We start from the raw sequence: 144,179 nt of genomic DNA, 5'->3' as shown, positions 1-144,179 counted from the left end.
AATTAAAGAAAATATTTGTTTCCCTATTCAAGCAAGTATATATGGAACATTTCTCCCTCCCCATTCACTCAGCTCTGATTATTATTATTATTATTTGGACTTAGTGAAAGAATGATAAATATGAGCCTAACACTGTTGTATGTCTTCGAGATAGAGTCTAATGAATGAGTTAATGGAAACAATACATTTGCAGTTCCATTTCTAGTCAGCTCCTGTTCCAGTGAGAAGGAAAGTGAGGGCATGCCCACATAAAATATATATAGTGCAAGATTCATCACCATAATGTATTTATTACGTACAAAAGACAGCAAGACCTTGTCAAATCCCTGATTTTTGGCTACAGTAACAAGCATTCTGGGAAGCTGTTACACCAAGCCTCTTGAATGTCATTACTTACTGAAAGAGTTCCTAGAGGACAGAGCATGTCCTTCCTTTGCTCCTCAGTAAAGGGTTTGTTACTTAAACCTTCCCCCCACTTCCTTACTGCAATATTTTTATTAGACTCTCATCGCAGGACTGCTAAGTGCTATAAAATATAGAAGAGCTTAGGCATTAAGAAAATCTTAGAACTTTATGTAAGGAGGACTCTGCCGAGTGGGGAGAAAAGAAAGAAGATCCAGGTGTTAACGTACTGTCTCAGCTGAAAGCCAAGAAAGAAGCGTTTCTAGGAGGTCAAACCTATCTTGTAACTGCTCGGAAGACATTCAAATCACACACAATCACAATGTGCTTTATTCCTTTCCCCTCCCGCATGATAGAGACATTTTACTTTGACCCTATAGATTAAACTCCTAGTTTAACTTTTGGTGGTTATATCTGGATTGTAAAGAAAGAGGAGAATCTAACCCACTTAAAAGCCTTTATGTCTTCCATTAGCTTTCTAAGGCTTTGGATGAGATACAGCAGAACTGCTCTGAACCACTCCAGAAACGAGTGTTTCCTTACAAAAAGCAGCCTCTCCAAAGATAATTACACAATTTTGTTTCTCTGCAGAATGCCAAGTGTTAGATTCAATAGGAAACCTGTTCCATAAGCTAGGTGAGATAGTTGACTTGGTAGATCACAGAATCACACTGGGGCAGTAGTCATTTAAATAACTTTACTCATTTTCTGTGCTGTTTTATATGTAAAAAAAAACCCCTTGTATATACAAATGTCCAATGACTGAACACAAAGTATCTGAAGGATTAAAAAAGGTACATCAATACCCATAAATACAAATATAGCTTATGCCACTAAATTGAGATGGCTGTTTTATTGGGAAGTCTCCCTCAGAACCTGTTTAACCTAATGATAGTGAGTTGTGACTGCTGCTTAATTGGGGCAGTTACCACCAATTCCATGCAGTGGGGACACATTTGGTTAGTACCAAGTGGTTAAGTGGTGCTCAGGCAGGTGGTAAACAGGTGTGAATTTTATGCTTCTGTCTTTTAATCCAAAATTTGCCAAATAAGGATTAACAGAAGAAAGAAAGATCAGGCAAAATTAAAGTACAGGGAATATCATGTTTTCAGACTTTTTTATTTATTTTGGTTATTCATCTTGCAGCCTTTTCTCAGATAAGTAGCCCATGTGAATGAGAGCTTCAGGGTCAGGCCCTTAATTCAGATGACAAGTTATCCACTAAGATGTCATAACTAAGAGCATTTCAAGGTATAGACATTAAACATCTGTCTCTTTCCAAGAGGAATGCAGCAGTAACAAATGCATTGATTATCTTAATGTTTAGAGCAGAATTTGGATAAATGACGTTGGTTTGGACAAATGAAATTTCTTTTTATACATGTCAGATCCAGGGGACATGTATGGATTTCAAATAATCTGACATTCAGATAACTGAGATTTTGTTTCTAGGTTGTGGCTAGGAACAGTCCCCTCCGTGTCCCACTTGCACTTAGGACTTACAACTGCAGACTTGTATTTGACCCAGTTCTTCCTTCTAAAGTACATACAATAGATTTCAATATATTATAAAATATTTATAAGTCACCACCCAAAGGACCACAGATATTGTTCACCTAGAAAAGACAGTCTTTATAGGTCAAACAGAATTGCTCTGGAAAGCTTACTGTCACTCTCAAGTTGTCATTGAGGATTGGAGGCTGCATACTGGAGGTGGCCCTGAGTGCAGGTTTAACTGCATTGCAATTGTAGCAACCAGCATGGAACTTGGAGGGAAAAGCACATTTGTTGCAGCAGGGGGAAGAGTTTGAAGGTGGCACCCAGAAGTCAGTCTGTAGTGTATGCATATGGCTAGACTGCCAGATGCAGTTACAGCCCCTCTATAAATAGTTCTCTTGATAAAAAGCCAGGTTAGTTTTATAACCCTGGAGTCCTTTCATGTTGTTATCCAGCCCCTGGTATGTGAAACAACTCTTGTAGAAGTGTCTCTGATTGCATCCTATGCTCTGTCATACACTTGTGTTCATTACCTCTCATTTGTATTACTGCAGTAACCTCCCTCTGGTCTTCCTGCAGTTTACACAGAGGTTTTCAGCTTTCTCCATGTTCTCCCTGTCTTTTATGAGACCTGGGTCACAAAAAGGTCCAGGGAGGGTTGCAACCACACTGTTTTTCTTTATGGCGAGATGGGAGGGGATAAGAAGAGGAGGTCCCAACATTTTTTTTCTGTTGAAAGATGGTCCATAAAAGAATGAGAACCCCTGCCGTAGTTCCTTATTTGACTCACACTTGGCCATTCCTGGGCCCCACACAAAGCTGAGATGCTCATGAGGTTTTCTCTGGGAGTAAAACGTTAACATATATCCTGTTTTGAAGGAGCTTCATTGGTTTCCCCATAAACAATATCTTGCTGCTCACTAGCATTGCCAACTTTGTAATGTTTAAAAACCAGATGCTCCAGCAGGAGTGCTGGAACCTTCCCCACCTCTCCCCTCCCCCCCCTCCCCGGCTCCGGCCCCGGCCCTGCCTCGTGTCTTCTCTTCCCTTTGAGGCCCTGCTCCTGCCCTGCCCCTCCTCCCGAGGCCCCGCTCCCCCATTCACTCCTCTTTCCCCATCGCTCAGTTCTTTTCCCCTCTCCCCTGCCCAGGTTAGGAGGGACTGACCTGCAAAGTCAGGGCTGGGAGCTGCAACCACCTGACTCATGTAGGAGGCAACCTCAGCTCATTAGGGGCTGGTGCAGGTGATGGCCCGGCACCCCCTGCCTATAGTAACTGGACTTCGGGTGTCCAGTTAGTAGATCTGACTGGACACTGTCAGGTCCCCTTTTCGACTGGACTTTCCGGTTGAAACCCAAACACCTGGCCAACCTTACTGCTCACAAATGTGCAGTACCATAAGGCACTACCCAGCTGTGTCCTGCATTATTTATATAGGTACCTACTTTAGAATTGAAGCCTACAGCACATTTTTGTCCCCCTGTTGCCAACACCCACCACATTAGGATTTCCATGCTGTGCTCCTCACCTGGGTAGGACTCAGCACTCTCACATCCTTACAAAGATTTAACTCCCTTGAAAAACAACTGTCATCAAGTGATTAGAGAGCCTGTTGTTCTTCATCCCCCTGCCAGCAGGCCTCTGAGCATGAAGACTATTTTCACAGGCTTGCTCCACCGTGTCCCAGCCACAGAACAGTTTTCTAAGCCACCCTGGTTGCTTTCCTGCAAGAGGTGAGGGATGGGCCAGAAATCAGAGGAAGCTGGGACAAAGCAGGAAACAATAAAGTGAGGGTAGGGCGGTTCCTGGTCAAGAAAGGTGGATCTAGCCAGGACTGGCTCTAAAGTATGCAGTAATGTTGTAGCTGTGTTGGTCCCAGGATATTAGAGAGACAAGGTGGATGAGGTAATATCTTGTACTGGATCAGCTTCTGTTGGTGAGAGAGAAGAGCTTAAACGATGTTGTCTTCATGTCTTGAAAGCTTGTCTCTCTCACCAACTGAAGTTGGTCCAATACAAGATATTACCTCGCCCACCTTGTCTCTCTACATAAAAGTCAGAGCTTGGCCCCTCTTTCCTCTAGCTGAACATCCTCCCTGGCATAATGCTCACTACAGACCTCCTCTAGCTCCAAGAAACTGTCTAGTCCTGAAGGGGTTAACACTTGCTAGTATTCTAAGGGTTAACAAACTTTCCATGTGATCAGATTGGCAATGCAGCAGAAAGGGGTATACTGTCCAATCTACTGGATAGTAAGGTTGTCCCTTTTTAAAAATCTCTATACAATATGTTAAATTATATGCTTTTACTAGAGACGGTAAGCTGCTCTGGGTAAGATGCTATTTTTTTTATTTTAATATTTAACTTCCAGCATAATCTGGAAAGCATAGATGGGCTTTTACAGTGTTTTTTAACGTGCTGTTCATAATGAAGGGCTCACTCCTGTAAAGTGTTGACCATTCTAACCCTGATCCAGCAAAGCACTTAAGCACATTCTGCTGAAGGGAATGGCACCGCTCCTAAGCTTAAAGTTAAGCACAAGCTTAAGCACTTTGCTCAGCATGTTGCGGGATCAAGTCCTAAATACATGGGTTGAAATATCAGTACCCTTGACATGTGCTAGATAAGTGACTATGTAAGGGTTTTATTGTGGCTGGTCTCTGTGCAGGTGGTTGGGGACTTTTTCCTTCATGCCCCCTACAGAGAGGTTGACCGTCTTTATGCTTTCCTGAGAGCATGGACTGTTCCTGGCTAATGTAATAGCCAATCTAAAAGGGACGAGGAAGGACCAGGAGAAGGTAGGGCTATGGCCGTGAAAGATGAAGGGTGTAGCAGCTGGTATGCTCTCCCTGCATTCACTTCCTTCAACATATTATCTATTCCCTGTGTAAGTGTTAGTTATTTGTTCACTGTCAAAAATACATTTTGGCTTGTCAACCCTGCAGAGCCAATCCAGCAATGGAACAATAGGATAGATTCTGTCCTGAAAATGCAGCAACACTCTCTACTACATTCCAGTTGCAAAATCTTCATTAGTGGTGGTGGAGATGAGGATGATGGAAGAGACGGAAAGAACACAGCTTAACTATTTATGGATCCTGTTTCCACTGTGTTCAGTGGGAGCAAGATTGGTCCCTGTGTTTTCAAGTCTGTCAGAGGAAAAAAATCCTCTTGTGGCTTGTAAACTGAATGATTTTGATCTGGTATCATTGGAGTAGAATATATAACCCCACCGTGGGTGTGCGCCTGTTTGTATTGAAGTCACACCACTGTCACTACAGTGACTTTTCTGACTGTGAATGTGCTTTCACTGCTGCTATTGTATCCTTTTTTTCCCCTCCCCACAGTGCAACAACGTATCAGCCTAAGCTTGAAATAAGAATAAGGTTTTAGATGGTTTCTGACACTGCCTTAACCTCCTTTAATAGCAGTTTTACGTATTCAATATTCAGCTGCTCTACTTGGCTTGCACTCTTTCAGAAGCAGTAGTCACTAATAAAATCAAGTTCATGTTTATTGCTAAATGTCATCTAAAAGCAATCATTCAAAACAAGAATTATAAGATCTTCTAGATAGGAAAATGTTTTTGTGATGGAAGTTGGCAAGGCCAATCTGTTAGTGTGAGGCACAGAGGAGAAAGGCCAGTGTTCCTGATGTTTGCTGAGTGCACTTATTTTCTTTTTGCAATTTTCATTACGGCAAATTGCTTGACCCAGAAGAGATTTCTTTTCAAGGCTAGGATCTTATTGTTTTGCTAGTATAATTCCATCACAAACAACAATGGATGTAAACGAAAGATGAAAAAATAAAGTGGAAAGGTACAGTAGTAAGGGATGGCATGTTTTCAGATCAGTTATCAGTGTCTGTTTAAAGCAATAGAGTAATATATGGAATGAGCTGCCTTGACTCTGTTTTATTAAGGTGAAGTGAAGTTTTATTACTGGTGTTATGATCAAGTGAAAGAAAACGGGTGGTGAGAGCTACACGTAGGAGAAAAAGCAGGCAACTGAAAATCAGTCATGTTAACCTAACAGTTCTTGACATTTGGTGAAGGCACTGAAATGTGATTCTTCACTGAAAGCTAAAAAGTTTCTGTGTTAATATTAGTTAGAGAAAAAACAACCAAAGTGCTGTGAGTTATGCACATGGGTCTGCGTTTTTCAATGAGACGGTGCTTCTGAGGGAAAGATGCAACTTTAGGAAACAAGACCTTAGAAAAGAAATAGTTGTTTACATCATGAACTTCCCAATAAGAATGGAAAAATTTTAAATACAAACCTGCAGCACCCCTTTCTTTCCAAATACAAGCATTTGGTTTTCACCTGATTCATCAAAACACTGTAGTTACAGGTTACATGAACATACTAGTTCTTATTGTTCTAAAACCGACTTCTTTTTGCATATTACCAGTTTTTAATTTAATGAAAACATTATATTTTCATCTCCCTGTGTAACTTAAGAGAAGATCCTTTGCAATCAAGGAGTTACTCCAAAGTAAAACTAGTCAGAAAGGAGAATTAGCTCCTTTTAATTTATATTATATTTATAGCTTATAATTTGTAACCAGTTGCCAAATTCAACCATAGTACAATTTCACTGACTGAAGGAAAACAGAGAGACAAGGTAGGTGAGGTAATATCTTTTACTGGACTATGTTCTGTTGGTAAAAGAGACAAGCTTTCAAGCTACACAGAGTTCTCCTTAAGGAAAATAGATAGGTTTTGTTGATAGTATGTCAACTAAGTGCTTCAGCCTACAAACTATTATGGAATGGTTCTGAGCATGTGAGTATTTTCACTGAGGTCAGTTGAACTACTTCTGTAAGTAAGAACTACTTGTGAGTGTTTGCAGGTTGTAGTTGTAATAAATAGCCTTTATTCTTCTGTTATTTTCCTCATTTCATAAGAAATCTGCCTGTCTCGGTACTTCTTGAAAAGCAAAGCAAAACCTTTGCATTTAATGTTTTCTATCAGACTACAAAAATAGCCTACAGATTTGGCTTTCTGTGATACCAAATGGCAACTATCGTATAACATTTGCATGTTTAAAGCGTTTCTGGGCTGTTTTTATTGTTTTATAAACATATATCCTCTTTGTATGTTTGCATGCATTCAAAACACCAGAATTCTTACATCAAAATGTGTGATGGCATTCGGTTTCTGAATTAAAATGATCTGATATAAATCTCCATCCATTATTATTATTGAGCCCGATTCTCATTTATACTGAGGCCCCTTGACAGCAGTCTGCCAGAGTAGAGAGGCTTTACACTGGGTACAAATATAATTTACACCCACTTATTCCCACTGTCAGAGCAGTGTAAAGCGGTTTAGTGTAAACGAGAACCCAGCCCATTTCCTTGTAATTTATATGAAGTTTTAAGTCTTAAATAGCCTGAGCTGGCAGCACTGCAGATATAAATGACTACATGAAGGGCAAGGCAGTGGAGAATATATATAAAACTTGTACTTTCTATGGACATAGGTTTAAGGACTTGAATGATATGCATACCCCACACCACTGCCCTTCGTGGGTCTATGAAGGGGGCGGCTTTAATCAATAGCCATGGTTCTATAGGAATCCTGGCTATGGGACTGCACAGCAGATGCATATCCACCTTTGCCAGGTCCACTCAACAACCAGCACCACGCACTTTGGGAGTGATGCTGGTTGACTCTTGCTCCTCCCCCACCCCACCAGAGCATTAGATGGAGAGCACGCTCCAGGTAGACTTTCCACACACACCCCAGGAAGGTACCCTGAGAGATGCTGATAGAAGCTAACCTGTCCTAAGGCTGAATCAAGCCTTTAGTTTTAATTTACTGTGGTCTTGTCTAAGCTGGAGGTGTAGCAAACATTTGGTTTACTAATCAAGAAATGAGCCCTGCACAGGCAATGTTTTTCTGCCTTGCCTTGTGCTGGGATTTTCAGACTACTACAAGCCAGGAAAACAGCAAGAAAATATTGGTGTGGTCCCACCTCTTTTATTTATTTTAACTATTTCTACATAAGAAATGGCTGATGATATAGTTGAAGTCGTCTTCTTCTTAGCGTATGCGCAACGTGCCTCAGGTGGCACATGATCAGGATTCATCACTGAATTTGACCCGCTGGTTGGATCACTAGCTTCCTTGGCTTGGGCCAGGTACTGACGGGGAGTGTGATGTGAACACTGATCCATGCCCCCCATAGTTGAAGGTGCTGTCTAGCAATCAGGAAAGACTGAATGGAATAGGGCTATTTTGTCCAATCACTGTTTGCCAATATACTCATAAATACTGTACGAAATACAAAATGTGATCTGCTTGTCAAAATACTTTTAGATTTTACCTTTAAATATTAAATATTAGTTTATTTCTAATCTGCTCTACTACAGAGAACATGAGAACTCTAATGGGTGGCTAGTTGGAGTGTTTCAGTGGAACTCATTCACTTTTCTCTTTGTTTCAAAAAGTTATCTTACAGCATTTAAAGCTGTTGTAAGAATAAGAGCATCTTCCCTAGACAGTTTTTTTTTTCTCTTTTCATTTTGGAGCAGCTGTTTGTAGAAGTTGCTGATGGGTTTTTGTTTTAGATGATGGCAAATTCATCCATTTCACCATGTAGGCCACATTTTAAAAACTTCCAGCTGAATGTTGTGAATTACTAGTTGACTCAGTATTTTATTCTCTTTCATTTTTAAGATGTTTTGAAGGTGATGACTCATATGAAAAAGCACTTCTGTGCATAAGTAGTTGCTGGAATTGTTAATTACACTCAGCAATGACTTGCATAGTGTTGGTTAAATTTGTCACTGATGGAAAGGTTTTGTAAGGACTGCTGTTCTGTGGGTATTCAATTCGGGTAGACAGTAAAGTCTCTTGCCATGATTCTATCAGTTTTTCTTCCAGAAGTTTGGTAAAATTGCTAGACTTTGTTATCAGAATATTAACTAGAGCTCACTGGAAAACTTAGATTAAATGAAATGTAGACATTTCCTCCCTTTTCTAATCAGCTCTAGTTTTAATGGCTCCTCCTGGTATCCAGGTCTTGTTAGAAAAATCACTTGTCAGTTACAGATCAAAAATAATTGATAACATTTTCACGTACATTGGTTTAACTCCTTGGATGTCAGTGGAGTTAATCCTGATACTGAAATCACTTATGCACACAGGCCCTAATCCAGCAGTTCATTGCTGTTCAGTAAAGTGCTTAAAGTCACTAGGGCTACCTGCATGCTTAAAGTTAAGCATGTGCCTAAGTGTTTGGAGGATGGGGGCACAACACTGCTGTAAGGCCCAGATTTAAATGCACTTGAGTAGTCCCATTCACTTCAATGGCATTACTCACATGCTTAAAATAGGCACTGCTTAAGTATCTTGCTGAATTGGGTACTTAGGGGGAGCAGAATAAAGATCATTGATTCTTCGGGGTTCATGAGTCTTGCTCCAGAAGAAAATGGGGCCATATGTTTGCCAAAAGCTAAATAATGTCTTTTGTCATTTTGTAATTGCTATCACTAGGTATGTGAGCAGCATGTTTGTCTGCTAAGTCACTTACCAATAGGGTGACCAGATAGCAAGTGTGAAAAATCGTGACTGTGGGTGGATGGTAATAGGAGCCTATATAAGAAAAATCCCCAAATATCAGGACTGTCCCTATAAAATCGGGACATCTGGTAACCCTACTTACCAATTCTAAATGTTTATATGTGAGACCAATCTCTAAAACTAGTGTCAGAAATAAATTATTAATCAGTTACTGACAAGAGTTGGTTGAATATTTTAGAGGATAATATATTATTCAATTCAATAGTTAACTGTGGGGTCCTCTAGATCTGCCCCTGTATCCAAGTTCACATGCTGATATTTATTTTAAGAGTGCAAGCTAGGTTTCAATTATTGCACACCTCTGATAAACCCCCCTAGTGAAGTATAACCGTGAAACTTCAAGAAGTGGATTCAGCCCAAACTTTCTTTAAAAATTTAAGAACCCTATTATGAGTCTGCAGTAATGTAATAAATTCATATGCTTGAGAGACCATTTTAAATACAATTCCAATCTTTGGGAAAGGATAGAACTTATGTCCAAAATAACTCAATTTCCAAGGTATTGATAATATCTCGTGTCTAGTATGTGGATGACAAAACAATAGTCTCTTGTTTCCATTTAAGTTACTGCTGAGAACAGATGAACTTTCACATGTTTGAGCTACACAAGTCACCTCCACACAACTGGGATTCCAATTAGCCAACGTTGAGCACAGTCCACTTGTCAGATTTTGAGTATCTAGCTTTGCTGTTTGCTGGAAGCAATAGACGCTTCTCTACAGGGAAAGCTATTATTGGCATAACACAGGAAAATATTCATTGTTCTCTACAAGCTATATCGTGTGTTTCATCAGCAAGTATGGCAGAAAACCTGGCCAAGTTTCCTGCCTAACAAGTGTTTGCACACCATTCTTTCATCTGATTTTGATAGCGTAGTCAGAGATAGGTAGCATTCTCTGGCTTTTGACATTGCCAATGTAGTATAACTGAATGAAATCTCTTAAACAGATTAAATTTCTTTAAATTACATCTTTTAAAGATTTCTTGATGCTTTTTGTGACTATCCCAATGGCACTATATAAATAATAGTAATAGTATACAAGGCAAAGCTAATCTGTCTGCCAAATATACAATTCCTATTCTATATCTCTGATCTTCTCAGCTCTTTTATATCTTTGCAGTGATTGACTAAGTGCATGAACTAAAATATATTTAATTTTTCTCTCTATCTAGGTTTTTATAAAGTTGTCCATCACCATGGTATGTGAACTTTCATAGAACTAGAGTTGGATAAGGTGGTTAAAAAAAATCTAGGGAATCTCTTCTAAAAATTACAAAATATAGGCTCCATTTAGTACTTTTCCTAATTGGAGGCTAAAAGTGGATTCAGGCAGAATTACTTTCTCTAAATGGCACAGTAAAAAGGGAATACAGTAAAGAAGATATGGAAAAATTTCCACAGAAAATTATTAGAATTTTTGTAGAAGGGAGACTTCAGGTGCACTGAGAAAAAGTAGGAAAGTGGGGTTAAGATACATTTGAAACACGGCAGGGATGTTGGGCTAGATGACCTTCTTCTATTGCTAATTTGGCTTATGTTTTGTGTTCCATTGCACATATGCTCTCTGAACCTCAGTTTCTGAGTGCTCCCTCAGTTTCTTTAGTGATTGGTTCATTCACTAGTTATGGGCCAAATCTTCAGAGGTGCTGTACATCTGCAAGTCCCATGATTTCAGTGGGAACTACAAATGCTCAGTCCATTCGGATTGATGCTGGTGAGAAGAAGTTGTATCAGTGCCACCATTAGCAAAAACATGTTAATACCAAATACGTTCATTTACAGCATTTCTCCTCCTGCCTACGCTGTTATTGGAGCAGGAACTCGGCTGAATTGGCTCTGCAGTATTACATTAGCTGCATCACTTCTCTTACCATTAACTTAGTGTTAGCACCACAGGCTGCTTCACCAGGCATCTTGTTAACACTTGTAACTTATTTGGATTGTCAGTTCTTCAGGGCTTGTCTCCTTACTTGTTTGTAAAGCCCCTAACACACTTTGGGCACTATATGCTGAAAATAATTTAAAGCATACTGGACATCAATGGCGCAGCATAGCCTTACCCTGAGCAGAGGATCTAGCCCAATGATAATAAGAATGAATCATTTTACGGATGGGAAGAGGAAGCAGGGCATAGCCTCAAAACTGACTTGCTTATTTATATCAGGTTTTCCTTTTATTTATTTCAAGCTGTAGCAGTAGCAAACTTCCTTGGTACCAGCATGGACCTGGGATGGCCAACAGTCACACTGGGATTGTCTGGAATGAGAACCCTATTGTTTATTTCACTTCAGTTGAAATGTACCAATTGCAGCTTTCAGTTCAAGTGAATGTTTCAAGTGCAAACTGTATAATATTATATGCGAAAGTCCATGTGGTTTTAATTTCTATTAACACGGGGTGCCGTTTAGTGAGGTACAAATTGTAGATCCATAGACTAATTGGCCTTTTTCATCACTAACTTCTGTGGCATCTTCCAGACAGGGCAGGGTTGCTTTCTACAGACTATTTTTTAGTAATATGTTGACTCTAACAGGGCTGCTGTCAGTGAGAACCAAGCAATACTCTGGACCCAGCCTGGGGGGCACCTATCAGGTGAAGGAGCTTGGTCTCCCCAGAATGCCCAGTTCTCTAGTCTATTATATGTCTAATCTACCTGCCTACTCTCTGCTCAGGACACTAGCCGTGCATCTGTGTCTTAGTAGCTCCTTCCCTTGCCAATCAGCTGTTCATTCAAGAGTGAAAGCAATGTCTCATTTATTGCTTACCATATTATCATTCCTTGCTATTGTTTAGCTCTGAAGTCACCTTTACAAAAGCCTAGTGTGACACTTCGGGGATTCACCCAGACCAGGAAGGGGTTGTGTCCCCACCTACCCTGTAACCCTGACTGCTTCTGTGCTGTGCAGCTTTGGCTCAGAGCCCTGACACCAGCAGCCTGCTCTCTGGCACGATGACCTCATCCTGGCTTCCACCAGCCCGCTTATTACTTGCCGGGTGACACCAACAGCCCTTCCAGTTTCACCCACGAAAGCTTATGCTCCAATACTTCTGTTAGTCTTAAAGGTGCCACAGGACCCTCTGTTGCTTTTTACAGATTCAGACTAACACAGCTACCCCTTTGATACCTTCCAGTTCTGAGTTTCCCCCAAACCACGTCCCCTGCACTGTCCAGTCCCTCTATCACAGGAGTGAAGTTCGCTGCCTCCAAAGAGACCGTGTACACACCAGCCTGCTAGATTAGCTGAGGATTTTACCCCTTTACTTTAATAGACAGCCCTGAGATGGTTTTGTAAAGTAAAACAAGTTTATTAACAGAACCTAGATTTAAGTGACATCACAGCGAGGGAATAGGGATAGGAATGGTTACAGACAAAAGTAAATGTGCACTTCTAATACTAAAATCTAACGTCACAACTAGAGTCTTTTCTCACCACTGTCACTCTTCCAGCATGCCTGGCCAGTCTTTAGTCAGAATCCAACACGGAGCCCCACATGGTTGGTTTCTTTGTCTCCTCAGGTGAAGGATAAAGGACAACCCGAAACACTTTTCCAATTCGATACATTTCCCCAAGTTCATTGGCCTGGTGTCAAGAGCCAGGGAGGTCCGCTCTCTCCTCCAGGGGAGTGATGCTATCTCGATCAAAGTGTTCCCTCCTGCTGAGTTCCCATGTGATGTTTCTTGCTGCAATTTTACAATGCAAATCAAGTCTTCCCCCCTGCCTCTGAGCTAATTGCTTTGTTTACTGCTGATAGATCCCCATTGTCCATGGCTCTCAAGATAAATTTTGTCTAAAAAACCCCCCTTTTTATCAACTTTTTCTGACCTCCCTGGCTTAAACTCATTTTAGTCCCGTATTTTCAGCACATCTGTATTGTTTTTTGCATGTTAACTGTATATACATCACACAGGGCTATTAATCATCAGAGAGTTACTAGTTTTCCAATATTACTTTACAAGACACCTTTTAAATAAATATCATGACAACAGCGTGGGGGTGGGGCACTGAGTTGATCAAGCCAGCTGAGACTCACAGCTGCATACCAGGGAGCCCCTTGCCCTCTGGCATTGGGGTGCTCTTAAGGTCACACATATCCACCTTTCACTGCCTCCTTGGACCTCCTTTAGATCTACTGGGAGACCCCATTCTACCAGACTCAAGTTGAGGTCCCGTGCCTAGTTTTAAATACGATAAGCAATTGGCAGGACTAGTTGAAAGCCATATAGAAACTTCTGACACCTTCCAAAAGTTCATGAAACACTTCCACTTCCTGGCTCCCACAGGGGTACCCAAGCAATTGTGTGTCTAGGGCTGATGCTGACAATAGGGCTTTCATTAGTTCCCAGGAAACGTTTTCTAAAGTCTAACCTTGACCGCAAAGCTAGGAAATTTCCCCTGATAGCCTGATTACATTTTCCTTTTCTTACTTTTGTTCTATTACCACTAGTTATAAACCATTGTACAATTCTAAACAATTTTGATTCTTCCATGAATCAAATATTTGTAGATGATTATAAAATCCCTCTTTACCCAATCTAGATATATTTAGCTATTTTAATCCTTCCTCATAAATCACCCCTCTAATCCATTTGTTATTTTTATGCTTTTCTCTGATTTACCTTTGGTTTGTTGATATCTTTCTGGTATTGCAATGCCCAAAGCTGAATGCAGTATTTTAGGTGCAGTATCACCAGAGCCATATGGAGAAGGACTAACACTTCTGTGGTCAGTGTCTCCATATATGAAACCCCAAATCACACTAGCTATTTTGACTGCAATAGCTCTTTACTGTAAACTCTAATCTACTGTCCCTAGCTTGCTATGAGTTTATTGAAATTTGCAATATCTCCTTCCTCTTGAATAGCTGTGTTTCAAATTATAATGTAGATTGACTTAGTAGACACGTGGTTGGTGAGATGAAAGCAGCTGGAAGACTAAGGGAGTTAGCCAGTAGAGGAAGGCAGGAAGGCGGGGTTTATTTCCTTAGCTTGCAGGTACTCTACAAAGAAGAACACACAATGGGAGGAAAATGGCATGTCACCAACATCACTGCTAGTTCTTCCTCTGCCTGCATCTGTGGGGGCCCTGGCCCAACAGGCATCCTGACCCTGAATGCGTCTATTCAGGTCCTTGTCTTGACATGCTGCAAATGAGGCCTGCATGTCCCTGCCAAGAAAGCCAGGCAAGGGGGAACCACTTGATATGAGAGGTGTCTGTTGGTGAAGTCCCTCAGGAAACAGGTAAGAGAGCTGCAGGAGGAGGTGGCTCATCTAAATAGCATCTAGGGGTACAAGGATGTCCAGAATGGAGGATGCTAGCCAATTAAACAGACTACATCAACCCCAGAGGGGGAAGGAGAACCGGCTGCTCTCTGAGGAGACTGGCTGCTGGCCACTTGGGGCAGTAGACAATGTTCCACCCCCTGACACCCAGGTTTATCTTCCCTCAGGTCAAGCACTAGTATGTGGTACTGGCAACAAGGAGGAGAAGAGCAAACCCTAAGGACTGAGGAAGGAGGAGCTACCTGCCCCCATGGCTGAGAGGCTCACAGTCACCACACCCAAGAGAAACAGATGTAGGGTAGTGGTGGTCAGGGCCTCCCTTTTGAGGGAGATGGAGGTATCCATCTGCCAACCTGATGTGGCATCCCAGGAGGTGTGCTGCCTGCCAGAGCCCACATCCCAAACATCACGGAAAGATTTCTGAGGCTCTTCCATCCCTCTGACCATTACCCCAGGCTGGTTATCCACCTGGACACTAATAATATTGCCAGATATGACCCTGAGCAGATAGATCATCAGTGGTTCTGGGAGTGAGGATGAAGGAGTCAGGGGCACAAATGTTGTTCTCATCTATCCTCCCTGTTGAGGATCAGAGCCCAGGAAGAGGGACATATCCTGGAGATGAATGCATGGCTGCATAGTTGGTATCAATAGGAGGGCTTTGGCTTCCTCCCAAGTTGCCTTCCAGCCCTACATTTCTATGATTCTAAGTTCCTATTAATTTGATTTTCAAGGAAGAATTGCATTTTGTTACAGTTTGCTTTTATTTTGAACCTCAATGTAGAATCCTGTGTATGATTTCTCTGTCCATCCCTGGAGTTTGCAGCGCTTCCCAAACAAGTACCAATTGTTGTGCTGTTTAGTTCTTCTTTCAGATCATTAAGATTTTAGATAGAACTGGGCCTGGACAACTCCCCCAACGTGATACATTGCCATTTGTTTATTGTCCTTCAACCAGTTTCCAGTCTCAGTGGAAGTGCTCATATGTAAGCTAATTTGTATTAATTTTTCAAGTAAGATTGTTTTGACTTGCTTGTAAGAGATGCTTTGCTAAAGCCCAGCTAACATATATCTATGATGTACTGCATTCCCATCAGCCACTACTTTTGGAATTGAATCAATAAAAATTATTAAATTTGTCTGACATGATATTAACCTTTCTCTCTTATTATTTTACCTGTATTACACTAGTGCCTAGACCCCCACTGACATCAGAGCCCCATTGTGCTCTACAGACACGTGCCTAAAGAGCTACATAGGATAGTATCATTACCACCTCCGTTTCACAGATGGAGAACTGAAACACAGAGGCCCAGATTCTCAAAGGTATTTATATGCCTAACTCCCACTGATTTTATGTGGGAGTGAAGTGCCTAAATATCTCCGAGGATCTGGGCAAGATGAAGTGATTTGCCCACGGTCACACAAGAAACTTAATTCAGAGCTGGGAATTGAACCCAGTTTAATCCAAAGTGCCAGTCTATTGCTTTAATCCAAAATCCATCCGTCCTCTCTTAAATCCAGAGTGTGTTAGTTACTCAGAGTTCTTTTATCCCTGATATATTCATAAATTTTTTTTCCTTAAAATTTGTCCCAATATTTCACGAGGGACTGAAGTTGGATGGTATTTGCCAAGATTTGTCCTGTTTTTTAAACAAAAACAAAACACAAACGACTGGTCAGATTTGTTTGCTCTTTGTCATCTGGAGCCTCTCCAGTTCTCTGTATCTTTTCAAAAATAATTGTCAGCGTTCAATCAGTTCATCAGCTTTCTCCCGGAAGATCCTAAAATTAATATCATCTGGACTGACTGACTAGTATTTAATAAGGTTTTAAAGACTTCCCTTCTCTTTATTTTATCAGCAGACATATTTGACAGTCTTCATTACTATTTAACTGTCCATATCACTTGTCTTTTTTTTCTCTTGTTACAACCAGATTAAAAAAAATGCAGGTAACTCAACCATTTTTGAGTCATTAGTAAGTTAATATTCTTTCTCATTTATTAGGAGTTCTAGTTTCTCATTAGTGTATCTCTTTCTCTTAATATATTTGTGATCATTCTTATTATTCCTCTAATTTCTTTGACTAGAATTAATGCATTTCACTTTTTAGTGGCCCTTATCTTTTCTGCACTCTGCACATTTCATTTGGTACTCTCTTCTCCATTTCCAGAACATATTATTTTTGTTTTCAATCTTTGAGCAATCACTTGGGAAGCTAAATTGTTAGCTTCTTTTCCTTGGCACTTTTTTTTTCATTTTCAGCAAAATTATAGTTGGTTGTACCTTAATTCTGGCGTCTTTCAAAATTCTCCAGCCTTCTTCCATAACTCATGGATTTTAATACCTCCTGCCATAGAACCCAACTATCTGAGTTTCATAACCCCTCAGATTAGCATCCGTGAATTCCAATACTGGTGTTTTATGACCTCATGGTGTAGCATTCTTCAAAGAACTCCAGGCTGCTACCGGAGAGCAAAATTCTTAATCAGTTGTTCACAAGTAATGAAAATTAGCTCTGGGATGATCTTTCTTTGACTGAAATCCGTACTTTCTAGCTCATTAAATTGTCCTCTACAGAATTTAATTTTTTGATTCAAAGTTAAGCTCCATGAGCTCAATTCCTCATTTGTGCCACGGTGCCAGTACAAAGGGCCCATAATCCCGGTGGAACCAGCCCTAAGGGAATTCCCCTCTACATAGAGGGAATCCCTCAGTGACAGATTCCTAAATGCACTGCAGGTATTCCTGGCTGCAGGGCCATCTCTAGGCACCAGCGTTCCAAGCATGTGCTTGGGGCTGCACTTTTCAAGGGGTGGCATTCCATTTGTTTGTTTGTTTGGTTGGTTGGTTGGTTTTTTTGCTTCGGCGGCGGCACTCCGGCCCCGTTTTTTTTTTTTTTTTTGCTTGGGGTGGCAAAAAACCTGGAGCTGACCCTGCCTGGCTGCCCAGCCCTATGGGGACATAGGTAATTGGGTTCAAGTTAGAGCAACCTGAGGAAATAGTCTCTGGCTGGCCCCAGAGTAGGGGAACTGCAAAACCACCTTCACACCTCCCACTCTGTTTCTGCAATGAGCAGCACCTGGCCTGAATGGAGAACTGGGGGTTCATGTTTATACTTGTATCTGTCACCCCCCAAAATGTTGGGCTAGTTAGAGCTCTTGTATGTACAGTTCCTATTGTGTCATATGCGTTTGGTCACTGCAGCCTGCATCAGTATTGTGAATTCTACCTATCTTTCTTACACATTTATATGGTGCCCGTCACTGTAGTATCTGAGTTCCTCACAACCTTTAGTGGATTTATCCCAGTGAGGTAGGGAAGTGCTATTATCCACATTTTACAGATGGGGAATTGCGGCACAGAGAGACTAAGTGACTTGCCCAAGGTCACACAGGAAGTCTGTGGCAGAGCAGGGAATCGAATGTGGGGCTTCTGAGTCCTAGGCTAGCACCTAAGCCACTGTCCTTCCTCTGTCATCTTCCTGAACACATCTGACTTTATTTTCAAACCGCTCAGAGTCCCAACTCCATGGAGATAGAATCGGATTTGTTACCATTGTGTACGGCAGACTCACTTGTGAAGTGAGTGTGTCTGCTCTAGTCTGTGCTTCTCCCCCACTGCTGCTTATAACTGTCAAAACAAAACTGAAAGTTGAAAGACAACTGTCAAAGTTGACAGTTGCATCTCCTCTGCCCACCTTTATTGTAAAAATTCCACCCATATGGCCCCTTTAAAGGAAAATCCATCAGCTCTGCAAGGGAAGGGCTAGAGCAGTGTGACACTCGCACATGCTAATCTCAGGAGTCTGTAGGGACTGTAGCCATGTGGGTGCGCAACTGAGCAAACTTCAGAGAGCGAGGTTCTTGTTTTAGTGCCCTGGAGATTCACAAGAAGACAGAGGGCAGAGAAGGAAGTGGGATGCAAAGGGGTGTGTCTGCAGGCCCAGCAAACCTAATGCTGCTTGGAGCTGGGATTTTAGCGCTGTCACAGCCCTCATGAGGCAATGTTTTTATTATCAAAGGAATATTTTCAAACAGAAAACATCCTTTTTAAGAGAGGAGCCAATTTTTGAGCCTGTCAACCTTGAAAATGTCCCTTCCGTCCTTTGATTTATGGAAGTTTCACAAGAAGCGATAAAAATGTAAATAAGGGGTGGGGGGAACTATGAAGATTTTTAAACATAAGAAAAAAAGACTGAACAAATGCCAAGGAGGATTTATAGTGCTCTATGTGGCGGGGATGCGGGAGGGAAACAGACACTGTAGTACTCCTGTCATCCCCTTTTTAAACCAGCCTCTTGAGAAACATGTTGCAGATAATTCAGCCAGAGAGGCTATGTAGATGGGAAGATAGTGAGCAAAAGCTGACAAATTCGGTTCATAAGCCATGACATCCAGTGTTCAGAGAACAAAGCTGAGGATGGAAAATACAATCAGACAGTTGGGAAAGACAACAAAGGGAAAGAGCACGTTAAAGAACCAGACAGAGAGATGGGAGGTGTATTTGCAACACTGAATAGTGCTGAGAGTTTGTGATCCCATAAAATCACCTCCTCCTTCCCCGGATTGTGTCACTTTAGCAGGCAACTGATAACAGTCTGTGTGTGTGAGTGTGAGAGAGAGAGAAATATCTATATTATATGTTCTTGGTGGCACAGCAAGGAAAGAAGAGGCTCTGACATGAATTAATTAATTTATTATTTGTATTAGAGTAGCACATAGAAGTCCCTGTCATTGATCGGAATGTCATTGTGCTAGGCATTAGAAAGTAGACTGATAATAGTACAATAAGCAAACGGCTTTTCACTACCTCATGTTATGTCTTTTCAGTCACAGACACATCATGTGCCTAGAGCAGGGCCGGTGCAAGGAAGTTTCGTGCCCTAGGCGAAACTTCCACCGTGCGCCCCCCCCCCCCCCCTGGGCCCCCCCCCCCCCCCCCCCCCCCCCGAGGCCCCCCCCCCCCCCAGCAGCCCCCCCCCCCGCCCTGAGGCGCCCCCACCGCAGCAGCTCCCCCCCCGGGAGCCGTGCGGCAGCTCCCCACCCCAGCTCACCTCTGCTCCACCTCCTCCCCGAGCACGCCGCCCCCGCTCTAATTCTCCTCCCCTCCCAGGCTTGCAGCGCCAAACAGCTGATTGGCACCGCAAGCCTGGGAGGCAGGAGAAGTGGAGTGGCGACCGCGCACTCGGGTAGGGGGCATAGCAGAGGTGAGCTGGGGTGGGGAGCTGCCACCTAGTTTGCCTTAATGGTAGCACCGGCCCTGGCCTGGAGATGGGAAGTGATTGTTTGTATATTGTATATTCAGAATCACTGTTAAGGTTAAACTTGAAGCATATTAGTTAGTGTTATTTCATAATTGTAATGGTATTTGTTGTATTAACTTTCTATGGTGATGTAGAGTGCCTGCTTGAAGGGCCCACTCCATTTCACATTTGAATGGTGGTGGGATGTAGAGCCATGAGGTGACCCAGTTCCAGACACTGAATGTAGCTTATGAATGGTGCCATAGAGCCCTATGCAGGTTATTTCAGTCCAGGAGCTGGGAAACTCAGTGAGTTTGGATTCGTGGAATTCCTCCCTCCTCCTCCTGGTGTGTGGTTTGCCCCCTCTGGGAAAGTGTCAGGGGTTTGGCTCCAAAACCTGCAGATCCTCGAGGAAATGAGTATGAGCCACTCCTGTGGAGACCCTGTGCTTTCACACTGGCTCCTAGTCCCTTATCCCTCTAGCTCCCTAGCAGCATGCCTTGACCACCCATTCTGATCATGGCTTTTTGGCACGCACACCCCACCCTGAGGCAATTCAGCACAGTAGGAGAACCTGTGCAGGTAAATGTTTTTTTGATAGAGCATTAACCTACACCAGGTTGGTCTATGAATTTGGGGAACAGGGTTTGATGCTGGGGAGAGATGCTGTCCCCACCTCCTCCCCACTTCTGCCTTTAATGTGCCCTTTGTAGATCTGGAGACCCTGAACTCTGCAGATCACCCAGTGAACAACTTCCACAAAGCCTGTAGAGAGTGATCATCATGCTGCAAAGCTGGTTCTCCTTCCTTTCACATCGCCCCTGCTGGGAGCCACAGATTTGTGGTCTGTTTGGAGAAATGGCAGGGAAAATTTGGCCCGTAGGCATTCTTAATAAATAATGCACTGCAGTTGCTTGCTTAGTCACTAGGTGGAGATGGGACAGTGATCTGTAGGGAAATTCAACTAGAGGAGCTCTACCTAGAGTGAGCACAACAAATGACTCATGGCTGCATTGCAGTAGAATTGTGTTCATCTGTTGCTATCTGACTTTATTTTGCTAACCTGCTGAAATGAACACCATGACAATCATGCAGAAAAGGCAAGAAATATTCCAATATCTGATCAAGGTATAAAATGATGCCTTTACAACCCTGAACATTTCTGGGGGGCTGGAGTACAAGAAAGATGACTTTCTCACTTTGCCTTAGATCACATTCTGAAACTGCCGAAGATCCACTGGTAGCTCAGAAGAACAGGACATTTTTTACAACCCCCAAATACTTTTACAATAAGTTACTAAAGCCTCGTCTACACTTAAAAATTAGATCGACATCTGTGTTGCTTAGGGTGTGAAAAATGTCAAGGCCTAAGCACAATAGTTAGGTCAACCTAACCCCTGGTGTAGATGCAGCTATGCCGATGGAAGAATTCTTCCATCGACCTAGCTACCAGCTCTCAGAGAGGCGGATTAACTGCATTGACAGAAAAACCCCTTTCATTGATGTAGGAAATGTCTCCACTAAAGCAGCACAGCTCCAGTGGCACAGCTGTGCTGTGTGATGGGGCGTTCACACAATACTGGCAGATAAAGGGTTAATAAAGCCCTAGGGAGGCTGCACAGGAAGCAGCCAACAGGACAGAGGCTGCAAGGAGCAGCCAGTGAGGGCCCAGTTGGCTCACATAGAAGGAGCTGCAGGGCTAGAGTCAGTCAGTCACTGGTTGAAGCTTGAGGAGAGAAGACTGTGTCCTGAGTAGGCTGCAACCCTGTAGCACCTTGGACAGAGCAGTGCAGGCAGGGACCTGGGGAGTAGAGAAGACACTCCAGACAGGCTGCTGAGACTGAGAAGGGCACTGTGGCTGCAGGGAAGTGGCCCAGGGAAATGCAGTGGTAGTCAAGGCAAAGGAACACAGTAGGTGACTACAGTTCAGAGGGTCCCTGGGCTGGACCCCAAGCAGTAAGTGGGTCTGGGTCCCCCACCCCACTCGCCATTAGGGAAGTGGCTGGATAGTCGGACTGCAGTACTATCACTGGAAGGGGGGGCACAGATGGTGATATGGCTGGAGGGCTATGTCACAAAGAGGACACCACCAGCGGCGGCTCCAGGCACCAGCGCTCCAAGCGCGTGCCTGGGGCAGCAAGCCGCGGGGGCGGCCTGCCGGTCTCCGTGAGGGCGGCAGCCAGGCAGCCTTCAGCGGCTTGCCTGCGGGAGGTCCGCTGGTCCCGCGGCTTCGCTGGCAATTCAGCGGCAGGTACGCCGAAGCCGCAGGACCGGCAGACCTCCTGCAGGCATGCCGCTGAAGGCAGCCTGCCGGACATGCTTGGGGAGGCAAAAAAGCTAGAGCCGCCCCTGGACACCACGGTCCTTGAAGTGATGTGAGTCCGAGAGCAGACGTGACTATGAGCTAGGCACCATTGGCAGCCAGCAGAAGGCGCCATTGTGGGAAGTCATGCCCCATCACATGCTGCTGTAGTCGTTATAGTGTAGACATACCCTTATTCACAAAATTGAAGAAAGTTCAAAGTCAAGTCTTTAAGGGGATAATGTCTGCAGCCCTTACAAAGATTTTACTCTGAAAAAATCCAGTTTGCTTGGCTATGTGGTGCTGACTACGTCAGGATAGTAAGATTTTGTCTTAAAAATCCTAAAATTATACAGCCTGCATTGTTAGTTATTTATGATGTCCTTAACTAGAATAGGTTCATTTTTTATCCTCTATTTCTTTGCCAAGACCTGTGTCCTGAGAATTCAGGGTTTGGCAAATAAGTAAAGAAAAACTGATTTTAACAAATATTTTGCTTTATTGTAAATCTATTTATATTTCTAGGCCAAATTATTAAAAGGGGATTCAACCTATTCACTAGGATTCTAGTCCTATAAAACTTACATGTGTGTAACTTTATGAAGACAAGTGATGGAAATTGATGGAAATGGGACTAGTCACATGTGTACAATTAAGCTTGTACATTAGTCTTTAAGTCCCTGACCTTGCAAATCGGGGCTGACATTTTGAAGATGACTTTGAAGATGTTGGACATGCACATTTTCACAATACAACTTCTGGACATCCAAGTTCTTGGCTGTTAAAATTGTATGTGCAATAGTGTGGGCATACAACATTAAGTTCACAATTTTCTAGTTTTTTTTTTTTTTAATGTTTGCTTTGTAAGGACAAGAATCCCCACTCCCTTGCACTTTATGCAGTCACCTGATAAAATACTAATCAGAATGGTAACATTTTCCTCTCTTAGCACAGGTGTAAACGGCTACACCAGGCCCAAGGCAGCGGAACAGTCCTAAGTCTGCCCAGACATTCCAGTAATAATTTTGGAGCATCAGCAGTTTTATCTATTATTTAATTGTTTTACAAGAGCTTTGCAATCCACCTTTAAGTACCAAGAGCAATTAACTCTCAGCATATGCTAATTGCAGGAAACTTTTCTGTTTTAAACAGAGCTGTAGGAGCTCAAAAAGCATCGGAAACAAACTGGGCAACAGATTAAAAACTGACACAAAAATTCTGCATCTGCATGGCCATCTTCAATCATTTTTTAAGCACGTTGTTAATGCTTAGTTATAAATCCCTAGAAATAGGTATTTCTAATGGAGCTGCTGATAGGCCCTGAACCATAGTGGCACAAATGGCATACTATAATTAGACAAGGGCGGGGGAATGATCTGATGTTCTGCCAAAGCTCATTAAAGCAGGTCATGCACTCCAGTGCACAGAATATTGCTGATGACGGGTAACAGAGGAGCGTGCTACTAGTTTGGTGGGAAGGAGAAACATAAAATCACTTTTTGAAAATCTCAGAGCAGTACTGGGGGAGGAAAGGGGGAGATGAAAGAAGAGAGAGATTTGATTTCAAGTGTTGACAAGAATTGGATGCTCCTTACTAGACCTTGCTAAAGCAAATTATAGTTGTCCTTTGCCATATAGTTACCGGGGCAGATCTCTACTGTCAAAGATTGCAAGGCCAAAGTCAATGTCTATGTAGCCTCCCTTTTCTGATTGGCACTTGTTTGGCAGGGTGCTCAAATATCTTGGCAGATCTGGTTTGCCCCCTTGCTAATCGTAGACTAAACATGTCTGTGCTTTTGTGCTCGACAGTGGCATAAAGAGATGTGTGTGGAGTCTGGAGCTGCCATTTCTTATTAATGCTGATATGGTTTATCAAACATTTGACTTTGGGGTATTGTTTTTCTTCCTCACTTTTCAAAGGCAACCTTTCGATCCTCTTAACGTGGCTCCAGTTAACACGCACGCTGCCTGCCATCTCACCATTTGCAGTGATGCCAAATGAAACACACATTGCTAGCTGGCAATCTTGGCTCTTTAATTTGCCCGGCCGGGATAACTACCATCCATGTGAGAGCTCAAGACAGAAAAAAAATGTTGTTAAAGGCCACACTTCACCCATGAAGCTTTCTCTAAATACAAACATACTATCGTCTGTGGAGAGGTTACAAAAAAATCAGTGAAGCAGGGCCATTTAGATAGAAAGCAAGATAGCCTGAGTTGGTACAGATACTTTAAAAGAATAGTAATATGAAGTAAATACTGACTAAAACATTAGAAAATCACTGTAGGAAAGGGCAGAGAGGGGCTTTATATAAAGGTTTAAGGTAAAGCAGTTGGTAATCAACTAGAAGAATGGGTCTGGATGCATGGTGGGGCTGTCTAGTGAAAAGGGGTGGGGGAACCTCACTCTCCTGCAGAGGAACCCACAATAGATGGTCTTGGGGAGGAGCACTCATGAGACTCCCTCACATCACTTCATGGGAGTGCAGAGGTGTAAGTTTTGTGCCTCTGTGCAGAGAACAGCTGAGTGTGCAAAGGCGTCAGAGTCAACTGTAGGATGAGGCTCTAAAAGGTCTAGCTGTATCTATCCTAGGGCCTTATATGGCCCTCGTTACCAACATCTCTGTCATTAATGGATTTTATCCTCACAAGAGCCCTGGAAGGAATGGAAGTATTGTCCCTGTTTTACACAGGGTAGATTAAGTGACTTGCCCAAGGTCATACAGCAAAGTTTCTCAAATCCTGGTTCAGCGCCCTCTCCATTAAATCATCCTTCTTCCCTGCTTGGTTTAGGTGCCAGTGTTTGAAAATTGGGCCCACAGTATGTAAACGGTATAGTATTATCGCTATTAATTAGTTTATGGCCCTTTAGAGAGATGGTTAACATACCTGCAACCAGTTTCTGCTTTCAGCTGCAACTGTACAAATCCAGGGTAACTACAATAAAGTCAGTGAGTATTTCAGGATTGGCACTGATGGAATTCAGATCAGAGCCTGGCCCATCATCCCTAACCCAATGAGCTTACAAACTACTTCAGACTGATATATGAACTTATGACAAACTATGCACTACAGTGAGGAGCTGAGAGGGAAAGTTAACAAAAAAAGTGTGTTGTTTCTTGGAAGCCAGAGAGTCAGATTGCCAGCTGGTGTAAATCAGTGTAGCCCTACTGAAATCAGTGAAGCTATGCTGATTTACGGCATCTGAGAATCTGGCCAAAAGGTTCTTCTGTAATCAGTAATTTGGAAGGCTTGCTGAAGGTTACAAGCCAAGAGACCATGGAAATCATGGTTGTTTGGAAATGACAGAAAACACAATAGGTTTATCAATGTCTGCTTCTAACTGTTTTGATGTGTTTTCTGCAGCAGTCTTATCTGCTTTTCTCTCCTGTATAAACGATTGGGCATTCCTTGCAAATGCATGAAAAATCCTTCATGATAAAATCCAGAGGAATGTCCTGGCAAGGATGAATTTACAGGGTCTATTGCATGTACACCTGGTGAAATGGAGCAGTTAGCTGGGTTATTGAGAGCTCTGGACTAAAAGGTTGTGAAGGTTGTGTGATGGGTGGCATTAAGGAAAATGAAGATGTATAACAAGAGCTTTGGATAACTGGATTTCATGAGTTGGACAGGAATTAGTGACACCTGCAGTCATTTTGTAAATGGGAGCAATGCAAATTAATAGCAAAAACTGGAGGTATATATTTCCACCTTCTCACACACGCAGTCAGTTTTTATACGTGGATGAGCAGGTGTTTAGATGGGGGAATATGGGAGCGTAGAGAGCATTCATTACTGGCTCACTGTGTTGATACTTCGGGAAAGTAAAGCAGAAGGAAGGCAAACAGCAAAGTCCCCACCCCTGAAGCAATAATTAGATAGCTCAGGGCAGCTTGGGGAGTGAGGAAATGAGCTATAAACAACATTAGCATTCTGCTGCTCTTGTGGTAGGAGAGGGACTAGCCTGGTCCCTGGTATAACTCACAGAAGCCAGGGTCTTCAAAGTTACAGCCTGCTGTCCACAGCCCCAAAGGTCATTCTTGCAGATAGGAATATTCTGGTCACATCCCCTTTTTCTGGAAAATACCCCGTCTCCTGGGGGTTTGGAGAGGGTAGTGCAGTGCTGTTATGCCAGGTCTTAGACTTTGCCACCTGAGGAGTGCCCTTATATAGGAGGACCTGCAGGGAACCTGCTAAGCCAGCTTTACAGTGTCTTTGTACTACAGGAGCAGCACAAACCAGAACAGATTTGGACACAGTACATGACATGCCTCGGCTGAAGTCATTGACTTCAGTGGGGTCAGGATTTCACCCATTGTATAGAAGGGTGAGCCACAGCCCCCACCGGTGTCTTCTTCTACCTCTCAATCATTTTCCTGATCTTAGTTATATCACATGATGCGTTCAGAAGTAAAGTAACATGTCCAAAGGATCAACATTCTGGGTAGCAATTACATTATTGCCTTCCCTCATGTGTATTCCAGGCTATGCACCCCCCACCCCCCGCATTGGTGTTGGGTCCTGTTCAACTGCTTCTGTTCCAGTCCTAGGTGCTGTCAGTTCACAGTAAGTAGAACTTGTGTGACAATGAACCCTATGATTCTGGCACTGAACAGACAATGTGGTGAGTTGGTAGATTGCCTGATACTGGAGTTTGATGGTGACATCACCAGCATAGATGAGACAGCTTTGTGATTGCAAGATTTTGTGACGAGCTCATTTGCTATCTATGACATAAGCCAAATAAATATATTAATAGAACGAAAGAGAGGAGAGAGATGTCAAAAGAGATGGCTGAATTGAAACCAGATAGTGATGGGAACAAAATCTTATTGCAGGATCCAGGAGTTGACATCCCCTGCTGCCAACATTGATACGGTTTTATAAAAAGTCTTCTCTTCTTCTTCAGCTATCCCTTGATACGAGGATGATTTCTGCCAAGGGGGTTCAACCCACGCACCCACCCACATTGCGGCTGTTACTGAAAGTCAAACAGCAGGAATAAAAACAAATAATAGCTTGTTCCAGAGATATGGTCCGATGTCAGCCATGAAGCTCCTCTGAAATGACCATGGTTTGTCTTGTGTAAATGGATATATTAATCTCTTAGAACTGAACCACTGAAACAAACCAGCTGAACAAGAGAACAGCAAAACAAAAAGCTGTGCTGTCTCCCACTGCCTACAGCAATATGCAGTTGATAGATGAATCTTCTGCTCATTTCCATTCTAAACTAAACCCAGTCTCCAATGCCATCAATATCATCAGTGTCATTACTGCAACTGCAGCCTCAACTTGATGCAATAACTATTAATTAGCCCACTCTGTCCTTCTGCAACAGCAGCATGAGCCCTGCAATTCCCACTGAAGTTTATTTTATTTTGGGTTATCATAGGCACCTTTCCAAGTTCTAAAGTGCCTGTAAAATTATCAAAAGTACAACATAGGATAGATAATGCCCTTAGCAGAAAAGATTTTACCACCCTAATCTGTTTCACAACATAAACCATCAGCAGCATAAATAACCAAGTTGACATAAAAATAGTGACTCACAATCATTCATTCAAAAACCCTTCACTCCTCCTCTTCCAGAACAAATTCATGATAACATAAGAATGGCCATACTGGGTCAGCCAAAGGTCCACCTAGTCCAGTATCCTGTCTTCCGACAGTGGCTAATGCCAGGTGCCCCAGAGGGAATGAACAGGTAATCATCAAGTGATCCATTCCCTGTCACTCATTCCCAGCTTCTGGCAAACAGAGGCTAGGGACACCATCCCTGCCCATCCTGGCTAATAGCCATTGATGGACCTATCCTCCATGAATTTATCTAGTTCTTTTTTGAACCCTGTTGTAGTCTTGGCCTTCACAACTTCATCTGGCAAAGAGTTCCACAGGTTGACTGAGCATTGTGTAAAGAAATACTTCCTTTTGTTTGTTTTAAACCTGCTGCCTATTAATTTCATTTGGTGCCCCCTAGTTCTTGTGTTATGAGAAGTAAATAACACTTACTTATTTATTTTCTCCACACCAGTCAAGATTTTATAGATCTCTATCATATCCCCCCTTAGTCATCTTTTTTCTAAGCTGAAAAGTCCCCGTCTTATTAATCTTTCCTCATATGGCAGCCGTTCTATACCCCTAATCATTTTTGTTGCCCTTTTCTGAACCTTTTCCAATTCTAATATATCTTTTTTGAGGTGGGGTGACCACATCTGCATGCAATATTCAAGATGTGGGCATACCATGGATTTATATAGAGGCAATATGATATTTTCTGTCTTATTATCTATTCCTTTCTTAATTACTCCCAACATTCTGTTCTCTTTTTTGACTGCCGCTGCACATTGAGTGGATGTTTTCAGAGAACTATTCACAATGACTCCAAGATTTCTTTCTTGAGTGGTAACAGCTAATTTAGACCTCATCATTTTATATGTACAGTTGGGATTATGTTTTCCAATGTGCATTACTTTGCATTTATCAACAGTATGCCCTAAAGGTCAACAAATCTAGACTGTATCAGATTAAGAGGGGAAAGTGGGTTCCAGAGTTAGTGACCCTTTGGCCTGAAGTCCCTGCTAGCAGCTCTCTCTTTTAAACCAAATCTCTGTTTTCTTAAATACCTCCAGTACGTCATTGTTTTCCCAGTCTGTAGCAATGTTTAGCATTTGATGTAAACTGAAGGATTTAGATCCTTGGATCATTATCTGGAACAATGGTAAACCCTAAGGACATGCCCAGAGTGAAGCCCTTAACTGGTGCAGGAGCTCAGGTTGCTGCTTCCATCGCTGGATAGTGGAAATAATGGAGCATCTGCTCATACTGTGGCTCTGTCCCCCTGTAGTTCCAGAGAAGGCTACTACTACTTTGGGGTAGGAGGTGGTGCACTCTCCTCCTCCCCTTTTTACCTAGCTCACCTGTCTCTGCTGCTGCTTTGCTCTTTTCCCATACCTATCTCCGTCTGAACTTCCCTTCTCTGTACCAGCAAAATGAAATAAAATAAACACTTTGGCCAGTTATTCTCCTGGACACCTGGCTCTTTTCTTCAGTTCACTGCAAAGACCCCATATCTCCCCAGCTGGGGCCAGAATTAGGGAACTCCAACTGGCTTTTTGCCAACTCCCCAAAATGCAAATTAATTGATGTCTATAATTTTGGAGGGGATGGCTGGATTACTGTTGGGCACGGCCGTTGCATTTCCCCTGCCACTGTGCATGAGTTTGCATTGCTCACTGAAGACAAGCATCCCAAAAGATGGGATCTGAACTCGTTGAGGCAGTGATAGTGTGCAAGAAGCAGCTTTCCCATGTGATTGCTACTGCTTCCTGCTTCTGATTGCCCCAGAAATACTTTGAAAACACTGTCACACTATTTCATGCCGAATTCTAGTATGGAAAGCACAGAGGTGCATGAAAATTAAAAATAGTTTTCAAGTGGGAACCAAACTTTTTTTGAACCAAAAAAAAAATGCTTTGCTTCAGGTTTGCCTCAAATTTTCCACACAGGTTCTTATTTCATCACAACCAGAAAGTCTATGTATAATTACAGTCTATGCATCTGAGCCTACAATCCCTATGCAAGCAACCTTCCCCCCTTTCCCCCCCACCATTGATTTCAACAGACTTAATGGCAGCTTTCCTACATAGTATGATGGGTTTCAGCTCCTACAAGTGTGAAGCTTTATGTCCAAGAATGCTGAGAGGCTTAAAAATATCTTTGAACAGAACTGCTGATTATCAGTATTGGAAAAATGGCAAAGAAGTAACTCAAACATGTCTCGATACAGCCTCCTTATCACTAATGTTATCCCTGAAGTGGTGCAGAACTACAGGGGCCCTCATAATCTTTTTATAACATCATTATAGCATCATCCCTTTATAACACTCAGAACTCTTGGCTTCCAGGAATGGAACAGTAATGGAGTGAGCACACACAGGATTCTTGGCAGTATCACAGACTGTTGCAATCCTCAAATCCTTACTTGATTTTGAAGTCAGTGAGTGTTTTGCTTGAATGGAGGAGAGGAAGAACCAAGAAAAGGCATGAGGATTTGGCCCTATAATTGTATTTGATTTGGAGTCAGAGAAACTCAGATAAAACCCGAGTGCTATTTTGGTTAACCTGTGATTGAAATGACTCCAAACTCTATCTCCCTTGATTCTTAATGTCTACAGAATATTCCTTATAATAAATATTAATAATTTGCAGTGACATGGATGAATACATTTTTATAATTATCAAAAACCCAACATACTGACTTAGTGTTTAAAATTAATTATTGCAGGGAAACTAGCATTACATAAGGGAATTACATTAACACATCAGAGTAAGTTCATCTTGCCTTTTCAGTTTACCCTTGTTAAACTTTATTTAGTGGTTTTGTATTTAACGTCTAAGCACTTAGTGAAAACATGATTTTCCTAACTAGAGGGCTTTATTTCCAAGCATTTCAAATAATGTACATTTAAATTACATCAAAATAGAGCTAGAACCTGTTATGAGACCATGAATGCCAACAAATTAACAGGAGTGACTATTTTTAATATTTATCCACAGTGGAATAGTCATTGGGCCAGAGAGAGAGAGAGAATGGGAATGACCATGTCGTTCAGTGGTTAGGGCACCTACCTGGGAGGTGGACAACCCCAGGACCTGTCCCCGCTGCTTCAGTCACTTTTTCTCTATTTATCTACAGTGGACCAGTTTCAACAGGAGAGATTGAGGGAATCCACATCAGTGGTGGGAGACCCCCTATGGAAATCCTTCCCAACCTTCCCTGGTAGAGAGGGGGGAATTGAACCTGCGTCTTGCACATCCCAGGTGAGTGCTCTAACCACTAGGCTAAACGTTATAAAGGTGGGGACTACTAGTGATGTCAATGAGGTTTTGTGTGGAGTGAGCCAGGCGCCTAGCTCATTGTCTCAAGAAACACTTTAGGTCCCTGAGCCACCTGTCTCCAAGTGGCTGGTTCCCATTCATGGATCTCTAGCAGAGATAGGTGCCTTCCTACATTCTGGACTTAGGCGTCTATCTCTGAGAGAGAGGTAGGGCTTAGGACACACCCCTTTTGTTGACATCTCCCATTGGCTAACTTAGGTGGCTCCACACCTAGTGTGCTGGCTTTTGTGGATTGCATTCTTAGGAGCTTTTCTCTACCTATTCACTGTATGGGGAGTTTAGGTGCCTAACTTGGATTTGTGGATCACCGTTTTGTTCCTGTGATTTTTCTAGACATCTACAAGTTAGGTGCTGTGATGTGCAGTGTTGCAATGCCTAAGTCCCTTCATGGATCCCACCCCAGATCTTTAAAAGGGCTGTTTTTAGCATGTTTGTTTTTCCTCCCATGCCCACCTTAGTTTATCATATCACTGAAATGTTTAATTAGGAGTAAGATTTCTAAAGGCACAAATGGCAGTTAGCAGCCCACTGACTTTCAATAGAAGAGAGGTACGTAACTGCCATTTGGGCTTTGGAAACCTCCCCTTGAATTTTTCTCCAGATTCCAATGTTGAGGCTTTTTGTCTTGGAAACCACTACTCAGTTGCAATGTATTAAAGAGAATAATGACAAATAGCATTGTAACTGTTAAAGAGCTGTTGTGTTTCACCCCAAAAGTGGCTGTGTTTCAGTGGTGGTGGAAATGCCATATGACATAGACAATCTCCCATGTATGTTGTGGTGATATGAATATGCTAAACTGTGGGAGCATGTGCTAAATTGTGGACCCATGTGACAAACTGTGGACTCAGTGGTTTGTTTGTTTAATCATACACCTTTCACTATTCCATCTGTGCTCTGCCCTCTAAGCTGTTTCTGGTGGAACTACTCCCAACTTTCCAGTCCTGGAGAGGCTATTTCAATATGGAAGCTGCCTAGAAGTCACAGAGTATTTGCTGCTGAGAATGACCTAGGGACAGAAGGATCCCTGCCCACAGCCCCAAGGAGCAATCCAGAACATAGCCTGCTTACCCAGCCTGGGCAAGTAACAACAAATAGGTAGGGATGGGGTGAGAAAGAATAACAAAATTGTGTATTGGGGAGGCTGGAGGTGCTAAGAATCATGAGCTGTACTGTGTAGGAGTCAGTGAAAGCCTCAGAATAGCTCCACCAGTCTCTTCTTTCCTGCTCAAAGATCTTTGAGCAGTAATTCATCTTAAATCTAGAGAGTTGCCTCAAACCAACCATTATCTCCAGGATTTGGTTTAGACACTCCAAAGGATTAATAATATATAATAAAATATTATTTCACACTGTGTAAGGACAGCTGTGAGAACATGAGCTCTCAGCTCTAACACATACTGCTGTAGCCTCCCCCACTTATTCTTTTAAGAATTGGCTTGCTTACAATTACACAAATAGCACTGAAAGGGGGCATCCTTGACTAGTCCCCCTCCAAAGTCAAAATGAAGATAATATTGTGACATTAGCATGTATCCTTGCTCAGAATGCTGTAACTGATGAAATACATTCATGGCAAATTTTAAAATTTCCATCATAGTAAAGAGAAACTGCCATTCAATCCAGTGAAATGCTTTCTCAGTGTCAAAAGATGCTATTACTACAGGACTGGCATCATTTTTCATCCTAAAGAGGATATTAAATAAGCACAGCAAATTCGTGCAGGTGAACCTACTGTACTAAACATAAAATAAAACCACACGTTCAGGATGAATTATTTTAATGCTTGTGCTTAGAGTCAATTGGCCAATAACTTTGGCCATTTGTTAATACCTACATTTAGGAACAAAATAGATCTATATGACCCACATTCCTATACACATTGGTCTAGTTTCAGTGTTGCTACAATCAGCTGGAAAGCAGCCGTTGGTCTGCACTTCATTTGCATAATTTAGTGACACCAAGGCATGAAAACAGCAAACATTAGCTTGCAAAAATGATGTTCCCTTTTTGAACTGGGAGGACAAGGCTTGCCTAAGGCTTGTCAGATTTATGAACAGCTCAGTGGCAATTGCCTGGAACAGGGGAAGGCCAGCCCACACATTAAAAAAAGAGTAATCTGCTTTGTCTAAAATTAGAAGTAGGTCCAAGACACATTTTGGATCCAAATCTGAATTTCCTTGAAGTCAGTGGGAGGTGTGAGTGCTCAGTAACTTTGAAAGGATTAATCACTAAATAGAAGTGATTTAATTAACTATGGATTTAGGGACAGAAATTTAGCCACCAAGGTTTGATTATTTAGTCTCCATCTTGTGGGTCTGTGGGCCCCTGGACTCCAAGCTAGGTTGCAGAGCACCAAGTCATCTCCCTTTAAACTATCTATATTTTTAAGGTTGTAGATGTGATATTCCTGCTAGTCCCAGAATTTCCCACCCCCAGTACTGTCAGTGAGCGTACACAGGATACCAGGGCTTCTCTGCATGCAGCCCTCTACTTTCTTACTAAGTCCCTATTAGCTGGTTTGAGATTTCAGCAACCCCGGGCAGGCTTTAGACCCCAGAGCTTTTCTTCTCTGCCTGCCTGAGTGAAATTGTGCAACTCGGACTTAATACTTTTATAAATACCTTTTTTGGCCTCGTGGCCCTCTGTGATGATGTCTAAGACCTTGTTTATCCCTGGCATACCCCTCAAAGTGCTTATCAACATGCGCTATATCCTCACTTGCTTCACATGCTCTCTCCATCTCCTAATCCTTTCCTTTGCCATCCCATCCTAAAATACGAGTAGCACAAATGGGGGCACTCTTTCTTCTTCAGTGACTAATACCCTGGCTGTGGAAGTAGAACTTCTGGTGCTACATTTCCTATTAATCCAGGAGCCTTGCAATCTCACTCGCATGCATATATGCGCGCACACACACACACACACACACTATTACATATGCCGATTTAGCATGACAGCTTGCTCAGGATGGAAGTATCTGAAGGGTCAAAAATAAGGCAGTGGTCCTACTTAATCTCGCTCTGAGCAATTGCGGGGAGTGAACAATAACAAGGGGAAATGAAACAGCCTTTCAAGTCATAGAAGGCTTAAGAACCATGGCCTATAAGCAGAAAACCTCAAAGCTGGAAGGGTAGGAAAAGGATAGTTCTACGCTGACTCTCCCATGGCTGGTGGATTGTGCCCCAGGAAAATGTATTTGAGAAGCCAGTTGTTTCAGATAGCACAATGTGTTACTGGGGATCAGTAAAGGCAACTGCTGTAGCAAAACTGTATGGGGAGCATTATAGCAATGTTAGGGGTAGCAGCTGAGGTTGTGCAAACCCGCTTCCCACCTGGTACTGGCAAAGGAGGTGATTTCCATGAGAAAATGAACCTGAAGTGGTAGGTGGTGTATGGAGATGGAGAATTGAGGAGGAGACAGTGGAGATAGCAAAGAAGTAGGAGATTCTTGCAGCAGCTGACAAACTTTCCCACTAATTGGCTCTGTGTTGTGTGTTTGGTAGGGATGGAGATGAGGGCCCCAAATATTTTCTTCTGGTGGCCTCTTGGTCTCAGATGCATTTGGCTGTGTTCAGCTGGAGTTGATGGTAAGTCAGTAGAGGCTGGGAAGTTTTGAGACTCATTGTACCTGAAAATGTGCAGCTGTTACAAAAATATTTGCCCTGAAGCTTATTGGGATATCTGATGCTGCTCTAGTTATAAGAGGTAGTGTTTCATTGCCCATTCATTGAAGCTCTAATTTAACTTGAAAGGTTTTCTGCCTCTATTCTATCAGGCTGAAATGAGACACGTAGTCTGAACACAGGACTGAGAGCCAGTAACTTCTTCCTCTAAAAGTGAGTTGGGGCCTGATTTTCAAACCAGGTCTCTTGTTTTGGGTGCCCGACTTTAGTCTCTGAGGGCTTGACTGTCAGAGTTACTAAGTGGTCACAGCTCTAAGGCTTTGTCTATACTACACACCTGTTAGCGACACAGCTGTGCCGCTACAGCCGTGCCGCTAAAAAATGTGCAGTGTAGCTGCTGTTTGTCAGCAGGAGAGAGCTCTCCTGCCAACAAAAACTTCCACCCCCAACCAGTGGCAGCAGATTTGTCAGCTGTTCACACTGGTGCTTTTTGTCGGTAAAACTTTTGTTGTTCGGGGGGGGGTGTTTTTTTTAACACCCCTGAACGACAAAAGGTTTGCCACCAAAGTTCCAGTGTAGACAAAGCCTAAAAGAGATGTCAGCTAGAGTTGTGAGTGAGCGGGGTTTTCTGAAAATGTGGGCCTTACCTTCTCTGCCCAAGTTTCCACTCTGTAAAGTTGGGATCAAAACACACAACTTCTCTCATAGGGGTGCTGAGAGGATTAGTTAATGTTTAAACAGGACTTTGAAGATTACGAGTATTTGGAGTAAAATTATGTAAGAGTCTTAAGGCAAATTAGAAAATGTAGCAGTTTCTTTGATTAAGTGAGATTGATTAAGACACACAAACAGGAGTGGCAGCTGGTTCCATCTCCCTGCTTGAGGAAAAAACACCCTCCCACCAGCCGGATAGCAAGTTATAAATATGATATCTTCAGAACAAGCTCAGTGGCTGATCAAACATTGAGTGACTCAGAAGTCATTTTATACTAATGCTTCATGACAAGGTTAAAGGCTAGTTTAAATGCTGGAATCCTCACTCTCCTGGCCAGCCCTTATTCCTTTCCCAGTGTCTGTAAATCCTTCAGATATGTGCTTCTAGCCCCTCATCACACCAGCAACCTTGTTAACCAGCCAGTCACTCAGACTCCAAGCTCTGCACTCTCTCAAACTGACCTTACCAGGCTTCAGAGGAGCTCTTGTTTACCAGCAGACAGAAACTGAAACCAATCAAAATCCAACATATACATGTGAGGGTTGGTCCAGTGTGATTTGGGGTTGTAACGGAGATGACTCAGTGGGAGATTGAGCAAAGGAAACATATAAAACGAGCAACAAGTTGTCACACTAGCATCATTTCTCTCTCATCTGAATGTATGCTCTAAACCATGAATGGTCTAGAACCCCATTCATTTGAGTTTATACTGTCCTACTTCAAGTACTAATCAGAAGAAAAATTGAACAGACTCCACAGAATGTTGTTTGTGACTACTGGTAAATAAGGCATATATTACAACACAAATGTAAAATATTCCAGAGAAAACAAAGACTTCCAAACTGGCCCTTCTAAACTGAAACAAACAACCATAAGCAAAGAGGACAAAATAAAACAATTACATAAACATGACTACTTGATTATAATACTTTAGACTGAGGAGAGATTATGACTCTCCAAGCAAAGGGACAAAGAGAATTCTCACAAAGGAGACTATCAGAAGGAAATGCAAATTCTGTAGCAAAATTAGTGTTGGTGCATTCCAGGCAAAATGCTTCTGTTGTACTATGTATACAATAGATAAGTAATGGTCAACTTGAATAAAGTATTTAACAGTGACCAGGAAAAAGACCAGGATTTTGAAAGGGTTCCCATAGCTGAATGAAAAGCATGGCTGGGGGGAAAGGGGATGAGGGCAGAGATACCAAATAGGACAACTGCAGTTCAAAGAAAGGAAGGTGCCCGGTGATATACATTCCACATCAGGCAGGGGAGACTATCTAATTGCATGTTGATTTGAAAGTGATGAATAACAATAATCTGGCAGAAATGATTCAATAGGCTCATGGTAATTGACAAAAGAATTATACTACACAGAAAAAAGACAATCCATCTACCTTGATAGCTGGTTTGAGGGGGTTTGATTAGATTTGCATTGCAAGGAAGAAACTCTTCTACCAGTGTGGGGCCTGATCCTTACTCATCTAACTAGTGTTAATGTCTTCATAGGTCTGGTCAGGTGAGTAAGAAGTTAGGGTTTACAGAATCAGGCCAGGAAGAAGGAAATGGGTAAGGTGTTAATGTGATTCTGTAACCCCTCTAACATGACATTCTTAAGGCCACATTCTACTCCTAAATGTGGGTCAAATAAAAATATATAAAAATGGCTTCCTTCTCTATATCTTTGTACTATCACACTACATCGCTCATTCTCTATAATATTTCCTAGGACAAAGCTACCCTGGTGATTGGCTCTGGACTGTGGCACCCAACACTGTATCGCTAACGAGCACCCCGCTTTCATGCAAAAAAAAGCCCAATCCTGAAAAGCTGCTGAGTGACGTCAACTCCTGTTGACTTCTCTGAACACTGGTGCTCAGCACCTTGCAGGATCAAGACAATATCCCCAAGTACAGCCGCATCCATTGGGATAACTGTATTTGGTGTATGCTGGGGAAATACCATTTGAGATTTATGAACATATGGAAAAGACCACTAAATAATTTCAGCCTAACACTCTATGAATTAAATGTATTGTCTGCTTTATCTTATAAAGCTGAAATATGAAACATTAAATTACAGCGTAGCCTAGACTCTGAGCAGTACTGTCTTTAACCAGAGAGAAAAGGTGCGTGAGGTAATATCTTTTATTGGACCAACTTCTGTTGGTGAAAGAGACAAGCTTTAGAGCTTACACAGGGCTGTTCTTCAGGTCTGGGCAAACAAACAAACATAGCAGGGACATAAGTTATACTAAGGCTATTATCTACGAATACTAAGGACAGCTTGGATAAACCCTTAGTTAAGAATACTAGTTTTCTGCCAAAACACAAGACAGAGAAATCCAAAATTCAAGGACTTCTGTCGATTCACTGACATGTCCCTGTTTCAATTTCATAGTAACAGATCCACTTGTCATAGTTGTTGTTCAGCCTGTCACCATAAGTACCGATTGTGTTTTTGTAAGTAACAGCAGGAGGGTTCCAAGCTGACTGTCTAATAATACATGATGCACTGAAAACCAGACCATGATAAGTCCTTTTGCATTCTTTATTAATGCTTGATTCCTGGTTATTCATTAGGGCATCTTATTTTTTTAACTATTAAAAAAAGTTTAATATTTCCTCCCAGCTTAATGCTTAGCCTTCATACTGGTACAGAGAGTTCTGTGCACTGGTTCTAAGCAAAGGAAGACAAAATATACAAGCATTGGATGTTACAATCTACCGGAAGAAGGCTAAAAATCTTATTGATATTGCAACTTCTGTATTAGATCAAAAAGCACACCCACAATATTCAGAAAACATTTATCCAATCTTTTACAAAACTCTAGTAATTAAACTAATTCCCCCAATTACTTTATTCCATATGTTAAAATTTGTGCTGTGTATAGAAAATTATGTATTTCTTCCTTCTCTTGCTTTTGTAGCAGACAGTAGCTCAAAAAGCCCTTGGAGTGTCTAGGCCTTGGAGTGTCTATTCTCTGCCAAAGCTGGTACTGTATACTGTACCTCAGTAATTTCGCCTCTTAATTTCGTCATGTCTAAAGAATATAAGAAGAATATCAACCTCTAACAATTTACATGTATAAGCTATGTCATAAGCGACAAAGAGTCCTGTGGCACCTTATAGACTAACAGACATATACTTGAAGCTATGTCATGTTCCTGTATCATTTTTTGTTCATCCTGTGTTGAGCCTTGTCTATTTCTACATTTTTAATTCTTTTTTCAAAGGTGATCAGAACTAAGCACAGTATTTCATATATGGCCTTATGACTAGTAAGTACCTTTTGTAGTGCTAGAAAGATTGGTTCTGAAATATCCATTATCTTTATTTATGCTTCCCAGATTGGGGAGAGAACCAAGAAATAGATATGAATAAAACAGCAGACTCAGCAGATCTTACCTCAGTATTTTCCCCTTGTTTTCATATGCCCTTCTATTTCCATGCAATATTTCATTTTTGTATGCATCTGTCACTGTTTGCTTCTGTCAGAAGTTCAAAGGCAGCCCGATTTCATAAAAGGGAGATAGTATTGACTGATCCATAATATTGTTTCTATCTTTTGTTGTTGTTGTTGTTTTGACCAATCCTTGATGCACATCTCCAGTTTTGAAAAGCATTTCATGACTCACTGGGCAGTTTGAAAAATCTATAGCATGAGCTCATTACCATGTTGGCTGTTGAGTATTTTCCATTGGTAGTGTTTGCAATGCAAAACTGGTTTCACCAGGCTCTTTTTCTCTATGGGGAAAAAAATGTTAAAAACTAATATATACATACATAATAAAACATATGGGAGGTGATATCAATGTGATGGATTACATTTATCATGCAGCTTTGACTACCCCTGTGCTCATTAATCCACTTCTCCCACCAACTTCCCACACTCAGAACACCTTCATACAGCCATAATGTTTAATCAACTCATCAGAAAAAGATTTTCTTCTTCCTCCTGAAATGTGGAATTCCCAATCATCCCCCAAAATCACACTGGCAATATTCTGTCCTGCACCAGTGACAAGCTCTTTAAAACATGATATCTCAAGAGTCTGCAGAACTAGATATAGAAGTTTTACACTCTTGGGGTGAAATCCTGCCCTTAATGAAGTGAATGGGAGTTTTACCGTTGACTTCAATGGGGCCAGGATTTTATCCCTGTAGAGGGAAAAATCCCAGCTTTCATAGAACCACATAATTTGCTTCTAGCCCTGGAAGTGCTCAAAATATGAAACTTTAAAGAAAACACAATTTTAGGTAATTTTTAAAGGTATTTTGCATGTTGAGCAAAAAAATTTCTCTTATTCTCAGCACCATATGGGACTTTAAGACTAAGGCACCTAGCTTTAGGGGCATAAAGATACAATTTTTAAAAACTATTGGGTCTGGTTTTGTATCTAAATCATTTTTGTGACTCATTTTTCTGTAGAATACATGGCACTTACAGAATGCATGATGGTGTGGTATAAAGGTGTTTTCAGCATTCATTTTGGATGACCTGTAGAACTCACCTAGAGCTTTCCCACTGATGATGTATTCTCTCCCTCTCTCATTCCCTTTCTCTCCTTTGCACATGATGCTAGACAAACAAGAACTTTACTTTCTTACTGCCCCTTAAACTGGGCGCACAGCAAGCAGAATTACTACTTCATCATAACACTCACTCTTTTACAGCAAAAGACCCACACTAGCAGCAAAAGAATATCACAGAGAGCCACAAAATAATTAAAGATTTAAGGCTAGGTTCTGGCTTTGATGAGATTGAGGCACATGTGAGCAGCTGGAGCAGCTGTGTGGCAATGGCTTGGAGGCATTCTCCTTACAGAGGGCAGACACAGACAGAATGCCTCCAGGGTATTGTGAGAGGGATGGAGGAGCTGCATGATCAGAAGTGGCATTGGCTATACCAACACAATGGGAGTAGCAGCTGCCCTTGCCAGTGCTGGCCTCCAGATACTAGGCAGTGTGCATACTGGCAATGTCATGGCCTCAGTCCATGAGGCATCTTTTTGGGCACCAGCAGCAATGCTAGCCATTGTCAACCCCCAAACTTGCACTCAGGGGGCATGTGTGAACATTAGCATTTTGGATGTCTCCTACTGGGGTGCTCTTGGGGGGGGGAAGGAAAAGAGGTTCTCCCTCGACAGCACCCACCCCAGGGCAGCCATAATGTGGCATTTGCTGTGTAACAAATTTATAGGCAATAGTTAATGCACTCATCTAAAAAGCTAAGTAAAGGTTACAATACGAGCAGAGTTTCTTTAGCTATCAGTGAGAGATCTCTGGCATTTCCAAGACTGTTATTGGGTTTTAGAAGTTTGCTTGTCTGAATCACTGCTACCTACACGTGTTTCTCAGTCTGTCTGTTTTCATGTGCCATTTTCCTTTTCTGCCTTGCCTGTAACCACTACATGCAGGTCAGGACATCATGCAACTTCTAACTCAGCCCACAGATAATACCAAGGTTTAAAGTAAAGAGGGTGTGTGTGGTGGGGGGTGGGGGAAGCTCCCCTTCCTCTCACAGGCCCGACTGAGCAGCATTTACCCTCCCTCTTTTTGTACTGTGGGGAGAGCACCCTCTTCTGTTTCAATCTACATTAACCCCTTGATCTCATAGTGATGGGGGTCATATAAGTACAGAAATAGAAACTCATAGAAAGAGACACGTGCAGGGTGATGACAAGAGGTATGTGTGACACTGGTCTAGCACTTCAGACTGAGCATTACTGACCTAGACCACGGCGAAACATGCCCTCTGAAAGCAGCAAACAAAATTGTTGATTGATAAAACACAGTTCCTGTAATGCTTGGTGTGAACAGGGGACTGTGGCAGAATTCAGAATGATCAGAAATCCATTTCAGTATCCCTTTCATTTAAAAAAGAAATGATGACCAGATAATTCACTTGCTATTGAATCAGGCGAGTCAGATGAACTTTAAAATGTTTTATTCCAAGTTGATTAAGTGTTTATGAACTCAGCCCATATTCTTCTACTTCTTGCTAGCCTAATTATTAAATTTAATGTGTGTGTGCATATAACTATATATCTATGCATTTATGTAGACACAAATACATGCTCTTAAATAGAAAAACCCACAAAGCTAAAATGATTAATTTATGGAAACTTAAAATTAAATTAAGTATCTGGGCAGTTTTCCAGTTGATTTATAATTTTCCCTGGACAAACCATGCTTACACATAAAAACTACTGCAGAATTTACTTTACACTACACTATTTGTGTCGCTGCTCATTTGACTGCCAAGATTAGTGTTTATGACCAGGATGGCAATCTAATTAAATATCTAAGAATCAGAAAACTGGACAATATTCAAGGCCAACTCAGCATTAAATTAGAAAATTTAGCCTGGCTACTCTATCAATATATTCAGCTACCAGCCCAGCTACTATCCCAAAATATACGTTTAATGAATTTGGTCAACATACTGTGTCACAGAGGTCTAACATACAGCCATGAACCTAAATCATCATAAATAAGATGCTTCAGTTGGGCATGGCAAAATATATTAGGGGAGCAACCTGCTTGCTGATGGTTGAGAAACAGTACTGTAAAATGCATGAGCTGCCTTTTGTAGTTTTTTGCAGGAAGCCTTGGAGAGCCGCAGATAATTTGCTTTCAATGATTCATCAAGTTGGCCCTTTGTTTCACTAATTTGAGTGTCAAGTGCAACCACATAATAAAGAATTACCAAGACCTGATAAGATTATTCTTATACTGCTGCTCCTGTCTTAACAACTGGTACTATTCTAACCTAAACCACAAATGGAATAAATAGCAAGTATACTTGCAATGCCAGCAATCTTCTTTGAAATGACAAAGCATGTTTACTGCCATCTCCACTGATGTAGCTTACATTTTTGTTTCTGCTAATAATTTCTACTTTCTTAAAAAGCATTAAATGCTGAATGCTGTGCCATAGCTAGAGATGACATTTGTTCCACTGTTAGTCTACCAATGAATTAGTAAAGATGAAAAATGGATTTCAGTGACAATTTCAGCCTTGAGAAAGATATTATTGTGAACATGGTTGAGTTAGCCTGATGAGCATTTTCTCCTTAATGTAGACTTTAATGTTATATTGGTATAGGTTAGATGTGAAATCATATATTAGAACTATTATTTTTGATGAATAATTTCAAGAGAAATATGTTCATAATTAAGATATAATTTTTTTCAAAATGCTATACTGTCATTTTAATAACTTCATAAGAAACCAACCTGAAAATGGGTTGTTTTGAAGGGGCGCATAGATAAATATGGAATTCCTAGAGCAAGAAATTCATGTAATTTAAGTTGCGTTATTAAAGTTTTCACAATTGAACTATGCATCATTAATATGGCAAAATCAAAGAAGGAAACAGTAAAGGACACCAGAGGACTGCTTATAAACTGAGAATAGAACGACTTTTATTTCCAGCAACCAGAAAGATGGCATTAGGAGCAAGAGTACAAGAAACTACAGCTCCACTTACTAGTGAGAACAGCGTGTGTTTACATTTTTTAAAACTTATTATGAAGGGTTGTTAGATAATAAGGAAGCAGGAGACTCTAAAAGTTTAGTTAATACTATACTAGAAATAGAGGGTGTTAAAATATTTGCAAAGAGAAAATGAAAATTATTTAGATGAAAAATTGTTGCCTCAAAACCACAAGGCTCAGAAAACCCAGTTAATGCTTAGAGAGTGTTGAATCTTCTTCTAGGCAAAATGGAAATAAGGTAAATTGAAGACTGTGTCTTGGTGTTAAAAGCAGGATTTAAAAAAAGGCAAAGCTAGCCTCAGCCTGCAGGGATATAATGCTGTTGTATTTTGAAAGCGTTTCATTTATGTTGATCAGAATCCCACCCACTGATTAAATATGACATTGTGCAGAAGACTGTAGAATTGTAGAGTGTGTTTCTATCCCTCTCTGCTGTTCTGTTTCAGAAGAGGGGAAAGTGGCTGCTGTGTGTGCTGAGATGAGGTTTCTTTCTGAGGAATAATACGACCTAACTTATGTCTTCCTTTAACTTCTACTTATCCTGAAACTGACTCTGTGTAGGAGACGAGGAAGGACCCGGAGTAGTTTAGGACCCAGCAGACAGTGGCAGGCGGCAGTTGTGTAGATCACTGAGAGACTAAGAGGGTCCAGTCCAGTTTTAATTCTGTCTCTAATCTCTGCCACAGCAGTGCTTTCCCCAACAGCCCCAGCTCGGGCTCGGGCGTCTCTCTCTCTCTCTCTCTCTCCACAGCAAAAACATGTCACTGGCTTCCTCACAATGGAAACCCTAGAGGGAAAAGTGGCCCCAGATGCGCAAGCCTGAGGATTCGGTACAAAGAGGTGCACAACATGAAGACCCTGATGGTAAGTCAATTGTTGGACCTAATTATCCCAGGTCACCCGGGGACCAAACGAAAGCAGCCCGGGTGGGGAAGAGGACGAGGGTAGTGGAGCGGGGCTGGCCAGGGCATCAGACATATGCTCCAGCCTTTCCAGGGCTGGTATCTTCTCTTTTGTTATATTTTACTAAAGGGAACAAAACGGAGGCGGAGGAGAACTTTCCACCTGCTTTTCTTTTATTCATGTGCAGGGTTATTGTTCAGAGCGTGTAGAAAACAGATCGGCTTAAAGGATGAGTCTGGCTGTAACTTGGCTAGTGCAACAATTCCTAACAGTCATTAAAATGCACGGATGGAATGGCTAAAGGGGAATGACTGCATGGGGAAGAGCGGAGGGAGAAGGGGAAGCCTGGGAAAGGGAAGGAAGGAGAAGGGGACAGGGAAAGAGGGGAAGGGCAGAGGCGGAAGGAAAAGAAGAAGGAAGGGATGAGAGATGAAGGGGTGGAGAAGAGAGGGAGGTGGCGGGGGGAGAAGGGGGGGATTATTGGAGTTCTCTAGCCGCACTTTTGCCTGGTCTTAATTGGTGTCAAACTTGCAGGAGCTGCAAAGGGAAAGGCGCGGCGATTGCTGCCAAAATAGACACCTAACCCGAGCAGCTGCGCCCGCCCGCCCGCCAAGACACTGCCCCGAAAGTGAAACAAACTGGGAGCCCCACCTTGGCCGCTGGCCCCGGCGAGGTGTAGCCACCTGTAATGTGATGACAGGAAGAGAGGGGGGCAAATAGGTCGCGCTGCATTGTGTGTGTGTGTGTGCAGAGCAGGAGACCCAGACTTCAGCCGGTCTCCCCCGCTCAGGATTTGAACCATCCCCCTCCGCTCGCCTCCCTCCAGGATGTCCAGTCTTCTCCCACCCCGGGGGGAACTGCGCCCTCCCCCGTTAGGATCAGCCCCATCCCTCTGTCCGTGGGTCTGTGCCCCTGGCCCTGCTCTTTGCTGTTGGCAGGGGGGCTCAGTGTCTCTTTGTCCCCTTTGCAGCGCCATGGGCTGGCGGGGTGTTTAGTGCTCACCACCATGGGCACCAGCTTGTTGCTCATGTACAGCAGCATCGGCGGCGGGGGCCAGAAAGAGCCGAGCCAGCAGCAGCAGCAGGTGGCGGTGGCGGCCAGTGGGAAGCCGGAGACCGAGCAGCAGCGCCAGAGGCTCCCTGTGGGGGCTGGGCTCCTAGAGGGCTACATCAGTGTCCTGGACCACAAGGTGAGGCGACGGGACCCCGGCCTGGACACGAGGGCAGGGGGGATGGAGCACCCCATGCAGGTGCAATGCCCTTTGGGGATCTATGGGTGCCTCCCACATGGTTCCTCCCAGCTCAGGGCCTGTTCTCAGAGACCCAGCAGAAGCTTTGGCAGGTCCTGAATGATTGGCTCAGACATGTAATTTGGCACCATTCCCCTTGGAGAGGGGTGGGGCTGGGGCCGTGGTACTCCTTGCCCATGGGGTAGCTGTGACTCCTGCACCCCTTGCCCTGGTGTGACTCTAGTACCCTTTGCTTAATGGGAGGCAGGGCTGTGACTCCTGGTGGCAGGAATGTCATTTTTGTTTTCTGCTTGTTCTATGTGTATGTGGCGGGTGGGCAATGACAGGTACCCTTAGCCATTTATTTGTGGTGGTACACCAGTGTTTTCATTGTTTCTGGACTGATGCCTGTCACCCTATTCTACTCTTCTCTGCTCTCGTTTGTATTCTGCACTCATTACTGTAGTATCCGAGCACCTTCCAATAGTGCAGAAAGCAGTGTGGCTGCACATCTGTTATGTGTTTGTTCTTTCCTCTCCCAAACCAGTGTTTTATTTTGGATTTTTAAAAAATAATATACATACCCCTTGCTATATGTTTATGTTAGAGATGGCAAGGTCAAAGAACTGGGCCTTGACTTAGAGTGGAAGGTGGTGCGGCTTGCAATGGTCCTTAGTTCTTGTAAGAGTTCATGCCACAGTCTGGGACTGGCCCCCAAGAAAGCATAGATGAGCTTCACCTTTATTGTAGAAAGGTCCATTGTGCCAGAGGAGTGAAGTTGTCGACCACGGTCTTCATCTTGGAGGCATGCTGACTGTGGTGCATCTCTCTGATTATGTACATTGCTGCCCTTTGATCTCAGGTGAACAAACACTGGTGTTCTTCAGCCATTCTGGGTAAACTGTGGTATCCCTTCCCTCAAGTTCCGCCGACTGTGGTGCTCAAAACCCCAGAGTGGGCTGACTGGTAATACTTGCACCTGGGATCTCAGACTTCCGTATCCTTTGCCTAAGGGTGGACAGATTCTGGTATCCATCACCAGTGCTGTGCAATCTTGGCTGTCCCTCACGTAGGACAGATCTTAGTGCCCGTTGTTTGGTGTGGGTGGATCCTGGAGTCCCTCACAGAGGGCAGGGCAGGGAGGTGGATGGACTCCAGTGGAATCAGGGCTCTCTTATATGGTATCTAGATTCTGGAGAAGAAATATACAAAAGAAATATATTGGCACATATAAAGGTTGTATTTTGTGGTTGTAGTGGCATTTCCCTTCAGGGATAAAATTTAACAATTATTCACAGTACTAAAATGTCACAGGCTACAGTATGTATGGCTACTGGCAGTAGTGGGCCAGTACTAGTTTACTACCGAAGTAAATCACCTTATGCTTGAGGAGAATATTTGCCAGAAAATCAAGGCATTGGGCCTTGTTGAGCAAAGTATCACATAGGGAATGTCTACACTGCAGTCGAAGGTGTGGTTGCAGCTTAGGTAGGCATACCTGCACTAGCTTCAAGCTAGCTAACACAGCTACAAATAGCAGTAAAGATGTGGTGGTAGAAGCATCAGCATGGGATGTAGGAGCCTGCCTGGAACCCTGGGTACGTACTCATATTGCTTGCGTGTATTGAAACCCCTGCCACCATCTCTGCATTGGTCTTGTTAACTGTGTTAGCTAGATTAAAGTTAGTCAGGTATGCCTATCTGAGCTTCAGTCACACCTCCAATCAGGGGCGGCACCAGAGCACCAAGCGCATGTCTGGGGCACCAAGCCGTGTGGGGCGGCCTGCCGGTCACCATGAGGGCGGCAGTGAGGCAGCCTTCAGTGGCATGCCTGCGGGAGGTCCGCTGGTCCCACGGCTTCGGCGGCAATTCGGCGGCGGGTACGCCGAAGGCGTGGGACCGGCGGACCTCCCGCAGGCATGCTGCCGAAGGCTGCCTCACTGCCATGCTTGGGGCGGCAAAATACATAGAGCCGCCCCTGCCTCCAATTGCAGCATAAACACACCCTACATTTCAATTATCACCTACTATGCTCAGATTACCTACTACATTCTTCTTTCATTTCATATACAGTCAGAATAGTAGTTCCAGGTCCACTCAGACATGATGGCCACACAGCTTCTGAGCATATGGCTAACATATCTAATTTCCTAGTCACTGTTGAAGAATGCTTTGCATGAGCCTCTCAGCACCTAGTGAGATTTGAAACTTTTTTCTTATTAGTCTTTGTTTTCATGCATTTTACCTTTATTCTGCATCACAGCCAATGTTCTTAGCTTCAGCAGCCTTTTGCACTTTAGAAGCTGTATAATATTTTTTGTTGAACTGAGCTCTTAAAAATAGTGAAAAAGGCTGGATGGATCTGGATCTGGTTCTCAGCATTTCACCTTTAGCATCTCAGGCCAACAGTGGTTGAAAATCATTGCCACCTGATGACTGAAATGAGTGGGACATCTCCCTTTAGTTCCTAGTAGCCAAGTGTTTACATTATAAAAACTATCAGGAGTGGCACAGAATCACTGTTTGTTGATAGCTGCTGCTGAGAGGTCAAAGACTGAGGCAAATAGCAACCACCTTGCTACTCCTAGAAGCTCTTACTTCACAGCAAGACTGCGGCACATTGGCAGGCCAGCCTGGAGAAGCTTTCACTGCTTCTGTCTGTTCTGTACTTGTTCCATGACTAAAGAGAGGACACTGGTCTCACAGACTATCAAAGCAGCACCTTTCATGACTTCTGTAGTCGACAGGAATTTTCATATTGATTGCCATAGAAGCAGGCTCTCTACCTGCCTAGTCATCAGATAGGGGATGTAACTTTTTGTTAGTTTATCAAAATGATGATCACAATGTTAGCAATAAATGGCAGTGCTAATGTTTTATGAACAATTACTGCATGTGAGTAGGGCAGAATTTATGAAAACGGAAAGGCTAGCAGTATTCTAAATCTTCCAAGAAATAAGTATTTAACCATCCGATTATTCTGAAGTGAACATGAGAACATGACTCTGGATAGTTAAAAAACTTTTTACCCAGTATTGACTCAACAGTCGTTACTACCAATAACACGTGAGAGTCCTGCCACAGATGTAATTGGAAAAAATTTCAGACCACCAAAGATTTTGCATTCCCTCTCCCCCCCAAAAAAGTATCATAACAAGACCAACCTTGCAAACAAAATGTATGAGTTCTTAGGCCTTTGTTGAAGCACTCAGAGAACTTGATGACCAACCCACTAATTTACATGGATCACAATGATATTTATATATATAATTAAACAGATCAGAGAGTAGTACAGTTAATCAAGTGTTTGAAGAACAGTCATTCTGCAAATAGTCTTATAGCTCCATAATCTCTCAGACCTTAGTGCTGGGACTTTACTCCTACATGGAAAAAATTATTCTGCTTTCTTCTTTACTCAGTCCACCTAAACAGGCAACAACTTTGACATGTTTGGGGTGAATGGCTCATAGCGTCATGACATTAACCATTCTTATCTGCAAAACTATGGGGATAAGGAAAATGAGTCTGAGGGTTCAGTCTATTCCATTTTGTTATATCACAAAATCATACAGCATTTTGGAACAGAGTAGTTAGTTGCTCCTGAGGAGATCAAGGAGAGTTGCTCCTGGTGAGAGGGGGATCAAACATTGAAGTTGAGCTGTAGTGGAGACTTTCGAGGCATGTTACTAGCAACATGAATGAAGTCCTCTCCCCGTACAAGTTCCACTGAGGAATGGAGGCTTTATTATGCAATAAGCATCTTGATGGCGCCATTATGATGTAACAGATCCACCAGGGGGAGACTTTATTCTGGAATAACCTTGTCAGGGGAGAGTTTGTCGTGACGTAAATCTCAGCAGTATGTATTTATGTATGAGAGAGGGGTTCTGGCTTCTTTTCATGGCACTGCCCCTGTATTTTGAGATAGTGGAATTAGTCTATATATATAGCACATATAGTTATTAAACACTAATACAGTTAATAGATTAAAAAATGGAAAAAGTCTTTAATGTTTCCATCAAACTTTGAGGGAGAAGAAAGAGTACAATTGGATACAGTGTTTGATTTTAACAAGACTTGGAAAAGATTTAATTGGGTGAAAAAATATATACACATAGTAGAGAAATGTGTTTTACCAGGCTTACATTTGGAGCTGTTTGAAAGTGTTATAATTAATTGGATGCTGACTATCTTGTGTTTATATTTTGTTGCTTTTGTGCCACCAGCAGTGATCTCTATTTTTCTCATCTTAGCAAATCATAATACTGGTTCATTGCATTTTGATTATCCTTGTTTAAAGTTTTTAGCAGCTTCTGTGTGCAGTAAGTGATAACATTCAATTTGCATTACAGAGCATGCAACAGAGATAGAAAATGGTACCTTTCGCTGTATTCCAGATTGCAGGCACCTTTGCACACAGCCAGCAGTTCTGGCTTGGCATTGTTACCATCTGTAATCTCTCAAAGTACTGTACACATTACTGTTGCTGATTATGTATCAGACAGCTCAGCGTGTTATGCATTTACGGTTTTGACTTAAAAATACAGGGTCAGATTTGTGTTGTCCTTAATTGAGCAAACTTTCCATTGACTTTATTGGTAGTTTTGCTTGAATGTGTGGACAGCAGAATTTGGCAATAGAAAGTAAAAGATAGAGAGGGGAATGCAGCACAGGTAGCTGTGTGAAGTATAAGTCTTCATAATATAAGAGTTATCTAAGGTGGAATCTGGCTGATGGAGATACTGACTATGGATATGCGGTATAATTACACAGGCCAGGAATTTAGTTAATTGATAAAATACGTTAGCAGAACATTTTTATCAAAGCAGAAACACATTTAAAGAAATGTAGCTACCTGATAAGCCTGAGTATCTAGTGTAGCTGAAGAAACTTGGTCTCTGGTCTCTTATTTCATTATGCACCTAAGGTATGAAGTTGTTATACATAAACTCACACCATGCAATGTGTAAAACAGGGGTGGGCAAACTTTTTGGCCCGAGGGCCACATCTGGTTGGGGAAATTGTATGAAGGGCCATGAATGTAGGGCTGGGGCAGGGTGTTGGAGTACAGGAGAGAGTGCGGGGTGCAGGAAGGGGCTCAGAGCAAGGGGTTGGGGTGCAGGAGGCGTTCGGGGTGTACGAGGGGGCTCAGTGCAGGGGGTTGGGGTGCAGGAGGGGGTAAAGAGAGCGTGGGGCTCAGGGCAGGGGGTTGGGGTGCAGAAGGGGGTGTGGAGTGCGGGGGGGCTCAGGGCAGGGGGTTGGGGGCTCAGGGCAGTGGATTGGGATGCAGGAGGGGTGCGGGGTGCCGCAGGGGGCTCAGGGCAGGGGGGAGGGGTGCAGGAGGGGTGTGGCAGGGGGCTCAGGGCAGGAGGTGTGGGGTGTAGGAGGGGTTCGGGGTGCAGGTTCTGGGGTGGCAGCGGCATGCAGTGGGGCTAAGGCAGGCTCCCTGCGTGCTCTGGCCCCGCGCTGCTCCCAGAAGTGGCCAGCAACACGTCCCTGCGGCCCCTGGGGAGAGAGGGGGGCAGGGGCCCTGCGCTCTGCCCTCACCTGCGAGTACCTCCCCTGAAGCTCCCATTGGCGGCGGTGGTGTAAAAGCTTGTACTAACACACACACAAATAATGGGATTCTGATAACATCCCTGGTTACTGTGATCATAAATATCAAAGGCAGATCCTAAACTGGAGAAAATTGTCATAGTTTCAGTGAAGTCAATGAAGCTATGACAATTTACAGCATCTGAGGATCTGTCCCCAAGTAGTTTGGATGTCATCAGAACTCAGAAATGTGTGTGTAGCTTCATTCACTTTTTTTTGCTTGATGGATTTTATATATTTGAAGAATTTTAACAACTAAAACTTGTTTTTATTAAACTCATCTCTTTGCACTGAACTCATCCACATGTTCAGTGTTTTTAAAATGTTCTTTCATAGAAACCCAAACAACACGAAACTACTTTGGAGATAATTTTTTTTTAGTCCTACAGATTGATTTCAGTACAGTTATGAACAATGGGAGAGGTGGTCAGATTGAGTCAGAGCTAACTCAGGCTAATTCAGCTAACAGTGGTTAATTTGCATATTGCAGTGCTTTTTGGTTTGAAAGCTGTAAAAGTATTTAGGCTTTTTCTCACACTTTCAAAATGTCACATTTCATGTGTATTATGTGACTGCCATGAAATGTGCCATAGTGCACTGATCCCTTCTTTACAACAGATTAAGGTAGGAAGTTCTTTTTCTTTACAGGCTTTGAGGAAAATAGCAGAACTCATAGGAGGACTCTAAAAATGCAGGATCCATTTTTTGTCTGTGGTTTCTCCATTGATCCTAGTTATGACCCTCACTCTGACTTGTGAACAGTGAAGCTACAGTAAATATCTCTTCACTGTGAATATTAAGATAATCATATATTAATAAATAATAGCAGCATCACACACACACACACACACACCAGAAGGTTCACAAAATGCTTTGTTTTTCATCATTAGTTTCAGTCTTCTTATATGTATCTGTAGTATGCACTGTACTGAACTATTATATTGGATATCCTTTTAAATTTGCCATGTTGTACAGTTCTCACATGTTGAGTTTTACTTGTGGGCATTTTAGGCTATTTCATGTCTTTCAACAGAGGCAAACTGTCCTCTTAACAGACCCAATTCTACTTCTATTGACTACAGTAGTAGCAAGGCTGAGCCAAAGGAGACTTGCCGTGAAGGAAACTGTAATGTTTGCCCACCTCTGCTTGATGACTTTCCATAAGGCACCTTAAGTTTTCCCCTTTAACCTGTACTGGAGCTTAAGTGGAAATTGGACGTCAGAACTTACAGGGATGTCTATAAATCTGTAGAACATCTGATTACAGGCGGAGCTTTCCTTTTGTTACTGACCTTCTACATTAATCCAACCTGCATTGCTCAGTACAGCACGGTGCGCCGTGCTCTTGATGCAGAGTTGGCATTGATCGTAAGGAATTCAGTGTATTAATTTCAGTTCTAATTAATGCAATTATGATCAAATCAGCAGAGCTTTGGTGCTGATATAAACTGACGTGACAGCCCAAAGGTCACTTTCAAGGTGAGATTAAACATCATAGTGTCTCACCTCATCCCTAAGTAATGTGTCTCCATTAGTCAGGGCTATTTTGTTCTAACAGTTAACACTAAGTGCTTTAAGACCAGGTTAATTAGTGAAGCTTCCTGTCAGCTAGAAAAGCAGATACTTTAAATTCAGAGACTCCTACTAACGGTTCTCAAATTCTCACTTTTGAAAATTTCCAAATGCCTGTGTAATTTAATTGTAGATAAGAGCCAGATTCTCCCCTGACCTCCATAAAACCCTATGGGCAATCTTACCCTTGCCTCATGCCCTCAGAGCCTCCTTGCAGCAGAACTGGTGGAGTTCCTTGGTGCTAATGGTGGGGTAGGGGCCACACAGAGGATATGTGCATTGTGGAGTTCCGTTCTGTTGAGAAAACCTACATGTTAGCACAGGGGATGGGACGGGTGAAGGTGGAGCTGGGATGGGGAACCTGCTACTGCTTAGAATGTACTCTGGAGGAGAGAGTTTGCCCCTATATGCATAAGAGAAGTGCATTCTATGTTTTAGGTATGTGTGTATTAAGTACAATCATAAATATTGACAGGTTTCAGAGTGGTAGCCGTGTTAGTCTGTATCAGCAAAAACAATGAGGAGTCCTTGTATGCCCAAATAAATTTGTTAGTCTCTAAGGTGCCATAAGTACTCCTCGTTGTTTTTTCATAAATATTGGATTCTCAAAGAAACATTTGTCAGTTATAATGTAGGACAAAATTAAATTATTTTATAAGTGAGTTGCAAATCAATTACATATAATTAGTAAACTTAAACATTCCACTGGTGTGTTTTGAACCCAAACACAACAGTATTGTGCTAGTGCATAAGAACCAGGAGTTGTAGCATCACTGTTTAAGAAAAGGGGACTGTAAAGGGTAAATCCACGGCATAAATGGTAAACAAGCAGCATAGGTTAATTTCAGTTTTAATAATCTAGAATGTTGTTAATAACATGGGTTAGAAATTTCTAAAAAAAAAACCCATGATTTATACTTACATGTGCCCCTTTAAAATACCATTGCAGTTATAGTCAAAAATAGCATCACAGAAGAGATACTTTGATAAGAAATAGTGTGGAATATTCAAAGGATAATGACTCTCAATTAGTAGTCTCTGAACTCTGAATTGGCTTTCCTTTTTAATTCCAGTATTTGATGTTTTGCTTTGCCAGCACTTCACAGTGTCATACCAAATAATATCATGTTTGTAGTTTAGTACATTATTAGCATCCTTAGATATTGCCATGGCTTTAATACTCAAGAACAAAATATTCTATAAAGTTCATATTATTAGCCAAAGTTAATGTAGAATATGTTTTGCCCTCAGCTGTGGGAGGTCAGGAGTAGAGAGAACAGTTATAGTAATAGTCAGCAGAGCATCCGTCCCAGTAGTTTTCTCTGAGGAAAAGAAAAATTCAGCAGTGAAGGTCTGTGCAAACATGTACATACACTTCGGGCACAGCATATAGGAAGCGTAAGGGAAACTGCTCTTCTTGGGAAACTGTTCACTGAGAAATAATCAGGAATAAAAGGACCAGGTCCTTCTGGGACTGCGTTCATCACCAAGAATGTGTTTCTCCCCACATAGTGATAAAACCTTTCCTTCTGGTTTGGAGGCTCCGGGATATGCCTCCTCTATAGTGACATGGGTTACACGCAGGCTCATTACTCTTCTGAACTTGTGTTTTCTTTTCCTTGCATTACATTCTCTATGGACAGACACCTATTCCGTAATGATGAAATTTGCCCTCTAACCCTGCACAAAAACATAAGAAGACTATAGAGGCACAGAACGCACTTCTCCAGCCCACTGCCAGGAAAATGGACTGTGGTCATAGACTGTGGTAGTCACCAAAGCCCCTCCACACTCCTTAGGTGAGGGCTTTGGGCCGCTTATTATACGTAAGCACAGATCTCACGACCTGTTCCCATCCTGCAGCAGCCCCATACTTGCCAGCCTATTCCAGGCCATACCCATTCCACATAACACAGAGGATCATAGGCACCAGGTGCAGCCATAGAACCTAGGACTTCTCATCTGAGCTCCACTGCAGAGTTTAAGGGGCACAGGGGGTCCTTGTGTGAGCCATCCACATTTGGCTGAAATCACCCTCAGAGATTATAACAATTACACCTGTACTTTTAAATATTGCTGTCCATTTTATTCCTAAGACTGCTGTAAAAGGGTTGGTTCCAGCTGTGTCGGCATATTGGTTGTCTCTAAAATAGGAAAATAAAAACTCAAAAGAGAGTCAGTGGTGTGACGGTAACTGGCAGGGAAATGCTGAATTAAAACTGCCACTCTTTTCTCAATTCATCTGCTTGTGCTCGGCTATTTGTTGGGATCCTTCTTAGGAAAAATCCCTCTTCCAGTGTTCAGATCATTTTGTTCATCATTTTTTAATTGATAATGATCCAAAATACATTTTAAAAATTAAAAACATGTAATAACTCCCTGCTCTGCTAGTTCCCCATCCACACGCACATTCTTTCTGATATTGCCTCACTTGCTCTGCCTTTGAATGGGACTGTCCAGTTTTGCCTTTCAACACTGTAATGTGTACTTTGCAACTAATACAAATAGTGGGCCTGTTTGTTGTAAACTTAGTTACATTGAATCGTAGACATTAACTACGAAGTCCCATTGAAGTCAATGGGACTGATTGTGGAGTAGGGTACTGCCAGATATGAGTAAGGGTCTTGCAGTCCTACCCAGTGTCAGCCTGAAAGAGTGTCAGTAAGGCTCTTCCTCCTCCATGCCACTGGGGGTTCCATGTATGTAGCGGTAGGAGAACGTGATGCAGTGCTCTAGCTCCATGCAGCATGCATACCGTGCAGCAATACATTATTCAGTTAGCTAGGATTTTACATATTACAAATGTTACTTGGCTCGGAGTAGTCGTATTAAACAAATCTTGGTAATGAGAACAGTGTGTCAGATGTTTGATAGACTTACTTAAAATACCGTCTGTCTAACTTTTGCATTTCTGTAACACCTAACGGATCTATCTACCTAATCGATTGAGACTGACAAATGGCATTGATGGCCACATTTTCAAACCTGAATGCCTAAAGATAGGCATCTAGATCAGAATTTAGGTATTTAAATCACTGTTAGAGACATTGACATCCTGATTTAGACACCTACATCTGCACATTTGTGTCTAAAACAGCTTTTTAGGTGTCTTCCTTTAAACACCCAAGTTTGAAATTCTGGCCGAGTATTGTCAGTATAGCTAGGTTATTACTCTACGTATTGACATGTCACTTCCTTTGCTGAAGTTTGCGATACACCTTATGGTGTTCTTACTACGTAAAATCCTTTTAAAAGGTTGACAACAACATGTAAGTCTTAGTTCACGAAGTCCCCCCAAAAACAATAGACGTTTTGGTAGTAGCCTTTCAGTCCATCTAATCGAGGCCTGCTAAGAAATATGTTAAATACTGTTAGGAAACATACATATTCACATGCATAATTAACCCCTAATTAGATTTAAATACCTCTTTTCTTTCAATCTGTACGAACACCCAAATAGCCACAGTTTGTAAAAAAAAAATTAGAGCCAGATTATTGACCTCACCTGTGTCTGCTTTGCACTTCTGCAGCAGCACAAAGCAGCTCAGGTTCCTGCAACTTGTAGCATTGTGGGCAGGCATGGCATTGATGAAGAGGGTTGGGGCCTGGAGTGGCTGCTGCTGTGTGCCTGATGCCCAGCCAGTGGATGACCCAGTGGGACTGCTGCAGTTGGTGCAGTTTGTAGCAGCCTGGTTCTAAATTATGCTGGGGACTACTTTGGCCCCAAGGGAGTGGAAAGATGCCTCAGAAACACCTTTCACTCCCCACTCATCTGAGTCTAAACTCATCGCAGCTGGGAATCCAGCTCTCAGTGTCTAGATCTTGCTCCTGTTCTCACTGAAGACAATGGCACAACATCCTTGGACTTCAGTAGGAGCAGGCCCTGAATCTTTCCATCAATATGCTCACAAAGCTCATGTTGACTTCAGCATGGAATGATAACATGATATGTCTCCTGGCCTTTTTTTTTCCCGCTGGAGAATTGCAAAATGTGTTTGGAGCTAATGTAACCTCTTAAAATTGCTAAGGATTTTGAAATGCAGTTTGTATAAAAGAAACTATGCAGACAAAGCTGTGTATTATACAAAAATTAAACTACAGGCCACTAAAATATTGTTTTTTTCCTTCCACCATCTGTTTTTAATAGGGAAAAAAAAGGCCATATCTCTTTACATCAAAATCTGGAAAGAAAATTCACACCTGAGCTGAAAACCTATCTTTATACTGTTGTGGAGTACAGTAAAAGTGCTGACTTAAAAGCATCTTAGAAATGGGATTTATGACAGAACACTGACAAAGCCCTAATACCTATAGTGGTACTCCCAGACACTTCTAGAATAAAGTGATGGATGATAAGGAGACTCAGCTCTCATTAAAGTTTCTCATAACTGATTTGTTATAATTATGCCTCTTCCTGGGTATTTTTTCAGTGTATGTGATGATGCCATATCTCATTTGGATTGCACAAAGGGAAAATATTGTTTTAAAAAGACAATATCCTAACTTCAGAACTTTCTGATATAATTATGTTGGAGAGTCTACCCAGATAGGAAAAGAGGATTAATGCCACTTGAAAGCAGCAGAGTTAAACAAGGCCACATTAAATATGGTCATGCAAGCCCTCGACAAAAATTGTTCAATGCAGTGATGACAGAAAATGCATGAAAACCTTGTGACTGCTAACTAGGTAATATCTTTATTATCAAGTAAGACTTTCGTCATGTACCGTAGCTTAAATTGTGTTTCCATATCCTGTCAAGTGCGGATGACAAGGATTGTATATGTCTTTCTTTTCTGTTACTGGAAGTGCTTTTTGTGTAGCAGTCTGTGCAAAGCACTGCATCTTTGGACTTCAAAATATAAAGTAATGCTTTGAAGACATGAATATTGTAATTTCTTTGTTTCTCTTATACAAATAGAGATCTGTGCTTTTTAAATTTCATAGCCCATATTTTGTCATCAATCAGAGTACTGAAAATTACATTTCTGTGTTTATTAAAGTTGTGTTTCTATATAGTAATACACATACAACGTCTTATACTGCCGTAAGGATAAAGTTAAGCTCCTTTGTCAAGCATGTTGGTCTGGCAGGGGTGTTAATCTTCTACTGTCAGAGCCTGGTTAGATATGGCCTTGGTTTAGCAGAATCTGTGTGCAAAGAAATTAAAGAATCAACCTTTCCTATATTTATGCCTTAGCTTATTTGCACAGAGCAAGGAATAAAAAGAGAAGTTGTGTTATACATACATTCCCCTATAAGAAGATTGCATTCGGAGCCCATATTTAGCTACATGATAACTTGCTTTATGTTTATGCTTCTAAAAGATGAGGCTGAAGTTGACAAAAATGTTCAAAATTTTAAATCCATGAAAATGAGATCTACACTTGGAGACAGCTTATTGAAAAGAGGACAGGGAAATCATAACACAGCCTACTTTTCCTAATTAAAATTCCATAGAGTTGTCTACAGTATGTTCATGTTTTATTGCATCAGTAATTACCCTTACATTTTCCTTTCAAATTACAACATTAAGTCACCAAGAAAGAATGTACTGTAGTTACAGCATATTTAGACAAGGCAAGACATTAAATATTCTTACAACAAAAACTGCATGAAAAAAATGGTGAGGTTGGGAGGCAAAGTCAAATCCACAGTTAAGGGATTAAAGCTCAATTTCTAGACACAACAGGGCATAATACAATAATATTAAGGGACAGCTGTGTTATGCTTATAAGTATTAGAGGTTTAGATCTAATCTGTGAATGTCCTTACTGGTACTGGTCTGTTTAATGATTTTAATGTTGTCTTAATGGAAACTTCCATAGGTGTCTTTTAATCAGTTGTGGTCCGCTAATGTACAATTAGTGTAATTATGCAATTTGTGTAAATATACGTAATCACAGAATTGAAAGAGGTAATTGTCAAATGTGATGATACCATTTAAATGTTTAATGATGTATACTTTTTATGATTGACGAAAAATGCAATGCACCTGTGAAGTAGAGGATATTAGGTGCAGTAGCTTAGCTGTCTAAAAATATTATTTTTCTAAAATGTCAAAGCCAATCAGTCTACGATTTTTGAGTTAACAGGAACAGAGAAAGCCACTGAAGAATCATAAATTCTCTCTTTTGCTCTTCTTCAAGTATAATCAAAGGATGTATAAACAACGAGGAATCCTTGTGGCACCTTAGAGACTAACAAAGGATGTATGTTTTAGAAATGTTGCGCACGCAACCACCACAGTCTATAAAACAATCCATCTTCCTCCACAGCTCATTAAATAATAATAGTTTGCACTTACATATCCCTGTGCTTCTGAGGATCTCAAAGTGTTTTACAGATATTAAAAATTGAGCCTCACAGCATCTTGGTAACATAGGGAGGTATTATTATCTCCATATTACATAGTAGGAAACTGAAGCACAAAAAGGTTCAGGCCAAATTTTTCAGACTTGGATGCCTTGTTTGGCATCTAAGGGCAGGATTTTCTGATGCGCTGAAGTGATTTAGGAGCACAAGTCCCATGGAGATGCAATAGTGCTTGTGCTCCTCAGTCACTTAGGCACTTTTGAATATCCCACTCTAAACCCATATCCAGGCACTTAAATAAGTGGCCTGATTCTTGGAGGTGTTAAGCACATGCAGTTCCCAATGACTAAAGTGGCCTAGGGAAGACTAACCCCTTGAACACTGGCATTTGGTGTGCACTCAAGGACCACATAATTTACTACATTCTAATAAATGAAGCTTGAGAACACAGGTACTCACAAGCTTAAAGTAAGCAAGTGCAGACAACCAAAAAGGAAATAGGTCCTGATCCAAAGCCCAGTAACATCAATGGGAAGACTTCTATTGATTTGAGTGGGCTTTGGATCACGTCACTGTATTAGGACCATGTAGCAGGGTGATTACCACCCAAGCTCCTCCTCATGGCCAGAGGGTGCTCTGCAGTCCCTCCATTTCCTCTTCTTGGACTCCTGAAAACTCCAGAGCACAGTCCAAAGATAAATGAAACACTCCCCCTCAGGATCCAGTTTATTTAATCCTGACACCCATTGGCTTCCACGTCCCCGCCCCAGCTCAGTGTCTCTTTTCCTTTGGGTAGGGAGTCCCCAGCCCTCCTTCCTGGAGCTGGATTATAGTTCCTTTACTCTTTGCAGATGCCAAAACTCCCTCAATGTCAGGATCTTCCTTGCAAGAGCGTTCTTACTCTCTGTAGTTTCCTGAGGTCCCCCTCCCTTCTCTGCAGAATCCTACTGCTCTTATAGCGGGATCATCTGACCTCACTCAGGTGTGCCTCTTCAGGAATCCGGGTTGGCTGACCCCAGGCCTCTAGCCCTTAAAGGGGCAAGTCACCCTTTTACAGACCAACTACCTATTCTTGTCAGACATTCACCAGCCCCTTACATGGTAATAGAAGTCTTTTTTATATATTTGGAGAAGCAAATAAGTGGACTCATGTGGAAGGGGGAAGAATGCATGATCTTGCATGGCAGATTATTGAATTATTTCCCCTTTTGCCTTGCAGACTTAACTAACCCCTTTATAATTTATCTTTAAAAATAAAAAACTATACACTACTCCAAAAGGAAAATACTGAAAATGAGCATGCAAAATAAATATGAATGTGTGATTGTGAAAGATATTGGCGTTCACAGCCCTGGAGATTGAAGTCCAACATCTTGCCATAGGACAGGGACAGCATGGGGAGTGGCAGTGCAAGCTTTGCTGCCAACATGTTCCAGCATTTTCCTGGAGGGACCACCTTAAAGAGTGTGAAAGGGTAGCTCATTTTTCATGCCAGTTCAATTCTTGATCTCAGTGCAAAGTCCCAAAGATTTAATTATCATTCAGTTGTGGCCACCATCGTTTAATGGGAGCTGTTTTAGGATTTAAACCACCACATTAATTTCACATACTTTACCAGCCATTACGTGCTAACAAGTTTCGGTCAGTACTAAGATGGACTGCATTGGAAAGTGGCAAGCTTCTGCAGTCCTTAAAATTCTTAGGGCATTCAGTGCCTCACTAATGGGTTAATATTTGTGTGTAACCTTAACTTCCATTGACTGAAACTTGGAAACAGAGTGAGCAAATAAACATCTGTAAGAAGTTGCTCAATTAGTTGTTACATACTGTATGTGTTTCATTCCAAAAGACTACCAGATGTGGTGCACAGCAAGAATTCAATAGGAACGGTTCGTTTTTTTGGAAAACCAGGGTTTATGCAGTAATCCGCATTGAGGAAACTAAGGTCTTCTTCCAGTCTTAAAATGATGAAACTGAAATTTAAGGACTGATTTCAGTTTTATTTTCTGTGGACCAGGAGCAGGTACCTTTCTCATCCCTTCTCTCCATTGCAGGGAATGTAAATGAAGCTAAGATAAAATTGAAATTGTTTCATTTAAACCCAGATAGTTATAGGGAAGAAATGAGAAATAGCAAACTCTGGTTATCACAAATAGCAAAGCTGTAAACTCTGTAATACTGTCAATGGCTTTGCTGCATTGCCCAGCTTTTAGAATTAAGGGTGCATTCCCCCTCTGCAGCAAAACAGACCATTCTGATTACACCCTGGAAAACACATCTTTTAGATCTGCTGCAAGTGTTTGTGGCTTAAGCTAGATACATGATTCACAAATGGTGAACAAATAATCCATCAGGTGATGCTGAGACTCTGTCATGAGAGCCTGCCTCCCACAGCTGTGTTTTTTTCTCTTATATTATGATCCATCACTTGTTGTGCATCGTCTAACAGCCTTATATTGGCAAAGACTCTTATAACCTTCTCTCTTTTTGTTTATCTTAGGAGAACAGAAGCATAGCATTGGAAGAATAATACCATTCACACATATTGCTTTTTTACAGCTAGAGATGCACAGACAATGTGGAAGCCCTCCTTAGCCTGAAAAAAAAATCACTCTTACCAAATGACCCAATCCTGGTTCTGCCATAGCCAGTGGCACATCTCTCCTGGATTTCAGTGGGAGCAGAAGCACAATCTGAGTTTGCAGCCTGATTTGATTAAATGCCATTAGGAAGGATTCTCAATGCTGAGTTCTCAATTCCGTGAGACATTCAACCCTGCCTGTAAAGTGCTGAGCACTCTCCACTCCTACATGAGCGTGTTGATCATTTCCCGACCTACATTGAGATCAGTAGGAGATCAAGTCCTCTCTCTGCTAAATTCATATAGCTTGATGAAAAGGTTGAGAACCACTGTAATAGGGTCCAGTCCTGTGAGATACTGAGCACTTTCAGCAACATGCTGAGAGCTCTCAGCTTCCTTCAAGGGGTCTCATTGTTAAAATAGAAGGGGAAGCCTAGTATACTGTAACAGAAATAGGGATTGCTATGCTGATGCATAATTGGAATGAAGGAAATCATTATGTTATTATTAATTTTGAAGCATTTTTATGGTCCCTGAGATAAGGGGCTGAGATTGTTGGAATATGATGCCGGCTTTTATAAACAGTTCCATATTTAAGGAAAGATACAAGCTCTGCATTGCCGGCTAACCCACATGCCCCTCATAATGTCTTCTCAGCCTTCACCTGTGAGGTTTGCCTGGTTGAGAGTTGATGCATCATTAGTTCTCAGTTCTGGCCTTTATTTAACAGCAGTACCATGTTATGAGTGGTGTCAGGATTATAGTCCAGTGCTGAGGGACCACTGAAACCCTGCCTTTTAATACTCAAGTTATTGCTGAGCTGAAGTCCCAGAGGTTCACTAAAAGGCCAGAACTTTCTTTCATAAGCCACTGACCTTTCTTCTTGATTATCTTGGTGAACTGGTGCTGTCTTTCAGTTAATAGAACTTTGTAATCAAGGAGCCAAGAGGGCTGAAGTGGAAGCGACAATTTTGCTGCCAGTTAGATGTTAATGTGAGTCCTGAACATCTTTTAAATGTGTTATTATAAATCCGCCAAAGGGAGAAGAGTGCTCACATTCAGGGATATATTAATAGAAGTGGAGGGAACAGAAAAGAATACATTTGTTGAATAAGGTGGAAAGACGTGTCACTTACCTTGAAACCTGAGACATGAGTACTAAAACCTTCCCTCTATAAATGCAAACATGTGTGGGATCATATATTACACATATTTAGTTTTCTGAGATTTTAATATTTCAGTGAATACAACCCCTACTAGTAAATATGGCTACACTAGGAATGATTCTATCCATTCCTGGGCTGGGACAGAGATGGAGGCGGGCAAGGAGCAAAGTATTCTTGGACCATGCGGAGCCCTGCTTGGCCCCAGATGTGGGTTAAAGCTGCCTCAGGGTTGCTCTCATTTATACTTTGCTTCCTGTAGCCTCCTGTGGTCCTTGGGAAGCAGAGAATAGCCACTGTGCTTTCCGACCTTGCCCAACACTAGGGTCTGAGAGAATGGTCGCTGTGAAGAATTCTTACTCCCAGGTCCTCTGTACAGGAGCTTTCTCAGAAGGCAGTTTCTACCCATTTTCAGGCTGTTACACTGCTGGAGCGGTGTGAAAGGGCCTGAGCATAAATGACAACCGAGTTTATTGAATCTGTTTTTAGCTTGAAATTATCTTTAAATATTAAAAGAGAAAAATTTCAAACCCAATGCATTTGTTCCAAGACATAGCCACCTGCTTCAGAGACAGCTGTAAGAGTTTGTAGGGTTCCACTCCTTCAGGTATTACAAGTTGTTCCCAAGGAGAACAAGATGTGAAAACTTTCTAAAAATATAGGCACATGGAACCTTTCAATGTGTGTGCTAGAACAGGAGTTGTGAGTGTGGTATCCTCTAATCTTTGCTTCCGCTCCCACTTTTCAGCACTTAATTCTCATCCCTACAGGGACTATTGAGAAAGAGTCAGGAAACAGAACAAATACTATCAGCACCTACATCTAACCAGAAATGTAATAACCCGAGAGCCGAATACTCATTTTCCTGTCTTAAGCAATTTGTTCAAGCATTTCTCTAAACTCTCACTGGGGACATGTATTTGTAGGACTGATGTTTAGCGCAGGACACATCTCCATCAAACGCCACTTACCGCATATTAAAACCAAGCATTTAAAGAAGACCTGTTTTAATCTGTCTTTAGTGGCAAGGATTTTTTTAAATTTACAGGCAGTTTGTAAACAAATAGCATGGCAGTTTCTAAGTACCAGCTTCTGTACTTAGGGACCATAAAAGCAGGCAGGTTCCTGTTAGCAAACTTTGCTATTGAACTAGCAATGAACTAGTTGGCTTTGAGATACATATGAACACATCTCAAGAATATATTTTATATTCTATTAATTGTTTGTATAAAATAGTACTTGGCACTTACACAACACTTTTTATCTGAGATTCTCAAAGCCTTTTACAAGAGGTTCAGTTTTATTACCCCCATATCACAGCTAAAAGAATGAAATCAACATCACATTTCTGCAAGATTCACCTTAAATCTTTCTTTTTTGTTTTGTGGGAGATGAAAGTGTCAAAGAAACAGACCAACAGTCTGGCAAATCCTGGATCCCCCTCTTTCCTGTGTGCTTCTTGGAGAAGCCCCAAACCCCTTTTAATCTAACAGACAGAAGGACGGGGCAAAGTAAAGTAAACAGATACAACAAAAAACCCATAGTGGGGTTTATAAACCCCACTATCTAGACCTGATAGGGGGCTGTAGGGTGCGGGAAGAAAACAACTCTTTCATCCCAGCCACCATGAGATGGAGGTGGGAAAGGGTTTCTCTCATCCTACCAGTCCTTTGCAACATTTGCATTGTGAAGTTGTATAACTGTGGGAGGCTGCTGAATCAGGGCAAAGCATTCTCATCAGTTATGGATGATGAATGGTACAGTGCCAGCATTGCCGCACTGTGTCAGGCTATCACATATTATCTCGTATATCTGTGACACCATTCAGTGGTGATGATTCTTTGCATGTTGCCTTTGGCTCTGCTCAGTACTTTAGCTGTTGGGCTTTAGAGATAACCCTATTTAGGTAAATGGGGCCATAGATACCTCTCAGAGATTACTGTTTCAGGTTTTCAGAAGACCAGTGTGTCACTGGGTCATATTTGGAAGTTTGTCTTTGAAGTCAGAAAGGCTAGAGACATAATCTTTCAGTAAAGGTTAAATTCTGAAGAAACTCATGCTCTCAATGAGTGCCAGTATACTGTAACACCATGTATCAACTCAATCCATCCTTAAATGGAAGCATACCGTTACTGAGTGACGGGTATATTTTTGTGATAAGGTCCTCTTTCCTGAGTGTCATTTCCTCATTTTAGTGCATGTTCAGTGCAATATTCAGTTGGACTACACCAATATTGCACTACACCATGTAATACTGGAAACCTGTACTCCAAAATTCAGTGCAAAACATTCTTCCTTTAACTTATCGATAGTGCTAATAATAGCCTTTAAACTAGAGCAGGGCAACATTTTGTGAATGAATAGTTAAATTTGCCAAAAAATGCAGTTTTGGTCAACACGGAACTGTTTGCGAATTTGTCATGAATTTGCCCAAATAGTTTCGGACCAAAAAAAAAAAAGGCTAGATTCCGTAGGGAACTTTGGTACCAGTTGTGAAATGAAGGCATGGTATGGTGCCCCTTCCTTATAATCTTTAGTCCAGTGGTTAGGGCACTCCCCTTGGGGAGAAGACCTTGTTCAAGTCCCTGTTCCAGAGTAGGAAGTTGAACCTGGGGTGTGGGAGGAGATGCATGTTGAACTCCCCACTGTGGACTGGCTTTGAGAGCCTGAGAAAGACCTACCTCTAGAACAGGGTAGGCAACCTATGGCACGCATGCCAAAAGCAGCACGCAAGCTGATTTTCAGTGGCACTCACACTGCCCGGGTCCTGGCCACCGGTCCGGGTGGCTCTGCATTTTAATGTAATTTTAAATGAAGCTTCTTAAACATTTTAAAAACCTTATTTACTTTACATACAATAGTTTAGTTATATATTATAGACTTATAGAAAGAGACCTTCTAAAAACATTAAAATGTATTACTGGCACGCGAAACCTTAAATTAGAGTGAATAAATGAAGACTTGGCACACCACTTCTGAAAGGTTGCCAACCCCTGCTCTAGAATAATTCCTAGTCTGTTGGGTAGGGCACTGCCCTGAGAAGGAAGATGTGGGTTCAAGTCCCTGCTCCAGACTGGCACATCCCACGTGAATGCCCTAACCACCAGGCTAACAGTTATAAGGGGGCTGGCGGCAGCAACTCCTTCTCAGGCTGTTTTGTGAATGTTGCCTTTTAAAAATGCCTAGAAACAAAACTAACCATTTTGTGTGACCTGAAATAGACTTTTTAAAATTTGCTTAAAATCCCAACAAGTTTCAGAATTGGTTAAAAGCAAATAGTTTAAAAAAAAATGTAAACTGTCAGTGAACCCCAAAAAACCCAGTTATTCATTCACACAGCTCTGCTCTATACTCATTGACTCGCAAGACCCATCCAGTATTATTGAGGTGCTCTAAAAAAGCCAGAAGCAGAAGAGACATGATTAAGTATATGGGACTAATAAGGAAAAATGTTCCTTTAGAAGCAACAATAGATTTATGATGGTTCAATATTACTGTTGTGGAAGACCATGGGAAGAACTCAGATTTTTAAATTAAGACAAATCTTAAGCCTCTGTAGAGCACATGAAAAGCTGGACAAAATTCAAACTACTATTTTGTACTAGTACGTTCATACTATAACTCACAACAGGGCATATTGATATGTTTCACTCCTTATACTCTGCCTTTTTCTCATTTATTTTCATTTTCTTCATAATGATTGTTTTCCTCCCCCTTTCTGTGGATTGCACTGCCTCTTTTTTCTTTTGGGAACTACTATGTTTACAATTATACTCAACTTCATTTTGCTGGTTTTGGCAACTGTAGAATCTACCTGTTCTCTGTAGACATGTTTAATATGTAGCATTATTGCTTTATTCAAGCATTTACATTTGATTGATGAGTTTATCTATGCAGGTCTTACAGAAGTCTATTAAATTTGTTTATTTGTGATTCTGATATAATCATGCTTGCCAGTATTAATGCTGTTTTCCAGAAGATTAACCATATTTTAAGGACCCTAGATTTCAGTTTTTGAATGGAAAGTGGTGATGATTTCAGTGTTTGATTTATAGATTGAAAATTAAGCTTGATAGGGCACAATCAAGAAGTAAACAGTAAGAAATAAGTGCCACCTACATTCTTGTATCCTTTTATTTGTTTGAAAATATCCAAGAATAATTTATGCTATTAGATTTCTAAATCCATCTCGTACTTTTGGACAATGGCATACATTTTGTCATCTCTTTTTCCTCCTATCTTTAACTGTATTCTCATAAATTTCCTTGTCTTCCTTTTCTATTGAAAATTGTGAAGAAATACTGAAAGGTCACCATCTTTGTCTTTATCTGAATTTTATTTTCAATAATTGTATTTTCACCCTCATTGATTGTAATAGGATATGATGTATTCTATGTATCCTAAAATCGATACAACATATAAAATAGTATTTATGGAATTATGAACTTAAAAACAAATAAAAATATCCATTATTATTCACGTAATGCTGTATTCATGTAATGCTTCATCAGCTATATAATATAATTTATCAGGTATGGACCATTGAGTCCCATTGAAACCAATGAGAAATGGGTATATGACTATTCAACATGCTCATTTGCTGTAATGTTTTTGGTTATTTAGAGCTGGTGAGGGCTTTGTTGATTACTTGATATGCATTTTTGAGATGTGCAGCAGTCACCCTTAAAACCTTGCCAGTTTTGCATTAGGTATATGGATATACTGTATTTCCCTCAGCATAGGTCTGATCCCAGGCCCTCTGAAATCATTTGGAATCTTACTAAAGTAGCATAATTTACTTATCTAAGGCAAGGTTACTACCTCTTGTCCTTTTTCTTTATGGTTGGGAAGGAGTCAAATTAATAGATGAGAGGAGAAGTGAGGAGAATCAGTAGTCTTATGGTTAGAGTCTAGTCAACTTGAATTTAAATAGCCAGGATTGACTAGGCACATTATGATTTTCATAAGGATGAAGTACTACTAACATACTTTTTTGGTCAAGGAGAAATATGACTCCAGTGGGAGTGAGATTAAATCCACTGCTTCCCCTGGCCCTTCTGTATGATCTTTACCTTCAGACCCTCTCAGAGACTGTTTGTACTTTATTTGTTCACCACTCATGGCAGAAAAACACACAGGGCCATATCCAGCCCCCTTTGTGGTGCTCCTCTAAAACACTGGTGCCTTGCAAACATTATCGGCTGAAATTGTGGTGTCTGAGGAAACATCTTCCCTTGGCAGGATTGCCTCTTGGAATGTCAAATTCTCCCTTGGGGTGAGCTCTGTTTTTTGGCGGATTGTCAGATAGCCTAATGTGTGGAACGTAGTATCAAACAAATTAATATGTACATATTCATCTCATACATACACAGCCAGAATTTATTAAACAAAGACAACTCGTGTTAGGAAGTAAAATGTCAAGGGTGAAATCCTGACCTTATTGAAGTCAGTGACACGACTCCTATTGATTTTGATAGGACCAAGTTTTCACCATAATTGTTTAGATTTGTCCGGGATATATAATAAATGCTGAAATATATAATATGTTAGTTGTTTACTCTCTCTATTACTCACAAACAATTTTTGCATATATTTACTTAGGGGCAGAGGGCTCCTTTCTTTCAGAAAAAATGGCAGGAGGTTATCAGAGGTGAGGACAATTTTGTAAGTTTCCCTTGCAGAGTTTCTCCATATTCCCTCATGTTTGGCCCCTTCCCTGCCCCTGAAAATGAGCAGATACACCTTCTTCCCCTCGAACTCACTGATAGAGTTAGAAATTCAGGTTTCTATGTTGCAAACACATACAGATATGCTGAATATTTGTAGCCCCATTCGAGTCTAAAGGTTGCTCTATTCTAATATGTGTCTGTGTTTTATTTAGCTGTGTGTGTGAACATATGTATATGTGATGACCGCTATCTTGGCCAACACTAGGAATTGAAGCAGGGACTTCCAGTGCTCAAAGCACATGCTTGTGCAGCTTGAGCCAAATTTCTCTAGCTGGAATTATAACAGACTCACATCCTCAGCAGATCAGGCACAGAGGGGGATCTGTAATACATATTCACCAGCAGGTTACATATACATACATATATATTTACATACACATACTCCTGCAGTAGACTATTCCTAATTGCATGGTGACCATTTCAGTTCATAGTTGGTCTGAGCACAGTTCAGGCAAATATATTATACTGTCTTCCCACTGATGTTCTTTATTCAGGTAGTTTTTGTTTTCTGCCTATCAGTGGAGTTAATATAGCTCCCATTCATTTGCATGAGTTGTTGGGTCATCTGCTTTTTGTGTATGAAAAGTCCTTGTTATTTTTCCTACTTAGTCTATGCAAGATCTTCTGTTGTTGCCCTCTGTTTCTCATGCATGTTGTTATTTGATATTTTTACTTTCTTTGTACAGACATGTGTTGGGATAGCTCAGTGGTTTGAGCATTGGCCTGCTAAACCCAGGGTTGTGAGTTCAATCCTTGAGGGGGTCATTTAGGGAACTGGTGTAAAAATCTGTCTGGGGATTGGTCCTGCTTTGAGTAGGGGGTTGGACTAGTTGACCTCCTGAGGTCCCTTCTAACCCTGTGATTCTGTGTTGGAGGTCTAATTTTTATGTGCGTTTTCCAGGAACAAAATGTAACTTCTGTCTGTCCTTAGTACTCTTGAATCAAAAACTGTCTCATAGTCTCTATAGAATGATAGATTGCATGCATTCATCATCTCTAGTAACTCATTTACTGCCTGATGGTCTTTTGTAATAGAGGATCTTAATCAAAAGTTTTCTTGTTCTCTCTATAGGTTGAAATCCAGTGCAGCAGGTCAGCCTCTTAAGAAAAGCTTTGTGCTCATCAGATTGGAGGCTGTTAGCTTTGCAGTTTACTATTTCAGTTTTATTCTCTGGAATCATCCTTTGTGGGATTAATGTTGATCCATTCTCCCTTCCTCAGGCATTTTCTCTTCAATAATCATCTTTCACTGCTTGCTTTAGCTGGTCTATTGATATGTGGGGTGTGCCTTTGATCCCCTCTCTTTCTTAACCCGTTTTTGATGTCAGGAAAAAAAGTTAATGAGTGTCATCTCTTTTTCTGATCCTCTCTACCAGTCACGCATCGAAGTCATGTTTGAAAGAAGCACATGAGCCCCCTTATAGTCAACTTTTCCTTTCAAAACTACTCTGGATCATTCTCCATGGACTGTACTTTCTGAAGTCCTCTGTGACAGTTTTCTTAGAGACTTGCCTACCTTGAAGTCTTTTGTCATTTGCTTCTGTCACGTTGCAATTTAATTGCCAGGCTTTAAGTAAATTCCATGTTTTCTTGCCTGATGCCCTTTCTTGCTACTTACTTCCTCGGTCTGTCAATAATCATCTTACATTATTATTCCAGTCTTGGTGTTTTGATCTTTCTAAACCCCATCCTTACTTCTATCCTAAGTCCGATTTTGGAGGTTATGTGCTGCTTAGGATTAGTATTCATGGCCTGTAATAATTCACTTTTACCCATCGCTGATAATGAGGGTGCAAATATTTGGATGAGATTCAGATTTAGGCTAATATCTTCAACTGGGAAACAGAGCTTGACGTTCAGTAACTTTAGAGAATACACACCACATCTGTAATTAAAATACTGCCTCTGGCCTAAATTTTCAAAAGTGGCTAATAATTTGGGATGCCTCAATTTCTGGGTGCCCAACGTGAAGCCCCTTAAAGGGGCCTGATTCTCAGAGAGCCGGCCCCTTCTGTGTGTCTCATGTTGGGCACCCAAAAACTGAGGCTTGCAAAATCTTTAGTCGCTTTTGAACATTTAGGCCTATGTTCTTAATGCAAGTGCAGCTACAGTTGAATTTCTTTTGGCTTAGAAAACTTTAAGTTTAAAAAAGGATGGTTTGAATTTGAATGGTGAACAAATTACCAGTTAACAATGGCATCTGCACTATAATAAAACTGGAGTTATATTTGACGTCAGACACCCAAACCCAGCCTTTGTCAGTAACGTGCAGGAATAAATATTGTTTGATATTAAGTATGAGGTTTTGGGTTATTGGTACCAGTATAAATATGTTTGTTTGTAGAAAGTTGTAGATATTTTGTGACAGCTGGAAAGATTCCTGCTTCATATACAGGTAATTGCATGGAGAATAAGACTTGCATTCTAAAAATTGATGATGTGAAAAGTAGTGAAGGTCAGGGAATATTGTTTTTGCTATTAACAGGATAAACGAGCAGACTGCATTTTTGCAGTTTTTCATGGGGATTTATAAATAATATACCAGAAAGGGGTCAATCCCTCTTTTTGAACAATCTCTGTATGTTCCTCAATTGAGATTGTGGTTCAGGGACTTTGTTAGTAAGAAATAATGGTGCTGAATATGCAAAATGTTTTTCAAAAGTGTAATATATTCCTTGTATTTTGTAGATCATAGAGCCCATAATCAGGAAAACAAATGGGGTCCTATTTGCTTATTTCACTCTGAGATAAAATGATCCTCACATTAAATTCAGCATTGTTTAATTAGCAATTTAATATGAAGTAATTTGCATGCTAAGAGTGTGTCATCTATTTCTGTTTTAAGTGAAGCGACTGGAGCGTGTGTGCAAGATGCTGTCTGGATAGCCTAGGAGGCTGAAGTTCTTTGTGCGTCCACAAGACAGCTGTAGCATAGGTAGAGAGAGTGTAAGCTTCCCTCTCTCTTCTGGCTCTCTGCTTCAATCCGGATTGGGGAGGGACTAGCCTGAAGGGCTCAGAACATAAATCAGTTTCCATGTCCGAGAACATACATTCATTCTTTAATAGAACTGGTTAAAAAATGAAAACCCATTTTTGTGAAAAATGTCAACATTACAAAGTTATTTTCATTTCAAGGGATTGGAAACAAACCCCTCTCTCGTTTTTTAATCGTTTTCACAAATTTTTTACTAAAAACATAAAATGGTTTTCAACATTTTTCAAGTACTAAAACCACAGTTTTTGATAAATAAAAGTGTTGATGACCATTCTGAGAATGTTTTCAATTAAAACATTATAAAATATTGAAAGGGCACACTCTTTTTGAAAAAATAAAAACTTTTCTATAATGTTGATAATTTTTTACAAAAACATGTTTTATTAAAAAGGGCCATTTTTCTATTAAAAGACTTTGTTGAAAAAATGTTGAGCAGCTCTAGTCTGGCTTTTCTGTTTAGAGTGCAAACGAGGACTAATTGGTAAAAATTATGATGAAGAGTTAATGTGTGGTGTAAAGATCGAGAACTCAACTTACACTGCCACTGATCTTAAGTTGCCTGTCTAACTGCTGTCATATGGTCACAACTCTGGGTCACTACCAGTAAGACCTGGATTCACATCAGTCACCGACATCTGGAAGGTATAATGATCATTTTCAAAAACCATCTAGTGCCCCAAACTGTTTTTAAGCAATTATCCCTGAAGTGCACTAATACATCTCCCAAAAGACTAAGAACAATAACTAGTGATCTAGGAGTTTGGGTCGCACTGTAAGAGATTCAAGGGGGTTCAGTGGGTAATCAGGGAAAGTCAGATTACTCTGCATGTAAAATATTTGGTATTTTTAACTATGCTGAACTTTTCAAACTCTATATATGTTTAATAACTACCATACTTAACTATGTATTCAAGTTCCAAAGATTGTGTTTTTCATGAAATATTTATTGAAGCGCAAACCTTATTGGATTCCACAGTTGGAAACTTGAAGAAACGGCCTTCATCAGAATAGTTGTAATGCCCCAGTTTGGTTTTCTAGTGCCCCCTTCACTGTGCAAATATACACCTCAGCCAAGGAATGTGTGCTACTGTGCTTTGGAAACCATGCCTTCAGTAGGTATGCAGTGCTTCTCCATTCATCTGAGTAAACCTGAGCAGGAATCTGCATGATTTGGGAAATAGTGGCTATCTTTGATAAGTTATTGGATGATTCTCCCTTTCCCGTAGCCATTCTGGGCTTTATTGCATGAGCAGACCAGACACTTTGTGGACCTGAAACTAGCAACACTGCCATCAGATGCACCAAAAAGACACTGGCAGAAAGAATGGACTATAATTACAGCTGTAGTCTACAGTTCATAAAGGTACTTAAGCATGTGCCTAATTTTAAGCATGTGAGTACTCCAGTTGACTTCAGTGAGAATATTTATGTGCTTAAATTTAGACACATGGTTAAGAATCTTGCTGAATTGGTGACATGATGAGTGATGAGCAATTTGTTGTCCCAGTCCAATGCCAGAATGGTTTTAACTTCCCCTGGTAGTATAGAGTACCTTGAACCATTTTAGAACAGAACATGGGTCTTTCAGGAAGTGATTCAGTTTCCTCTGGGAATAAGCAGCTATTGAGACTTGTGCATATGTGGACCTTTATTAGTTATTATCACTATGGTGAAATCCATAAAGCTAGTGATGGAGCCTGTGACAAGATGAAAACCCTTGACATAAAAAGCTCTTTTTCCCCCTGCTTTTCTCATTTCATACAGTAATAAGGTAATTTTCCAGCATGTAGAAACATTTGCATTTTTTGTGCAGTAATGATCAGAATCCATTTGTTTGAAAATACCTTTTTCAGCTCAGAGAGGAGGAATACAGTCTTTACTGTCTTGGGTGTTGGGTGTCTGCTGTCCTTTTGCTGAGTAAATCTGTGTCCACCAAGTGAAGTATAGATCCTGTAAACATTATAGAGATGTTTGGAAGAGTAATTTAATTCTGGTTATTACATTTCCGTTACATGGATGTAGTCTCACTGCTATTTTTTGTCCTTCATAGAATTAGTATTTTGATTATGGGTGAAAAGGAAAAGTTTTAATTGTTCTATACAGAGAATCAGAAACACAAAAGGGAGCTGCTGCATTGTAGACGAGTTGAATCAATAAGAAATTTTTATTGTCTATTGTTATCATTTATTTATTTTACTTTTTGCTAGGCCTTGTAAAACATATAACATTATAGGCAGTCCCTGCCTTTAAGAGTTGCAGCTTAAGTGTAATATGAGAGACAAGTGGATGGATCAAACAGACAGGGGGAGCACAAGGTAAAAAGGAGACTCTTGCGATCAGTGAGATAAACAGTGGTCACAGCACACCAGTTCCCTATTCATTATTGAGTTTTTTGGAAGCATCATGCAGAGGAGACTGTTATAATTAATTCCAACCTGATACTTGTATGTTCAAATAATGGGAAAAGCAGATAATTTGACTATATCATATACCAGCAAAAAGTCAAGGAGAAAGGTAGAGCATCACAGGATAGACTAGGTAACTGAATTACTGAAATATTCAGTGCTTCTTACAAGTGCATCTGCAGAGGAAATCACTGACCATATGCTATTTCAGTGGTTGTAAACTCTAATTTCCCAGAGTGACTTCTGTGCCAGTAAAACTGAGGTTTTAATTAACAGTGCATTACTTGTGCATGTGTGTGCTCTCCTGTGTCAGTCCTTGTTGTGTCAAGTATGTCTTGGAAATGTGACAGAAAATGAAATGTTTTATAAGATATAAAAGCATAATAAAAAAAATTAAGAAACAAATGATATTAATGCTTTCAGATATGAACCAGTTACTGTGCTGTAGGAGAATGGAACAATGTTTCTGTGAAGCACCATTGTCAAAGTGACATACATATCTGAGGTCTGGGGAAGCACTTAATGGGGATTTTGCCCCATATCTCAGGTACATTATTCAGCACTCAGGTAGTTCATAGGTATGTGCCTTTCTCTGTCTCAGATCAAGTGTCAGCTCTCGTGTTGGTTCTTATACATTAAGAATGCAAAAAGTCATATTTGTCATCTTTCAATATATACAGATTCTGTCTCAGAACATTAATGCAAACCTACATGGTGGTATTATTTTTTTAAAGCACATAGGAATAATCCCGATAGTTAATAGTATATATTTAGAGAAGAAAGATCCTGCTTGTCTATCCGCTTTGCTCTATTGTTGTGACATTGTGCTCATCAACTAACACCGTAAAGTACTTTAACATCTGTCAGATTGTTGTAATCTGATGAGCTATACTTGGAACAAACCTGAGTTGATGAAACAATCATTGAGCCTTGGGCGCACTCAAAACTGATTAGTAAAAATCTAGCCAGTCTCTGGAACATGTGGAATGCTAGCACTGTGGAGCACATTCTAATCTTGGTTCCTGGAGCTTTACCCCCGTGACCACCACTTATACTAATGGGAGTTGAGAATGTGACTCCCCCATATAAAAAGATAAGAATGTATCCCTTTCACTCTTTGTGGACTAATGGCTGTGGAGCCACTTAGATATTCACTGAAAAGTAGACCTTTGTGCCTTTCTTTTTATTGATATTTCAAGAGCCTCAAAGAATAACTCTGGTCCTCTTACCATAGATATCAGTAATGTAGTGACTACTTAATGCACAGATATGATTCATTTAAATGTATGCATGTTAATTTTCAGACTTCTAACCCAGACTCCATAAAATGAACCAGCCATCCACTGAGATGTAACTGAATTTCAAGATATTTGCTTTTACTGCTTGACAAACCTCCCTGTTGACAGCACATAGGACATACCCAAACAAAAAGCAGTCGCTGCTTTCTACATAGCTGAGATATGTCAGATATAGTAGTGCACTCAGAACACAATATGCCATACATTCCACCTACAATAAATGTAGTTTTTTAAAATGTTTCAGTTTAACAGGTGTACATCTTATATTGGAAGGATTTGTACAAACTGATCAATATGTATATTGAGTGTATCAGATTATGGACTTGGTCCTGAACTCTTTTGGGAGTTTTGCTTGAATGTGCAGAGAAGGGCCATGATGACCTGTCAGCAAAAGAGAAAGAGTATTAAAAGTAAACTGAAGTATTTGGAGTGATGTGAACCAAAATCTGTCTAATAATAACTCAATGAAATTCAAGAATGGCTTTGACACTTTACATTAGTATCAAGTAATTATCTCCAGTTAGGTTGAAATGAGGGTCAAGACTGGTTCTAACTAATAGAGCTGGAGTGCTACTTGCTTTATTGAACATGCTAATGCAAAGCTGCATTTGAAAGAGATGAAGAGGGGAAAAAATCCTCCAACGCAAATTGCAAGATAGGTCATGAGTTGTTTTTAGAAGATGTTAAAGGGTTTAAATTGTTTGGAATTAACCCTTCATATGTTGAATTATCAAAGGTATCTCAAATTGATCCAGGTGACAACTTGGGCACTTGAACTTGATATCTCGTATATAAGTTCCTGAGAATTAAAGATTTAAGCTCCTTCAGTTGGTGTTATTATAAAACAGTGATCTCTAAACAAGACATCAGATTTATAATTCTGGTGTGTTATCAAACCCATCAGAATGTTGAAAAAGAAAAATGATAACTAGGTGCCCAATTCTAATCTGATTTACACTGGTGTAAAATAAGAAATAACTGAGGTCAGAGTCACACCACTATAAAACTAATGTAAAACAGCTCAAAATCAGACCCTAGGAGTACATATTAATTGTTTAAAAATTAATATGCCACTGTTTTGGAAATGTTTATCATTTTTAATAACAAGTTCTAAACCAAATTATTTCTGCTAATGAGGAATTTCCTAGTGACCTCTATTAGTGGATATTGTAATTGAATTTAAATACTGTATTTCATATCTAAATACTGACAATTGGAATGACACCGTGATATGGTGGCTGGGAGGCAACCACTCTGAGAAGCACAAAATACCTTAAAATCCACTACATTCAATAAAAATTCTGGAAATTAACACCCATAAACCCTTACCTCTGTGCCTAAAGGAAACATATTGGTGAGCTGTTCACCACCTCTTTGGTTCTGAGCTGTCTCTTTAAATTAGTGTTTGTTTGGATGTGGGTTATGGCTAATCAGTTTTTTCATAATAGACTCAGTGAATCCAAATATAAAAATATATCCATTGTTATTTACATTCCTTTTTTTTTAGCACACAAAGAGTGTTTTAAACACAAATTATGCATCAGAATAATTCATAGAATACAATTTAGTTCAGAGCTATTTATTTGCCAACAAGCCCTCTTCCAAAATAGCAGTAATAGAATTATGGATGTTACAGTCTTTTTCCAGGTTGCCTGGTTTAGAGCAGAAGAGAGAAACTGTGGCTCAGGGGAGCAGGTTTGCATTGCAGGAGTCAGTGCTAAGGGTACAGCTAGGGATAACAATAGTCAATGCTAGGGACAGCACAAAAGCAAAGGTAAATTTCCAGTGTTTGTGCAGTCTTCTTTTTGAAAAAAATCCAATCAGACTATACAGTGAGTGTGTTGATCCTAACACCTCACACACTGGCTGGAAATGTACTCCTGCTAGGAGATCTTGGAGGAAAAGATCTTAACTATACATCAGTGTCAGGACAAATTAGTTTGATAGAATTTGGTATGGGGTGTTCGGAAGCCATGGAACAGAAACATCCAGTATTTTTTACATTAAACATTACAGTTTTTGGTGTACTCCAGAATAAGTCTGGCGTTTCAGGAGCACTTCTGGGCATGTAGGATAACTTGGTTTAAGCCTCTTTCAGATTGACTACCAGATACCCTTGTCTAAAAGCCTGCCCTATAGAGATCTGCTGCTTTGCTTCTTAGATAGTTTTACACAGGGCCGGCTCCAGGCACCAAGCACCCAAGCTGGTGCTTGGGGCGGCACCTGGAGGGGGGCGGCGCGGCGCTCTGGCCGCCGGGGGGAGAGCCGAGCCGAGCCGAGCCCCAGCTGGGGCTCGCCGCCCTCCCCCCGGCGCTCTGGCCGCCGGGGGAGGGGCGGGAGAGCCGAGCCCCCGCTGGGGCTCGCGGCCCTGCCCCCGGCGCTCTGGCCGCCGGGGGGGAGACCGGAGCCGCCGCCGGGGCTCGCCGCCCTCCCCCAGGGGCTCCGGCCGCCCCCCCCCCCGGCAAAAAAGCCAGAGCCGGCCCTGGTTTTACATTGTAAACATTTTGGCTCTTATCAGTGCTGGTGGGAAGGGAACAGGCTGCTACTCTGTCTATATTGTAAATTGTATTCTAAAAATGGAAGTATTTGGAATACACACATTCTGAATAAATATTCTAAACAGCACAGTGACACAAGGCAAAAATACAAATTTCAAACTCAGACCTGCCAGGTGCTGAACTCTGGTGGAACGGGGGTCCTCAGTACCTCCCGGGAAACTCTCAGCACCTCACCAGATCGGACCCTCCTCTGGTGTTCTGTAATAACATGTGGAGAACTATTAGTTGAATGTCATAGGTGTGCAGATGCAGAAGGCCCTTACCAAGAAGAAATGTTCCCAGTGTGTTTGTAGTGGTTGTTCTAGTCCTGGATGTGCAAACGAAAGGTGTCAGTCTTTATTTTGTATTAAGACCTTGATGCTTGATTCTTGATACACTTGTGGTGTAATGCCTCCTCAGTGAGGATTCGTCTGCACACAATTTCTGTACCAATTTAACTATATTGGTTAGAGATGTGATTTTTCTACTGAAATAGTTAGAATCATAGAACCATAGGTTAGAAGGGATTGCAAGGGTCATTTATTCTACCCCCCTGCCAAGATGCAGGATTTGTTGTGTCTATACCATCTAAAACAGATGGCTTTCCAGCCTCCTTTGAAACCTCCAGTGAAGGTTCCAACTTCCACAACCTCCCGAGACAGTCTGTTCCAGTGTCCTACTGTTCTTACAGTTAGGAAGTTTTTCCTGAGATTTAATCTAAATCTACTATGCTGTAGTTTGAACCCAATGCTCTACCCTCTGTGGCAAGAGAGAACAACTTTTCTCCATCTTTTTTATGGCAGTCTTTCAAGTATTGAGACTGCTATTGTATCCCCCCTGAATCTCCTCTTTTCCAGACTAACAGTTCCTTCAGCCTTTGCTCATGGGACTTGCATTCCATCCCTTTGATCATCTTTGTTGCTCATCTTTGGATCCTTTCCAGTTTCTCTATGTCCTTTCTATACATTGGTGACCAAAACTGGACACAGTACTCCAGCTGAGGCCTAACCAGCGCCGAGTAGAGCAGTGCTATCACCTCCCGTGACTTGCATGCTATGCCTCTGTTAATGCATTTGCTTTTTTTGCAACAGCATCACATTGCTGACTCATGTTGAGGTTGTGATCCACCCCAACTCCCAGATGCTTCTCAGAAGTGCTGCTGCCATGCCAGTTTCCCCCCATTCTGTATCTGTGCATTTGATTTTTCTTCCCTAAGGGTAGCACCTCACATGTGTCTTTGTTGAATTTCATTTTGTTGTCTAGAGCCCAATTCTCCAGTTGATCAAGATCCCTCTGGATTTTAAATTCTGAGTTAAATTGGTGCAATCTCCTAGTGTAGGTGCAGATAAACTGGTGTAATGGTGCCTTATACCAGTAGACCTTATTACCCTTCCCTTATGAGAATAAGGTAGAAGTACCTTTATGCTGGTGTGACTGACTGGATTCACTATGGGAGACTGGTATTACTTTAACTGTACTGGTAATGCACTATGACATTTGTGTGCAGATAAGTCCTTAGCTACATTTTAGGACGACACATTGCTTTTAAATTGTTTTAAAAGATACCCATCTCATTTCTTTCCTGCTCCTGCATAATGATACTATGCCCTAATAGTACTATGTTACATGCATATCAGTCTCTGATGGTGCATTGTATCCTCTAGTCATTTGGCCCTCCTTGTATTCATAACGATACCATTGTCCCCGCTGAGGCACTGCTTTGAAAGACATAACAGCTTTTCTCCTGCCCTTGACCAATGCACTGACTGTTATCTTCAGCCTTCCTGAGGACAGCATTTTGCTTCCCTCAGGAATGCCAGCAAGTAATTTCCTCTGATAACAGCCAAAAACCCAATTAAGCTTAGATTAAAGAAAAGACGGATTTATTAGTGTTTTACAGGATGAGAGAAAACAGAAAATAAAAAATAGGTGATATTAAACCACCTGAAGTGGAAACACAGAATGTCCAGTATTACTAGCTAGCATTACTCTCCGGTTTACAGAATAATTGGTAGATTTTAGCTGGTTTACTACATAGCAGTAAAATCTTGGCTCTCCCACAGCCCAAAGCCATAGCTGTCTTTTTCTGTCAGAGCTGTGAGGAATGTGACATGTCTTCTTAGAAAGGCTGTGTATGTGCCCAGGAAACCCCCAACACCAGTGGCTGGGCCTTCTGACTTTGATGTGGAAGTGTCAGTAGTAACAAAACAGGTTTATTTCCCCAGTGTACCAAAATATGTACTGACTTTTGAGCAAGACATTCCTTCTTTGGGAGTTGGACCAAATATAACATATTATAACTTCCATGTGTTAAGAATGAAGCGAGAGTCTGCCAGGGCAGAGCAGGTGTGCCATTGAGCAGCTGGAGGAACATGACCAGAAGACTCCCTCTGTTGAACATTACTGACTTAACATAGGAGACATGCACAGAGCAGCCCAGGAAAGACAGAAATGACAAAGCCTTGTCTGTGCCTTAAGTGAGGTCTGACAGCATGAGAAATATTCAGATTCGGTTTATTTGCATCTCCCTGGTACATAGTGTATTGACATGATTATTTTACATCCTCCATTATAATTTATTTCCCATTTTACATGGGGCTCATCCATTGTGGGTTGATCACCTATTTAAACAGAACATTTGGACCTTCCAAACTTGAAACACTAGAAATCAAATTATTTTCATATCTCTAGTTAACCCTCTCTTTGTCTAGGTAAAGATTGCTTTTAGCAACTGTCAGGTTACTTGACCAGTTGAATTAATAGCTTCTTGCATGTATTTCAATTACCTGCCCTTTTGTATTGCTAATGAGGCTAGGCAACATCTTCTTGAAAGCAATCTCAGTTTAGCAGTTTCATTCAGTTTCACACAGGTATAGCATCCCAGCCATGCAATTAACAGTGCAGTTTGAGGTCTAGAGATGAATAGAGAATTAAAAATCAGCACTACAAGTACATCAGATAAAATTAAAATTGGACTGTTATGTTATGACTTCTCAAGCACTTTTCATCTCGAAGGATCCCAAACTGCATTACAAACATCCATCCATCACAGCCACCTCTGTAATGGGAGGGCAGCAACCAGATAGCACACTGCCGAGAAGTGGGGAGAGTGGAGAGTTTGACCAAGAGTACAGGTCAAATTCCTGCTCTTGTGAAAAGTGGCGTGGGACCTTTGTTGTCCACAACAGACAGGAGCTGGGATTTTAAGATCTCATCTGAAAGAACCCCATGTAGTAAACCACGTGAAACTCAGAATGATGAAAGGCTGAATTTTACCTTTCCAGGTTTGACCTTGTTGTTCCAGGGATTCTTGGTACTTTATAACGGATATTTACACTTCTAAACCTTTCCCTCCACCTTACACTTCTAAACCATTCCCTCTATCTTTCAAGGATATCAGAATGCTTTTCACATAGGTAGATATTATTATACCCATTTTACATCTGAGGAAAGTGAAGGAGAGAGAGGTTGTGTCTAACAATGACAGGGTCCTTGCAAGTCAGAGTTTGTGCACAAATCTCATCTATTAAAAATTATCTTAATTCTGATAATAATGGCTACATCCTCTATGTCTATTTAGGCATTTATATTATACCCATCACTGTGGTATCTGAGTGCTTGAACATAAGCACCTATTTAAATAGTATTCATAATGTGGGCAAAATCCTTCCAAATGCCATGTTTACATGGATGGAATAAATATTCTGAAATCTCAATATACTGAATACTTGAACTGCAAAGCAGTGCTCCAAGTGACAGCTGCAAAATCAGCGGGAAGAAGTTACAGTAGGAAGGTTTGGAAATGGGGCTTGGGTGTTTAAGAAGGTGTTTTATAGCAAGAGAGAGGAAACATGATTATAAACAATGCCTGCTAAGTGTGGTGTTCAGTTTTGGTCACATTACGTGCAGGAAATACATTGTAGCTCTTGAACCAGGAAGGGCGACCAGAGGAATCCTAGTATCAAATGGTAAGCAGCATAAGGGAAAGTCAGAAACACACATTTGCAAGTCAAGAGGACATTGAAGGGGATCTAATTATAAGACACAGTATTAATCGCTGTAGTTAATGACAATTCATGCTACTATTTTTGAAGTATTCTGGATGATATAACTGAGGTCATCAAATTAAGGACCAGCAAATCCAGAGCATGCTTTAGAAAGCATGAAGTAATCCTAGCCCCATTAAAGTTAATGGAAGTTTTATCACTGGCTTCACTAGGGGTTGATTTCATCCTATGTGTATAGAAACCAAGGCTCTGATCCAACAAATGTCTCCAATGGGATTAATCATGTACTTAAAGTTATGCATGCATTTAAATGCTTTGCTGGATCAAGATCAAGGCAGTATGTTCTAGCTGCTAGAGCAGGGGGCAGGGAGCCAGGATGTTTTCCAAATCTCCCACTGGCTTGCAATATGACTTTTGCTAAGTCACGTGTTAACCATTTATGCTTCTCTTTTCCTCTCTGTTCCTCATTCTCCCCACCTGTAAAATGGGGCTAATTCTCACTATCCATCTGTATAAAGTGCTGTAAAATTTATGTATGAAAGGTGCTTTGTAAGTGCAGTGATTAGCTATTTTTAGAAAAAAATGAAGTACGAGCGCCTGAAGGAGCAGACTGGGCTTGGTGAATGAAATTGCCTGCTTTTCATTCCCAGTTGTGCATATTTATAGTTGCTAATCATACTGGCATATCGACAAATCGATGTCCAGTAGCCTTTTGATGACATTCGTTGTGTTAATCAATAGCACGTAACAGGAGCACCACATGAAGGTTATAGTCTTGCCCTCTTGATTATCTTTCAGGAGTTCTCAAGGTGAATAACATTGCACTAATCTGGACTCGGTTATTTGAACATTGCTAATCACCTCTCTTGCCATACGAAAGGAGATGTATGCACTTTAGAAAAGCTGAAGCAATATGGTATTAATTCACGGTCTGTAAAACTAAATCATGCTTTTAGTCTTCCATTTCAGTCTCATTTTCATGAAAGATACAGAACTTCTGCTGTTGTGTTTCACTTTGTGATATATTTGGTTGTTTTTCAAAGTGACTGGAGATTTATAATTCCTTATTAGTAACTCAGGATTCGAAGGGAAAAACACAGTACTTATTTACTTTTCTAGGTCAGGCTTGTGATGAAGAAGTTTAATGAACTTCTGCTAAACAGGAATTGAAGTAGAATTAACATCTTGGAATGCATGTGCCAATAAGGTTATTTATCCTATTTTCTACCGCATAGATTTTTCCTCCTTGTGAAATAGTGTTTAGGGTGCATTTTATAAGTAATTAGGAAAGAATATGAGACTCATACATAGCAGGTAATTTTAGGTCACTGCATTGATGTGATTTTGCTCTGAAATTATATAATGTCAGTAAGCCATAGTTATGTATCTGTGTGCAGGGTGGTAAGAGCTCAGTTTCAAATGTGCTGAGTCAGTGTTTGTGACTCCTGTTAAGAGCTAAACTATTGCTGAAGTGTTGCCTTTCAGATAGTGCTTGGATCAATACAGTGGGTACTTCTCTGAGAGCAGTGCATTCAAATCTAGATTCAAGAAAAACAGGGACATATCAGTGCTGCCCTGTAGGTGTGAGTGGAATACTGTATTTCATATCTTCACTGGAGATGTGCTCTTGGACTTACTTGAAATTACAGAATTAGTGATGGAAATAAGGATGAGGTGGATGTAATGCAAGCAATATATACTAAATATTCTATAACGGCACCCATGATGTTCACGAGGCCTACATAGTAGTCAACAATGTTAGTTCTTTGTTGAAAAGAAGAATTTATGATACATTCAGCTACGTGTGTGAACCAAATATTTTCATAACACTTCCATTACTCTCGTTCATGATAAAAATATTTTTGGATGTCCCAAACATTTGACTGAATATTGCTTAGTACATGGAGATTGGTCATTGAAAATATTACTTAATGACAAATTGCCATGGTTTCAGCAATATATAATACATTCATATAAAATATAATACATTAATATAGCTTAAACCATTGAGATTTGTCCTTATGTATATTTAGGCTTGGCAGAATTCAGTTTTTATAATATCAGTGTTTATCTTTAAGCATTTTTTTCCAATTTTTATCAATTTACATTTTTACAGTTATGCAAAATTATGGGTTTTAAGCTTTTTTCCCCAGTTTTTATCAATTCTGAAATTTTCACAGTTGCAAGAAATTATGGGGACTCAGGCAGTTATTTGATGACAATAGATATTGGGATTCAAATAGTTAAGCTTTATAACTGTTAAAACACAAATTGTCCACATTACATGTCAAAATATACAAAGTAAAAATCTTTAAATCAAACTCTAATAAGTTCTCAAGCAACATTTTTCTTAGTTTATCTAGCTGTAAGTTTCTATCATCATCTATGGAAATATTTTTGTTGGGGTGTGTGTGTGTGTACACTGAAATCAAAATTTACAGTTAAAAATCTAATCCTTCCAAGCCTATATTACAAACAATATAATTATATATATTACAAAAATGAAAAAAGACAAAATTGTAAAGAAAGAACCTTTCGTGGAAATTGTAATACCCTGGTGATTAGGTTAGTAACTGTGGTGCTGATCTCGCTCTGTTGTGGAAGAGAGCTAATGCCTTGATCTCCAAGCTGACTTATCCATGGAACAAGCCTGTCATGACCAGGATGAGGGAGGTCAGACCTAGTGGTCGGAGCAGGAGTCGGCAGTCAGGCTGAGTCAAGCACTGGGAGGTCAGAGTCTGAGACAAGCCAGAGGATGAATCAAGAGTCAGACATCAGGAGGCAGGCAGGCTCAGGTTACCAGGAGATCGGGGTTGGGTACCAGGTTACAGATAGCAATCAAATAGCGAAGTTGAGGACAAACCAGGGTCGGGAGGTAGTCTAGGGTCTATCACAAGCAGGGTCTGCAGCAGAGATAGGGAGGTAGTCTGTATTGTTGCTCAGACAATTCCCCTTTGTAGCTCCCAGTTAAAGTACTGGTCTTGACCAATCGGAGGCTGTGAGGGGTCGCCACTCAGGTCCTGCTGTGCGGTACTTCCTGTTGAGCCAACCTTACAGGGTGCCCTCCTGGGAGCCCAACCTAAGCCTCCCATGGCTATGTGAAGGTGTCAGCATCCTCAAACCCCCATGGGCCCAGGTTCCAGCCCTGTGGGCTCTAACAAGGATTCAAGGACAGCTCCAAACATCTATATATCCTATGGGATTGCAGGAGGCAAGGTCATCCATATGGAGGTCCCGCACCTTTGTGCTGATTCTGGACCCCTGGTGCTCTTTCCCCACTTCCTGCCAGCATGGCTCCAGAGCTTTCTCTGGCTGCAGCTGCACCCTGGACTTTCTCCCAACTACAATGGTGAATTTAAGAGCAAAAGCACATAACTTTTATTAGTTTTCCTGCTGATCCATGGCAGGTCCTTTAGAGAGATGATGCATATTTGGTCCAGCATTGTCTTTAGCTTTTCAACTCCTCCCTTGTCTGGATCTTGTCCCCAGTGTGGATTCCCAGACCCACTGGGGAATAAACCAGGCCATGCAATGGAGAAATGCTGTAAAAAAATCTATATGGATGAGTATCAAGAAGGTGCTGTCCCATCCTTTGCCACCGGTGGCTATACTAAGCTCTGGATAATGTAGATACCAAAATGGTCTAAACCCCATCATCTATATTGACCATCAGAGATGGGCTAGTATAGCACACCAACATAAATTCCAGCTATAATCTCATGTAGAGGCCCCAGTCTGGGGAAATCCCATGCTAAAAATTGGGTGGGAAATGATAATCTGAAAAAACTGGATGGAATACAGCATATTATATATATCCCAGTTAAGGATACTGAGAACCAGATCATACATTTACTTCTCTCTAAATACAGTACAACCCACCAATTACTGCAATATGTCAGCCTATTCAAATCTATCACCTGCTCAACTCAGGATTTGGTGTGAAAGCACTTGCACTGTCTGAAGTGCCAAAACAGCTTGAATTTCGTAGAAAACTTTACAGTTTCCCCAGACTGACAGCTACACTGTATGAGTTCTTAATGACTCACTGAAGAGTTAATACAGATGTAATGATGACAAAAATGAAACAAAGAATTGGCAATAAATATCTCACCCCTGCAACGGAGTAGAGCAATAAGAGAAAATAAGGAATTGACTGTGGACCTCTGGTTATATCTCTTTCAACAAAAAATCATATTTAAGTTGCACTGGTCACTACAAAGACTTTACAGAATTAAAACTACTCCGTGATCCATGTTGAAAGGGTGAGGGTGAAAGAGCCATGCCTGCACGTATGTTTCAATAATTCCCTGTTGTTTCAAGCTTCTGGGATCATATTAAAACCAGAATGAACATGATCCTAGAGACTTCTCTCAACTTTTGTTTCATATACCCAGCAAATGTAGGCTATTGCAATACTGAAGGAGATGACTACTTAAAGCTTTACTGGGTGCAAGACAGTTGGAAAAGTAAACCCCCTTCCCAATGCACAAAGGCTGGTATAATGGAATGGCAGGCATGGCTGCAAAGGAAAGGATCCCATGCAATAGACGGCTAACCCTGGAAAAATTGGAGTTAATTTGGGACAGTTTCCTAAAACTGGTCAACTAAAGATCCTTGCAGGAGGCCTGGCTGAAAGGAGATAAATCCATATGCTCCCTCCTTGTCCCTTCTCCTCCCTGTCTTGCTGCTCTTTACCTCTTGATTTTGATTTCCTTAGCTTTGTTTAATATGTATTGTGACAGATAAGGCAATTTCCTGCAATATCCTTGAAAAACCTTATTGTATTTAGTTTATGTATTATTGTGGGCTGTGATTGTATGTATCTTCTCTGGCAGGGAGAGATGACAGATAAGAGACCTGGGAGTTCAGAAGCTGAAAATGTGCCAGACAAGTATGGGCTTTTGGACCAATATGTGTGATGTAGATTTCCTGGGGAATTATTAGGGAGAGGTTAATGTAAATTCCCCAACTCTGGTTATGCAAGATCCCAACCTTTCGAAGCCATGTCCTGAGGAGAGGTTGTGTGCTGATTAAGGCCCTGTATAAATAAATGGCTGATCCATTGTATGGTTTTCAAGGACTAAAACCTACCAGAGCCCTAGGTTGGAGTTGGGGGGAGGTTGACCTCTGATAAGCTTGTTACCATGGTTGTAGGTTCTTTTATTGTTTTAACATGTTTTCTCTGTAATGCTTTTACCTTAAGAATAAATGTGCTTGCTTAGAAAGAGTTGTGCAGTAAGTTATAACTGTGGGCAATACACTGGTCATAGCTTTCAGAGAGAAACCAAAGAGCAGGTGCTGGCCTTTCTAGGCTGTCAATCTTGCTGGACATATCACAGTGTAAGGCACGAACCTGTGTACTTTTAAAATCCTCAATCAGGAGGGAATGAGATTGGGGGGGGGGCTCTGCCCAACAGACGTGATGGCTGGGAACTGGAAGCCTAAAATTGGAGCCCCTGGTGGATCACGGAGGGGGAATGCACGTGCAGTTGCCCTGAAACTGTATGTCACAAAAATCCATGTGCTGGGAATATCACAGTTAATACATGGCAAGCCAAGCATTGTGTAATTATCTTGGTCTTTTTTTTTATGTGTAGTACTTTTGTACTTGATTTATATGTTGACATTTAGAGTTTGTTTGGTTTGTTAGAATAAAAAATAATAATGTTTAATACAAAATTAAATTTTAATGCGAGTTCTTTGCAGGGGGAGTGGAAGGCTTCCAACGAAGTGGCTGACCCTCTCTTCTGTGTAGCATGAACAAATTGGCAGGGGGGAAAGGGCCATGACTTGGACCTTATTTTTCTTGAAGCAAGGCTATGGTCAGAAAAGTGACTTTGGAGAAGTAGAACCTGCTGTCTCCAGAGTGCTTCTCCCTGTGAATAGGCAGAGTCATATCTGCCAGGGTCATTGCCGAAAGCGACTTGTAACTACTGTTAGAAGTGCAGAGCTGATAGACTATGGAAGAGTGAGCAGAGGGGCCAAATGATCCCCTCCCATGGAAAACCTGTGGGAGGGAGAAGTAGGGTTGCCAGTTTTGGTGGGACAGATTCCTGGAGGTCTCATCACATGACAATCTTTAATTAAAGATTAATCTTTAATTCCTGGAGTCTCCAGGACAATCCTGGAGGCTTGGCAACCCTAGAGAGGGTTCCATGAATTTAAACTCCTGGAGATTCTCCTACATTCTGCCCTCAGGGCTAATAGACTAACGGTCACCTGGAGAAGGCCATGAAACCCCACAGAGCCCAAGGATTCAAAGTCAAATCCTGTAGATTCTAGTAACTATACATAGCCTATCAGAACTTCCACGCCACTGTCTGGACTCTTCTTTGCTCTTGGCAGCATGGCTCATTCAGGCATTCTGCTGCCCTTGGCTCCCTCCCCCCACAGCTGTGTACAATCCTCCATTTGAGAGGGGATTAGAACCCTGAGGGTGGAGTTAATGCAGTAGCAATGATTTCCACTGAAAATTTGCTGGCCTCTGGTCTGACATCCATGGAGCCCCAATCTCAGTGTTCATGCAGATCGGGTTCCTTAGTTTTGGGGAAGTATGTTATGGTGTAGCTGTTTACAGTTTCCATGGGTTATTTGCACTAGGACTTTTTCTTGTGCTGACTTTGCCACCAAGCAATGGAAAGGAGGTCTTGAACCTTGAGTGAACCTTGATTCTCAGTCCGCCTCATCATCCAGATGGTCAGCTGGCACTGATTGCAAAATCTTTATTTCTGGCAATGATCTAAGCGGGAGAAAGAACTTGGCATCATTTCCAGATCCCAGGTACTGAGATTTAGGGAAAAATATAATCTTTTCACTAAACAAATCTGACATGGAAATCATTGAGAGGGAAAGCCATCCATGTCAATTTTCCAGTCACTTCTCTGGTTTGACCACACAGAACTTGGTTAGAAAGAGATGAAATATTACAGTTCTCATTCTCATAGAAAGTACTTGGGAGTAGAGCTGTAACTGACAGGGTAGAATTGACATCAATACTAATCAGGCAGAACTGTGCCACCATAAAGTGTAAACAAAGAAGGAATTAAAAGAGAACTTCAAAATATCACTGGCCAATATAAAATTATTTTATAATTAGTGTTTGCAAATCAAAGGGATCGTACAGCACCAGACATGATTTCTCATTTGTGGAACAGGGAGACATAAGAAGCTGGAAGTTTTGTGCAGTTCAGAGTGGTTGATCCAGTCTGCACTGTTGAAATGGCAATGGAAATTGTCAGGCTCCCTTAGTACATGGCTGATTGAAATAACATTATTATCAGTGTAGCTATTGACTCTGGAGGGAGGGAATCTGAGAATGTCAAAGGCTGAAGATATGGGAATAGTCTGTCTTCCTCTTTCTCTGATCAGGGGTGAGTAAAGACTTTAATGTAATAAAGAGGTAATCCTTTCAGATTTATTTAGTGGTGTGTTTTGTTCTAGCCCGAAATCTGAGCTACTTTAGCAGCTGGGTCAACTCAAATGATATCTTGAGTGCCCATCATGAAGAGTATATCATTGAACACCTGTCACACTTGGAAGCTTGCATGAATTTCATAAGCCACTAAGAGTAAAAGGTGAAGCTCACCAGTATTATTGGTTTCAAAATGAATCATACTTGTGTACCTTGCTGTAGGTCTATGTCAGGGCTTCTCAAACTTCATTGCACTGCGACCCCCTTCTGACAATAAAATTACTATATGACCCGGGGTGGGAGAGGGTGGTTTGGAGCCAGAGTCGGAGCCCTGCTGCCCTGAGGGGGGGGTGGGAGGGGGCTACAGGCCAAGCCCTGCCACCCCAGGTGAGGGGAGAGGGGGCCGTAGTCAAAGCCCCATTGCCCCAGGTGGGGGTGGAGCTCAGGCATCAGCTTCAGCCCTGGGTCCCAGCAAGTCTAATGCTGGCCCTGGCGACACCATTAAAATGGGGTCATGACCCACGTTGGGGTCCCGACCCACAGTTTGAGAACCACTATATGAAAGAAAAGGCAGAACCACGTGTAACACACAAACTAAATATAAGACTTTCCCCTATTAAATTGACGTTTGTATTATATAGTCAATATATTCACATACAAAAGTGAATACAATATTATTTTTAAGGAGGATTATTTCTCTAATCTTCCTTTGCTACTTAACAGACCAAGTTTATTGACAAAGGCACATCCAGACATAGAAATTTACTGGGAATTGCCTTAAATCCTTGAAAGATTGGAAGTTACTACAGTGGGGTTAAATGGCTTGTGTAAGAAAGGGATTGTTGGTGCTAACACTATCATGTATTTACTGCCTAGCAAAATAAAGCAAATGTTGCTCCCTGGAGGATAACGTTTCTTTTATGCCAAAATGAAGTTAGTTCTTTTGGTGGGTGTCAGACCGAGACCCAGGGTTCTCTGCTTGTTAATAGCACTGAGAGAGGCAAGGAAACTTCCCCAACTATCCCGCCAACATAGGTGGTGAGTTAGATGGGCCCGTGGTGCGCATGCTCCACCAATATTCAGGAATGTGGGCCTGGCTCCACCAATGTTTGGGCTTATATTTTCAGAGCCGTCCGTAGAGACGGGACAGCTCTGCTTGGACCCATTCTGCGCACCACCAAAAATTATACAAACCTGGCACCCATGCCCGTCAATGGGCTTCTATTCTGCTCACTCCTCTATAAGTATATAACCACTGCTGAATGAGCTCGGGTTTGTCTAGAGTCCCCATTGCAAAGCCTTACTCTTGCCAGAGAGGTAGAGGGCAAGAAAATACAGCCCAGGTGTGGGAAGGTGGTGGAGGACCCTCAGCAGACAGGCTTGATTATCCAGTGTCCTCACTGCAAAGTAGGAAGCAAAACCTGGGCTCAAGGCTTTAATCTCAGTTGTGTATGCTAGCCCAGGCTTAAAGCTACCTCAAGCCTAGGTGAGAGTTTTTTTCTGTTTGGACAGCAAGGGGTTAGACCTTGGGATAGACCTTGGGATAACGGGGCACTGAAGACATTTCCTAGCAATGAGAGATTTTAATTAGCATCCTTATCCACTCAGTCCTTAGCCTCACCACTGAGGCTGCCATGAGTGATGCCAGAAGGCAGTGGTGGTTTTGTGCAGTCTTGCCAAGTCTCAGTGACTGAGAAGAAGGTGACTCACTCCTTTGGGATGAGTTTTTAAGGCAGCTTGTAATATCTGACATTTGACATGAAGGGGGAGTATTTCAATAAAACACTTAAAATCTCATTCAATTTTTTAAAAAAACATCCTCTTGTTTATATTGTCACTTCCTGACTGCCCCAAGTGATCTTGAGGAACTGAACAGAGGCCAGGACTCAAAAAATCCTCTCACCCATGCTGAGCAGAAATTGTGCTGGAGGGAGTGAGCTGAGTTGGACTGGGAGCCACTGGCTTCTTCCCTGCAGGGGGCAGGTGGGAGGAAGGAAGAAAGGAGCAGAGTTGCTTCTCTAACAGGAGATGAGGGGAAAGCTGGAAGCAGAGAGACAGGCCCCTGCATTCCTTGCTCTGTTTCAGGGCAGAGCTGCAGAGGCAGAACAGCAGAACTGTGGATGGGGAGGAGTAAAGCAGGTACATAGGCTCAGGTGCACTGCTTCTCCGTAAGGGGGGAGAGGGTCTGGAGCTCTGGCAGCTGTTCCAGCAGTGCAGGGGAGGAAAATCAAGGAAAGCAGAGCGGTCATGTGGAGATGAGTTGCTGAGGATTTACTGTGTCCTCCAGGGTCCAGCAGCTCCAGACAAGCCCTGCAAAGAAGTGTGTATATGGGCAGCATTCATTTACCAGGGGGCAGAATTAATTCAGTTTGGGGAGATGGGAGCCCAAAGTTTATTAATTTAGGGTAGAGGAAGAGCCTAGATTTAATTAATTGGTGAGAGAGAGAGCCAGTGGTGAGGGACTGTTTTTCCAAAACCCCAGACAAAAGTCCTGGCACCAAACAGTTACATGAGGATATGTGACTCCAGTATCACAGCTAGGACAATGCAAAATGCCTTACTACAACTGTGATAACAGCATTTCCAACCCAGGTGCTCAAAAATCATGAGATTGGCTTAAAATCATTACATTTAAAAATAATTTGGGGTTCATTTTATTTGCCCTCTGGATTTTGAGTGTTTAGGGTGCACTGGGGTCACATTTTCCAGTTTTACTTTGCAAAAGGGATAGAAACGTACTTTTTTTTTTAAATGGGAGCTGAGATTCTCACATAAGTCTACAACTCTGGGGGCTGGGGATTAAAAAAAATATCAAATATCGTGAGACTTGTGGTAAAATCTACAAGAGCTGGCAACATTTAGAGCCAACCCTAGACTACAGTGTTACAGTAACCTAGATTCTCTAGCAGTGCTGCCTCAGGCAAGGAAGGCCTCATGCAAGTACCCAGAAAGAAAAAGGTCCAAAAAGTCCCTGAATTTTCAAGTCTTATTCCAGGAATTGCTTCCACCCTCTTTCTGAGAGAATCACGGCACCCTGACTGGATCATGCCCTCCTGTTATTTATTAAAGTTATACTCCTCCAAACAGGGAGCAGATAGAATACTATATGACTAGGATAGGTGACCGTCATGCAGTTGTCTTAACAAATAGTGAATATCTGTGGGAAACACAATTCAAACAATCCATAAGCTGAAATTGTTCATATAAGGCATTTGGCAGCTCATTACAAATAGCAAGCACATTTGTAATGAACTGTTGATGAATAATTTGGGAACAGGAGAAAGACTGAAGTTCACGGGATAAGTTGCACACTGTGAACAGTATGCCCACCTGCCTGCACTACCATCCTGAAATTTAAGGGATAGCCTGGATTTTCATGGATTTGTAACTCTCTTGTGTTCTATAAAATGACTTTCAAGAACATTTAAATGAATTTCACATTTACTAGATGTGCATCCTTATTTGCATCACTACTGAGGCAGAATCTGTGGCAGAGAGATTTTGCTCCCTAAAGGAAACGTACACTGGGAAGTTAGCAACCATGGGAGAAATGAATAAAACTTGGACCCAGGTGAGGGTACTGTCAAAGCAGACTGTCAGCCAAGAATCAGGAGAGAATAGTTCAGTCAGTCTGGCTTTGAATGCCTGATGAAGTGGGTTAGACAGTGAGAAACAGAGTAACCAGAGAGAAGAAATCTGATTTCCTCCTGGCTGAGGAGACAGCAAAATGTAGTTGGTGCTGGATAAAGAGGAACCTTCTCTTTCATTGTATTGTTAATTTTTGCAGAGAACATACAGTGCCTTTCCTTGGACTTTATAATTCTACACTTACCTATGTCTCGGCAAATGGAAATTGCTGCTTGAGAAAATCCATCTAGTAAATGTTATTTCTGAGGTTGCAGATTTCTTGTGAAATACTGGGATTTTCTTTATCCACTATATCCATTTTATCTGACCTGCTAAGCACTTGTCATTTTTCTTCATTTAAGAAGCTTTAGTTGAATGAAAAACTGTCAATAGTTAATAACACCATCAAATAAGAGAAGCCACGCTATTAGTTTCAAATGGTTACCGGTAACGTGGAAAACTATTCAAGATAGAAATATTCTGCCTACTTTCTATTTTATCTATGCATATATACTATATTATTACTGTACATGTATATAAGAATTATGTACCTCTATGCATTATACTGTACAGTATCTACCATGTCTTTACGGTGTAAATAATTTACATTTGTTACTGAGCAGAATCAGAATTTTACCATGTCAGAAAAAAATTATTTTGAAGTCTTGTCAGCTCATCATTTAGTCTATATTACTGAATGCCTAGTAACCATTTTCACCGGTGTAAAATTCTAGACAGCCTAGTTCTTCTGAGAGAAGATAAGTTGATTGATTCCTAGAGCCAATTTTGCTAAAGATGGAACTTTTTTATGTGAGCCTTATGTAGCATTTGCTCTGGCTAAGAACAACAGATAGAATTCTGGCAATCATTGTTGTGTTGGGCTAATCCAGGAGGGGTTGAATGTTTACAAACCCCATCAGTTGGTTACAACTCTCTCCTTAAGGAGGCATTTTTCTAAAGATATAGCTATAGTTTATTAAATAATAATAAGTACATCAGCAGTATGATCAGCCCTGAACACAACATGAAGAAAGAGTTTAGTGCTTTTAGAGACAGATGGACAGATTATGCAGTATAGACACATTGCACTGGATAATCAGAGGAAGATTAGCAAAGAGGGCTGCAGTTTTTTGGTTTTGTATTTATTTTAAATAGGCATGGGTTAGCATTGGTAATCCTGTACTATTACTCAGCTGTGATAAGTGTTGTAATGAACTATTAATAATAGAGGACCAGATCCGCATCTAGGGTAAAGGGGTACCACTTAAAATATGTAAGGAAAAGCTATTTTAGTATTTAAAGTAAAATACACAGAACCAGATTCCTACTGACTATGTTCACCTGTACATAGTAAATATGTATATAATTCCCATATTCAAGTTTTTATAGTGCATATAGCTCATACGTGTAATTCAGCATTTTTACTTAAACAGTTCAGGATGGCTATCCATCCAACTTCTTTCACATTCCTTATTTGCAGTTCATGAATGTAACAGTGACAAAGAGTCCTGTGGCACCTTATAGACTAACAGACTAACAGACGTCTGTTAGTCTATAAGGTGCCACAGGACTCTTTGTTGCTTTTTACAGATTCAGACTAACACGGCTACCCCTCCGATACATGAATATAACAATCTCCCTTTGGTGCACAGTTCCAAAAGGAGGCTGATTCTACATGATAATGTAGCAAAATAGAGACAATGGATTTCAGGAAGGCGGATTTTGGTAAGCTCAGAGAGCTGATAGGTAAGGTCCCATGGGAATCAAGACTGAGGGGAAAAACAACTGAGGAGAGCTGGCAGTTTTTCAAAGGGACACTATTAAGGGCCCAAAAGCAAGCTATTCCGCTGGTTAGGAAAGACAGAAAATGTGGCAAAAGACCACCTTGGCTTAACCACGAGATCTTGCATGATCTAAAAAATAAAAAGGAGTCATATAAAAAATGGAAACTAGGACAGATTACAAAGGATGAATATAGGCAAACAACACAGGAATGCAGGGGCAAGATTAGAAAGGCAAAGGCACAAAATGAGCTCAAACTAGCTAAGGGAATAAAGGGGAACAAGAAGACTTTTTATCAATACATTAGAAGCAAGAGGAAGACCAAAGACAGGGTAGGCCCACTGCTTAGTGAAGAGGGAGAAACAGTAACAGGAAACTTGGAAATGGCAGAGATGCTTAATGACTTCTTTGTTTCGGTCTTCACCGAGAAGTCTGAAGGAATGCCTATCCTAGTGAATGCTAATGGGAAGGGGGTAGGTTTAGCAGATAAAATAAAAAAAGAACAAGTTAAAAATCACTTAGAAAAGTTAGATGCCTGCAAGTCACCAGGGCCTGATGAAATGCATCCTAGAATACTCAAGGAGCTAATAGAGGAGGTATCTGAGCCTCTAGCTATTATCTTTGGAAAATCATGGGAGACGGGAGAGATTCCAGAAGACTGGAAAAGGGCAAATATAGTGCCCATCTATAAAAAGGGAAATAAAAACAACCCAGGAAACTACAGACCAGTTAGTTTAACTTCTGTGCCAGGGAAGATAATGGAGCAAGTAATTAAGGAAATCATCTGCAAACACTTGGAAGGTGGTAAGGTGATAGGGAACAGCCAGCATGGATTTGTAAAGAACAAATCATGTCAAACCAATCTGATAGCTTTCTTCGATAGGATAACGAGTCTTGTGGATAAGGGAGAAGCTGTGGATGTGGTATACCTAGACTTTAGTAAGGCATTTGATACGGTCTCGCATGATATTCTTATCGACAAACTAGGCAAATACAATTTAGATGGGGCTACTATAAGGTGGGTGCATAACTGGCTGGATAACCGTACTCAGAGAGTTGTTATTAATGGTTCCCAATCCTGCTGGAAAGGCATAACGAGTGGGGTTCCGCAGGGGTCTGTTTTGGGACCGGCTCTGTTCAATATCTTCATTAACGACTTAGATATTGGTATAGAAAGTACGATTATTAAGTTTGCGGATGATACCAAACTGGGAGGGATTGCAACTGCTTTGGAGGACAGGGTCATAATTCAAAATGATCTGGACAAATTGGAGAAATGGTCTGAGTTAAACAGGATGAAGTTTAACAAAGACAAATGCAAAGTGCTCCACTTAGGAAGAAAAAATCAGTTTCACACATACAGAATGGGAAGAGACTGTCTAGGAAGGAGTACGGCAGAAAGGGATCTAGGGGTTATAGTGGACCACAAGCTAAATATGAGTCAACAGTGTGATGCTGTTGCAAAAAAAGCAAACGTGATTCTGGGATGTATTAACAGGTGTGTTGTGAGCAAGACACGAGAAGTCATTCTTCCGCTCTACTCTGCTCTGGTTAGGCCTCAGCTGGAGTATTGTGTCCAGTTCTGGGCACCGCATTTCAAGAAAGATGTGGAGAAATTGGAAAGGGTCCAGAGAAGAGCAACAAGAATGATTAAAGGTCTTGAGAACATGACCTATGAAGCAAGGCTGAAAGAATTGGGTTTGTTTAGTTTGGAAAAGAGAAGACTGAGAGGGGACATGATAGCAGTTTTCAGGTATCTAAAAGGGTGTCATAAGGAGGAGGGAGAAAACTTGTTCACCTTAGCCTCTGAGGATAGAACAAGAAGCAATGGGCTTAAACTGCAGCAAGGGAGGTCTAGGTTGGACATTAGGAAAAAGTTCCTAACTGTCAGGGTGGTTAAACACTGGAATAAATTGCCTAGGGAGGTTGTGGAATCTCCATCTCTGGAGATATTTAAGAGTAGGTTAGATAAATGTCTATCAGGGATGGTCTAGACAGTATTTGGTCCTGCCATGCGGGCAGGGGACTGGACTCGATGACCCCTCGAGGTCCCTTCCAGTCCTAGAATCTATGAATCTATGAATCTATGAATCTATGAAAAAATATGCATTGAACTTGAACATATAGTTTACAAGTGCTGCCTCTGTCATACAGATTTCCTTTCTTAAGGAACATTCACTTCAAAGTGTTATGCAAACTACCGAACTAGAGCAGCAACCAAGGAAATACATTGTGGCATGTAGTGGCTGTTACACACACCTGCCAAGTGCAGGAATCAAAGGACAATCAGCCAGCAAGCACTTTCGCTTGGAACTCAATGGAACAATATTTTCTGACAATTTAAAAACAGTGAGTTGAGGCAGGAATGGCATAATTGTCCAGAATGACACTTTCTGTCTGTGGGTCCAAAGCTATATCATCTACTTTAATCCGTTACCAACGCATCAGACAAATAAACCTGTTTTCTTTGGATTATCTCAGGTGCTGTTCGCTGACAAGCTAGAGCTCTCATCCAGTTTAGCATACTGAAGTTAGTACTAAGCAGGGCTTATTTTATTAAGTCTAAAAGATCTTCACTGTTCTTTGTGCTGGCAAAGGCTAAGATTTGTTACAACATAGCATGTGAAGGAATGAGGCACACCTTACTGATAGGTGGAATAAGATGGCTTCTTCATTGCTGCTCTGTGAAATACTGGCATTTTCCTGCAGATTAGTGGACATTTGCTTGCTGAAATTTTTAATCTTATTTTTCTCTTTTATGTTTGCTCTTCACTGGCTGTTAAGGAAGGGGTGGGGGTGGGGCGCGATAGGCAGGACTCCATGGCGACAATGAGGGAGTACTTGCAGGATAGATGGCCTTTTTAGACTCCTCCACCCTGCCAGGGTACTTGGCAATGAAAGACGTATGAAATCCAGGCATATGGACTCAGCATTTAAATTTTATTTGCAACACAAAGGGCCAAATTTTCAGCTCCAACTTAACCAGGCTTCCATTTTTTACACCAAAAAAATTATTGTGCTTAGAATTTAAGCCACTTCCATGTCCTAGTCTGTGAGTACGCGCACAGATTGCGGGGAGGGGACACTCGATATCTAAGTGACCTAAATGTTACTTGCAGTCAGGGCTGTCCTTACCCATACGCAAAGCACGCAGCTGCATTGGGCACCAGGAAATTTGGGGCACCAAATTTCCTGGTGCCCTATGCAGCTGTGTGCTGTTCCAGCCCCTACTCCTGGTCCGCTCCAGCCCCACCTCTTTCCAGCCCCTGCTCCGCCTCAGCCCCGCCCCCACTCCACTCCTTCCCCATGCCTCCCTGCTCCGCCCCTGCCCTGCCTCTTCCTGCCCCTGTTCTGCCCCGTCCCCAGCCCCGTCCCCACTCCACCCCTTCCCCTGAGGACTGCAGCAGGGATCGGGCCTGCCCTGCACTCACCGGGCGGTGGGAACTGGAGCGCCGCCGGTGAGTGCTGGGGGGCAGTTCCCCCCTGCCCTCCCAAGTCCCAAGGCTGGGAGCCAGGGGAGCAGAGTGGAGCGGGCTGGGGACTGGTCACTCCACCTCCCGCTACCCCGTGAGTGTGGGGTTGGGCCTGCCCTGCACTCACCGGGCGGCAGGAAGTGGAGCGACCTGGCCCCAACCCGCTCCTCTCTGGCACCTCATGCTGGGGGGCGGTTTCCCCCCTGACCCTCAAGCCTGCTCCTGCCCCCCCTACCCCCTGTGGAGGCCTGGGGCTGTGTAGAGCACCAAAATGGCTAGGGACGGCCCTGCTTGCAGTTATTTGTACCTTGAAAATAGAGACTCTTGTCTAGAAATCTGGCCCAGAGAGAAGATTTAGGACAGCTTTGCCTGGCAGTTGAATGACATTGCTGTGAGCACTGGTTAATCAGTAGTTCATTGATCATGTCTGAACTATGCCTTTCAAAGCATTACTTTTTATTTATAAACACATTAAAAAGACATGTAAAAAGCAACAGAGAGTCCTGTGGCACCTTTAAGATTAACAGATGTACTGGAGCATAAGCTTTCGTGGGGAAAAATCCACTTCTTCAGATGTGGGTTTTTACCCACGAAAGCTTATGCTCCAATACATCTGTTAGTCTTAAAGGTGCCACAGGACTCTCTGTTGCTTTTTACAGATCCAGACTAACACGGCTACCCCTCTGATAAAAAGACATGAACACACATGTTAAACCTTGAAAATATTTGGGGATAAGGGAAGAAGAGAGGACAAAAAACCACTTTTTTCACACACAGTTATGTCAATATTCCACAAATCATTACGATTCCTTTTTGGGTCCATACATATCATATGTACTGACTGAAGAACAAAGAGAGAACATTCATTATATTTTTCTGGTAAAATTACAATTGGCAAACACTTTCTGGAGAGACTGGCCCAGATATGTCCCTCCTTTAGGGCCACATTGACTCAGCAAATCCAGCAGAACATACCATGCCATCATCTCCTTAGTGTAGGAGGATCCTGTGGTGGTATTCAGCTGGTGTAGCAGCTCCTACATTTCATCTCCCCACACACAAGTGTCCCTACAGTGACTGTAGGGCGGATGGCCTGAGAAAATGTAGAAGAGTCACGTAGTTTTCCTGTTCCATAGCAATCTCTAGCTGGTATATCAAAAGGACTATTGGCTCCAGCGTAATTTAGAGCAGTTCCCAGGCTGCTCTGATATGCCAGTGGAATAACTTGGTGCATATCCAATTTGGGATTGGGTGAGCTTAGTTAACTACCTTTCCACCCTCACAACAGAAGATCTGAGCCATAAAGCTTTCCCATCCCAAAACACCACTAGGGTTTGGCTTCCTCTGTGAATCCCATGATTTGCTTTTTTGTTTTAAACAGTGGTTGCTATTAAAATGTCATTATTGCTGTCAGTTACCACACAGTATTTGGGATACCACTGTATCCTTGATACCCAGAATAGGAACTAGCTGTGTTACTTCTTTCTAATGAGGTTATCATCCATCCATAAGATGAAATCTATGTGTTCTATTACTTAAAGTTGCATTGACCTCTAGATTTTCATGCTTGGGTGTTTTACTTTCTCATCTCATGTACAATTATATTGTTTTTTGTATATTTTAAGCCTCTACGTCATCAAGTTATATAAGCAAAATTAAAAATAATCAGAATCACAGCTCTGTGGTGATTGTCCATTTTTGTCATGACATTAGGATTTTGCCTTGAGACCACTGTGCAAAATGTCTGATACTCATACCTTAACTAATTATTCAATCAAGGATTTGGCAGATCAGTCAAAGGGAAACCCATGTACAATGGACTGAAATTGATCACACTTCATTTCCCATCAACTGTCAGGCCAAATGGTGTCTGGAATGGTAAATTAGGATCTTTGCCAGTCATTCTTGGGCACACACCTCCCTTCTTTTTGTTGAGACCCCCCCCCAGACTAATCAATGAAAGCAAGTGTCCTTTGATGTTAGTGAATGAAGCAATACAGAATTATTGCAGTCTTTAAGGGAAGGAAGACTATTATCCATTCCATAATTGTTGCTGCATAGTCCCAGAATTGCCTACCCTTGTCAGATTGTCCCCACATGGAGGCTTGATTTCAAATATGGTGATCATTATGCATCATTTACTGTCACATAGACTACAAGTTCATCTGGAAAATGACAGAATTTTGCCCTCAGAGCTCTTTAATATGTTAGGCTTTTCACCTTGATTCCTTTTGCATAGGCTTGTGACACTCGCAACTTTGTACTAGCAATTAGTAGGGGTTCATGACAGATTTATTACAGTCTTTCAAAGAATGATTAAAACAATGTTTCCTATAATGATTCCTGAATATAGGAACATAGGAATTATCATGCCAACTCAGGCCAGTACTCTGTCTAGTTCACCATCCTGTGTATGGCAGGGACCAGCATCAGGTGCATCGGAGGAAGGTGCAAGAAACCCTGAAGTAGGCAGTTAAGGAATAATCTACCCCTTAGTAATGTTACTTTCTAACTCCCATCAGTTAGAGGTTGGTTTATGCCTTGAAGCATGGCTGTTTATGCATGAGGAGTAACTTTCTCTGATGCATTTATTTCTGACATGTCAGAAAGGTCATTTATTATTTAGAAAAATGTTGGTATTGTTCCTCTGATTACACTGGCCATTTGGGCCACTGCTCTGGGAATAGTGAACACTTCAAAAAATATCCATTGGTGGCTAAAACTTCCATGATGTACACTACCATTTCAGTGCCTTTTGAAAATATATCAACCTGTTATTGTTTTGCCAGACATCCAGTGCTTAATTCAGGATTCTGTTTAAACAAACCTGATTTCCAAACATTTAAAAAACAAAACAAAACCCTGCATGCAAACCAAATGCATGTTGCACTAAAATTAGCTGCTTCAGCAACTTGTTCAATGTTTTTTAATTGGATGAAAACAGTGTACCCATTGCAATCTCTTTCCCCTCCTTCCCCCCTCCCCCACACGTGCAGCGTGGTTAGCTTAGAAAAGGTAGATATGTCTTCTGTTCCAAAATGACATGTAATAATTTAAAATGAAATGTGAGATAAACCTACAGTACTTATGGCAGTCTCTGGAATACACCTTAATTGCTTTTTAATTATGCTAGAGGATGTCATCTGACTTGTTTTTCTAGGAACACCTACATTTTTCTTATTCTAGATCTTCTGGGAGACAGAAGAGATATGGCAGCAATGACAAGTTATGTCTAAATAACATCCCTAACATTAAACACTAGTCTCTGAGCAGAGTTTGGCTGATGGCATGTTTGAATGTGGAGTTCAAATGTTGATTGGGGGGTGGGGGGGAGAGACTTTCCCTGGCTATTCCTTAGCAACAGGAAAGTATCCTAGAAATATGCACCACTCTTTCTAGCCCTGGCCTATATGCACACCCCTTAGAAATAGCCAACAGGCCACAGGGAAAGGACAAGCTCCCAGTAAGGACTGTAGATGTCTCTCAGCACCAGGTAGTCAGTGGAATTGGTGCAACAGTAAGCAGGAGCCATTCCTGCTCCTGCTAATGCAGTATGAGGGATGAAGTGATTTTAAAAGTCTGCAGAGGACCTCAAGTGTCAGATCTTTCTTCAATGGAAGTAAGTCAATTTATACCAGTTGAGGACCTGGCCCCTCATTCTTAAGTTCTTGGCTGAAAGATCCACATAAAGTAAGCTCCATGCATCTCACTTTGTCTCCCTCAGAAGACTGAAAGGCTGCACTAGCCCTGCTTGAGTTTGAAGTTGTGGCTCTAGAGAGTCTAGGTTTGTCAAAGCTACTGTTTAGATGACTAAATCATCCCTTTTATTTGGAGCAATAAAGTTGGAAAGATGACCTACGTGCCTGATGCAGGAAAGCTACTTTCCGGTATGCCTACTGTACTGAAGAAACTGTTCAATATCCATGTGAAACTGGTTCTGGACTGCTGCCAGAATCAGGGAGAACTACTGTATGGTGATCCGATGAGGAAGTGCTGGTTATATAATTTAAAGCTTTCTGATGACAGATTTAAGTTAGGTGTCCAGCTTTTCCCATTTAAAAAAAACAAACCAAACTGCCTCTTGAATGGTGACCAAAACAAGAAGGTGTTAGATTCCCCCCACCCCCCAGACATCTGTAATGTAGAGCATCTTTCTCATTGTGAAAAATTCTCCAACTCATTCTGCTTTCTTCCCCTTGTCCTCTCCTAGCTCACGGGTTTTACATCAAATTCTAGGAGTGAAATTTGGAATTATTTAAATAAAAAATTAAGCTGTAATGTCACTCTTCCCTTCAAACACACTGTACAAGGGGCATTTGAGGGCAGAATAGAATCCTGAAGCATTTCCAACTTTTACAGAGGGGGAATTGGCTGGCTTCAATGGCTTTATGAAGAAAAATACCAAACTCTTCAAGCACCTTGTCTAGAAACCCTTGGAATAACCTCTGTTTTTCTGAGACTTCAGCAATAACAATTTGCATGGTTAAGACACTGCATTTGTGGCTTTATTGCATTTCAATGCAAGTGTTCGAGCTAAAGAACAAAAGTAAAGCAGTTTGATGTAATATGGATGTCTATTTGCACTCCTTTTAAGATAAACATTAGGCAATAACCATTTCTTTAGAGCCTATATATTGTTCATGTGATTCTCTCTCTCTCTCGTATAACAGCTAGTGTTCATCAACATGATACATTTCTCCCTGATTTTCCAGTTCTGTCTTTCATTGTGGATATCCTTTTCTCTTCTTTGATTGCTTTTTCTTTTTAGACCATTACTCTAGTTGATAGCTTCAGGTTATCATTGTATCCTATCTCCCTCTCCAATAAGCCTATGATTGATACTAATCTTCCTCCTGGGACACATTTATAGGATACAGGATGGAAACTATTCTCTAAATCTCAGCTTTATATGTGTGGACAATTTACAAGGTTGCACCTTATATTCACTTCAGGTGGCTTAGGGGAAAGCATCCACACCTTGTAATCATACTTCCTAATAAGAACAGAAATTTGTTTCATATACTATTTCACTCAGGATCATGCGCTGTGCTGGCTTATATTTTAAGTGACTAGTAAGGGCCACTTTTATACAGCTGGTCAATTCCCAGGAACCAAACTCATGCATTTTTCTCTCCAGTGAGAGGAGCCATATTTTAATTATTCTAACGCAAGCTTTAACTAGCAGGCAGTCCCTTGAAAAAAGTTAATGTGGCGGAAAACGCTTTGCACAAGCAAAGGACTCATCATTGACTAAAGTGCTTAACAGTACTTTCTATAAGAAAATTATCCCATTGAAAGCTATATGGAGTGCATATGGTTTTATTTTCTCTTGACGTAGGCTCATGTTTTGAAATTGAATTATATTTGTGTAAAGACCATTCAGAACTAGCTCGGGTCTGCCCATCACTAGGCAGATACAGACTTTGAGAAATCAACTCAGTATTAAAAACCAAGAGAATAGTCACTGCTCAATGTGGGTGAGTTTATTCACTACATTTTTATTTTCGCTGCTTGTCATATTTATCATTAGAAAAATGAAGACAGAGTCTAGCTATGTAATGAACTCATAGTTTACTCAATGGAAATTGAAGTTACTTGTGGTTCTTTAACATTTGCATGTTTAAGCTATGCAGCACGAGAAACAAAGACAAATAATAAGTAGTTGGTTTCTTTTAGCTTTTATCTTTATAAACAGACCTGTTTATCTTTAAAAATAGGCCTGCCAGACCTTTTTTGAATTGCAAAGTTTTGCTGCAAATGCTTTTTGTTTGGCTGTGCATAAGGATTAACACTATCAAGAGAAGTGGTATCTCCTAACCTTTGTCTCTTTGCTCAATGTCTGTCATTGGGTCTCTGTTTTGGTGTCAGTCACTGCTCTCCATTTATTGGATAAACAATACAGCTTTTTATGGCAGACTTTCTGAGGTTCCAAAATTTAGTTCAACAACAAATAAAATTATATTTGCTCTTCTCTGCTTTTACACAGTAGACCTCACAATACTTATAAGCGTAGTAGTTACAGAATGAAAGTTCAAAGGATAGTCTGAGTTAGTGTGCACAGCCTGTAAATTAAGCCATATGCCCTCCCTGGAACTAACATCCTCACAGAGAGTTGTGCAAAGCATAACAACTGTGTTGTCAAAGTGAAGCCATATACCAGTGTGAAACAGCCTCATACTGCTGAGATCAGAACTCACAACCGGAAAGCAATTCCGTCATATACCTAAGACTAGAGAGAGATGGGCATATATCTCAAAAGGTTGAACTTGGATCCACATCTAGACTTCCACAGAAATTTGTAAGTGTTCCAATCTGGAGTTTGGGTTGCAGTTTGTTATATGAAAAAAGGTTGGGTAAAAAATTCAAATCAGGATCTGAACTTTCTCACCACTCAGAGCTGCTTAGATCTGGTGCATCTTTTAACAGATATCCAGGTGGATGGAGGCTGAGAATTTTAAGGCAGAGTTTCTCTCTCTTTTCCCACTTACTCCCTCTTTCCATGTTATTGAGAGGACTGAACCAGCATCCCTATATTGCAAACCCAAATAAACAAATAGAGGTTTCCGGGTTATTCTTGCAAGCATTTTTGGGCACATAATTGGGTATTTTGGAAATAAATTCTAGAGTGGTAGAGAGGGCAGCTGTACTTAGCCAGTGGAAAAGACAAGTTAAGCAACATGACTTGCTACATTGACTTATAGAGCAGAAGAAAATGAACTTTAGAAAAATAAAGCTTTGAGGGCCAAATTCTGCTCTACGTTACATGACTCAGTGGGAGTTTTATCCATGTAACAGAGCAGAACTTTGCTGTAGAGTTAATTGATTAATCAGCTAGGAAAATGAAGGTCAGAGACATATTTTTAGGAGCAGTCTGGGATTATGTCCTTATGCAATCATTGAACAGCAAATAATGACAGAGGTTATTCTAGACCTAACAGCTGAGAGTAAACCAGGCATAATAAACTACACTGAACTTGGAGAGAACTTAGGAGCTACTGTCATCAAGCGTGAAATGCTGATGAGGTTCTGTGGAAAGGGCAGTGATTAAAAAATACTGCACATTAGAAAGGTAGACATTGAAGTAATGTGCAGTGAGTTATAGAAAACTATGTGATATTCAGTAATGCTTAGGATGTTCACAGTGGGAAAAGAGGGAACTAGCTGGGATATATTTTGGAATGCTACAACAAAATTCATGCCAGTAAAATAGAATTTAAAATAGTCTGAAATGGCTAAGAAGGGAGATGAGACCTGAGGAGCAGGAGCTGAGGAGAGCACATCTACAATAGAACAGATTAGAAAATGGTTTTGGTTCCCTTTTTTCTCTGAAGAAAATTTTGAATTTTTTTCATCTGAAAACCAATGGGGCTGGGCATTTTCCAGCACTGTTTTGCCTGAATATATATATATTTGGCAGATAACAGCTGAAAATTTTATGTTGAGAACTTGTCCCAAAACTTTGTGATTTTGTCCAGCAATTTTCAAGTTGTGTGCTTTCTGTTTTCTGATGAGCTAATTCAAAATTTCTAGGAAAGCAGACATTAGCCAACCCCCAGGTGTCGGTGTAAAAAATAAAAAATGTATAAACATTTACAAAAATTGCAATGACACTGGGAAGGGAGGGTGTTACAGTTGCTGGTTGAGTTCCCCTTATGATTGGTCACCAGACTGCTGTAGTGGACCCAAACCTTGGATCCCAAGTGCTTTTAAGCTTATTGAGTGATCACTCACTGTCCCTATATCTGGCCTTTCAGGCACCCTCCCAGGGTACAGACTTCAATCTGGTGCCCCTTCTCTGGATGTGGGACCCTGTGGTTCAGCTTCACTAGCCTCCAAGCTCAGTGCTAACCCCCCACATCTCCCCAGTATATTATGCATGGCCTCTCCAGAGCTCCAGCCTCATGGTTACTCTGGATTACAGTTCCACCCTTCAGAGACTTCATGACAAAGCAAGGGACACACCAGGTTGCAAAGGAATTTCTAAACCAATCACACTTTACTCAGACAAAGCATGAGAGATGTACAGATTTACAGAAAAATAACAAACATCTGCATGCAAGACCCTGCCTCAGTTTCCTTAGCCGACCCCTCTCCCCCTGCCTCCTGCCCAGTCTTGTCTTCTGGTTCTGGTCTGCTCTTCCTTGCTAGCAGCTTGTTTAACAGCAGACTCTAAAACCCATGTTTCTTCCTGTATCTCCATTGGGGTTTTTCCATGATCCAAACCTTGTTCTTGTAACAGTGGATTACAGTCTTTAGTGTCAATTTTCTTCGGCCAGTCCTCTCCCCTTGGACAAATCAACAAAAGCTCTTGACACCTGTATTTTTTGTTTAAGTATCAGTGATTGGGCTATCTACACCCATTGTCTGCCTTTCTGCAGACATGTAAACCCCCAAGGACTAATTCTTTGCTCCAATGTAGTACTCTCATTATGAGAGTAATGAAATAGATGGAAATATCGCTATTCATAAAAATAATACTGCTATCTCCAACATTCTGTACAGAGGGAGACTGGGAAATTATGATGCCCCGATTTAAAAGGTAGGCATTTTTTGGCTTCTTTTAAATAATAGCTCTTATTTTTTATATTGCTCTTACTTTCCACCTTGATTTGGGTGCTTATGGAGAGCAGGCAGCTGATATGATTTTTCATAAGCAAAAAAGGTCAATCTTTGGGGTCAAGGATTCTTAAGGTTTTCATTCCAGTTAAGATCTGAGCCTCGTTTTTTTGTTTGTTTTAAACAAACACTGCCAGCACTGAGAAATACCACATATGTGGAAATACTGCAGTGCAAAAGGGAATACTGTCTGTCAAGAATTCCAGCTTTGACAATGTGCTGCTAGCAGAGACCACACCGCAGAGTCACTTGAGCAGTCTGTTGATATTTTGCCCTTACAATCTCAAATTTTTAGCTGAAGATGATTTGTCGAAAAGGGTTTGGGAAATTTTGTTTAACCCTTCTCTGCCTCACTAAATGGCCCCAATATGTCAGAAGTTGATATCTATTAGGGATGCTAATGATTCTGAACTGACATACTCCCTCTACTGAACTCAGTAATAAGCGACTCTTGACTCCAGAATATGTTTCAGTCTTTTTTTTACAGGTCACCATTGTCAATATACAGAAATTAATTTTTCCCCGTAGGAAGAAAATGTTCACAGAGCTAGTAGCACTGTGATCTGCACCCAGGGCTTAACAAGCAGATTCAAACACCTATGTCTCTTCCTATGCCATTGGGTACAGTTACTGAGCACTGACCGTAGGTGCTTAGTAAATAACTGTAGTATTTCCTAGTGAAGTATAATTCCAATGTTAGTTTGTTTGCTTGCCTCCTATGTTGTTGAATTCGAGACCTTATGGATATCAGCATTATTAGATATTTTGATTTTTATCACAAGGTAACTAATTACATATAAAAGTCAAAAACTTTGAAACTTTACCCAATTCCTAGGGCTCCAGGCTCAAGGCCTAACCCTCTTAATTTAGGCATCCCCACCCTTTCCCAGTTCTTAGGGCTCCAGGCGAAAAGCACCTAACTTTACTCCTCCGTGGGCTCCAGGCTCTACTCCTCCGTGGGCTCCGGCCAAATACCCTTTCCCTGTGGACTCAGAGCAAACACCCTTTCCCTGTGGACTCAGGGCTTAATCTTTTGCAGGTTTATGGGGTCTTTTACCAGTGAAAGAGCCTTACACAGTAATATACTACATAACCTCTATTTATTAACAATCACCAAAAACAGACTACACACGCTACACATACAGTGCTCACCACTCCTCATAAGACAGATGAACTTTTTTTGATGGCCAGTCAGGATCAGGTCCATCCGGGGGAATCCAGTTTCTGCACGGTGTCATTGGCAGAGTGTTGAGGTCTGGCAGCTTTGATCTTTGGGGCTGTGTCTTGGGGTTGGTTCCCAAAGAAGTTCCTTTTGGACCCCAGTTTATATAGTGATATTTGAGTCCTTTTTAGCTATACCTTAACCAACCAGTATACTAAAATTTTACTAACCAATCCTAACATAGTGTAACAAAATTCTCTAACCAATCCTATCCCACCACCATAATTAATTTACGCCTAGAAAAATTAATTATATAACAGACAGAAACAATTAAAGAACCAGACAGCGATCGTACAGATAAACAATAGGGAAGTGGGGACCATAATGACAGAACAATAAAGAAATGAGGATTTCACAACTACAACTATTGATAAGTGATTTCTTGACAGACAGGATGCTATCAAACTAAGTTTTCTTTAACCATCTTTAGATCTATTTCTTTATCTGGTATGACTGATCTGTGAGTCATTCATAGTCTAAAAATGTCCTGTACGTTATTTATTTGTGTTGTGGAAGTGCTCAAATGCCCCAACCACATTGTGCTGGGTCTGCATATGCACATCGGAAGCCATGAAACACGACTGAAAAAGCCTACTATCTAAGAAGACAGTTGAGGGAGAGGGATACAATTAAATATATACATTTTTAGTTATGCATTATATATATTCTTTCAAAATAATGAATAAAAATATCTCTTCTATCCCAACTGTCTGCCCTTTTTTTGTGGGCTTCTCAGAGGTGAGTCTTGAGATGAGGGTAATGGCCCTCCTAAAAAAAAAAAAAAATCCATATGTCAGGGTTTGCTTAGGTTTTTAGGATCTTCCATTTATAACAGCGATAATTACTTAACAGAGAGCATTGCACGGAATTAATGACAGCCTAGGTTTAATGACCCTTGGTTATGTCTCAGTCCATCAGCTTTTCCCATCTGGCCATCAATCCCATGGAAATGCCCTGCACCTCCATTATTATTGCTTAGGTAGATGACAGTTCTGCTGCAACCAATGCCTTATTTCTTCCAATGAGAGAATCTTACAGCTAATACTTTCTTTCTTCTCACTTTAGTTATCTGCAGTATTACCAAGACACTTTACACAACTGGTACCCCAAATGATGAGGCTGTTGGCTGTAGATTTGCCTAGGACTACACCTTCAGGGTCCAAGACCCAGCTCCTCAAAGGTATTTAGGCACCTATCTGCTTCTTTAGGCACCCGAGTTCACCATTTAGGCACCAGTGCCACCTAATCCTGTAGGTGCCTAATTCCCACCAGCATTTGCAAAGCTGCCTAAGCCTGATGCCACTCCACAACTAATGAGCAGCTCAAGCCAAAGCCTCAGAGGCCTCAAAGCAGAATTCTCTGCAGAATTCTCAATTCTGTAAGGTCTCCAGTGTAGCCGCTCTCCTGCCGGCATAATTAAATGACCGCAGTGAGCGGCGTTAGCTATGTTGGCAGGAACATAGTGCTGTCCACACCAGCACGTTTGCCAGTGAAATTAATGTCGGTCAGGGGAGTATTTATTTTTCACACCCCTGACCAACAAGTTTTACCGACAAAAGTGGTAGTATAGACAAAGCCCTAGACAGGGGATCATCTGTCTCTCCAGCAAGGCCTGATCCCATAGGTGTGCTCTGAGCACGCCTAAGACAGGGTTGCCACCTGGCTGGTTTTGTACTGCCTTGCAACAAAAACAAAAAACAAACTTGGGACATGGCAGAGTGCTTTGCAATTCACACCCCCAGTAGTCCAGATGGTGGTGTCGTTTTAAGATAAGATACAAAAAAAGATAAAATAATATTAAAAATACATAATCAGGAGTGGCCAAACTTACCGAACCTCTGAGCCACATACAATAATCTTCAGACGTTCAAGAGCCGCAAGAGAGACACACCTGCCCCATGGGGCAGCTCCTACCAGGGTTTGTGGCTTCTGTCCTGATGCCCCCTCCCTTCCCCCCGCTGGGCTAAAACCCTTAGACCCCACCTCCCTGAAGAGCAGAAGCTCCTAGTCCCACGACCCCGCTGCATGGCAGAAGCCCTGAGCTCCCCCCTGCCCAGTAGGTGGAGAATGGGTGGGGGACTGAGCGTGAGGGCCTCCGGGAGCCACACTTTAACTGTGAAAGAGCCACATGTGGCTCATGAGCCACAGTTTGGCCACACCTGACATGTATTGTGGGCAGGTTGTGGTGTTGGGTGGGAGAGGTTGTGTCGGTGTGTGTGTATTTTGTTGGGTTTTTTTGTAACATGGTTCTCTATTACTAAAAAAAAATTTTAATTACCTAGTTTAGTAATAATTAATCGGCACTGGGTCCTTTCAGTTGGTTGAGGATGGAAGGCCAGTGGTGGCTGCTATTTGTTAGTGTGTGTGGGGGGGGGCAATCAGTGGCTGGGTTATATTGGGAGGGTGGGGGTGGTGGCCAGTGGCTGGGTTATATTGGGGGTGGGGAGTGGCGGCCAGTGGCTGGGTTATATTGGGGGGGGTGGCCGGGTGTTGCGGGGCGGGGGCAGTTCCGACTAAGAACTGATACTTGTCAGATCCTGCAGCAGTAGGGCCAGATGCAGGCCAGGTGAAGGGACAACACAACACCCACATAAGAGTTAGCCGGGGCACAGGGACATGTAGGGTGAGTGTGAGAGAGGCAAGCAGCAGTGTCAGGGCAGGAAACTAGCGCAGAGGGGTGCCAGTGAGAGACATTAACTGAGCTTGGCCTGGAAGCCTGCAAGCATCAATTTGCTTGGAATACTGACTGGACTGGAGAGGCACTAGGCCCGTAGAGCCTTGTCTCTCAGCTAGGGTTACCATATGTCTGGGTTTCCCCGGACATGTCCGGCTTTTGGGTCTTTAAATAGCCGTCCGGGGGGAATTTGTAAAAAGCTAAAAATGTCCGGGATTTCCCCCGGACGGCTATTTAAAGACCCAAAAGCGCTGACAGGGCAGCCGCGCTGGGGGAACCGTGGCAAGCCGGTGCCGCCGGCGCCGCTCACCTTCCCTCCCTGGGCCCTGGGGCAGCGCGCAGCTGAGCTCCCGGCGTGGCGGCGCCAGCCCACGGGGCCCCCCTCCTGGCCGGCAGGAGCCTGCAGAGCGCAGCCCTCCCCCTGCCCCGGCACACAGAGAGGCAGGGAGGTCTCACTCCCCGAGTGCTGCAGCGGGGCGGGGCCTGTAGACTCCGGCAGCAGGCAGCTGTCGCCAGGCAGAGAGCCCCCCCCACCCTTGTCCCCCTCCCCTCGACCCGACCCTAGGAAGGGGCCAGAGGGACTGGGAGGGACCTGCCTGCTGGATGCTTCCTGGGAGCCGCTCCAGGTAAGCACTGCTGGGCTCACCTGACCCCCTGGCAGGTCCCTCTGGGGGGGCTCCCCTCAGACCCACTGCCCTCAGGCCCCACCCTGACCCTGTTCCCTCAGCCTCCCCCGCAGTCCCCCCTGTACCCCCACCCTCAACCAACTGCCCTCAGCCCCCCTGACCCTGTTCCCTCTGCCTCCCCCACAGTCCCTCCCCCCGATCATTTCACCCGACCCACTGCCCTCAGCCCCCACCCTGACCCTGTTCCCCCTGTACCTCCCACCCCGAACCCACTGCCCTCAGTCCCTGCCCCCATTCCAACAGCCTCCCCCACAGTCCCCCTGCTCCCCGCAACCCACTGCCCTCAGCCTTGCCCTACCCCAAATCTCTTCTTCAGCCTCCCCCGTCATCCCACCCCCATCGCTCCCCCTGCTGTCCCACCCCCTCAACTTCCCCCCATTCCAGTCCTGCTCCCCTCTGTCTCATCCCCTCCAGACCCTGTCCCTCTCCCCAAACCTCCCCAGCCCAGCCCCATTGTCTCCCCCACCCCGCCCCACCCCACTCTACACAGCTCTCTCTACCCTGTCCCATTCATGCTCCCCCCATCCCAGTTCTGTCCCATCCCCCTCAGGCCCCCCAGTCCCAGTCCTGTCCCTCTCAGTTCCTCCACCCTGCTTCCCCTGGTCCATCCCCACACACCCACCGACTCCCTCGACCTCCTTCCCCCCAATCCCACTGCGTGGACCCACCCCCATCCCACTCAGGACATGCATGAAAAAGAAGCAATGGGCTTAAATTGTAGCAAGGGAGATTTAGGTTAGACATTAGGAAAAACTTCCTAACTGTAAAGATAGTTAAGCACTGGACAAATTACCTAGAGAGGTCATGGAATAGCAGTCATTGGAGTTTTTTAAGAGGTTAGACAAACACCTGTCAAGGATGGTCTAGTTGTTATTACTCAGTCCTGCCTCAGTGCAGGGGTTTGACTAGATGACCTGTTGATGTCCCTTCCAGTCCTACATTTCTGTGATTCACACTGAATTGCCTTGTGCCACTGTCTAGTAGTAGTGGCACACAGTTCTCTGACATGCAGGTTTATAAAATTGTAGTTAATATACAGTTTAGAGCATAGCAATTTTAAAGCTCTGCATGTTCAGACCAACTGAGCTGAAAATCGTGATCTTGTATTCAAAACTATTAAGATGTGGGCTGAAATAAAATCAGCATGAATTGCTCAACAATATCAATGGAATCAGCATTGCGCTGCTATATATTGTAAAACATTACAGTGAAATCTTGCAAGTATTACATAGCACTCCACCTTGCCCAAGTGGTAACTAAGCACAACATCTTCCTGTTTCAACATTCTTAACTTGTATCCCTCCTGGAAGTTGTTTTTTTTTCAAACACTGAATGCTGCTAAGTTATGAGTTTTAACAGGTTTTTTTTCTTTTAAACCACAGCACTGAATGTTATTCTAAAATTGTTTTCCAAATATTCTTAAACTCCCAGTTTATCCCCTGCTGATGTTCATTGTGAAAAGTATTGCAGGTCTAATAATAATATTTGGCACTTCTGTAATTCACTGTCCAACATGTGTTTTGTGCCCTCCTCTGGTGGATTTTTAGAGGATAACTGTATAGCTACAGGGAGTTATATCTTGAACTCAAGTAGTAGAAGCTCATGCTTTTAAGTCTGGATGGCTCAGGTTCAATCTTTGGTGACTAGCTATGATGGAGGTTGCTACACTTATAATCCCTTTAATCAGAAGTTCTGAATATGCTTTGTTGTGGGCAGAACTAGCCTACAGTTAAGCAACCGAAAATTTAGAATGGGAAGTGTTGAAATGTTGGGAAGCCTTATAATTTTGCCAATCTGGAACGAACATCCCATCTGAGGGATGGGGGCGGGGAGAGAGGAGAGTGAGACAGTACCAGGAAACTGGGACAAGGAATCCAGAGTGGTAGTGGGGGGCAGTTGAAATCAGATGAGGAGCTGGGGCGGGTTAGACAGCAATAGGCTAGACATAGACTGGAGGGGACGGGGAAGAAGGGTCTTTGACTACTAGAGACCACTCCGTTCTCCGAACATTTGATTCGCGGGAAGCAGGGGAGGGGGAAGAGTAGGGGACGAAGCGTTCAGGGGAAGGGGCGGAGTTGGGGCGGGGACTTTGGGGAAGGGGCGGAGTTGGGGCAGGACCGGGGGCCCTTGGAGTGTCCTCTTTTTCCAGGACTGCAATATGGTAACCCTACTCTCAGCTGTCCTTCCACAGGAACCCAAACAATTACCACTGTCGCTCACTTTGAATTGTAACTGTTAAGCTTCTGTACTTAGAGTATCTGCAACCTTTGCCTTTCTTGCCAACCCTAGTAAAATACCCTTTCATTCAGCCATGAGTCTGAGTGGTTATTTGAGCCCACTAGGGCTAATGCCTACAAGACCGAGCTGCTGAAGCACTTTCAGTGCTCGCCTCCAAGTCATGGTACTGCTGCCACGCTCCTGGCACCTTAGGGGTTTGGTGTACTCCAGCACTAAGCAGATATAATAATTAGAGAGCTTTCGAACATGAGCAGGGGCTGGAGAGAAAGAGCGATGGTCTCGACTGCTAGAGCATGGGCTACCTAAGCAGTTGACCTGGCTTCGGTGCCTGCCTCCAGGAGAGTGTTCACTGCTGAGGTTCCCAATTAGAGAGAGGCACTTACCTCAGGCACAAGGAAGGAGACCAGGTCAGCTGCTTAGGCACCTAAGCCCCTCTCTGTGTGACTCTTCTTGGCATTTCACTCCTGGTTAGCTTAGGAGTCACCCCATTCACCTTGTTGGCTTCTGAAAATCCCTTCCTTAGGCACCTAACTCTCACCATGCATTGTAAGGGAGCCCAGGTGCTTTGCTGGGCTATGAGGATTCCACTGGGCGGGACACCACCTAGGAATTAAACATTATAACACTGACCGGAGCAACGCCTCAGTACCTTGGAGGTTCTGGGCCCCAGACTATAGCTGTAGTTTTGAGAGTAAATGAAACTCCCAGTAAAGTCAACGGGAGTCGCTTGCAAGGAGCAGCTGCAAAAAATCAGGTTCCAAGTAGTGCTCAGGAAGTAAGTGGGAAATCACTGACACATTTTTCACAAAGGAAATAGTTGGGTGGGAGCAGGAACGAGAGGGCATGTTAACAGATATGTCAACATTCATGAAAATATATCTGTTTAAAAAAAAAAAAAAGGTTTTCATGGTTCCAATGATGGTTGTCCTTGTTTCCTTGCAATTGATGGGTTCTTTGGCAGGCTTTCTAAAGAAACAAATAAGTTGTAGCTCAGTAGGCAAGAAACCAGCAGAAATTGTTTTAGGTGAAAATGCCTTGCTATGTGGATATTTAAAAGTATGTGAGTTAACATTGGTGCTGACTATATTTCCTTTAACCTCATTAGCAGTTCATCTTGCTTTCCCATGCATGACGCTGGAGCAACTAGTTCACCTTAGTGCCTTCTGGTACGTAATTCATCAAAGTGGCAGACGAGTGCTTGAAGGAAAATGCATGTAAATACTCATTAGGAACCTGACTCACAAAGGCATGAATATTTCTACCCATATCATTAGGTCCCTCAGGATTATAGTAACGCATGTGTGTGAATGAAAATGGACTTAGCTCTGTGTGAAAAATGAGACTATAACACCCCTTGGAAATACCACTACACAAATTGTTTAATTTTTTTTAGTAATTCCATTGAAAAGATTGTTTTGTTTTTTTGTTAAGATTATCTTAATAAAAAAAAATCATTCTTCAGTGGCTGTTTCCACACACAAATCTTCATTAAGATGAAGCTGAGATTGCAGTCAGTTATATGCGGTTTCAGTGGATATTACCTTCCAAGAATGGAAGAGGAAATAAGTAAATAAATAAACCCTCAATTGTTAGAAACCTAGGATGTCCCAATCTATTCTAAGGGCTTGTCTACATTACCCACTGGATCGACAGGCAGCGATCGATCCAGCGGGGGTTGATTTATCACGTCTAGTCTAGACACAATAAATCAACCATCGAGCACTTGTCCATCGACTCTGGTACTCCACCAGGGCGAGAGGCACAGGCGGAGTTGACGGTAGAGTGTCATCTGTCGACTTACTGCAGTGAAGACACCACAGTAAATAGATCTAAGTACGAAGACTTCAGCTACGTTATTCATGTAGCTTAAGTTGTGTAACTTAGATTGATCGCCCCTGCCAGTGTAGACCAGGCCTAACTTTGCTCCATATTGATGCCTTCCTAGCCTGTACCATGTCAAAGATGTGCACCACAGAACATCGCTTTTATAATGTTTTTCATATGTACATGTCTCTGTATTAAGTGTAATGATAATGTCACCACACTAACTTCTGCTCTTTTTGTGCAAGTACGTTAATAGGAATATGAGATTTATGTATGGAGACGTGTGTAATGACATGGATAATTGGCTGCCACAGGGCCAAATCTCATGGGCGCTGAGCACTCCTGTGAGGCACTGAGGCCTAGATCCTCAAAGGTATTTAGGTGAGTTGGCTGCCTAAACACGTTTCAGTGTCTGGGCCTGAATTCCCTTAGTGGTTTGCAGGATCAGGCCCTTACTTCAGGCCCTTTAGCATGTTATGTTGGAGTTTGTAAATAATAATACAAGTGTCTGTGTGTGTGTTTGTGCACATTATAGGTGTCCATAAAGGAAGCTGTGAATTACCCCAGCCACCTTTACTTACATTGGTAGTATGTTGCTCCACAAATACAGTATATTCCTGATTATCCAAATAGTGTGGGGGAGATGGACATGGATTTTATTCGGATAATCAGGAGTTTGCATAATTGAGAGGACAGGAGCCATTCAGCCCCAGGATTTCCTCCCTTGCCTCCGGGAGCTTGATGTTGTTGTCCTCCTAGTAATGCCCCTCGGGGGTCTCTGTTATCCAAATTTCCACATTATCTGAGTCCCTTTCTTGTCCCCCACCATGAGAGAGCTGCCTTCTGCAGCATGTGTCCCCCTTGCTGAGGGACAAGTAAGGGATTCGGATGATGCAGAGTTTCAAATAATAGGATTTCAGATAAATGGGGATATACTATAGACCCATTGATTTCAGTGAGGCTACACATTGTGAGTAAGGGTGGCAGAATCTGGCTCTGTACAGTTACAATTAAAACAATCTAGCTTTTATGGTCTGTGATCAAAAGTAACTGGCTGGCTATGGTAGACCTGGATAGCTAAGGCTATCTATTAGGGCACTGCTGGGAGTGCAGGGTGCAGGTAGTTTGGGTGCCTGGCTTGAGAAGTGTAACTTTGACTTTGCAGTTCCTGGCATTCTAATCTTGGGGCAGTTTGTGCGGATGGTGGTGGGTTATTTTGTTTTTTCACTTTACCATTTTCGAAAAGCACTATTATATCAGACCACTGATACACGCCTGCAACCGTAACTCCATCTTAATAAGGGTTTTGAGGGAGATTTCCTTAGTTTGGTCATTGGACTGGGGAATGGAAGAGGCTAGGTAAGGGGGTGGGGGAGCTTTGTCACCCTGGCTTCCTGAAGCCAGCAGGAAGGGACTCTCACTAATCTACACCTTCTGTGAATCTTGGGAGGGGAGCCTCTCTCTTGTAGGCCTTATAAGATGCACAAGAGTATGGGAATCAACTGCTGGGAGAGCCATGTGGTCTGGTGAGGAATCTCACAAGCCTTTATAATCCTTATGATTGTTAGGGTCCCCAAACTTCCCCCCTCACAGGCCTTGAGGTTTGTGGTTCCCGCATGAGCCCTAAGACCTATGGGGTGACTGTAAGTCAGGGAGCGGGGCTACAGGGAGCTCTGGGGAGAGTGTATTTGTGCTCATGGCTTTTAGGGAGGGGGCTGCACGGAGCAGTGAGGGCAAGGCAGGAGAGCTTAGCACTGCAGAAGGAAGGAAGGGGAAAGTACCTTCCCTGGCTTATGCAACAGATGAATCTCCTGTTGTTTACAGCAATGGGATTCCCTGCTGATGAACCACAGGTGGCTTGTTGAAAAAGGTAGTGAAGTGCTAATTCTAATGCTTCCTGCTTGACTTCTCCCCCTGCTCCTGAGTATCCCTCTCCTCACCTGGATCCTGTGCTCCTGGCAGCACCCCCTCCCCCAAACATCCATGCCTCACCTAATCCTCATTTCTCCCCAAGGCCCTGTTCTCCCCCTCATTAGCCCCAGCCAGAGACTTGTTGCCTCTCAGGTCTTCATGCACCTGTGTCCTCTCTCCTACACTCCACCCCCTAGAAACCTCATGACTTGGGGGTGAAGCCTGCCAGTTGAAGGAGGAGTCCAGGTGTGGAAGGTGCTCATGAGCATGTAGGAGTCATTGTGGGGTGCACCAGCATCTTTCCTCCCTGAGGAACCTCCTGTTGTTCATCAGAGAGGAACCACAGAGCATGATCAGAGAACCTCTTGAGGTCCACGAGGTGGGAGATGGATGGGAGTGGAGCTTGAGGGGCAGGGGAAGGAGATCAATGGGGGCATTTCCCACTTCCTGCAGGAAGGGAGAAGCCCCCATTGAGTCTCCTCAGCCCCAGCTCAGGAAGCTGACCAGGCTCTTTGAGTTCTCCCCCTTGCCTCCACAAACCTGTATGAGGATCCTCAGCCCCTTTGCAGGTTGGTTGTAAGGACAAAGTCTCATTTCCGTTGACAAGCCTTCCAAGTCATGGAGTTAGGCAGTGTGAGCTCTGTCTGTGTAAGGAAAGGGCTAGAGACAAATTTGTTAAACACGGCCAGCTTAGGTCTCCAGCATTTGTGTGATGAGCTGTGCACTAAGGTCACCAGAACTGATATTCCTTAGCAGTGTTACTAAAGCCAATGTTAATTGCTCTGGTAATTTGAATTTAATCATCTACATTTTGCTCCGGGGCTCTAGATCTCAGCTAAGGGAATCCATACAAGTCGGTTAACGTGCCTTTTTTGCTATAAAGTGGGAAACAGACAAATATCATTAGAATATGTCTGGACTTGTGCTTAACAGCTCTAGTTTAGGGTTTCATAGTTCAGGAACAAGTTGTTAGACTTGCTTCAGATTTTATAGGAAAAAAAGCTAATTTACATGTTTTGAGAACAATATAGATAAAAGGTGGGGCTGAAATCAGGTTTATAACAGAAACTCAGTTGCTCTCTTAACTATGACACAATGGCTGTCACTGTTAATGACTCAGTGCTTGGTGCATCTTCTCATGTACAGCTGTAAAATGTAACATTACAGTTAACAAAGTTATTATCATTTTATTGGCACCACTTACTATAGGAAATTTTGCTATCATGATTCAAAATTTCTTCATTTTCTGAGACATTTCTAATGTCACTGCACTTGTAACAGTGACTGTTGGAGATGGTGCTAATTGATAATTTAGTACATAGAGAATTTGCATATCTCTTGCAAAAATCAGGTATAGTTATTTAATAGAATTTATTTACTGATTTCTAGAATACTCATTTCTGAGTACAGAATCTGAGATGTGATACAAATTTTAAACAAAGTTTAAAACAAAACTGTGCCCAGTGCCCACAAGAACCAGAAGCTCTTACTAAGAAAAGAATTAAAACCAGAAAGGAAGAGCTGGTGCACCATAGACAGTACAATGTTGTGCTGACCTAAATAGAAAGACTTAGCATTGAACCTTGGGAATCTGATGGACATCATCAGAGACGATGATCCATAGACAAGCTCCCTGGTTAAAAACGGCCTTATCCCCAGAGGGGAACTTGGGATGGTGACCTCAGTTTTCTTGGAGAGACAGAGGGATATGCTAAAGTACTTCGGACCAGCATTATGCTCTTTGGAAATGTAGGGTCAAATCCAGCCCAGGACAGCACAGCAAATGGAAGGAGACATGTAGGCTACTGCATTCTCCTTAATCGAGGAGAGACAATCTAGAACAGTTCAACAAATCGTGAATGATGCTGCAAGATATCATCATTCCACAGGAGCCTATTTAAGGGCCGCATCATGAAACAGTCCTGTCTTCTTAGTACAGTATATTATCACTGCACCTTGTTGCATACTGTGTATTTGATTATCTTTAGCTTTCCTTCTTTCTTTTTCTTAATTCTCCTGTTAAACAATGGGATAAGATGTATTTACAGATTGATAATGATGGTTTATACATCTTTTAATAACCTGGCTTATTTTCATGGAAGTTTGTGGTTTTCCTCTCTCTTCCATTGCCTTGTAAACACACATTGTATGGATGTACTCCATCTCCTGTTACTGTGTATCTTTTGAAGATGACTTGAAAGACAATCTAGAAAAAGTGCAAAGCACTAGTTATCAGTGCAATTGTAAAATATGTGTATGCATTAAAGACAAAGAAATGTATTAATAAAGCACTATGATAATCTTGACAGTGATTTTGTTTAAAACGAGTGTAGTTACATGCTGTACCTGTATAACATTAATGCTGCAGATGACAACCCAAGGGAGACAATTTGCTGACATTTGGCACCAGAGAAACCTGATTAAAATATTATTTCCATTCACCAAAGCAATGTTTTAAGTAACAGAATCTGTTATAACATATAAAAATGTTAATAGAAAACAATTACCTATCCGAGAGGGTGTTTGGAAAGCACTCTGAGATCCTTGTACTAAAAGGTGCAATGTATGAGTAAACTAATTAGTAATAATTATTTTATTGCCTAGTGGATGAAAAAGTGATTGCAGTTAATTTTGAAGTGTTTATTTCTTTGCAGCCTTTGAAAATGCACTGCAAGAGTTGTGCACTGGTAACCAGTTCTGGACACCTTTTGGGAAGCAAACAAGGCAACAGAATCGACCAGACTGAGTGTGTAATACGAATGAACGATGCACCCACTCGAGGTTATGGAAAAGATGTTGGAAACAAAACTAGCCTTCGAGTCATTGCACATTCTAGTATCCAGAGAATTCTGCGAAACCGCAATGAACTGTTAAATATGAGTCAAGGTACTGTGTTTATCTTCTGGGGTCCCAGCAGCTATATGAGAAGAGATGGAAAAGGTTTGGTTTATAATAATCTGCAATTGATGAATCAGATACTACCTCAATTAAAAGTATATATGGTTTCTCGGCACAAGATGCTTCAATTTGACGACCTCTTCAAACGGGAAACTGGCAAAGACAGGTGAGGAAATTTATGAGGGTACATTTGGGGAAATTTGCATAGCTGCAGAATAATGGCGTTTACACTCATCAGTTTCAGATTAACTCAGACGGAACATCATGCCCGTTAAATGTGCTTGTGGTTGTAATATGAATTTACATGCTAAATAACACTTAGCTTTTGTAACTTAAATCCAAAATGTGTATCAAAATCATGTGCATTGAATAGTTGTCCATTAACTCATAACACTAAAAACAGTGTGTTGTATACAATTAAGCAAGGGAATTGCAGAAAGAAACAGCCAGGAGATAGACACTGTGTTTTAAATCTCACTTTGGGCTAATAAACCTGAAAACAGTTTTTTACTGGTTTTGAAAAATCAGAATTGATAGGTTTTACTTTCATATGGAGGAAATGCTACTGTTCTGTGAATTATAATGGCTACTTACTGAATTTAAGCATTCTTGAACGTTGCTGCTGTAAAGCTTCCTGTAAAACAAATACTCACTTTTTTCATATATTAGTTGCTTCTGAACAGTTCATCTTCCATTTACAGCTTGGAAAAAAAGAAATTGTTATTATAGTTAGTCTCATAAAGATGTATCTGTAACTTATAGACTGATCTTCAAATGAAATTTTTAATAAGTGACCCACTGCAGGACTGGAGTATTTATATGCATAATGTAGGTAAATGGGCTTTTAAGCCAAGGACTTTCTCAAGAAAAATACATTTGTTTTTATTTCTATGAATTCATTATATTTGTACACACTAAATATGCAGCAGTAAAAATGGTACAAGGTCCCCACTTTGATACAAATGAAGAGGTGAGTACACAGTGCAGTAAGTCATTGTGAACAGTTTTCCTCACCTAGAAACTTACTGCAAAGTCCAGCCCATGCAGCTGGTCTTAGTACTGGGGCAACCACAGGGGATGTGGGGGATGTGTCCTGTCTTCCAGGCTGCAGGGCAGGGGCAGAGGCAGAGCCACTCCATGGCAGACTATTACACCCTATTGGCTGAAGGGACCGTCTTTTGGTTCTGTGTTTGTACAGCACCTAGTATAATGGGGGCATGGTCCATGACGGGGGCACCTAGGCGTTACCACAATACAGATAATAAATAATAATGATAGGTAGCTGTCCATGCCCTTTACAAGCCCACACTGTAAGGTAAAGGACCACTGCAACCAAGATACAATGTATCCTCTGGCCCCAGCCTACCTTGTGCATTGCTACCTAAGAGTCCCCCATAGGCTAGGGCTCTGCACAGGGGATGCAGTACTGCCCCCTAAATCTTGCCTCTCCTACACTGGCTCCACTGTCAGGGAATCCTCAGTGGCTCTGGAGGTGTGGACCGGCCTTGCCGGTATAAGCATAATGTAACTATGTCTAGGCCTACTTGTTAAAGATCCTCTCACGTTCACCTTAGAGGCCTCTCTTCATTCACTGTAATTGCAGTGGGAAACGACAGCTGGGGGGCGGCTCTACCAGCACAGAAAAAACTCTTCCCTTTCCTAGTTTGCTCAGCCAGAGCAGAGAAGAAGGGGAATCTGACAATCCCCAGGGAATTGTGCATTTAACACTTTTTTGGAGGATGTATGGAATTAGCTGCATCCCCAGTATTCAGGGGAGTGAAACTTAACAGCAAGTGTAATGAAGCATCACTGTGGGCTAGATGGGGCATTTAGGCTCACGCTCTGCCTATCGGGCAGTGCAGTGCTGTATCCTCCCAGTCACAATACCTCCCCTGACCCCCTCTTGCTCTAGAGAAAGTAAGATGTAGCACCCCTTTTTGAGATGCAGGATACGTCTTGCCCTGCTGTCTGGCCAGCTCTGCTGGCTACACACGGGGGAGGGTGGAATCATGCCTCCTCACTTGCAGTGGGGATATCCTGCACGCAGCAGGGATCTGAGCAGGCTCTTTGTGTGCACAGAGTGAGGGCTTTTTACACCTCTGCAGTCACATCTGATCAGAGCTCCGTCTTGTCCTGTAGGAGAAGTGAAAACCTCCTGAAGGAATTTTGTCCTTTAATTACCCTATAGCTGAGTTTATTGGGAGCCCAGTTCTGGGCACCCTCAGCTCCCAGTGGGAACCAAGGGCACTCGGATCCTTAGCATTCGGTCTTACAAACAGGTTCTGTTGGTAAGAAGAAGGTGCACACGCCACTGTACAAGAAATGCTCCTTTAGAGGACACCTCTGACCTACTTGAAGGACTAAGAAGATTAAAACAAGAGATGAAAATAAATGAAAAGGCAGCAGAAAGGAAGGAGGAAGGAAGATGAAAGGAAATATGGGCAGGAAGGAATTTGTAGAAAAAAAAGTCAATTACAGAGCTGTGGGTGCAGGAACAGAAGATGGTGTAACCCAGAATGTTCTCTACTCAGTGTACTTTTTTTTTTCTATTGAGTACTACTGAGTTATTGACTGCAAAAAACAAAGGGGGAGAAATCTGATTGCAAGGAAGCAATAATCAAGCCATCCATTTCTGTCTTTAGTGTTATGAGAAAAAGGATAATTGGATGTATTGTGCTTTATAAAAAAAGGACTGATTTTTAAAACTGAAGGAAAACCTTCAGAAAATGTCACCAATGAAATAGTATGGCAAATGACAGAGGCTGCAGAGCAATATACTTTGATATTACAAAGTAACTGTACTTGAAAATAACTTTGTAATTGAATAAGGGTACATTAAGAAAATATGATTCAGAACCAATATTACAGTAATTAGATAAAGGAAGCGTAAATGAAATAACTTCAGGAAGAGTATTTCCATAGAGATTATAAATGAGATTTTGGTGGAGCAGAAAGGCCTTTAATTGTAATTTAGTGTGCACTACAGAATTATCAGCACAGTGTGTTAGTTCATCATATAAAAGAATATCTGATAATTCCCCCTAATAAGCACATGACAGCTCTTCGTATTCTTTCATTACAGCTGATTAGAAGTAAAAACAGTAGATATTCTTTTGTTGGACTCTTGTTAAAATCTTTTATGAAAAGGCAAGACAATGTAACCCTATTTCTATACTGTAATACTGCAGAGGTGGCATTTAGAGAGATGGAAGCATTAACAGTGGTACTTGAACAGGTTTTCAGATTTAAATTCTTTATGCTCATTGATTGTCTTTTATTTAAAGTTTGTTTAAATTCCTTTATTTTTCCTATTTATTGAAACCTCGAGAGTTACAGTAACTAACATAATAATTGTCTAACCTAAAAGGGCCAGACCCTTCTGACAAATGCCCTGGGTTTTCTGAGCTGTGCAAACCCTAGACGTTGGGGGAATCTTGTCTGTTGAGAACAATCTATTTCCCCCAAATCTCTCACTTCTGTGCCATGCAAACAAATTCTCCCCCTTGAGTCCTTATCCCTTCCTCCTCCACCTCTGAGCTGGAAAATTATTATTTGTATTGCAATAATGCCTACAGGCCCCAACTGAGATTAGGGCCCCATTGTGCTAGATGCTGCCTATACACATAGTGAGAAACCACTCCCTGCCCCAAAGCGCTTACACTTTAAATAGACATGGCAGAACATAGGGTAGGAGAAAGGAAGTATTACTATCCCCATTTTACAGATGAGGACCCGAGGCACAGGAAATTAAAGGTCAGATTGAGGAACAATTCCTCATATGAGCAGTCCCATTGATTTTTGCACCAGTAAACTTTAATGTAAATCGGCCTACCAATATGAGTAAGGGGCTTGGAATCTTGCCTTAAGTGACTTGCCCAATGAGACACAAGAAGTCATTGGTAGAGCCAGGAATTTGACCCCAATCTCTTGAGTCCCCAGCCAGTGCCTTAACTAGAAGACTGTCCTCCTTCTGCGATAATCTTCATGATCAACTGCTGGTGGAGTGAGGTGTGGGATGGCACGGATGGACTACAGCAGTCCCAACCTGATACACATCAGAGGTGGTGGTAAAGTGTTGTTTAAAACACTCCCCCTATGCCAGAAGCCATAGAATGCTAGAAAATGGGCCCTGATAGCTGTGGAATTTTAGCTGGAGAGAGATTGACTTTTCATGGCATGAAATTCTCTGCCCAAATACCATGATGATGGGAGCATACATGGATGGAAGGAAGGGCTGCTGTCTTTATTGTTCTCCCATAGTGGACAAGTCCATTCCTGAGGTGAGTCAAGTAGACTAATTTATGCTAGCCATTGGCCTCCTCATCAATAGTAAGGGGTTGAGGCTAATAGATGGCATAAATGGTTCCTTGGAAGCCTCAGTAATGAACCTGTAAGTCAAATAGACACCCAAGAGTGGAATCAGCTATGCCCCTTTTAAAGACTGTCCCCAGTTTACAGATGTTCAGTTAGCCAGGGAGGAGCCAGCCACATTAGGATATCTGGGTTACTCCTCAAATGGAATCCCACATTGTTGTTCAAAGATCCCAGATGCCATTAATGACACTCAGGCTAGGTGGAGTCAGAGTCTCTGATCTTGTGCAAGAGGTGTCATGTTATGGCTAATGGATGGCAATGGCTTTAGTCACTGAAGAAAGGAGATTCCCTGCTAAGAATCACAATTAAAATTCTCAGGCATGGAACACAGAGTGGCTGAGACATGTCCACAGACCAGCACTTGCAAAAGCTCATTTTGGCTGGATTGAGCTCCTGGGGGCAAATCCTGGTCCCACTGAAATTCTGTGCCTGTCTACATAGCTCTTGGCAGCGAGCCTCTGGGGTCAACAGATCTGGGCTAGTGCTAAAAATAGCTGTGCAGAAAATACTTTGAAGTTGCTTGCAGGGCCGGCTCCAGGGTTTTGGCCGCCCCAAGCAGCCAAAACAAAACAAACAAACAAACAAACAAAAAAGCCGCAATCGCGATCTAAAAAAAGCCGCGATCGCGACCTGCCGCGGCAATTCGGCGGGAGGTCCTTCACTCCCAGGCGGAGTGAGGGACCGTCCGCCGAACTGCCGCCGAATACCTGGAACTGCCGCCCCTGTCCGGAACGGCCGCCCCAAGCACCTGCTTGAGAAGCTGGTGCCTGGAGCCGGCCCTGGTTGCTTGGGTGGGGACGTGCTCGGGTCCCACAGCCACAACTTCAAAGCACTGTCTACACAGCTATTTTTAGAGCACTAGTGCAAGCCCTGAGCTGGGAGGCTTGCTGCCACAGGCTGTGTAGACATACATAATGGGACCAGCTCTAAATGGCATCCTGTGTCACCATGCATTTGGGTGATGGCTTCCATTAAGCAATTATCGATACAGGGTATTTTTCTGGTAGTTAACTAGTATCAGAATATAAACACAGGTTTGGAGGCTACAGTTGCTTAAGATAAATGTCACAAAAATATTAATGTTTCTGTGCCCAAAATTAATGACAGCAAAAGAGGTGTTGGTTGCCCAATTTTCATAACCTTTCACAAGAATGGAGAAAACTGCCCAGAAATTACTTTAGATATTTCAAGAATGATTTGTCACCCTGGAAACTTAATTATGTTTTTACTTTTAGGAAGATATCCAACACTTGGCTTAGCACAGGATGGTTCACAATGACTATCGCATTAGAACTCTGTGACAGGATAAATGTTTATGGCATGGTGCCACCAGATTTCTGCAGGTAAGATGTATTTTGGAAGCATTATTTGCTAGCCAGGTTGAACATTGGAGATAAATATTGAAATCTTTAATTTTGTTTCCAAGAAATATGTCTACAGTCCTCTTGAAGCAATTAATTAACATGTCCCAGGATCTGGTTCAAGAAACAACAAACAGCATTTAATTCTGGTATATAAAATATTAAATGTTTTTATTCTTACAGTGGGAGAATTAATCCATCTTGTTGGTGTCTTTTAGCCTTTGAATATTTATCAGCTAAAACTAATGCAATAATTGGCATGAAATTAATCTGGAAAATATTAGTTTCAATCCTCCTCTGAAGGGATTTTTCATTATAGAAGGAGGGAAGCTCTGACAGTTTGACTAGTTTCTAAACTGAACGATTTATGAAACCAAAATTAAGATCCCGGTTCCCCTGACATGGAAGCCCTACACATCTGGAACACTGGCCACCTACATTGCCCCCTCAAAATCTGAATTTGCACATGTAAAATGGATGATTACTCTTGCTATTAGCTATCTTGTGCATGCAAATGTGGTTTGCAGGTGAAAGAGGCAGCACTCAGATTTTTTCCAGTGAAACTGGCTAGTGTTAGAAAGTTTGGTACAGAACATAAAAACATAAAAACATAAGAACAGCCGTACTGGGTCAGACCAAAGGTCCATCTAGCCCAGTATCCTGTCTTCCAACAGTGCCCAATGCCAGGTGCCCCAGAGGGAGTGAACCTAACAGGTAATGATCAAGTGATCTCTCTCCTGCCATCCATCTCCACCCTTTGACAAACAGAGTCTAGGGACACCATTCCTTACCCATCGTGGCTAATAGCCATTAATGGACTTAACCTCCATGAATTTATCCAGTTCTCTTTTAAACACTGTTATAGTCCTAGCCTTCACAACCTCCTCAGGTAAGGAGTTCCACAAGTTGACTGTGCGGTAACAGGTGTAAGTTCAATGAGAGGTAACTTGCTACAAAAATCAATACTGAGCCATTTCACAACTACAGTTTATCTTGGGCCACATTCAGTGTTCATATGCAACAAGGGGAAGGGATTCAGTACAACTTTTCATCGCTCACTCCCCATTTGAACTAGTGGGTACTTCATTGAATTTTCTGCTGCAAACTCACTGACTTCACTGAAGTCAGGTTTATCAGTAAAATAACTTTCAGTGGCAAGGAAAGCAAGATTACAGAGCTGCGTTGGCTCATTGTATCATGGAGGTAGAGTTTCTTTTGTTTTAATTCTTTTGAGCATTAAAAATGACCATTCAAGACCTTGCATTTGTGCTGACCATGAAGAAGTAGCAGCTTATTGACAGGATCTTTACCATAGGCAATGTCAACACCAAATTGTATGTGGTGAGAATCTTTATGTATTTCTAACAGAACATTAATGACTGTAACTTGGGCTGTCCCTACCAGAGCTCCTAAATTTCACAAAGAGCTCTTCAAGGAAAGCATCAGACGAGATCAGATACTACGGATATCATAAACAACTTCCATTACACTCCGCCTACTTGAGCTCTCCTGCCAATTCAATTGGATAAGACCTTCTTCACTTCCTACTCTAAAACTGTAAAGTTCCTGGCACCATTATAATGGCTGCCATGTCCTATCCCAGAAGTGGTTGCATTCTGGCGGTAAGTGAAGCAATCCTTATGAATTTATAAGTCATAAATCTGCGTACTACTGTAATTCAGTGTAAAGCAAGGCAACCCCTTTGAAGGAAAGATTAAGTCTGCTTTGTTGGGGTACATGCATATAGGTAAAAAAAAAGGGGCAATCCCTGGTCCAGAGAGCTTAACATCTTCACTGTGACCGTGTGTAAAATGTTCATAAGAATTAATGTACTGTAACAAAGTGGCATAATATTAAATTATAAGATACTATAATATTGATATTTGATTTAGTTAGGGATTGGTTCTGCTTTAAGCAGGGGGTTGGACTAGATGACCTCCTGAGGTCCCTTCCAACCCTGATATTCTATGATTCTCTACTGTTTATATAAGAACATAAGAATGGCCATATTGGGTCAGACCAATGGCCCATCTATCCAGTATCCGGTCTTCTGGCAGTGGCTGGTGCCAGATGCTTCAAAGGGAATAAACAGAACAGGGCAATCATCAAATGATCCAGTCCCAGCTTCTGGCAGTCAGAGGTTTAGTCACACCAAGAGCAGGGGGTTATGTCCCTGACCATCATGGCTAATAGCCATTGATGGACCTATCGTCCATGAATTTATCTAATTCTTCTTTGAACCCAGTTATACTTTTGGCCTTCACAACATCCCCTGGCAACCTTTAACCTGTTACTGAGTGACCAGAGAGATTGAAGTGTTCTCCTACTGGTTTTTGAATGTTACGATTCCTGATGTCAGATTTGTGTCCATTTATTCTTTTGCGTAGAGACTGTCCGGTTTGGCCAATGTACGTGGCAGAGGGGCATTGCTGGCACATGATGGCATATATCACATTGGTAGATGTGCAGGTGAATGAGCCCGCCACGCCATCAGGGCAACTCCCACCTTTTCATGTTCTCTGTATGTGTATATATATCTCCTTATTATTTGTTCTATTCTATGCATCCAATGAAGTGGTCTGTAGCCCACAAAAGCTTATGCTCAAATAAAATAAAAATAAATTTGTTAGTCTCTAAGGTGCCACAAGTACTCCTGTTCTCCTTGTCCACATGTGTGTTGACCCCCTCAAAGAATTCTAATAGATTGGTGAGGCATGATTTCCCTTTACAAAAGCCATGTGGACTCTTCCCCAATTTATCATGTTCATCTATGTGTCTGAAAATTCTGTTCTTTACTATAGTTTATTTTTTTTTTTTTTTTTTTTACAAAATTGGTGTTACATTAGCTATTTTCCAGTTATCTGGTACAGAGGCTGATTTAAGTGACAGATTACATACCAAAGATAGTAGTTCTGCAGTGTCATATCTGAGTTTCTTTGGAACTCTTGGGGTGAATACCATCTGGTCCTGGTGACTTGTTACTGTTTAATGTATCAGTTTGTTCCAAAAACTCCTCTATTGACACCTCAAGCTGGGACAGTTCCTCAGATTTGTCACCTAAAAGCAATGATTCAGGTGTGGGACTCTTGCTCACATCCTCTGCAGTGAAGAGCAATACAAAGAATTCATTTAGCTTCTCCGCAATGGCCTTATCGTCCTTGAGTGCTCCGTTAGCACCTCAATCACTCAGTGGCCCCACTGATTGTTTGGCAGGCTCCCTGCTTCTGATGTACTTTAAAAACATTCGCTGTTTAGGTTTTGTTTCTTTTGCTAATTGCTCTTCAAATCCATTTTTTGGCTGCCTAATTATACTTTTACACTTGACTTGCCTGAGTTTATGCTCCTTTCTATTTTCCTCAGTAGGATTTGACTTCCAATTTTTAAAATATGTCTTTTTGTCTCTAACCGTCTCTTTTACTCTGTTTAACCACGGTGTCATTTTTTGGTCCTCTTACTTTTTTTTTTTTTTTTTAATTTAGGGTAATATAGTTTTAGCCTCTTTTATATACATGGTTAATATTTATAGTTCAGTGAACAAATTATGGTACAGCGGTTCATTTACCTGCTCATAAAGATGGGAAAAAGTAGTTTAATAAGCAGTAGAATTTAATCTATCCTTATTAAAGGGCACAGCCTACATCTGTGCTGTAGAGACTAACTCTGGGGAAGGTCATCTACAAAGGCCCTTGAGAAGAACCCAGTGCTCCCATAAATACAACCTGAACTGTCTGATTTGTCCTTAGTCTGCTCATTAAATAATAAAATATTGTAGCAAATAAAGCGTGATTCTTATTTTCCAATAAATGGTTACAAAATACAGTATAGTGCCATTAACTATTGTCTACTACTAGAAATGTGTACAAAAGGCTGGACTTTAGAGTTGTGTTCCTGTGGTACATTAGGAACAATGTATTTTAGGTCCAACACAGTATAAATTTGCAATAAAGTATGTTTTCATTATTTTCCAGATTAAAATCCTTCGAATGTATTGCTGATTATTTAGTTGAATAGCAAATACAAATATATTAAAATTGAATGTCTAATATTCATATTTATATTCAGAATTAAAATAAAACCAAATTTACAATTCCTCTTACCCATTTTTTAAAGTATTAATTAGCAGAGTAATGATCACTGTCATGGAACTAAATTAATATCACATCTGTAATGTGAAGGACATTTCAGAGGAATCATAAATATTACACAGTTGTTTCTATAAAAATTATTAGCTTAAGATAAGTAACCAAACTTCTTTCTACCAGGACAGAGGGAAACAAATTCTGTTTGAAGGAATTTTTCCTCAGAATGAGAAGATTTTCATTGTCAACATGAACAACACTTAGGTGTATAAATCATTTTGTACATTTACTAAATTTAATATTTACGTGTGTTGGTAGTTGCAATTGAAAGTGGAATGGTTGACCTGAGTATTGTGATTTTCTGGTGTTATGCAATAGATCCATATGTAAGATAGAATAGTTCACCTTAGTCATAATATTACTGGATTTTATCAAAAGCGAAGGGTGTGTCTACACTGCAATTAAACACCTGCCGCTGGCTCATGTCAGCTGACTTGGACAAAGGGGCTCGTGATAAGGGGATGTTTAACTGCGATGTAGATGCTTGGGCTGGAGCCCGAGCTCTGAGATCCTCCTCTCTTGTGGAGTCCAAGAGCCCGGGCACCAGCCCAAGCCCGAACGTCTACATCACAGTTAAACATCCCCTTAACCCGACTCCCACAAGCCTGAGACAGCTGACAGGTGCCAGCTGTGGGATTTTAATTGCAGTGTAGACATACCCTAAGGTGCCCTGATGTTGCTCTTATGCCACTCTATGTGAGTATCTGACTTACAGATTGCTGCTTGGATAGGGATGTGCTGAAGTTATTGAGTATTCCAGTAGTAAGATGATAACCTGCTTAAGTCCCCATAGCAAAGGTTTAGCACAGAGAATACACTACTCTTGCCCCAAAAGAAAATTAAGGAGGAAGGTCACCTACTCTGATTTTGAGTGTTCAGGAAGCAAATTCCAGCCCATAATGGACTTGGGGTCAGATCTCCCGCTTCTGTAGAGAAGCCCTTGGAAGAAGTCAAAAGAGCAGAAATACACCACATTTCACAGTGCTTCCTTTAATTGTCCTTGCAAAGTGAGGGATTTGGGTTCCTGTAGAATTCACAAAAATGAGATCTACTAATTCCGTGATCCTGGGCACACAAGGAAGTGTCATTCTTCCCCAGAGACAGGAGGCATTCTGTGTGGATGTTCCTGTCTCTACTGGCTCCCATTGCAACCCAGTTCCAGGAGCTGCACTGCCATTTGCTGGGTCCCCTTGGGTATGTCTACACTGCACACTAAGCCCCGGTCTGTGGGACCCAAACTTGCAGACTCACAAGTGGAGTAGTGTTTCCTAGCCCATGCTTGAGCATCCGCACTGCATTGTAAACCTGTGTTTACAGTTGCTGGATCCGGGTTTCACAGCTGTGCTAATGCATCTCTTCTGCACTACACAGACCTTACACCTCAGGTCGGTGGTTTGACCTGCATCCACTCTGCAAAATGACAGGGTTTATCCCAAGTCACAGTAGGATTCAGGCTCTGAGAACCCTCCTAGCAGGGTCCTAGGCCTTGGCTCCTGAGTGTTTGCTGATGCAAGTCAGACTGATTTGTGTGTGGACACAGTGGGGCTTGGGCTTAAACCTGAGTCTCAGCCTGGTCTTAGTTTGCAGTGCAGACAGATATACCCAAGCGTCTGGCTGCCCAGTAGCATCTGCTGGAAGGACACAAGAGGGTTGATGTTATTTCTGGCAGCATTAACTCCTGATAGGAAATCTGAGACAATCTCGGAATGGTGCCAGAGAGAACCACCAGGCTCCTGCTCCACTTGCAACCCCACCAAACCTTTTCTGGTGAGGGAGGCTGGCACCATACACATTGCTGCTTTCCGCATTTTGGGAGGAGCTCTGCCTGAGGAGAGCCCCGGCATGGATCTGTGGAGATCTTCCCACACTAGAGCTTATTCTGACCACTGTTTTAATTGCACAACCAGAGGCATATACATAGAGGCCATTTAGAGTCAGGTAAAAAAATGATATTTTCCTATCAAGAATTCTCTTGTTTGGCTGTCAGGTCATTTCTCATTTGTGGAAATTTAGGCAAATTGATGTTTAAAGTTCTGTAATTTATTCCTTTGGCCACCACCTCTGACTCTGGCTTCTTACTCTGTCCCACCCCCAACTGCCTTAAATCAAGTAGCTATTGTTCCTAGTTATGTTGTCTAGAGTTATGCATTTTATTCCCAATTGTATGGCCACTATTCATAGTGGGTTATCTCCTTCAGTCCTTACTCACTGACCTCAGTGAGAGCACTGCCTCAGTAAGGGCTGCACAATTCCATCCTATATAATCAGGAGCAAAATGTATAAAGGTGTTTGGAACAATTTTAATAGACTAGAAATTAGATTCCAAAGGGGGCAGGGCACTGGAGAGAGGAGGCAAAATTGTCCAGAAAACTTAACAGCCGAAGCACAAAATCTGCTTGTCCATACTTCAACATGGTGATTGACGATGATAAAGAATAATGACATTTTATTCGCCCTTCAAAATATATATAGTACTCACCCCAAGTGAGCAAGTATAATTCTGCATGGCTGATTTACAGCCACTTTTAATTTGTAAAGGAAGAGATTGACTGGAGCGGGAGATGGGATGGCCTTGTTTTTCTGCTTCATTCCTTTCAATGCAAACACTGTTTGCTGTATTTTCAGGTACCAGTGTGGGTGGATACCATCTGTGGAAACATGTGCACTGAAGTGGCAAAAAGTAAATGATTGACGCCAGATACAAGTGCTTATTGTGTGTCAGCGCTGGCATGCTATGAGTGGAAAAGTATAGTATATTTTACAAACTGCCATCCAACAGCTCCCTCCCAGCTGTGATATTAATATGCATGCTAACTGACAAAATACTGATTAATGTCCAGTATCAGGCAGTGGTAAAATAGCATCTGTTTTAATATTAATAAATGAGATGACTAGCAATTTCCTGATAGAGATTACTCATGCATTTCATTTGCTGGTGACACAAGTTAATTGCAGTTAGGAGAGAACATGGTACAGTTAAGTTGGGTTACTGTGTAGTTACTCAAGCCACAGAGTTCAGATCCAAACCCAGCTCTCCTGAAGTTCAGGGGTCTTTGGAACTGGGATTTAGGTTTGGCTTCTATGAGAGAAGAAGAGACTAAACACAAAGGCCCAGGTGCTCAAATGTATTTAGGCACCTAACTCCCATTGGGGATCCCTTTGAAGATCTGGGCCAAAGTTGTTATGATACAAATCTGGATATTCCCTTCCCCTGAGTTTGGTGTGTTCCTATAACTGGTTTTGGTTCAGACCCATTTCTAGTAGTCACCATTGTATTAAATGGAATAACCTGGAATTTCTGGAACCCGATCCTGGAAGTGACTGCTCATGAATATACATCTGTACCTGTACAGAGTTCCACTGAAGCCAGTGTGGCGTTATTCACAGGATCTGGGTCTAAAATAACACATTGTTATGAGGTAACTATGGGCCCCATCCAGCACAAGATATAGGCCTACCTACATAGGAAAGATTGGCCTGCTATGGAAGCCATCAAACAAAGCAAAGAATAAGATCCATGGGAATTAAACTCAAGGTACAGGCACAAGGAGAGAGAGGGAAGATTCATACATTCATAGATTCTAGGACTGGAAGGGACCTCGAGAGGTCATCGAGTCCAGTCCCCTGCCCTCATGGCAGGACCAAATGCTGTCTAGACCATCCCTGATAGACATTTATCTAACCTACTCTTAAATATCTCCAGAGATGGAGATTCCACAACCTCCCTAGGCAGTTTATTCCAGTGTTTAACCAGCCTGACAGTTAAGAACTTTTTCCTAATGTCCAACCTAAACCTCCCTTGCTGCAGTTTAAGCCCATTGCTTCTTGTTATATCCTTAGAGGCTAAGGTGAACAAGTTTTCTCCCTCCTCCTTATGACACCCTTTTAGATACCTGAAAACTGCTATCATGTCCCCTCTCAGTCTTCTCTTTTCCAAACTAAACAAACCCAATTCTCTCAGCCTTCCTTCATAGGTCATGTTCTCAAGACCTTTAATCATTCTTGTTGCTCTTCTCTGGACCCTCTCCAATTTCTCCACATCTTTCTTGAAATGCGGTACCCAGAACTGGACACAATACTCCAGTTGAGGCCTAACCAGCGCAGAGTAGAGTGGAAGAATGACTTCTCGTGTCTTGCTCACAACACACCTGTTAATGCATCCCAGAATCATGTTTGCTTTTTTTACAACAGCTTCACACTGTTGACTCATATTTAGCTTGTGGTCATCTATAACCCCTAGATCCCTTTCTGCCGTACTCCTTCCTAGACAGTCTCTTCCCATTCTGTATGTGTGAAACTGATTGTTCCTTCCTAAGTGGAGCACTTTGCATTTGTCTTTGTTAAACTTCATCCTGTTTACCTCAGACCATTTCTCCAATTTGTCCCGATCATTTTGAATTATGACCCTGTCCTCCAAAGCAGTTGCAATCCCTCCCAGTTTGGTATCATCTGCAAACTTAATAAGCGTACTTTCTTTGCCAATATCTAAGTCATTAATGAAGATATTGAACAGAGCCGGTCCCAAAACAGACCCCTGCGGAACCCCACTCGTTATACCTTTCCAGCAGGATTGGGAACCATTAATAACAACTCTCTGAGTACGGTTATCCAGCCAGTTATGCACCCACCTTATAGTAGCCCCATCTAAACTGTATTTGCCTAGTTTATCGATAAGAATATCATGCGAGACCGTATCAAATGCCTTACTAAAGTCTAGGTATACCATATCCACAGCTTCTCCCTTATCCACAAGACTAGTTATCCTATCAAAGAAAGCTATCAGATTGGTTTGACACGATTTGTTCTTTACAAATCCATGCTGGCTATTCCCTATCACCTTACCACCTTCCAAGTGTTTGCAGATGATTTCCTTAATTACTTGCTCCATTATCTTCCCTGGCACAGAAGTTAAACTAACTGGTCTGTAGTTTCCTGGGTTGTTTTTATTTCCCTTTTTATAGATGGACACTATATTTGCCCTTTTCCAGTCTTCTGGAATCTCTCCCATCTCCCATGATTTTCCAAAGATAATAGCTAGAGGCTCAGATACCTCCTTGAGTATTCTAGGATGCATTTCATCAGGCCCTGGTGACTTGCAGGCATCTAACTTTTCTAAGTGATTTTTAACTTGTTCTTTTTTTATTTTATCTGCTAAACCTACCCCCTTCCCATTAGCATTCACTAGGTTAGGCATTCCTTCAGACTTCTCGGTGAAGACCGAAACAAAGAAGTCATTAAGCATCTCTGCCATTTCCAAGTTTCCTGTTACTGTTTCTCCCTCTTCACTGAGCAGAGGGCCTACCCTGTCTTTGGTCTTCCTCTTGCTTCTAATGTATTGATAAAAAGTCTTCTTGTTTCCCTTTATTCCCATAGCTAGTTTGAGCTCATTTTGTGCCTTTGCCTTTCTAATCTTGCTCCTGCATTCCTGTGTTGTTTGCCTATATTCATCCTTTGTAATCTGTCCTAGTTTCCATTTTTTATATGACTCCTTTTTATTTTTTAGATCATGCAAGATCTCGTGGTTAAGCCAAGGTGGTCTTTTGCCACGTTTTCTATCTTTCCTAACCAACGGAATAGCTTGCTTTTGGGCCCTTAATAATGTCCCTTTGAAAAACTGCCAACTCTCCTCAGTTGTTTTTCCCCTCAGTCTTGATTCCCATGGGACCTTACCTATCAGCTCTCTGAGCTTACCAAAATCCGCCTTCCTGAAATCCATTCTCTATTTTGCTGTACTCCCTTCTACCCTTCCTTAGAATTTCAAACTCTATGATTTCATGATCACTTTCACCCAAGAGACATAATACAAATAATTTCTTTGTTTCATTTGCTCTTCTGTTCCAAGTTCTTGGGACCATCCAGGTCCCAACTCCAGACCCTGAAGTCTACATTTGTTTCTACAACTGTAGCTTTGAACTAACCTCTTTAAATAGGGGGTATCTTCCTAATAGGCTTTTATCTTTCCATATGATGAGAAAAAGGAATTCCTGTCTAATCCAAGATGCTGGATACCCATCCTTTTTAATATGATGCAGCCTCCAAGATGCTGTTTAAAAGCCTAGGAAGTGCCAGAGCCAGTAAACCTGGAAGCTTTATCAGGAGTGGACCCTAAGCAGTTAATTTGTTACCACAGTAAAAGTATTAACTAGATGGATAACATGGACCTGATTCTGATCTCACACACACTGATTTTACACCAGCGTATTTCCAGTGATTTAAACAGAGTAACTCCAGATTTACAGTAGAGAAAGTGTGTGTGGGGAGGGGAGGATAAGAGAGAGGGGGATTACATGTAAAGGAGCAATAATCTAAATGATATGCACGTGCCTATGTAGATAGTAGTTCTGATTTTCTTTTTGAATACCACATTAAAAATATACCCTGTTAGATTTATGGCAACAGTATAAACCACTCAGCTAGGAGATTTATTTTTCTTTTTAATACATTGGACCTTTTATAATAAACTTAGTGTGACATTCATTTGAAATAGAGATCTAGAAATCTACCTTGGTGATAGATGAAACCATCTATATTAAATACATATATAAACACGGATTTTTAAAATTAAAAAAAATCGGGGTCTGTAGATGAAGTACTAATGGTTGGTGGGTTTTTTTTTTTAGTTCTCATACATATTCCAGTGAGGCTATGTACAATACGAACAGAATCAATCTTATTTTTAGAAATGCAATTTTATTGTTAGTGTGGTGCTGGAGGATTGATCTCAGTATTGTATTGTGTTATTAGAAAGCTAGACTGATTGAATTAAAATGTTAATCTAAGGGATAAATGGAAAGCAGCAGCAATTTTTTACATTACTGCTACACATACAATATGGAGAATGGTGAAATAAGGAAAATTAGCCAGAGGATTGTGCAGGTGACAGATGCTATACAATAGAAATAATGGGCAATACCAAAATACTTTAGATTTTTTTTTTTGTATATTTGATTGAAACTGCGATCAAACATTAAATAGTTCCTTTTTTAAAAATGGAAAGTAATAAGCTTGGTATTACAGCTACCAGCGCTGATTCTCCATTGGTCTCTTCATGTGCCATATCGGGGCCAGCTCAGCTTAGAGCCACTTCAGAGCTCCTCCGAGTTGCAACAACTTGGAACAACCTTGTGTGGACCATTATGCCAGTGCACAATAGTCAGAGTAGTGCATTCTGGCCAAGGTTGCGGGCAGGAAGGAGTGAGGCACAGAGGAATTATGGGGGCTCTGCATCAGCCAGAAAACAGCCCTACATTAGAGTTGTTTTGCATTGGTCATATACGCTCCATTTAAGCTCCAGTAGTAATACTGGCTTGGATATGTTTTCTTGTGAGATCAAATTAGCCTTGCCCATATTAAAGGCATTTCGGAGGGTAATATGTATATTTTTCAAAACAACATACTGGCTGATATAGAAAATCAAACAGGGCAACCAAAGTGTGGTGTGAGAATTAAAACCAAGCGCCTTTTCTGTAGCAGGTACCATCAGTGAGTTGAAAATTGTTAAAATGATCCATGTCTCATATAAATCTCTCTCTACTTAAAATGTTGTGCTCTGTGGCATCTCTGCAGGTTGATGTACATGGGGTTACAAGGTCTAAGAGATGCCCTGGGTGAATGGCTTTAATTTTTGCCCCCTACGTATATGAAAGTGGATACTATAATAGAAGGAACTCATTTGTGCATTGGTTCCATTTGATTAAAAAGTCAGCAAGAGAGGGTTGCATCATCAACCTAATATGCGTGGGAAGTGCTAATGAAATTGTGTGGTTATATCCCTGGCACCATGCTGGGAGAATATTCACACAAGCAGGTGTGAGAGAATGAAGTGACTGGGATCAACTCCTCCCCTTCCCCCAGTCCAATACAGTGTGCACCTCTCCTCTCGTGTTACAAACTGAATATAAATCTCTTTTAAGCACCATGCTTCAAATTTCAGTGCAGCAATGTGGCACTGCAGCGCGCAGACCCTCCCTTGTTTTTGAGCCAGGGGAGTCACTCTTTTAACAGGAAGGGAAAAGAAAACCACCTTTGCTTCATTCAGATACAGCTTAACTATGCTAGAAAAATACCACCTGCAGGAAATTCAGTTTAACTGGGACAAAAAATGATTTGCACCCACCAGCTTATTTAAGATAGCATCTTTTTTCAATCAGTACAAAGAACATCTTGGGCTTCCATCTATTTTCTTTTTTCCACAGGGATCCTAATCATTCTTCAGTACCTTATCATTATTATGAACCTTTGGGACCTGATGAATGTACAATGTACATTTCACACGAGCGGGGACGAAAGGGCAGCCATCATCGTTTTATCACAGAGAAACGAGTGTTTGAGAACTGGGCACGGACATTCAATATTCACTTTTTTCAACCAGACTGGAAACCAGAATCACTTACGATAAATCACCTGGAGATTAAACCCGTGTTCTGAGGAATGAATGCACAAGACTGCAATCACAATCACCTACTGTATCAGGCTTCAGGGTATTGAACCTCGCAGAAGAGCAAGGCAATCTAAAAAAGCAAGGTTAACAGGATTTGTGGGTGGAAACCGCTACAATATTCAGGAAGTTCTTGCGAAGGAATACATAAAAGGACATTTTGTATCCAATTGTATTATAATCCAATAATTAACATTGTCCAGCCAGCTCACCTCCTGTATAAGTATGTGATCTGTAAAAAGCAACATGACTATCATTAATGGGATGTTTAATTCATTATAGTTTTTTAAAGCACGTTGCCACTGAATTTTCATAGTGAAAACTTAAAATACTTATTTAATGGAGGTTTTTATGCAGGCTAGGCCAGTATTTTTCTAATTCACAATTATGTGATTATCTTTCATAAGCCTTCAAATCCAAAATGTATTGCTGGTCATATAGAAAGGCCTAACTTCTTGTTTATAAGTTTTCCCTTTGAAAAATATGATTCTATTGAGCATGTAATTAATATTTGATCTGGAAATGTTGTATTTCTTTTTAAAAGGCTGGGCTCCACTCCAAGGTAGAGTCTTTAACGGCAAGAGAATTCCCATGAGAAGATCGTGTGTGAGATGCTACAGTCTGACATTTCACATTAATATGAAAATGGCAAAGAAAATTCCTTTTGATGTAAATGTGCACTTGCAGCTATGATGTCAGGCTGCTCTTTCTTAATGGAGATGGGGTAGAGGGCAGGGCAAGGTTTACTAGATTGTATCCTGGGATATCGCCACCATCTGTGGCACTGTGCGTATAATTAAGACTGAGAAATAAGAGGGGCCACTTCAGGAGGTCAGAGGACTCTCACTAACTCCATTATTCTGTTTGGCCTTTTATACTTCCCACTAACTCTGTAATCCTCCCATTTCCAGCTGCAATCTGCAGACAGCCCGCAATGGATTAAGAGTATGAACTGATGCCTTCCCCTACGATAGGTACTTATGTGATGTTCCTAAGTCTACGCCAACCAGCAGAATACAAATCGTATGGCATCAATCACATGAGATATAACGTTGCCACTCCAAACTCTCTCCCATCCATTTCCCCAGTAACTTTCTTCTCATAGATCCTGGGTCACAGAGAGATTAGGAGCCTGAGTGGATTGAGTTCAGTGGTTCTGAGACTGTCCCCTTGAGGACAAAAAGTAGCAGAACATGGCAGGTTCTTCATGATGCACATGTGGCTAGTTCCTGTGAATTACAGGGATGGACACTAATATTTCGATATATGGAAATTCACAGTGGGTCTTATTGGGTTATAATGTCTTGTGCATAAAGACGGATTTCATTTCCAGTGTTATTTGTCCTTTTACCTCCCAACTACTAAAACTCAAACACTTCTTCGAAGTAATTGTGGGGAGTAATTTACTTATTACATGAATGCTATAATTCAGGCAATAAAGCTCCTTCATTGTACAAAAAGTGAAACCAAAGCTATTGTTAATGGTTGATCTTAAAATGTCAAAAGTCAGGAAGCTCAAAAGTGAGGTGGGATCACACTGGGTGTACACAATTTGCCCAAATTCACACCTGATGGGAGTAGCTGCACCTCCTGTGGAAGTCTGCATCGTACTCAGCCAGGACATAAACAGTGGTGGCATTTGGTTAGAAAATGGGTGTAATGGGTCATATAGCATAATTTGCACCAATTTATGATTCTGTGAGAATCTAAACTGTAACTGCAAAGAGGTGGAAGGGATGCAGCAAGTAGGATAGAGCAGTCCTTCTACTTTGTCTCAGTTGGTATTTTTTCCCCTGCTACTTACTCCTTCCGTCTGCAAACCCCTGAATGCAAAACTAGTACAAGTTACACTACTTGGCCAATTATTTACCCCCACGCTCTGGCCAATTTCCAGCTGATGTTTAATTTCCACCATTTAGGGAAGGAGTTCTCAAACTTCATTGCACCATGCCCCTCTTCTGACAACAAAAATTACTACACAAGGGAGGGACCAAAGCTTGAGTCCTGCTGCCCCGGATGTGGGGGCCAAAGCCCAAGCCCCATCACCCAGGGTGGGGGGCAGGGTCAAAGCCGAGGCAAGGGGCTTGTAACCTGAGCCCTGCCACCCAGGGCTGATGCTCTCGGGCTTTAGCTTCCGTCCTAGGCCATGCGGCTCAGGCTTTGGCCTGGGGTGATGGGGCTCAGACTTCAGCTTCGGCCCTGGGCCCCAGCAAGTCTAAGACAGCCCTCATAACCCGATTAAAATGGGGTTGTGACCCACTTTGGGGTTCTGACTCCCAATTTGAGAACCGTGGATTTAGGGTGAGCTTCCCAGCCCAGGTAGACAGACACACACTAGCTCAAGTTGAGGTAGCTCGCTAACAATGAGCACCGAGGATGTTGTGGCACAAACAGTGCCATGGGTTAGCCACCTGAGTACAAGCCCTCTTGACACACACACACACCGGATCCCTAAACAGGTGACTAGCCTGTGTCATAATGTCCAAACTGCTATTTTCAGCACAGTAGCTTGAGCAGAGGTAGCTTGTGTCTGTCTGCCTGGGCAGGCAGGCATGGTTCCCAGCTGCCGTGAAGACATACCCTTAGTGACTGTGTTTTATTCCTCACGTGTTATGTCATGGCACCTTAGACAGAAAAGAATGGATTTTAAACTAATGATTATGTGAAGAGCCATTTCACCCTGGCTACTGGCGGCATATCCAGCACATAGTGAACTTTAGTCAACTTAAAATTGGTGAACTTTAGTCAAATTGATTTACAGAGCATGTTAATGGTCACTGTAAAAGATGTTGTTATAGATTACAATGGCTCCTAGGCTGCCATAGTGACCTGTCTTTTAGTTACTTTATTATTGGTTTAACGCTAAAAGGATTTTGGACGTGGTAAAATATAGCGCTGTTAGGATATGTCTACACTGCAAAAAGAAACTGGCAGCACACAGTCTCAGAGCCCGGTCCGTTGGCTGCGACTCAGGCTGTGGGACTAAAAATAGCAGTAGAGACGCTCAGGCTCGGGTAGGCGCCCAGGCTGTGAGCCCCTCGCTGCGTTTCAGCACCCAGGCTCCAGCCCAAGGCTGATCAGCTAAACTGCTATTTTTGGCCCCACAGCCTGAGCCCAAGTCAGCGGACCCAGGCCAGCCACAGCTGTGCTGCAGCTCTTTCGTTGCAGAGCCAATGTAGCCTGAGGTCTTCTATCACTGTGTGGCTGTCAGGCTTGCATGCGACATGCCGCCATAGTAAAAATCCCTAAGAAATTGTAGTTAAATATGGGTTAAACAGTGTACTGGTCCCTTTTCTATATTAACTAGGAATTGCCAGCCTGGATTAGAGGCAAGGTCCAGCTCATCTAGTGTCCTGTCACCAACAATGGCCAGTACCAGATACTTTGGGGTGGGGGTAGGAGAGGGGAACGAGAACCCTGCAGGAGGCAGTTGTGGGATAATCTCTAATAGCTAATAGTTAGAGACTGGATTTAGCCTTGAAGTAGGAGGTTTAATATCGTTACCAGTAACTATTCTATAATCTGGTGGCTGCTGTTATCCATTAAATGGCCAATGACTCCTCTAAGGTATTAGGTGGCTAGCTGCCTCATTAGATACCTAACACCTCCATTTAGGTGCCACTGACTTTTTTCAAAAGTGCCACTCTGCTGCTAGCTAACCCTAAGTCCTCTAGGTGCCTATGAGTCCTCCAATCAGCATTCACAAAGCCACCTCAGCCCACAGGCCACCCCCCCCCACCACAGCTAACACACAGTTTAGGCTGGGTGCCCACCCCCCCAGCAGGCTACCATCTATCTTGTCAGTGGGGCCTGGTCCCATAGGCATGCACTGAACATGCAGCTGGCGGGGGGGGGAAGAGGAGGGTTGTGGGGGCTGGATGCAGGCTACTAGTAGGTAGGGTTGCCAAGTTGCTAATGGAACAAAACTGAACACCCCTGCCGCCAAGGCCCTGCCCCTACCCTGCCCCTTCTTTGAGGCCCCGCCATCCCCACTTCCTCCGTCGCTTGCTCTTCCCCACTCTCACTCACTTTCACTGGGGGTGTGGGAGAGGGCTCCGGCCGGGGCACAAGATTGGGGCATGGGGGGTATGGGCTCTGGGTGGGGCCAGAACTGAAGGGTTCAGGGTGCAGGAGAGGGCTTCAAGCTGGGGCAGGGGTCCCAGGGGCACTTCCTGCGCCTCCCAGGAGGCGGCTGCCAGGTCCCTGCAGCCCTGGCCAATGGGAGTTGTAGAGCCTGCACTCGGGGCGGGGGAAAGCGCATGGAGATTCCCTGGCTTCCCATGCGCCTAGGGGCTGCAAGGACCTGGCGGCCACTTCCAGGAGCTGCACAGCACTAAGGTGGGCAGGGAGCCTGCCTTAGCCCTGGGCCCTCACTGTGCCGCTGACGAGACTTTTAACGGCCGGATTGGTGGTGCCAACCAGAGCTGCCAGGGTCCCTTTTCGACTGGGTATTCCGGTCAAAAAACTGGATGCCTGGCAAGCCTCCTTGTAGGCCCAGGAGCAGCACCCACCAGGGAAACAAGGTAAATGTGACAGAGCTCAAGAATGAGCAGGACCCAGAGAAAGCAAGCGATGCAGGTTTGGCTGCTGGGGCAGCCAAACGGATGGCTTGGCTTAGGTGCCTCATGCCAACAGAGGGTTCAGAGCTCAGGATCAAGAGTGGCGTGGGTGCCTGGCTCTGATCAGTAGCCAAGTGTACCAGGCCAGCCACTTAGATACTTAGGCAAAGACAGGAGACGGGCTTCTTTCTTGGGCATGTTCCTCCTAGCTTGCTGAGGTGGCTTCCTGCTCAGCTTGCTGGTTTCTGGAAAAGAAACAATATCCCTTAGGTGCCTGGGACTGGCACTACAAAGGGATTTAGGTGGTGCAAGTGGCATCCCCAGGTCCAAGTTAGGCATCCAGGCTCCTCCACATGCTGCGTGGGCAGAGTTAAACGTGTAAGGGAATGGCTATGCTGGAATCAGGGTGTCTGACCGCAGCACATGTAGCCAGACCTGAACCACCTTTACCCGAGCTGGCTTGGGGTGCAACAGCAGCGAAGCCATGGCAGCTCAGGCTGCAGATGTGCAGCCGGGCCCCCGAGCTAGCCCACGCTGACGTCTGTGTTGCCGCAGCTTCACCAAACAAGCTAGCGCAGCTATGTACATCCCTGTGCCATCACGCACATGCTAATTGCAGTGTAGACATACCTTAAAAAATGGGAGTCTCAGACGCCAACAAGCTAGCCAGCTAACCAAGCCCATAGGAAATGCTGAGGTGAGGGGTGTAGCCTTAGCTCTGCCCATAGGCAGCGGGTGAAGCTTCCCCTTGGGGAGGCGAGCCCCTGTCTGCCTTTTCTAGCCGAGGGCCCCTCCCCACTCTGTGCTGTCTGCCTCTCCCTGTGGCACGGGGGAGGAGGGCTGAGAGCCCAGCCCTAACCCCCCTCACAGCCCTGCGAGCTCTGTCAGGGCCACTGGGTGGGGGAGGAGCGCTGAGAGCCTTGTCAGGGCCACAGGGCTGAGCACGTGAGCACCTCCACCCCCCACGACCCTGGCCAGGCCCGGGGGTGGGGGTAAGGGGGGAGGCTGAGAGCTTGGTTGGGGCTATGGGAGGGTGGGTGTTGAAAGCTCGGCCCTGGCCCTATTCCACCCCTCCACTCCCCCATCTCCTGAGGCCAGAAAAGCTCTGTGCCCCTGCCGTGGCTGCAGCAGGGAGCGAGAATGCCTTCAGGCCTGGGGCCGTGGCAGGGGATTTTTTTCAGGGGGACCAGGGCCACAGAGCTATCACTCCCCACCCCCTCCACCCCCTGGCAGCACGAGGTTTGGGGAGTTAGGCACCAGGCTGGACCAGTGCCTCCCTACAATTGGCATTCACAGCCATGAACCCACTCCTGGCGTTAGGTGCCTGAGCCAGTCAGCCCTTTCTCAAGAAAAACCTCAGAGGTGGTGGTGGTGGTGGGGGTCTGCTTTTAACCGAAATCCAAGGGGCAAGAGCATTTACCCAGGATGTGAGAGTCAAATCCCACCCCCATGTGGACCAGCCACCCTCCCAGGAGAGTGCCCTAAGCACTGGGGTACTTGGGAAGCATGGGGGGGGGGGTGTCTTGATCTCTCCTGTTGCTGCTCTTCCACTGTGT

General features: G+C 42.2%; 1 protein-coding gene across 1 annotated transcript; it reads left to right on the top strand.

The window, feature by feature from the left end:
- Positions 1–43,863: 43,863 nt before the first annotated feature.
- Positions 43,864–138,091, top strand: LOC112109826 (alpha-N-acetylgalactosaminide alpha-2,6-sialyltransferase 5). The gene is made up of 5 exons (XM_024204501.1): positions 43,864–43,929; positions 44,939–45,157; positions 119,510–119,919; positions 125,363–125,470; positions 137,823–138,091. The coding sequence occupies exons 1-5, from the start codon at positions 43,915–43,917 to the stop codon at positions 138,052–138,054; spliced, it is 984 nt and encodes a 327-aa protein (XP_024060269.1). The 5' UTR covers positions 43,864–43,914; the 3' UTR covers positions 138,055–138,091.
- Positions 138,092–144,179: the final 6,088 nt, after the last annotated feature.

Source organism: Terrapene carolina, unplaced genomic scaffold, assembly GCF_002925995.2.
Source record: "Terrapene carolina triunguis isolate 2854851 unplaced genomic scaffold, T_m_triunguis-2.0 Scaffold210, whole genome shotgun sequence".
NCBI lineage: Eukaryota > Metazoa > Chordata > Testudines > Emydidae > Terrapene > Terrapene triunguis.
This window is presented reverse-complemented; position numbering and strand designations above follow the sequence as displayed.

What these genes read in the sequence shown, in the direction of transcription:
- LOC112109826 (XM_024204501.1), top strand. An exon ending in TCAGTGTCCTGGACCACAAG is followed by an intron (nt 45,158 to 119,509) that starts GTGAGGCGACGG and finishes ATTTCTTTGCAG; the next exon opens with CCTTTGAAAATGCACTGCAA. An exon ending in GTGCCACCAGATTTCTGCAG is followed by an intron (nt 125,471 to 137,822) that starts GTAAGATGTATT and finishes TTTTTTCCACAG; the next exon opens with GGATCCTAATCATTCTTCAG.